At 41.7% G+C, this 144179-nt stretch overlaps 1 protein-coding gene across 1 annotated transcript; it reads right to left on the bottom strand.

Annotated features, from left to right (window-relative positions):
• Positions 1-46237: 46237 nt before the first annotated feature.
• Positions 46238-106184, bottom strand: LOC128652427 (uncharacterized). The gene is made up of 3 exons (XM_053705365.1): positions 106136-106184; positions 91094-91258; positions 46238-46808 (listed from the first exon to the last, which is right to left on the bottom strand). Exons 1-3 carry the CDS (start codon positions 106182-106184, stop codon positions 46333-46335), a joined length of 690 nt encoding a protein of 229 aa, XP_053561340.1. The 3' UTR covers positions 46238-46332.
• Positions 106185-144179: the final 37995 nt, after the last annotated feature.

The following is a 144179-nucleotide window of genomic DNA, read 5'->3' as shown; positions in this document are numbered from 1 at the left end:
GCCCACAGCATATACTGTGATTAATTGCTCTGTGCCACCACTGATATCTGGTGTAACATTAGTGTAAATTAAAAAAAAAACAACTTTTACATCAGTTTGCTATTGTAATCTAATTTCATTTTCCATTAGGCCTGTGTGTCAGGCCCACATCATATACTGTGATTAATTGCTCTGTGCCACCACTGATATCTGGTGTAACATTAGTGTAAATTTAAAAAAAAAAACTTTTACATCAGTTTGCTAGTGTAATCTAATTTCGTTTTCCGTCAGGCCCACAGCATATACTGTGATTAATTGCTCTGTGCCACCACTGATATCTGGTGTAACATTAGTGTAAATTTAAAAAAAATAAACTTTTACATCAGTTTGCTAGTGTAATCTAATTTCGTTTTCCGTCAGGCCTGTATGTCAGGCCCACAGCATATACTGTGATTAATTGCTCTGTGCCACCACTGATATCTGGTGTAACATAAGTGTAAATTAAAAAAAAAAAAAACTTTTACATCAGTTTGCTAGTGTAATCTAATTTCATTTTCCATCAGGCCTGTGTGTCAGGCCCACAGCATATACAGTGATTAATTGCTCTGTGCCACCACTGATATCTGGTGTAACATTAGTGTAAATTTAAAAAAAAAAAAACTTTTACATCAGTTTGCTAGTGTAATCTAATTTCATTTTCCATCAGGCCTGTGTGCCAGGCCCACAGCATATACTGTTATTAATTGCTCTGTGCCACCACTCATATCTGGTGTAACATTAGTGTAAATTTAAAAAAAAAAACTTTTACATCAGTTTGCTAGTGTAATCTAATTTAATTTTCCATCAGTCCTGTGTGCCAGGCCCACAGCATATACTGTGATTAATTGCTCTGTGCCACCACTCATATCTGGTGTAACATTAGTGTTAATTATAAATTAAAATAAAAACTTTTATATCAGTTTGCTAGTGTAATCTAATTTCATTTTCCATCAGGCCTGTGTATCAGGCCCACAGCATATACTGTGATTAATTGCTCTGTGCCACCACTGATATCTGGTGTAACATTAGTGTAAATTAAAAAAAAAAAAACTTTTACATCAGTTTGCTATTGTAATCTAATTTCATTTTCCATTAGGCCTGTGTGTCAGGCCCACATCATATACTGTGATTAATTGCTCTGTGCCACCACTGATATCTGGTGTAACATTAGTGTAAATTTAAAAAAAATAAACTTTTACATCAGTTTGCTAGTGTAATCTAATTTTGTTTTCCATCAGGCCCACAGCATATACTGTGATTAATTGCTCTGTGCCACCACTGATATCTGGTGTAACATTAGTGTAAATTTAAAAAAAATAAACTTTTACATCAGTTTGCTAGTGTAATCTAATTTCGTTTTCCGTCAGGCCCACAGCATATACTGTGATTAATTGCTCTGTGCCACCACTGATATCTGGTGTAACAGTAGTGTAAATTAAAAAAACAAAAACTTTTACATCAGTTTGCTAGTGTAATCTAATTTCATTTTCCATCAGGCCTGTGTGTCAGGCCCACAGCATATACTGTGCCTAATTGCTCTGTTTTCCACTACTCATATCTGGTGTAACATTAGTGTAAATTTTTTTATAAAAAACTTTTACATCAGTCTTCTAGTGTAATCTAATTGCAGTTGCCAGGCCAGCCTGCCACTGCCAGCCTCAGTGCCACCACTCATATCTGGTGTAACATTAGTGTAAATATTTTTTTACATTTTTTTTTACATCAGTCTGCTAGTGTTATTTAATTGTAGTTGCCAGGCCAGCCTGCCACTAGTGCCAGCCTGTGTGTCAGGCTCCCAGCATATACTGTGCCTACTTCCATCCTCAGTGCCACCACTCATATCTGTTGTAACATTAGTGTAAATTTTGTAAAAAAAACTTTTACATCAGTCTGCTAGTGTTATTTAATTGCAGTTGCCAGATCAGCCTGCCACTAGTGCCAGCCTGTGTGTCAGGCTCCCAGCATATACTGTGCCTACTTCCATCCTCAGTGCCACCACTCATATCTGTTGTACCATTAGTGTAACTTTTGTAAAAAAAAACTTTTACATCAGTCTGCTAGTGTTATTTAATTGTAGTTGCCAGGCCAGCCTGCCACTAGTGCCAGCCTGTGTGTCAGGCTCCCAGCATATACTGTGCCTACTTCCATCCTCAGTGCCACCACTCATATCTGTTGTAACATTAGTGTAAATTTTGTAAAAAAAACTTTTACATCAGTCTGCTAGTGTTATTTAATTGCAGTTGCCAGATCAGCCTGCCACTAGTGCCAGCCTGTGTGTCAGGCTCCCAGCATATACTGTGCCTACTTCCATCCTCAGTGCCACCACTCATATCTGTTGTACCATTAGTGTAACTTTTGTAAAAAAAAACTTTTACATCAGTCTGCTAGTGTTATTTAATTGTAGTTGCCAGGCCAGCCTGCCACTAGTGCCAGCCTGTGTGTCAGGCTCCCAGCATATACTGTGCCTACTTCCATCCTCAGTGCCACCACTCCTATCTGTTGTAACATTAGGGTAATTTTTTTTAAAAAATGTTTTACTTCAGTCTGCTAGTGTTATTTAATTGCAGTTGCCTGCCTGCCAGCATGTGTGTCAGGCCCACTTTCCAACTAGTGCCACCAATCATATTTGTTATAACAGTAGTGTAAATTTTTTTTAAAAAAAACTTTTTTGACTGTGAAACATCAGTCTGTTAGTCTAATCTAATTGAAGTTGCCTGCCTGCCTGCCAGCATGTGTGCCAGGCCCACTTGCCAAGTTAGTGGCACCACTCATATTTGTTGTAACAGTAGTGTAAATATTTAAAATAAAAACTTTTTTGACTGTGAAACATCAGTCTGCTAGTGCAATCGAATTGCAGTTGCCTGCCTGCCAGCATGTGTGCCAGGCCCACTTGCCAACTAGTGCCACCAATCATATTTGTTATAACAGTAGTGTAAATATTTAAAAATAAAACTTTTTGGACTGTGAAACATCAGTCTGCTATTGTAATCTTATTGCATTTGCCTGCCTGCCTGCCAGCGTGTGTGCCAGGCCCACTTGCCAAGTTAGTGGCACCACTCATGTTTGTTGTAACAGTTGTTTAAATATTTAAAAAATAAACCTTTTTGACTGTGAAACATCAGTCTGCTTTTTTGTGTCAGGCTCACAGCGTATACTGTGCCCATTTGCCCAGTGCCACCACTCATGTCTTGTTTAATAGTAGTGTAAGTGTACATTTAAAAAAAATAAACTTTTTGGATTTTGAAACATCAGTCTGCTTTTTTTGTGTCAGGCTCACAGCGTATACTGTGCCCATTTGCCCAGTGGCACCACTCATATTTTGTTTAATAGTAGTGTAAGTCTACATTTTAAAAAAAAATGACAGGCAGAGGCAGGCCACCCCGCAGGTGCCGTTGTGGTCGTGGTGCTGTGATTCCCTTTGACCCTACAATAATGCACAGTGTTCAGAGGCCACGTGCCATGAACGCGAAAAGTTCTGAGGAGGACCTAGTTGAATGGCTAACACAGGACACCCAATCTTCTACAGCTTCCGCTCCTAACCTTGATTCAACATCCACCTCCAACTTAGCTGTGGGCACCTCTCAAGTGACCAGTGCCACTCGCCCGCCTGCCGCCACCACCAACACTAGCACCACAGCCGCTTCACTTGATCTGTCAGAGGAGTTATTGACACATCAGTTGGAAGAAATGAGTGATGCGCAACCATCATTGACAGAGGATGTAGATAACAGTGATATGTCTCAGTCAGGCAGCATTACAGACATGGACATACGGTGTGATGATGATGGTGATGTTGTACCCGATGCTGCTTCCTTTGTTGATTTGTCAGATACAAGTGAAGCGGTTGATGATGATGTGTCCGTGGATGTCATGTGGGTGCCCGCTAGAAGAGAAGAAGAAGAGGGGGAAAGTTCAGATGGGGAAACAGAGAGGAGTAGGAGGAGACGAGTTGGAAGCAGGGGGAGGTCATCACAAGGAGCTAGTGGCACAGTCAGACAGCATGCATCGGCACCCGGGGTCAGCCAGACAGCACACCAATCAACGCATGCTGTTGCCACCACCAGAATGCCGTCATCGCAGAGCTTAGCAGTGTGGCATTTTTTTTGTGTGTCTGCCTCTGACAACAGCGATGCCATTTGCAACCTGTGCCAAAAGAAACTGAGTCGTGGGAAGTCCAACACCCACCTAGGTACAACTGCTTTGCGAAGGCACATGGTCTCACATCACAAACGCCAATGGGATGAACACATGAGTAGAAGCAGCACACAAACTCAAAGCCGCAATCCTCCTCCTGGTCCAGCATCTTCAGCCACGTCAACCACTGCTGTCCTCCTTGCCCCCTCTCAACCATCCGCCACTCAGTCTCTCTTACGTAGCAGTTCCTGGTCATCTGCCCACAGTCAGGTGTCTGTCAAGGACATGTTTGAGTGTAAGAAGCCAATTTCCCAAAGTCACCCCCTTGCCCGGCATCTGACAGCTGGCTTGTCTGAACTCTTAGCCCGCCAGCTTTTACCATACAAGCTGGTGGAGTCTGAGGCGTTCAAAAAATTTGTATCTATTGGGACACCGCAGTGGAAGGTACCCGGCCGAAATTTCTTTTCACAAAAGGCAATCCTCAACCTGTACTCGATTGTGCGAAAGGAAGTAATGGCATGTCTGGCACACAGCGTTGGGGCAAGGGTCCATCTGACCACTGATAGCTGGTCTGCAAAGCATGGTCAGGGCAGGTATATCACCTACACTGCGCATTGGGTAAACCTGCTGACGGCTGACAAGCATGGAAAGCGTGGCTCTGCTGAGGAGTTGTTGACACCGCCATGACTTGCAGGCAGGCCTGCTGCTACCTCCTCTACTCCTCCTACTCCATCCTCTTCCATAACCTCTTCCTTGGCTGAGTCCTCTTCTGCTGCTGCGTCTTGCTCCATATCAACGGCACCCCCCCAGCTCCCCAGGTACTATTCAACATCCCGAATACGGCAGTGTCACGCCGTCTTGGGGTTGACTTGCCTGAAAGACGAGAGTCACACCGCACCAGCACTCCTGTCCGCCCTGAACGCACAGGTGGATCAGTGGCTGACTCCGCACCAACTGGAGATTGGCAAAGTTGTTTCTAACAATGGAAGTAATTTGGTGGCGGCATTGAAATTGAATTGGGCAAGTTGACACGTGCCGTGCATGGCACATGTGTGTAATCTGATTGTATAACGCTTTGTGCATAAGTACCCAGGCTTACAGGACGTCCTGAAGCAGGCCAGGAAGGTGTGTGGCCATTTCAGGCGTTCCTACACGGCCATGGCGCACTTGTCAGATATCCAGCGGCGAAACAACCTGCCAGTGAGGCACTTGATTTGCGACAGCCCGACACGTTGGAATTCAACACTCCTAATGTTCGACTGCCTGATCCAACAAGAAAAAGCTGTTAACGAGTATTTGTATGACCGGGGTGCTAGGACAGCCTCTGGGGAGCTGGGGATTTTTTTGCCACGTTACTGGACGCTCATGCGCAATGCCTGTAGGCTTATGCGTCCTTTTGAGGAGGTGACAAACCTAGTCAGTCGCACCGAAGGCACCATCAGCGACATCATACCATTTGTTTTCTTCCTGGAGCGTGCCCTGCGAAGAGTGCTGGATCAGGCCATAGATGAGCGTGAAGAGGAAGAGTTGTGGTCTCCATCACCACCAGAAACAGCCTTATCAGCATCGCTTGCTGGACCAGCGGCAACGTAGGAAGAGGATTGTGAGGAAGAGGAGGAATGTGGCTTTGAGGAGGAGGAGGAGGAGGAGGAGGAAGACCAAGCACAACAGGCATCCCAGGGTGCTCGTTGTTGTCACCTATCTGGTACCCGTGGTGTTGTACGTGGCTGGGGGGAAGAAGATACCGATCAGTGAGGACGAGGAACGGGACATGATTAGCTCGGCATCCAACCTTGTGCAAATGGGGTCTTTCATGCTGTCGTGTCTGTTGAGGGACCCTCATATAAAAAAGCTGAAGGAGAACGACCTGTACTGGGTGTCCACGCTACTAGACCCCCGGTATAAGCATAAAGTGACTGAAATGTTACCAAATTCCCACAAGTCGGAAAGGATGGAGCAGTTCAAAAATAAATGAAAAAGTATGCTTTACACAGCGTATAAGGGTGATGTCACAGCACAACGGGAATCTAACAGGGGAAGAGATGAAAGTAATCCTCCTCCTCCTCCCACGACCACGCCGGCAAGGACAGGACGCTTTCCAGACGTGTTGTTGATGGAGGACATGCGGACCTTTTTAACTCCTATGCATCGCCACAGCCCTTCGGGATCCAGCCTCAGAGAAAGACTCAACCGACAGGTAGCAGACTACCTAGCATTAACTGTGGATCTCGACACTCTGAGGAGCGATGGATCCCTTGACTACTGGGTGTGCAGGCTTGACCTGTGGCCTGAGCTACCCCAATTTGCAATCGAACTTCTGGCCTGCCCCGCTTCAAGTGTCCTGTCAGAAAGGACCTTCAGTGCAGCAGGAAGTATTGTCACTGAGAAGAGAAGTCGCCTAGGTCAAAAAAGTCTTGATTATCTCACCTTTATTAAAATGAATGAGGGATGGATCCCGAAGGGACTGACATTCTGCGATACATTAGAGTAAAAAAGGCCTGATGAGATGAGCTGCCTTGGGCTACAAATGGTACACACGCTGCTGTATTTTATCTTTGAATGCCGGATGACTTGCGTGACTTATCCGCCACCAACTAGGGTTCAAGCCGCAATGTTTTAGGGCACTTTCTAACTGTTTTACAAACATCAATTTTTCTGTCCGCTGCTATAGCAGCGGCTGCAACAATACCTAATTTTTCTGGCCTCTGGTGCTGCACTGTGGCTACAAAACCCAAACCAAAAAAAAGGCACATAACAGTGATTAAACTGTTAAGAATAGTACTACTTAACATTCCACTCATATCTGGTGGCACAGTAGATTGCACACGCAGTGCCCCAAATTTGAAGTAGGAGGACCGACCAAGCATCTTTTTCCAGCTCCCGGTTCCGAAAAATTACCTCCTGGTTCCTAAAAGCGATGCCATACCTGTACTCGATTGTGCAAAAGGAAGTGATGGCATATGGGGTCTTTCATGCTGTCGTGCCTGTTGAGGGTCAGGGACCCTCGTATAAAAAGGCTGAAGGAGAACAACCTGTACTGGGTGTCCAAGCATCTTTTTCCATCTCCTGGTTCCTAAAAATTATCTCCGGGTTCCTAAAAACGATGCCATACCTGTACTCGATTGTGCAAAAGGAAGTGATGGCATATGGGGTCTTTCATGCTGTCGTGCCTGTTGAGGGTCGGGGACCCTCGTATAAAAAGGCTGAAGGAGAACGACCTGTACTGGGTGTCCAAGCATCTTTTTCCATCTCCTGGTTCCTAAAAATTATCTCCGGGTTCCTAAAAACGATGCCATACCTGTACTCGATTGTGCAAAAGGAAGTGATGGCATATGGGGTCTTTCATGCTGTCGTGCCTGTTGAGGGTCGGGGACCCTCGTATAAAAACGCTGAAGGAGAACGACCTGTACTGGGTGTCCAAGCATCTTTTTCCATCTCCCGGTTCCTAAAAATGATCTCCGGGTTCCTAAAATCGATGCCATACCTGTACTCGATTGTGCAAAAGTAAGTCATGGCAGATGGGGTCTTTCATGCTGTCATGCCTGTTTGGGGTCGGGGACCCTCGTATAAAAAGACTGAAGGAGAACAACCTGTACTGGGTGTCCAAACATCTTTTTCCATCTCCCGGTTCCTAAAAATTATCTCCGGGTTCCTAAAATCGATGCCATACCTGTACTCGATTGTGCAAAAGTAAGTCATGGCAGATGGGGTCTTTCATGCTGTCATGCCTGTTTGGGGTCGGGGACCCTCGTATAAAAAGGCTGAAGGAGAACGACCTGTACTGGGTGTCCAAACATCTTTTTCCATCTCCCGGATGTAGTGGTACTCCACTAGGGGGTCTCCCTTCCTCTATCCAAACCCAGGGGTGGCCACTGGATAGTGGGACCAGAGATATAGTTGCTGAGATCGGAGTCAAGCCAGCGGGTGTATCTCCCCCAGCTGGGCTGGTCTCAGTGGACTCCCAGTCAGGTAGCGTCCTCTCTGCCCTGCAGCTCTTTCTTGGCAGGTATCGTCCCCTCTGCCTGTCTGCTTCTATGCAGGAATAAATCCCCCTGCCAGGCTGCTTCTTGGCAGGAATAGATCCCTCTGCCTCCAAATAGTGGGACAAGGGCTATCGTGGCTGAGACCGGGGTCAAGCCAGCGGCTGTATCTCCCCCAGCTGGGCTGGTCTCAGTGGGCTCCCAGGCAGGTAGCGTCCTCTCTGCCCTTCAGCTCTTTCTTGGCAGGTATCGTCCCCTCTGCCTGTCTGCTTCTAGGCAGGAATAAATCCCCCTGCCAGGCTGCTTCTTGGCAGGAATAGATCCCTCTGCCTCCAAATAGTGGGACCAGGGGGCTATCGTAGCGTCCCCTCTGCCTGTCTGCTTCTAGGCAGGAATAGATCCCTCTGCCTCACTGCACACTTCCAGCAGGTAGCGTGCCCTCTGGTTTCTTATAGGCAGGAATCGATCCCTCTGCCTTGCTGCTCCTTTCAGGCAGGCCAGCTCTTTGCATACAGGCCCACAGACTCTGTAACAGAATGCAGGGTCAGAACCTCAAAACTACTATACCTGAAAGAATCAGACAGCACAAAAAGGCAATCCCGGACCCCAACCTGTACTCGATTGTGCAAAAGGAAGTAACCTTACCATGGGTCTGAGACCGCACGTCTTTGTAATGCTCTGCCTGGGAAATTATATATCTTTCAAATTATCTATTTATCTATCAAATCTAACTATCAATCGTATCTATCAAATGTATATTGCATCTATTGATCTATGCAATTCGTATCTATCAAATGTATATTGCATCTATTGATCTATGCAATTCGTATCTATCAAATGTATATTGCATCTATTGATCTATGTAATTTGTATCTATCAAATGTATATTGCATCTATTGATCTATGTAATTCGTATCTATCAAATGTATATTGCATCTATTGATCTATGTAATTCGTATCTATCAAATGTATATTGCATCTTTTGATCTATGTAAATCGTATCTATCAAATGTATATTGCATCTATTGATCTTAATCTATGTAATTTGTATCTATCAAATGTATATTGCATCTTTTGATCTATGTTATTCGTATCTATCAAATGTATATGGCATCTTTTGATCCATGTAATTCGTATCTATCAAATGTATATTGCATCTTTTGATCTATGTAATTCATATCTATCAAATGTATATTGCATCTTTTGATCTATGTAATTCGTATCTATCAAATGTATATTGCATCTTTTGATCTATGTAATTCGTATCTATCAAATGTATATTGCATCTTTTGATCTGCCTTGCTGCTCCTTTCAGGCAGGCCAGCTCTTTGCATAGAGGCCCACAGACTCTGTAACAGATCTCTCTTGCAGGGAGAGGTGCAGCCAGAATGCAGGGTCAGAACCTCTGTAACTGGTATACTCGAATGTGCAAAAGGAAGTAACCATACCATGGGTCTCAGACCGCATGTCTTATTGTTATACTCTGTCAGGGAAATTATATAACTATCAATCGTATCAATCAAATATATATTGCATCTATTGATCTCTGTAATTTGTATTGATCAAATGTATATTGCATCTTTTGATCTATGTTATTCGTACCTATCAAATTTATATTGAATCTATTGATCTATGTAATCTATGGATCTATCTATCATAACTATCGATCTCGTGGCCGGACTGTTTTGTGACAGCCACTTGTGTTTCGGCCAAATTTGAAGTAGGAGGACAGACCAAGCATCTTCTTCCATCTCCCTGTTCCGAAAATCAAGGCCATATAGACCTCCCCCATTAGGGGGAGTAACAGGTATTAAACTGCTAAGAATAGTACTACTTAGTACTTAACACACCACGGGTCCCAGACCACATGTCTTATTGTTATACTCTATAGGGAGAGATAGTACTGGCGCTAACAGCTAGGTAGTGATTAAATAAATAAAGTGAGTAATTCTCAAAGTAAGCAAGAGGGAGTGATTATACCCAAAATGCAAAGGTGACAATAGTCTATTAATAATGGATATATTCAAGAGCAAATAGCAAATGAGACAAAGGTCAAAAATTAATAAAAAAACTTGAATGTTTATTGCAAAAAATAAGAAGAAAACAATAAGCCTAAATAAAATTGCACATAAGTGTCTGGTGTGTAGTGGAATAATTGAATAACCTAGCTCTAAAGATGAGCTCGAACAAGCAAATAACAATAGGTAAGTATATCAACTATCCTACACACTAGTGTCTGGTTAATCCTAAATAAGAACAATATAGCAAAGATATCAATAGTAATCACAGAGCTACACTTAAGCTAAGAATGTTAAAAATACATACAAAAATATAAATACAAATATTAGCAGACTGGACGTCCAGTAATAAAATAAGCACAATAATGAAATAAGGCACAATAGTTAAAAAGCACAATAGTAAAAAAGCAGAGATTAAAACTAATTAAGCAAGTAATAGCTGCCCAATGATAACAGAGTCTATCTATACAGACAGGTAGTAAAGTGCGATTGACCGGTCATAGGTACAAGTGGTAATTGGACGATCAAGTGAGGGCTTACTGCAGAATGTGAACAGTTCACTCTCATATGCTGTTGATCTTGCTCAGGCGAGTATTGGATCACACTAGCATATGAGAGGGGTACCTGAGGTGGCCGGCGTTATGTCCGTTGGTGGGGGTGGCTGCCAGGAACCGTGCACTCTTAGCAATTCTCGAGTGCTGTGGGAAATCCCCTTGTTGAATCTTTAGTTTTCTGGGTCTTTGTCTCCTATCGCAGGCCGATTTCTTTACCGCTATCCTCTGTGAAGGCGGTGTGCGGTGCAGGCTGCTTAGGCTATTCCGGTTCCCTTGGCTGCAACAGAGTGACGTCTCCGCTTACGTGTTTTGAGGTTTGCGTGCGGTCGTCAACAGCTGGGCTCAGGTTTGGACTGTATCCAAAACAAAAGGATCCGATTCAGGAGCAGGGCTTACCAAACGTATTTAAATTCACGCTTGGGGTAATAAGGTTCTTTTCCTTAGAAAGTAAAACAGTGGGCCAACTTCAACGCGTTTCCCCCCTTCCTTGGGGCTTTTTCAAGAAGTATTGAATGTTTGTCTTGGGTGCTATTAAATACCCCTCCTCCTATTTGTGATTGGAGGATCTTAATACAAGGGTGTGAGTTTCTCCAGGGTGCCTTCTTAAGGTGGTGCTGGTAAAATTACCATTTTTCAAAATGCACAATAAAAAGTCCTTTATTTCAGAATAAAACACAGACGAGTATTCTGTACATATAACAGTGTTAAAAAACCTCAAACTAACTATGGTCACATCTATAGGTTATAAGTGAACAGCGGACTAATTACAGTATAGACAGGAGAATCCTATTGCCAAAAAGTGCTTTTTCTCTTTTTCTATAGCTTGCAGAGTAAACAGCTGACTAATTACAGTGTAGACAGGAGATTCCTATTGCCAAAAAGCGCTATTTCTCTTTGTTTTTAGTAGTATATAGCTTGCAGAGTGTGGACCTCTAAGGATATAAGGCAATATATATAAATTATATAAAAAATATATAATTTTAGAATTAAAATATTTGTTAGAAAGTATGTATAGAGATTTCAAAACTTATAGCTAATGTTGGTATGCTCAGACATTCACTCTATCAATCAAACATGAATGGTGTTAAATCTAATTCTGAGTTAAGCCCTAAGGGGTGTAGGGTCTTCATGTTATATATTAGTTCTGCCTCTTTTTTAAGTAGCTTTGTCTCATAATTACCTCCTCTCCAATCATGTTTCACTTTCATTATACCCCAAAAAGAAAGGTCTTTTATTCTGTTATTGTGTACATCTCTAAAATGCTTATATAAGTTTGTATCCATTTTTCCTTTCTCTATTATGCAAAGATGTTCTCTTATTCGTTCCCTTAATGTTCTTGAGGTCTCCCCCAAGTATTGTTTTTTACAGCTACATTGTAGTAAATAGATTATACCCTTATCGGTACAGCGTATGGTGTCTCTAATAGGCAATATCTCACCGGTTTGTGTTGATTCATATTCTTTAATTTTGCTGCTATAATTGCAAGATCTACAGCAATGGCATGGGAAAAAAACACATAGTGGGTTACCTGATAGGTCCTGTTCTTTTAAATTATGTTTTGTTTTAAATTCACTTGGTGCTAGCATAGTTTTTAGATTTCTAGCTTTTTTGTAGATGAATTTCGGATTTTTTGAAATTTTATCTCCTATAATGGGATCCTCTCTGACATGATGCCAATGTTTTCTAATAATTTTCTCTATTCTTTTATGTTCTCCATTATATTGTGTTATAAAGGGGACTGTTATCTCATCAGTATCTCTACTTTCTGTTATAGTCTTGTTTTTATATTTTAATAGCTGCTGTCTATCCGTAAGCCTAATTTCTTCAAGATTGTCTTCTATTAATTTATCTTCATATCCTTTTTCACCAAATTTTAGACTCAAGATTTTTGCTTGTTCCTCGTAGTCTATTACACTGGAACAGTTCTTTCTTATTCTTAGGAACTGCGCTCTGGGGATATTGTTTTTCCATTTTGGCAAATGGCAACTATCTGCGTGTATAAAGTTGTTTGAGTCAACTTTCTTAAAAAAGGTTTTAGTAATAAATTTATCTGTTTCCAGTATAATGTCAAGATCTAGAAAAGAGATTTTTTCTTTGCTTAGTTCATAAGTGAAAGACAGTCCTTTATCATTAGTATTCATAGCAGTGAAAAATTCAATTAGCGAGGTATTATTTCCCTTCCAAATTATTAAAATATCATCTATGTACCTTTTGTAAGACACCAGGTTTTGCGCCAAGCCACTAGAACTCAGAAATTCGGTTTCCCAATCTCCCATAAAAAGGTTCGCGTAGCTTGGCGCAAACCTGGTGCCCATGGCTGTCCCTTTTATTTGTAGGTACATCTTCTGGTTAAAGGAGAAGATATTATTCTCCAATATAAACCTTATACTATCAAGTATAAATTCTCTTTGTTCTTTATCTATAGATAAAGAACAAAGAGAATTTATACTTGATAGTATAAGGTTTATATTGGAGAATAATATCTTCTCCTTTAACCAGAAGATGTACCTACAAATAAAAGGGACAGCCATGGGCACCAGGTTTGCGCCAAGCAACGCGAACCTTTTTATGGGAGATTGGGAAACCGAATTTCTGAGTTCTAGTGGCTTGGCGCAAAACCTGGTGTCTTACAAAAGGTACATCGATGATATTTTAATAATTTGGAAGGGAAATAATACCTCGCTAATTGAATTTTTCACTGCTATGAATACTAATGATAAAGGACTGTCTTTCACTTATGAACTAAGCAAAGAAAAAATCTCTTTTCTAGATCTTGACATTATACTGGAAACAGATAAATTTATTACTAAAACCTTTTTTAAGAAAGTTGACTCAAACAACTTTATACACGCAGATAGTTGCCATTTGCCAAAATGGAAAAACAATATCCCCAGAGCGCAGTTCCTACGAATAAGAAAGAACTGTTCCAGTGTAATAGACTACGAGGAACAAGCAAAAATCTTGAGTCTAAAATTTGGTGAAAAAGGATATGAAGATAAATTAATAGAAGACAATCTTGAAGAAATTAGGCTTACGGATAGACAGCAGCTATTAAAATATAAAAACAAGACTATAACAGAAAGTAGAGATACTGATGAGATAACAGTCCCCTTTATAACACAATATAATGGAGAACATAAAAGAATAGAGAAAATTATTAGAAAACATTGGCATCATGTCAGAGAGGATCCCATTATAGGAGATAAAATTTCAAAAAATCCGAAAATCATCTACAAAAAAGCTAGAAATCTAAAAACTATGCTAGCACCAAGTGAATTTAAAACAAAACATAATTTAAAAGAACAGGACCTATCAGGTAACCCACTATGTGGTTTTTTTCCCATGCCATTGCTGTAGATCTTGCAATTATAGCAGCAAAATTAAAGAATATGAATCAACACAAACCGGTGAGATATTCCCTATTAGAGACACCATACGCTGTACCGATAAGGGTATAATCTATTTACTACAATGTAGCTGTAAAAAACAATACTTGGGGGAGACCTCAAGAACATTAAGGGAACGAATAATAGAACATCTTTGCATAATAGAGAAAGGAAAAATGGATACACACTTATATAAGCATTTTAGAGATGTACACAATAACATAATAAAAGACCTTTCTTTTTGGGGTATAATGAAAGTGAAACATGATTGGAGAGGAGGTAATTATGAGACAAAGCTACTTAAAAAAGAGGCAGAACTAATATATAACATGAAGACCCTACACCCCTTAGGGCTTAACTCAGAATTAGATTTAACACCATTCATGTTTGATTGATAGAGTGAATGTCTGAGCATACCAACATTAGCTATAAGTTTTGAAATCTCTATACATACTTTCTAACAAATATTTTAATTCTAAAATTATATATTTTTTATATAATTTATATATATTGCCTTATATCCTTAGAGGTCCACACTCTGCAAGCTATATACTACTAAAAACAAAGAGAAATAGCGCTTTTTGGCAATAGGAATCTCCTGTCTACACTGTAATTAGTCAGCTGTTTACTCTGCAAGCTATAGAAAAAGAGAAAAAGCACTTTTTGGCAATAGGATTCTCCTGTCTATACTGTAATTAGTCCGCTGTTCACTTATAACCTATAGATGTGACCATAGTTAGTTTGAGGTTTTTTAACACTGTTATATGTACAGAATACTCGTCTGTGTTTTATTCTGAAATAAAGGACTTTTTATTGTGCATTTTGAAAAATGGTAATTTTACCAGCACCACCTTAAGAAGGCACCCTGGAGAAACTCACACCCTTGTATTAAGATCCTCCAATCACAAATAAGAGGAGGGGTATTTAATAGCACCCAAGACAAACATTCAATACTTCTTGAAAAAGCCCCAAGGAAGGGGGGAAATGCGTTGAAGTTGGCCCACTGTTTTACTTTCTAAGGAAAAGAACCTTATTACCCCAAGCGTGAATTTAAATACGTTTGGTAAGCCCTGCCCCTGAATCGGATCCTTTTGTTTTGGATACAGTCCAAACCTGAGCCCAGCTGTTGACGACTGCACGCAAACCTCAAAACACGTAAGCGGAGACGTCACTCTGTTGCAGCCAAGGGAACCGGAATAGCCTAAGCAGCCTGCACCGCACACCGCCTTCACAGAGGATAGCGGTAAAGAAATCGGCCTGCGATAGGAGACAAAGACCCAGAAAACTAAAGATTCAACAAGGGGATTTCCCACAGCACTCGAGAATTGCTAAGAGTGCACGGCTCCTGGCAGCCACCCCCACCAACGGACATAACGCCGGCCACCTCAGGCACCCCTCTCATATGCTAGTGTGATCCAATACTCGCCTGAGCAAGATCAACAGCATATGAGAGTGAACTGTTCACATTCTGCAGTAAGCCCTCACTTGATCGTCCAATTACCACTTGTACCTATGACCGGTCAATCGCACTTTACTACCTGTCTGTATAGATAGACTCTGTTATCATTGGGCAGCTATTACTTGCTTAATTAGTTTTAATCTCTGCTTTTTTACTATTGTGCTTTTTAACTATTGTGCCTTATTTCATTATTGTGCTTATTTTATTACTGGACGTCCAGTCTGCTAATATTTGTATTTATATTTTTGTATGTATTTTTAACATTCTTAGCTTAAGTGTAGCTCTGTGATTACTATTGATATCTTTGCTATATTGTTCTTATTTAGGATTAACCAGACACTAGTGTGTAGGATAGTTGATATACTTACCTATTGTTATTTACTTGTTCGAGCTCATCTTTAGAGCTAGGTTATTCAATTATTCCACTACACACCACACACTTATGTGCAATTTTATTTAGGCTTATTGTTTTCTTCTTATTTTTTGCAATAAACATTCAAGTTTTTTATTAATTTTTGACCTTTGTCTCATTTGCTATTTGCTCTTGAATATATCCATTATTAATAGACTATTGTCACCTTTGCATTTTGGGTATAATCACTCCCTCTTGCTTACTTTGAGAATTACTCACTTTATTTATTTAATCACTACCTAGCTGTTAGCGCCAGTACTATCTCTCCCTATATTCTAACTTCATTTGGTCTCTGTGAGAGGGACCATTTTTGTACTTGGCTGGTAGAAATAAGCGCGGATTCTGACTTCTCACCTATTATTGTTATACTCTGTCAGGGAAATTATATAACTATCAATCGTATCAATCAAATATATATTGCATCTATTGTTCTCTGTAATTCGTATCGATCAAATGTATATTGCATCTTTTGATCTATGTTATTCGTATCTATCAAATGTATATTGCATCTTTTGATCCATGTAATTCGTATCTATCAAATGTATATTGCATCTTTTGATCTATGTAATTCATATCTATCAAATGTATATTGCATCTTTTGATGTATGTAATTCGTATCTTTCAAATGTATATTGCATCTTTTGATCTATGTAATTCGTATCTATCAAATGTATATTGCATCTTTTGATCTATGTAATTCGTATCTATCAAATGTATATTGCATCTTTTGATCTGCCTTGCTGCTCCTTTCAGGCAGGCCAGCTCTTTGCATTCAGGCCCACAGACTCTGTAACAGATCTCTCTCGCAGGGAGAGGTGCAGCCAGAATGCAGGGTCAGAACCTCTGCAACTGGTATACTCGATTGTGCAAAAGGAAGTAACCTTACCATGGGTCACAGGCCGCACGTCTTTGTAATTCTCTGTCTGGGAAATTATATATCTTTCAAATGAGCTATTTATCTATCAAATCTATCTAACTATCAATCATATCTATCAAATGTATATTGCATCTATTGATCTATGCAATTCGTATCTATCAAATGTATATTGCATCTATTGATCTATGGAATTCGTATCTATCAAATGTATATTGCATCTATTGATCTATGTAATTCGTATCTATCAAATGTATATTGCATCTATTGGTCTATGTAATTCATATCTATCAAATGTATATTGCATCTTTTGATCTATGTAATTCGTATCTATCAAATGTATATTGCATCTATTGATGTAATTCGTATCTATCAAATGTATATTGCATCTTTTGATCTATGTAATTCATATCTATCAAATGTATATTGCATATTTTGATCTATGTAATTCGTATCTATCAAATGTAAATTGCATCTTTTGATCTATGTAATTCGTATCTATCAAATGTATATTGCATCTTTTGATCTATGTAATTGGTATCTATCAAATGTATATTGCATCTATTGATCTATGTAATCTATGTATCTATCTATCAAATCTATCGATCTCGTGGTTGTGCAAATGGACTGTTTGCGGTTGTTGGTGGTGCGTTAAACGGGGAGTTTGGTCTGTCACTGTGAAGTGGGCGTAACCCTTACACTACCTGATCGATACAACATCATACCTGATGTTTTAAAGCACGTTATTCCAAACAATTTAGGAATGTTAGGTGATTTATGCCTTTATGGCTTAAAACCAGACTCTGCATCAACTATTTAATTTTCCATGGGAGTTTTGCCATGGATCCCCCTCCGGCATGCCACAGTCCAGGTGTTAGTCCCCTTGAAACAACTTTTCCATCACTATTGCGGCCAGAAAGAGTCCCTGTGGGTTTTAAAATTCGCCTGTCCATTGAAGTCAATGGCGGTTCGCCGTTTCGCGAACATTTGCGGAAGTTCGCGTTCGTTGTTCGCGAACGCAAAATTTTAGGTTCGCAACATCACTAATGCTGAGGTGGAATTTAGCTTTTTCAGCTGAGGAATAACACTAGAAATGGCCAAAAGGCAGAATTTTGACTTTTTCGAATGGTCAAATGGATATTTTCCTTACTTATCCTTCAATACTGAAAGAAGAATTTCAACAAATTTGAACATGGATTCCTATAAACTTACATTGCAGTCCATGAGGATCAGTATTGAAATGTAAATATTTGAATAACCTAATGTTACACTTGTATATTAAATGTTATATTTGATGAACAGAAAATTCACACTTTTATATATATAAAAAATAAAATGTTGGATGTTTGGTATTCATTTAGTCATTCATTTTGAATAAAAAATATGGTTGCCTTTGTTATTTTTAATACATTCATCTAAACATGTTTTATCCTTAATTGGCACACTGCTACTTTGCATAGCTGTAAAGGCCCTGCATCCCAAGAGATAAGTCAATAAAACCTGTTAGTAAGAATTTTCTGAAAAAAATGTCCTACTTCTTTGCCACTCAAAACTGCAGAATTTATAAATAATTGTACCCATCCCAAAGATACTGGCATCACAAAAATCCATTCAAAACCATACACTCAAGGGGTTGTCCGTACAGCGATAAGGAATGGTCGCACTTTCTTAGAGCTCCAGAGGCATATTATATATCAAGATATCAGCAGTTCTCTTGACGCAGGAGTATAAGATTTGGCGTTTGAGGCCTGGAGCGGCAGCTGATAACAGGCAGCGCTAGCCCCTCGGTACACCGAGGTAACTTACAGCACTAAAGTTTGATCTCTGCATCTTTATATCGGATCTAACTACAATCGTACACCACCTGAACAAGGGAATATATAACCAGCAAAGACATCGCCAGAAACCAGCAAAAATGGCCGCCGAACAAGACTCAGGCCTGCATAATAGCATAGACTATTACATGGAAAGACTTGAACACCGCTTTCAGAGCTTATAAGACAAAGCCCCGTGGGACCACTTGATGGACATTTATACTAAGCATTGTAAGGCTCAAACCACTATCAAACGCACTTCAGAGGAACCTCTTCATTTGCTGAAGCCAACACCACCTACCAAGCAGCCGACATACCATGTAGAGACAACCAAGAAGAAAATCTACGCACCTCATCTTAGCGCCATTATACCGGCATTCAAGGAGCCACTTACGGCTGAGCTAGACACATTGACACAGCGGAGCTAATAAAACCGACTGATATAGCACATGAAAGACCATTAACAAAAAACAAGTTGCTGGGTGCTGTGCGTCTGCGGGAGCTTGGGGGGGTTGGGGGGACTCTTGTTCTGTCACAAACTCCAACATGTCGTACATCTCATCTGCTTCTGCCATATCAGATAGTCTCAATACTGAATACTCCAAGCAATCGGTCAATCTGCTATACCCAGCTGGAAAGTTTACTAAAGAAAAGATGGCAGCTAAGGGACACCCAAAAGTATTGGATATGTCTATCTGGCATAATTTTCGCACCCACAGTAAACTGAACTTAGTCTCTGGGACGATGTTCTTATTGAGGACTAGACTTAGGAACTGAAAGAGAGTGCAGGTCCTTTTTTGGAAATCACGGTTTAATGGATTACTAGGGTGATAGTTGAATACACCCTATATTGTTTAGTTTTATGTTATCTAATTTTGCAAACATTTGACATTCTGTAGGTTTTTGCCTTGGAGCTAGAGGCACTGTTACAACAGGCGCCCTCATGATAGTGGCTTATAACACTCCTTCCCTGGGCAACGCAACAGTGGTAAATTTACTATTGAATAGGTAAGGATACCTCAAACGATATCTTGCCGATTGAGCCTAAACTCTGTGGTTTACGGCCGGAACCACAGGATGGGCAGAATGTTTTCTCTAATATGCTAGGTATCCCCATCAATATAATATACATACCAGAGGTGTTATTCATAGTTCCATGAAGTTTAAGTAATATAAATCACTGTGTATGTTAACTTTACAGTATGCCCTTATAACATCATCTGGGTTTGTACAATGCCCTGTATAATGTGACCTGTTATTCAATATTTAAACAAGTGGACATACATGCCCTTTAAAGGAGAACAAATAGCCTCTTAGCATTTGAAATTATTTTTCATTAGTTCACTTATTGCCCAGCAGAGGGTCCTATAAACAAAGCAATGTCTTTTCCACTGCTATACTACACCACTGTAATTAATATTTACTTCCGGAACAACAAAAGATATTTCATTGTACAACTATACCCATGCATGAATGCCAACCTTTCTCTATTCACTAACGGCTAGATTACGAGTTTTGCGTTATGAGTGAAAAAGCTTCATAACGCTGCTTTTTCACTACCGCTGGTATTACGAGTTTTGCAGGAATATTTGTACCACACACTTTTTTGGTCGTAACGCAACGTAACTACCGCAGCTTTCAAAAAGTCCTTTTTCAATGGGACTTCCATAGCGCCGGTATTACGAGTTTGCCTGTCCAGCCAAAAAGTGAGCGGTACAGCCTATAACTACAAGATCCGTACCGTAAACTGAATATCAGTAGTTATGGCTTTTATTTTACAAAGCCGTAACATAAAACTCATAACTAAAGTGCTATAAAATTACACCAACACCTATTAACCCCTAAACCGAGGCCCTCCCGCATCACAAACACTAAAATAAAATTATTAACCCCTAATCTGCCGCTCTCGCCGCCACTATAATAAACATATTAACCCCTAAACCGCCGTTCTCTCGCATAGCAAACACTAGTTAAATATTATTAACCCCTAATCTGCTGTCCCTAACATCGCCGCAACCTACATTACTGTTATTAACCCCTAATCTGCTGTCCCCAAAATCACTGCCACTATACTAAAGTTATTATCCCTTAAACCAAGTGTAACCCTAACACCCACTAACTTTAATATAGTTAAAATAAATCTAAATAAAAATTACTATCATTAACTAAATAATTCCTATTTAAAACTAAATACTTACATGTAAAATAAACTCTAAGCTAGCTACAATATAACTAATAGTTACATTGTAGCTATCTTAGGTATTACTTTTTCTTCACAGGCACGTTTGTATTTATTTTAACTAGGTCGACTAGTTAGTAAATAGTTATTAACTATTTACTATCTACCTAGTTTAAAAAAAAATACAAATTTACCTGTAAAATAAAACTTAACCTGTCTTACACTAACACCTAACCTTACACTACAGTTAACTAAATTACATTAAAGGGACAGTTCACCCAAAAATGTTCTCCCCTTTAAATTATTCACAATGATCCTTTTAACCTGCTAGAGTGTATTAAATTACAGTTAAGTTACAAGTAGCTCCTTTACTCCTATTTCAGCATTTGAAATAGCTGGTTTAGCCTGTGGTATCGCCACATATACTGAACAAATTAATACTGGAGTATAGGCTATTGAATAGCCTAAGTATACACAGCCAGCAAAAGAAGAGATTACACTCTCAGTGGGATGCAGGATAGTTAAGTAATAAAATGATCATTTTCCATTGTTCTCTCTATGTATTGAGCTTTGGTGTTCCAGCCAAATAAAAGATAAGTTTTTAAAAGATAAGTTTACACAAACTTAGAACATAATGAGACCTGATATCACCTTTAAGTGCAACCCATTGTAATAGGCTGTGGTTTCAAAGCACAAAATCAGCTACTTCATATACACATATAAGCATGAAAATGGAATTTCTCAAATATTTTATACTCTGCAGTTGGTATAACAAGTCATTTAAAATACATTAATGGAAAAACACATTTTACAGTGTACTGTCCCTTTAATTAAATACAATTAACTAAATTACGAAAAAAACAAACACTAAATTACACAAAATAAAAAATTAAATTAGCAAATATTTAAACTAATTACACCTAATCTAATAGCCCTATCAAAATAAAAAAGCCCCCCCAAAATAAAAAAAAACCTAGCCTAAACTAAATTGCCAATAGCCCTTAAAATGGCCTTTTGCCGGGGCATTTCCTCTTTTACCTGTAAAAAAAAAAAATACAAACAACCCCCCAACAGTAAAACCCACCACCCACACAACCAAACCCCCCAAATAAAAACCTATCTAAAAACATAATTTATGTAAGAACTTACCTGATAAATTCATTTCTTTCATATTAACAAGAGTCCATGAGCTAGTGACGTATGGGATATACATTCCTACCAGGAGGGGCAAAGTTTCCCAAACCTTAAAATGCCTATAAATACACCCCTCACCACACCCACAAATCAGTTTAACGAATAGCCAAGAAGTGGGGTGATAAGAAAAAAAGTGCGAAGCATATAAAATAAGGAATTGGAATAATTGTGCTTTATACAAAAAAATCATAACCACCACAAAAAAGGGTGGGCCTCATGGACTCTTGTTAATATGAAAGAAATGAATTTATCAGGTAAGTTCTTACATAAATTATGTTTTCTTTCATGTAATTAACAAGAGTCCATGAGCTAGTGACGTATGGGATAATGACTACCCAAGATGTGGATCTTTCCACACAAGAGTCACTAGAGAGGGAGGGATAAAATAAAGACAGCCAATTCCTGCTGAAAATAATCCACACCCAAAATAAAGTTTAACAAAAAACATAAGCAGAAGATTCAAACTGAAACCGCTGCCTGAAGAACTTTTCTACCAAAAACTGCTTCAGAAGAAGAAAATACATCAAAATGGTAGAATTTAGTAAAAGTATGCAAAGAGGACCAAGTTGCTGCTTTGCAGATCTGGTCAACCGAAGCTTCATTCCTAAACGCCCAGGAAGTAGATACTGACCTAGTAGAATGAGCTGTAATTCTTTGAGGCGGAATTTTACCCGACTCAACATAGGCAAGATGAATGAAAGATTTCAACCAAGATGCCAAAGAAATGGCAGAAGCTTTCTGGCCTTTCCTAGAACCGGAAAAGATAACAAATAGACTAGAAGTCTTACGGAAAGATTTCGTAGCTTCAACATAATATTTCAAAGCTCTAACAACATCCAAAGAATGCAATGATTTCTCCTTAGAATTCTTAGGATTAGGACATAATGAAGGAACCACAATTTCTCTACTAATGTTGTTGGAATTCACAACTTTAGGTAAAAATTCAAAAGAAGTTCGCAACACCGCCTTATCCTGATGAAAAATCAGAAAAGGAGACTCACACGAAAGAGCAGATAATTCAGAAACTCTTCTAGCAGAAGAGATGGCCAAAAGGAACAAAACTTTCCAAGAAAGTAATTTAATGTCCAATGAATGCATAGGTTCAAACGGAGGAGCTTGAAGAGCTCCCAGAACCAAATTCAAACTCCAAGGAGGAGAAATTGACTTAATGACAGGTTTTATACGAACCAAAGCTTGTACAAAACAATGAATATCAGGAAGAATAGCAATCTTTCTGTGAAAAAGAACAGAAAGAGCGGAGATTTGTCCTTTCAAAGAACTTGCGGACAAACCCTTATCTAAACCATCCTGAAGAAACTGTAAAATTCTCGGTATTCTAAAAGAATGCCAAGAAAAATGATGAGAAAGACACCAAGAAATATAAGTCTTCCAGACTCTATAATATATCTCTCGAGATACAGATTTACGAGCCTGTAACATAGTATTAATCACGGAGTCAGAGAAACCTCTATGACCAAGAATCAAGCGTTCAATCTCCATACCTTTAAATTTAAGGATTTCAGATCCGGATGGAAAAAAGGACCTTGTGACAGAAGGTCTGGTCTTAACGGAAGAGTCCATGGCTGGCAAGATGCCATCCGGACAAGATCCGCATACCAAAACCTGTGAGGCCATGCCGGAGCTATTAGCAGAACAAACGAGCATTCCCTCAGAATCTTGGAGATTACTCTTGGAAGAAGAACTAGAGGCGGAAAGATATAGGCAGGATGATACTTCCAAGGAAGTGATAATGCATCCACTGCCTCCGCCTGAGGATCCCGGGATCTGGACAGATACCTGGGAAGTTTCTTGTTTAGATGAGAGGCCATCAGATCTATCTCTGGAAGCCCCCACAATTGAACAATCTGAAGAAATACCTCTGGGTGAAGAGACCATTCGCCCGGATGCAACGTTTGGCGACTGAGATAATCCGCTTCCCAATTGTCTACACCTGGGATATGAACCGCAGAGATTAGACAGGAGCTGGATTCCGCCCAAACCAAAATTCGAGATACTTCTTTCATAGCCAGAGGACTGTGAGTCCCTCCTTGATGATTGATGTATGCCACAGTTGTGACATTGTCTGTCTGAAAACAAATGAACGATTCTCTCTTCAGAAGAGGCCAAAACTGAAGAGCTCTGAAAACTGCACGGAGTTCCAAGATATTGATCGGTAATCTCACCTCCTGAGATTCCCAAACTCCTTGTGCCGTCAGAGATCCCCACACAGCTCCCCAACCTGTGAGACTTGCATCTGTTGAAATTACAGTCCAGGTCGGAAGAACAAAAGAAGCCCCCTGAATTAAACGATGGTGATCTGTCCACCACGTTAGAGAGTGCCGAACAATCGGTTTTAAAGATATTAATTGATATATCTTCGTGTAATCCCTGCACCATTGGTTCAGCATACAGAGCTGAAGAGGTCGCATGTGAAAACGAGCAAAGGGGATCGCGTCCGATGCAGCAGTCATAAGACCTAGAATTTCCATGCATAAGGCTACCGAAGGGAATGATTGAGACTGAAGGTTTCGACAGGCTGTAATCAATTTTAGACGTCTCTTGTCTGTTAAAGACAAAGTCATGGACACTGAATCTATCTGGAAACCCAGAAAGGTTACCCTTGTTTGAGGAATCAAAGAACTTTTTGGTAAATTGATCCTCCAACCATGATCTTGAAGAAACAACACAAGTCGATTCGTATGAGACTCTGCTAAATGTAAAGACGGAGCAAGTACCAAGATATCGTCCAAATAAGGAAATACCACAATACCCTGTTCTCTGATTACAGACAGAAGGGCACCGAGAATCTTTGTGAAAATTCTTGGAGCTGTAGCAAGGCCAAACGGTAGAGCCACAAATTGGTAATGCTTGTCTAGAAAAGAGAATCTCAGGAACTGATAATGATCTGGATGAATTGGAATATGCAGATATGCATCCTGTAAATCTATTGTGGACATATAATTCCCTTGCTGAACAAAAGGCAATATAGTCCTTACAGTTACCATCTTGAACGTTGGTATCCTTACATAACGATTCAATAATTTTAGATCCAGAACTGGTCTGAAGGAATTCTCCTTCTTTGGTACAATGAAGAGATTTGAATAAAACCCCATCCCCTGTTCCGGAACTGGAACTGGCATAATTACTCCAGCCAACTCTAGATCTGAAACACAATTCAGAAATGCTTGAGCTTTCACTGGATTTACTGGGACATGGGAAAGAAAAAATCTCTTTGCAGGAGGTCTCATCTTGAAACCAATTCTGTACCCTTCTGAAACAATGTTCTGAATCAAAAGATTGTGAACAGAATTGATCCAAATTTCTTTGAAAAAACGTAACCTGCCCCCTACCAGCTGAACTGGAATGAGGGCCGTACCTTCATGTGAACTTAGAAGCAGGCTTTGCCTTTCTAGCAGGCTTGGATTTATTCCAGACTGGAGATGGTTTCCAAACTGAAACTGCTCCTGAGGACGAAGGATCAGGCTTTTGTTCTTTGTTGAAACGAAAGGAACGAAAACGATTGTTAGCCCTGTTTTTACCTTTAGACTTTTTATCCTGTGGTAAAAAAGTTCCTTTCCCACCAGTAACAGTTGAAATAATAGAATCCAACTGAGAACCAAATAATTTGTTTCCCTGGAAAGAAATGGAAAGTAGAGTTGATTTAGAAGCCATATCAGCATTCCAAGTCTTAAGCCATAAAGCTCTTCTGGCTAAGATAGCCAGAGACATAAATCTAACATCAACTCTAATAATATAAAAAATGGCATCACAGATGAAATTATTAGCATGCTGGAGAAGAATAATAATATCATGAGAATCACGATTTGTTACTTGTTGCGCTAGAGTTTCCAACCAAAAAGTTGAAGCTGCAGCAACATCAGCCAATGATATAGCAGGTCTAAGAAGATTACCTGAACATAGATAAGCTTTTCTTAGAAAAGATTCAATTTTTCTATCTAAAGGATCTTTAAACGAGGTACCATCTGACGTAGGAATGGTAGTACGTTTAGCAAGGGTAGAAATAGCCCCATCAACTTTAGGGATTTTGTCCCAAAATTCTAACCTGTCAGGCGGAACAGGATATAATTGCTTAAAACGTTTAGAAGGAGTAAATGAATTACCCAATTTATCCCATTCCTTAGCAATTACTGCAGAAATAGCATTAGGAACAGGAAAGACTTCTGGAATAACCGCAGGAGCTTTAAAAACCTTATCCAAACGTATAGAATTAGTATCAAGAGGACTAGAATCCTCTATTTCTAAAGCAATTAGTACTTCTTTAAGTAAAGAGCGAATAAATTCCATCTTAAATAAATATGAAGATTTATCAGCATCAATCTCTGAGACAGAATCCTCTGAACCAGAAGAGTCCAAAGAATCAGAATGATGGTGTTCATTTAAAAATTCATCTGTAGAGAGAGAAGATTTAAAAGACTTTTTACGTTTACTAGAAGGAGAAATAACAGACAAAGCCTTCTTTATGGATTCAGAAACAAAATCTCTTATGTTATCAGGAACATTCTGCACCTTAGATGTTGAGGGAACTGCAACAGGCAATGGTACATCACTAAAGGAAATATTATCTGCTTTAACAAGTTTGTCATGACAATTATTACAAACAACAGCTGGAGGAATAGCTACCAAAAGTTTACAGCAGATACACTTAGCTTTGGTAGATCCAGCAGGCAGTGGTTTTCCTGTAGTATCTTCTGGCTCAGATGCAACGTGAGACATCTTGCAATATGTAAGAGAAAAAACAACATATAAAGCAAAATAGATCAAATTCCTTATAAGACAGTTTCAGGAATGGGAAAAAAATGCCAAACATCAAGCTTCTAGCAACCAGAAGCAAATGAAAAATGAGACTGAAATAATGTGGAGACAAAAGCGACGCCCATATTTTTTGGCGCCAAATAAGACGCCCACATTATTTGGCGCCTAAATGCTTTTGGCGCCAAAAATGACGCCACATCCGGAACGCCGACATTTTTGGCGCAAAATAACGTCAAAAATGACGCAACTTCCGGCGACACGTATGACGCCGGAAACGGAAAAGAATTTTTGCGCCAAAAAAGTCCGCGCCAAGAATGACACAATAAAATGAAGCATTTTCAGCCCCCGCGAGCCTAACAGCCCACAGGGAAAAAAGTCAAATTTTTGAGGTAAGAAAAAATATGATAATTTAAAGCATAATCCCAAATATGAAACTGACTGTCTGGAAATAAGGAAAGTTGAACATTCTGAGTCAAGGCAAATAAATGTTTGAATACATATATTTAGAACTTTATAAATAAAGTGCCCAACCATAGCTTAGAGTGTCACAGAAAATAAGACTTACTTACCCCAGGACACTCATCTACATGTTTGTAGAAAGCCAAACCAGTACTGAAACGAGAATCAGTAGAGGAAATGGTAAATATAAGAGTATATCGTCGATCTGAAAAGGGAGGTAAGAGATGAATCTCTACGACCGATAACAGAGAACCTTATGAAATAGACCCCGTAGAAGGAGATCACTGCATTCAATAGGCAATACTCTCCTCACATCCCTCTGACATTCACTGCACGCTGAGAGGAAAACCGGGCTCCAACTTGCTGCGGAGCGCATATCAACGTAGAATCTAGCACAAACTTACTTCACCACCTCCCTTGGAGGCAAAGTTTGTAAAACTGATTTGTGGGTGTGGTGAGGGGTGTATTTATAGGCATTTTAAGGTTTGGGAAACTTTGCCCCTCCTGGTAGGAATGTATATCCCATACGTCACTAGCTCATGGACTCTTGTTAATTACATGAAAGAAAAACCTAAGCTCCCCATTGCCCTGAAAAGGGCATTTGGATGGGCATTGCCCTTAAAAGGCATTTAGCTCTTTTTCAGCCCAAACCCTAAGCTAATAATAAAACCCACCCAATAAACCCTTAAAAAAACCTAACACTAACCCCCGAAGATCCACTTACAGTTTTTGAAGACCAGACATCCATCCTCAATGAAGCCAGGAGAAGTCTTCATCCAAGCGGCAAGAAGTGGTCCTCCAGGCGGGCAGAAGTCTTCATCCAGACGGCATCTTCTATCTTCATCCTTCCGACGCGGAGCGGCTCCATCTTCAAGACTTCTGGCGTGGAGCATCCTCTTCTTTTGATGGCTACTGAAGAATGAAGGTTCCTTTAATAGACGTCATCCAAGATGGTGTCCCTTGAATTCCGATTGGCTGATAGAATCAGCCAATCGGAATTAAAGTTGAAAAAATCATATTGGCTGATGCAATCAGCCAATAGGATTGAGCTTCAATCCTATTGACTGATCCAATCAGCCAATAGGACTGAGCTCGCATTCTATTGGCTGATTGGAACAGCCAATAGAATGCGAGCTCAATACTATTGGATGATTGGATCAGTTAATAGGATTGAAGCTCAATCCTATTGGCTGATTGCATAAGCCAATAGGATTTTTTCAACTTTAATTCCGATAGGCTGATAGAATTTAATCAGCTAATCAGAATTCAAGGGACGCCATCTTGGATGACGTCATTTAAAGGAACCTTCAATGTATGACTGGGACCGTATGAAGAGGATGCTCCATGCCGGATGTCTTAAAGATGGAGCCGCTCCGTGTCGGAAGGATGTAGATAGAAGATGCCATCTGGATGAAGACGTCTACCCGCCTGGAGAACCACTTCTTGCCACTTGTATGAAGACTTCCCCCGGCTTCGTTGAGGACTTCTTGCCGCTTGGATGAAGACTTTTCCCGGCTTCGTTGAGGATGGATGTCCTGTCTTCAAAAACTGTAAGTGGATCTTCGGGGGTTAGTGTTAGGTTTTTTTATGGGTTTATTGGGTGGGTTTTATTTTTAGCTTAGGGTTTGGGCTGAAAAAGAGCTAAAAGCCCTTTTAAGGGCAATGCACCATCCAAATGCCCTTTTCAGGGCAATGGGGAGCTTAGTGTTTTTAGATAGGTTTTTATTTGGGGGGTTTGGTTGTGTGGGTGGTGGGTTTTACTGTTGGGGGGTTGTTTGTATTTTTTTTTTTACAGGTTAAAGAGCTGATTTCTTTGGGGCAATGCCCCGCAAAAGGCCCTTTTAAGGGTTATTGGCAGTTTAGTTTAGGCTAGGGGTTTCTTTATTTTGGGGGGCTTTTTATTTTGATAAGGCTATTAGATTAGGTGTAATTAGTTTAAATATTTGATACTTTATTTTTTATTTTGTGTAATTTAGTGTTTGTTTGTTTTTTGTCATTTAGTTAATTGTATTTAATTAATGTAATTTAATTAATTGTAGTGTAAGGTTAGGTGTTAGTGTAAGACAGGTTAGGTTTTATTTTACAGGTAAATTTGTATTTATTTTAACTAGGTAGCTAGTAAATAGTTAATAACTATTTACCAACTAGTCTACTTAGTTAAAATAAATACAAACTTAGCTGTGAAATAAAAATTACAATGTAACTATTACTTATATTGTAGCTAGCTTAGGTTTTATTTTATAGTTAAGTATTTAGTTTTAAATAGGAATTATTTAGGTAATGATAGTAATTTTTTTTATTTTTTTTATTAAGATTCATAATAAGGCATACAATTCTGAAATGTCAGTGCAAAGTAAACAAAGAAATAATTTCAAAACAGTTAATCCATAAGCATATTTCAACATGGAAAGAAAAAGTTACAAGACATTAGTATAATCAAGATATGAAGATTATGCCTAGTCAACTATACACCCTCTAAATGATCAATGAGGCCTCTCTTGGACCTCTCAGAGTCTTAGGAAGAGTTATTTAGCTAAAGAGGTCAATTAGAAACTTTTAAAGACCACTCTTGGGTCTCAATTAGTGAATCTTATTTTTTCTTTTTACAAGGGAGGGGATTAACAATTTTCACTATGGTTAAGCAAATATTTAAAAACCTAGTGATATAGGAAATAAAGTGGGGATGAACTTTATTCTGTTAGGGAAAGCCATCATTTCTGAGCCTGATAAACTGACTAGTTGTTGTAGGTGCTATATTATAGTAGCTGTGAAGTAAGAACTGCGCTGTTCTTACTTCACAGCTATTTTCTGATCACGTCATATCCAGTGTGGGGAGAGAGACACAGGACGAGAGTGGCTGCATTAGGATCGAGTTGCAAAGAACATTAACTGTGGGTGGAAACACCTGTATCCCTCTTTGTTCTACAGAGGAGAAGTCTGTATTTAAGACTTGTGGTAATATCGTAAATTTGTATGTAAAGCGCTGCTTTCTATTTTTCTTTTTCTTTGCTATATTATAGTAGTTCAGTAAGATGCAAAACTATACAATGATGGGTACGAGATGAAATCCCAACAAACAGTTGTGCTAATTGATCTGTCTGGATATATGACTGCTAGATTTCTAGAGTTATGCAGTTTCTAGGAAGTGAAAGTCATAGGGAGCTCAGTGTAATATATAATCATATCCATAAATAACTGTATAGCTCTCCTAATAACAGTAATGATGATATTCTACACTAAAGCAAAGAGAAATATAGGTAGAGCAAACACAGTCAGTCATTATTCGCATATACAACACTCATAGCAATTATACATAGAGCTATAAATCTCATGGTCTATCCTCTGTCACCCTATATAGTTAGGGTTGAAGCTATACTACAAAACTTGCACGGTACTATTATAGTAATTAACTATATACACCTCTTATAGGATCAGACTAGGAGCTCTATTCACATGTACTAGGTAAAACCTCTGGAAAAAAAAAGAATATGTGGATGTTAAAATAATTATATCTTAACAGCTAATGATTAATTTACAAAACTCCAGCTTATCTAGGCTGCAATTAAGGCTCAGAGGCAACAATGACTAACAAGAAAAGGTCAAACAGAGATGCATCAACAGCCCTAGGCACACTCAATTTAACAATGAATGCACATATTATTAACATAAGTGTAAATAAACTTTTTAGCCATCAACAGAGTATCAGACTTCACTATCCTAATGAAAATAACAGTTATAGTATCGCTGGATGGGAGAAAACATTTTGCAGCAATTTATCGTTACGAAACAAACCATTACTCTATTCACCCGGAAAATTGTATTATGTATGGCATAGTAACTCAGTCCTGGGCCTAATATCTCTCTTTAGCCCTAGCCCACACCAGAGCGGTTATGCTCATGAAACATAATTCCTGCACCACTGCCGGTCAGTCAGTGTAAAACACAAAATGATAGCGTAACAAGTACCTCACAACTAACCCCACAAACAATGTCTCAGTAAGAGTCTCCATGATAGATCCATGAGCCAGACCCAGGGGACAGCTACCAAAAGGTGAAAGTTTGATACTAAATTAGGGCCGGACGAATGAAGGGGAAAACACAGCCCATCCGACACCGGACCTATGCAGTGGGAACTTACCGCCCCTATTTTCAGCTTGGACCCCCCGATCAAAAAGCTGTCACAGGCTTCTGGCAGGTTTGTCGACAGCTAAGTCCCTGCCACTCGACTTTAAACTGTGCAAAGCGGGAATGTGATGTGCAGAGTGGAGATCCAAAATATACATTTTCCCGTTAGGCAGTTGTCGCATCGAGAGAAAGAGAGGGTTACTGGGCACTCGGATAAACTATAATTTAGCCCGTCCTCCTGTGGCTCAAAACCCTGATCCAGCTGTGTGGGGAAGAGTCGTTCCGTTGAGAGCTCAGAGGCAACCTGGCGCCTAGATGTCTGTGGTGGGTAACATTCCAATGTTTGAGCTGGACTGATGATCACGGCTTCCTGCGTCATCCCACAGGCTGAACGGCTCCCAGAATCAGTTAGCGACTTCTGCTCATCAGGGTTAGTACATTTTTGTACATATAGGGTGCGGGTGTTTGCTGCTAAAGGGCCGCTCTCTGAATCACTTAAGTGGTGGTTCTGATCTGGTTTAGAAGGAGCCTGGGGCAGGGGGTCTAACAAGTTGGGCATGAGTACTTGGGTACTTGTAACAGGCTTCACCGGTAAGGCTCTTGGAGGTGTACAACGTGAACCAACTTGTTTAGTTAATGCACTTAGGCTTCCCCATTCAGCAGACCACGCTTGCATCAGATTCTCGTGGTGATCATTCAGCAGGCAGGTCATTGCTTCGAGTAGAGTATTGATAGTAGTCGTCATCTTTATTAGGTGCGTGTGCAACTAGAAAATCTTTCAATCCTCCTTCAGTCTGTCGCACTAGGGCTTTTCCTCCTCTTTGTCAAAAGTTGTGATGAAAGAACTGTCCAGTTACTATAGAACTGGTTTGATAACCCAGGGACCTGGGGGGGTATATTGGCGGCAGTTTTGACCACACTGTCAGTCTAGAGAGGCGTCTCAGTCTCGTAGCTAGCTGCAATGCAATCAGATGAAGAACATAGGTGATCCGTTATGGATAACATGTCTCCAGGTTCCTCTTGGGTAGCACCAGATTCTCAAAAAGAAAATTAAAGTATAGTTGAGAAATAACTCTAAAATAACTTTGCAAGACCTGGAGCTCCTCAAACACACGTCCTACCGCAACAGCTATAGGCTCCGCCCCTGTAATGATAGTCATTTTTATTTAGATTTATTTTAATTATATTAAAGTTATTGGGTGTTAGGGTTACACTTAGGTTAGGTTTAGGGATTAATAACTTAAGTGTAGTGGCGGCTATGTTAGGGGCAGCAGATTAGGTGTTAAGTGTAGGTAGGTGGTGGCGATGTTGGGTGTGGCAGATTAGGGGTTAATAAGTGTAATGTAGGTGTCGGGGGCAGCAGATTATGGTGTTTAGACTCAGGTTTATGTTAGGGTGTTAGGTGTAAACATAAATTTTATTTCCCCATAGGAATCAATGGGGCTGCGTTACAAAGCTTTATGCTCCTTTATTGCAGGTGTTAGGCTCTTTTTACCTGGCTCTCCCCATTGATGTCTATGGGGAAATCGTGCACAAGGACGTAAAACCAGCTCAAAGCAGCGCTGGTATGTGGGTGCGGTACGCTGCCATATTGCCTACTAACGCCGGGTTTTTGAAAACCTGTAATAGCAACACTATAGGGAGGTGAGTAGTGGAAATAACTTGCAAGTTAGTAGTGAGCCACTCATTACGCAAAACTCGTAATCTAGCCGTAAGTGTGTTAGCATGACAATTGTAGTTGATGTTTCTCTACTGTATTTTTCTAGTCAACTTAAAATGCAGAGTTTTGTGACACCTATTATATGTATAGCCAAATTTGGCTTTTGCATCAGTTACTGGCTGTCTAGGACATTTAGCAGAATATTATGACTCTTTATGATGCAAATGTTTTATTTTATTTTGTTTACTTAGTTAAACCCCTGCAACATACTGTATTTGTATACAAGATCCAAGAGTGGTCTATACTGTTAAACTGAGGGGAGAAAGTGAAGGGGCTGATATTTTTTTTTTTAGGTACATTGCAAGCTCTTTAACTTGTCATTAACATTAGTAATCTTGCCAGCAGGGCCGGCCTTTGGGCAAGGCGGATCAGGCGACCGCCTCGGGCCCGCAGTCAGGGGGGCCCGCACCGGCTTAAAAATTATAAAAAAAAAAAATTATGACATTTTTTTAACAATTTTTTTTTCCCCGCCATTTTTTTAATTTTTGTCAGCACAAATTTTACCCGGGAGTGAGAGGGGAGGAGGGACGAACCGCCGGAGGCTGTCATAGTCAGTCACTGTTAGTCTGAGATCAGTCAGTGATATTTTTTTTTTTAGGTACATTGCAAGCTCTTTAACTTGTCATTAACATTAGTAATCTTGCCAGCAGGGCCGGCCTTTGGGCAAGGCGGATCAGGCGACCGCCTCGGGCCCGCAGTCAGGGGGGCCCGCACCGGCTTAAAAATTATAAAAAAAAAAAATTATGACATTTTTTTAACAATTTTTTTTTCCCCGCCATTTTTTTAATTTTTGTCAGCACAAATTTTACCCGGGAGTGAGAGGGGAGGAGGGACGAACCACCGGAGGCTGTCATAGTCAGTCACTGTTAGTCTGAGATCAGTCAGTGCAGGTTGAGGGCAGGCCGAAGGAGACAGTCACAGTCAGCAGAGAGAGTGCTAGTCGCAGCAGGCATCGGCACAGCGCAGGAGTCACTCACTCTCAATGTGTGATACAGATACCTGAACTTGGGGCAGGTGCGCACTGGGCACTAGTGTATGAATCACTATTACGTATACTGGCTTGTTGATGCTGAACACTTTTACACTTTACTGTATAATATAACGAGGACATAAGGTTTTAGTTAGGTGCATAATGTATTTGGAGCATGTAACGCAATCTACACTATCCATAGATATTTCTCGTAACGTTTAAATTTAAATATATTTGTAGCATGGTATTTACAGTATGGACGGTCCTTATATACTTGTATTGCTATGTATATTTTATGCTGGGATTTGAAATTGCACACAAGTATTACTGTTATGTTAATTCTAGATTAGATGTCATATTTCTAGAATAGATGTCATATTTTTAGTTGTATGTTTAATTTAACCACACATAAACTTGGAATTGTATCTTGCTTGTTGTTCCAAATATACTATATAAATTCATTGATTTGACCTCCAGTAGTGGCCAGTGATAAAATATCTGCCCTTACTCCCTCCGCACAAGTTATTTTGATAGAAATAATACTGCTTTCTGGTTTATTTGTGGACAGCACCATTCTATTTTAAAATGTATGGTTGTCACTTGGTGCTTTGATAGTTAATATTTTATTGGTGTTCATACTGGGCGTCTTGTGTTCTTTTTTTATTGCACTCACACTTCTAGTCTACTGCACCACAGGCTTATCACGTTGGTAGTAATAATGTGACTGTAACCTATTATAATGTATTAACATTAGACATGGGCTGCTATGTGTCAACAGTTGCAGAGCAGCACTGCCTTGTGCTGGTAATGGCTAACATTGTCTCACTGCTTTGTGCTGGTAATGGCTAACATTGTCTCACTGCTTTGTGCTGGTAATGGCTAACATTGTCTCACTGCCTTGTGCTGGTAATGGCTAACATTGTCTCACTGTCTCACTGCCTTGTGCTGGTAATGGCTAACATTGGCTCACTGTCTCACTGCCTTGTGCTGGTAATGGCTAACATTGTCTCACTGCCTTGTGCTGGGCCTGGTAATAGCTAATATTGTCTCACTGTCTCACTGCCTTGTGCTGGTAATGGCTAACATTGGCTCACTGTCTCACTGCCTTGTGCTGGTAATGGCTAACATTGGCTCACTGTCTCACTGCCTTGTGCTGGTAATGGCTAACATTGTCTCACTGTCTCACTGCCTTGTGCTGGTAATGGCTAACATTGTCTCACTGCCTTGTGCTAGTAATGGCTAACATTGTCTCACTGCCTTGTGCTGGTAATGGCTAACATTGTCTCACTGTCTCACTGCCTTGTGCTGGTAATGGCTAACATTGTCTCACTGTCTCACTGCCTTGTGCTGGTAATGGCTAACATTGTCTCACTGTCTCACTGCCTTGTGCTGGTAATGGCTAACATTGTCTCACTGTCTCACTGCCTTGTGCTGGTAATGGCTAACATTGGCTCACTGTCTCACTGCCTTGTGCTGGTAATGGCTAACATTGTCTCACTGTCTCACTGCCTTGTGCTGGTAATGGCTAAGACTGGCTCACTCTCTCACTGCCTTGTGCTGGTAATGGCTAACACTGGCTCACTCTCTCACTGCCTTGTGCTGGTAATGGCTAACATTGTCTCACTGTTTCACTGCCTTGGGCTGGTAATGACTAACATTGGCTCACTGTCTCACTGCCTTGTGCTGGTAATGGCTAACATTGGCTCACTGTCTCACTGCCTTGTGCTGGTAATGACTAACATTGGCTCACTGTCTCACTGCCTTGTGCTGGTAATGGCTAACATTGGCTCACAGTCTCACTGCCTTGTGCTGGGCCTGGTAATGGCTAACATTGGCTCACTGTCTCACTGCCTTGTGCTGGTAATGGCTAACATTGGCTCACTGTCTCACTGCCTTGTGCTGGGCTTGGTAATGGCTAACATTGGCTCACATTATCTAAGCTCACTGGCTGTGCTATGACAGCAACCAGGTATATAAAAACAATGGGATATAGGATAAGGATATAGTAAGTTTTTTTATTGGTGAGAATAAGATATTAATACGGTTACCCAATAGCTCATGGTAATATTTTATGTTTTCAGCACTTTAAAAAAAGCCCTATATACAGGCTGGAAGACATCAGCAACCATTTTAAATACTTTGGCCAAGACAGCTAGAATTTTAGGAATCAGTTTCTCCTGGATAAAGGAATGTCAAATTATTTGCCACCTTAGAAGTATTGTTTATGTTCAGACTGATATGGACATTTTTCTTATTTAGGAGAATTGCTTTGGAATCAATAACAAAGATCTTCCAAGTTACTATACAATATTTTTGTGTACAAATTATTAAAATGGGTGCTCCTTTATTACCTATGTACATCACTGAGAAGCAGATCATTCACTAATTGTCTACACTTTAAATCTTGTTAATAATCTATAATAGTGATGCAAAATAATCTTGACTTATGTGTGCCATTTGGGGGGCTAGGGAAATCATTTTATTGCTGGGGGCATCATATCTTTGTTGGGGGCATAATTTTATTGTAGGGGAGATGGGACATAATTTTATTGCTGGCGCATCATTTTTGTGCTGGGGGCATCATTTTTTGCAGGGGGCCTGGGGGCATATTTTTATTGCAGGGGGTCTTCATTTTATTGCAGTGGGGCTGGGGGCTTCATTTTATTGCTGGGGGATTCATTTTATTGCTGGGGGCATCATATTTTTGTTGGGGGCATCAATTTATTGCAGGGGAGCTGGGGCATCATTTGATTGCTGGGGCATCAATATTTTTGCAGGGGGCTGGGGGCATACTTTTATTGCAGGGGGACTGGGCATTATATTATTGCAGGGGGTTTCATTTTATTGCTGGGGGCATCATTTTATTGCAGTGGGGATGGGGCATAATTTTATTGCAGGGGGACTGGGCATCATTTTATTGCTGGGGGCATCATTGCAGTGGGGCTGGGGTAATCATTTATTGCAGGGGGGCTGGGGGCATCATTTTATTGCAGGGGTATCATCTTATTGCAGGGGGGGTGGGCATCATTTTATTGCAGGGGGCTTCATTGTATTGCTGGGGGCATCATTTTATTGGAGTGGGGCTGGGGGCATCATTTTATTGCAGTGGGCTTGGGCAGCATTTTATTGCAGGGGGATTCATTTTATTGCTGGGGGGCTGAGGACATATTTTTGTTGGGGGTATCATTTTATTTCAGGGGGGCATCATTTTATAGCAGGGGAGATGGGGCATCATTTTATTGCTGGGGGCACCATTTATTTTATTTATTGTGTGTGGGCTGTATGTGGTGTTTGCTGTGTGTGGCGTGGGCTGTGTGTGGTGTGGGGTGTGTGTGGTGTGGGGCTTGGGGTGGGGTGTGTGTGTGTTGTGTGTACACCTGTGTATGTGTCTGGCACAGTGTGTGGATGTGTGTGTATTATATCTGTGTGTTTGTGTGGTACAGTGCATTGCCCCATTTCTTTTAAGTATTTTTTGTTCTGGGTAGAGGCCCGGGCTGTCAATCTGCCTAGGGACCTGCACTTGCTAGGGCCGGCCCTGGCGTCTCTGTAATGTTCTTGTTATCATAAGAAAACACATAAAAATAAGGCCCAGTTCAACTCAACTGATCCTAATTGTCAGCATAATTCTTCATTATATACATAAACAGTTATTCCAATAGTACAAATGGTATATTGCAATATATACAATGTTATAGTGATCCACATTAGTGGATTTATGTTTTTTATATATAAAATGTGCATTACCTTAAATTATTTTTTTTTTTCCATTTTAAAAGCTGTGGGCGGGGTTGGGGCGTTTGTCATCCTGCCTTGGGCCCCACAATGGCTAGGGCCGGCCCTGCTTGCCAGTACCATGCATTTTATGTTTGTATATTCCTTGTACCCTAAATAAAAATGTAAAATATAAAAATGATACAATCAAAGAAACCCTCCCCCCCAAAAAAAAACAGCCTCTATACAACACTCCACTTTAACATGTTTCACTTCCCAGGGCACAGAAAGTAATAATCATGGACTTGTGTTTAAAAACCACAGTGTTTTTCCTATGATTACAGTCAAAGGGGTAAATTTATGAAGCCTCCAGGCTCACCAGAAACATAAGTTAAGAAGCAGAGGTCGTAAGGCTGCAGCTCCTTAATTCAGAGGTGGCGGACTGCAATCATCCCGATTGGATACGATCGCGATGATTGACACCCCCTGCTAGCGGCCAATTTGCCATGAATGTGCAGGGGGCAGCATTGCACAAGCATTTCACAAGAAATAGTTGTGCAATGATAAATGCCGACAGCGTATGACAACATTTGATAAATCTACCCCAAAGAATCAGGATTTTTATTCTTTTAATTTATAGATGTACTCTAGCTTCTTTCCCTTTGCCTCCCATGCTCAGACCTTTCCTCCCCTGCTTACTGCCTCTTTCAAGGTTATGTTTAGTTTAATGGGGGTAATGAGTCTTAGGGTGTTAGGGTTAAACTGCACTGGGGGTTACAGTACAGCAACATTTAGGGTTAGGTTTAGGTTAAAGTTGAATTATAGTAATGTTTACTGTGCATTAACACTATTGTTAATGTAATATAGGTACCAGTGTTATAGCAGCAGAAGCCTGAAACTCCCTGGGGGCTGGTCATAATAACAAGCTATACAATGCCATCATTATATAGTCACATGCACTCAGTGAGCTGTCAATAAATAAAAAAAGGTCAAGTATGATGAAGTCACCAAAATGGAACTTCTGTGAAAAATTATTTCCCAAATTTTTTTATTTTCATTAGTGACTCAATTAAATGAATTTGTATATATCTAACTCTCCATTGGAAACCAAACTTACAAATATAAGCAAAAATTATGATTGATAACCCATGTATAGTAATCCAGTTTGTATGGGTATGACTAAATTACTCACTGGAAACAGTATGGCCCCATTAATCAAAGCTTCAATATGCATTTTGGGTGTTATAAATACATGCAAACTTGACATATGTAATTTAAGAAAATGTCTACCCTATTAAAATAATTTGCATACGAAGAGAGAAGCGCTCTACCAGGAACGAACAACAGCTCAGTGGCTTGTTCTATGGCGATTTACCACCTGGAAGCAGCCTCTTTTAGACCAGTGTGCTTTTCACAAAAGAAAACTTTCCTGAAGTATATCAGTCTGATCCTGCCAAGTAAGGTCAGTCCAGCCCCGAAATACCAGGCAATTCTCCTCTGAACAAGGAACATGACAACCCCAGACGATCGTTTCGGTCTCCTATGGGCCTCGTCAGTGAGGTGCAGCCACATTCCTCTAAGCACACTGGGCAAGGAGTCCACGTCTGGTTTCCCCCATCACCCATAGGGAGACTTCCCCAGGGTCATAATAATTTGCATACGAAGAGAGAAGCGCTCTACCAGGAACGAACAACAGCTCAGTGGCTTGTTCTATGGCGATTTACCACCTGGAAGCAGCCTCTTTTAGACCAGTGTGCTTTTCACAAAAGAAAACTTTCCTGAAGTATATCAGTCTGATCCTGCCAAGTAAGGTCAGTCCAGCCCCAAAATACCAGGCAATTCTCCTCTGAACAAGGAACATGACAACCCCAGACGATCGTTTCGGTCTCCTATGGGCCTCGTCAGTGAGGTGCAGCCACATTCCTCTAAGCACACTGGGCAAGGAGTCCACGTCTGGTTTCCCCCATCACCCATAGGGAGACTTCCCCAGGGTCATAATAATTTGCATACGAAGAGAGAAGCGCTCTACCAGGAACGAACAACAGCTCAGTGGCTTGTTCTATGGCAATTTACCACCTGGAAGCAGCCTCTTTTAGACCAGTGTGCTTTTCACAAAAGAAAACTTTCCTGAAGTATATCAGTCTGATCCTGCCAAGTAAGGTCAGTCCAGCCCCAAAATACCAGGCAATTCTCCTCTGAACAAGGAACATGACAACCCCAGACGATCGTTTCGGTCTCCTATGGGCCTCGTCAGTGAGGTGCAGCCACATTCCTCTAAGCACACTGGGCAAGGAGTCCACGTCTGGTTTCCCCCATCACCCATAGGGAGACTTCCCCAGGGTCATAATAATTTGCATACGAAGAGAGAAGCGCTCTACCAGGAACGAACAACAGCTCAGTGGCTTGTTCTATGGCGATTTACCACCTGGAAGCAGCCTCTTTTAGACCAGTGTGCTTTTCACAAAAGAAAACTTTCCTGAAGTATATCAGTCTGATCCTGCCAAGTAAGGTCAGTCCAGCCCCGAAATACCAGGCAATTCTCCTCTGAACAAGGAACATGACAACCCCAGACGATCGTTTCGGTCTCCTATGGGCCTCGTCAGTGAGGTGCAGCCACATTCCTCTAAGCACACTGGGCAAGGAGTCCACGTCTGGTTTCCCCCATCACCCATAGGGAGACTTCCCCAGGGTCATAATAATTTGCATACGAAGAGAGAAGCGCTCTACCAGGAACGAACAACAGCTCAGTGGCTTGTTCTATGGCGATTTACCACCTGGAAGCAGCCTCTTTTAGACCAGTGTGCTTTTCACAAAAGAAAACTTTCCTGAAGTATATCAGTCTGATCCTGCCAAGTAAGGTCAGTCCAGCCCCGAAATACCAGGCAATTCTCCTCTGAACAAGGAACATGACAACCCCAGACGATCGTTTCGGTCTCCTATGGGCCTCGTCAGTGAGGTGCAGCCACATTCCTCTAAGCACACTGGGCAAGGAGTCCACGTCTGGTTTCCCCCATCACCCATAGGGAGACTTCCCCAGGGTCATAATAATTTGCATACGAAGAGAGAAGCGCTCTACCAGGAACGAACAACAGCTCAGTGGCTTGTTCTATGGCGATTTACCACCTGGAAGCAGCCTCTTTTAGACCAGTGTGCTTTTCACAAAAGAAAACTTTCCTGAAGTATATCAGTCTGATCCTGCCAAGTAAGGTCAGTCCAGCCCCGAAATACCAGGCAATTCTCCTCTGAACAAGGAACATGACAACCCCAGATGATCGTTTCGGTCTCCTATGGGCCTCGTCAGTGAGGTGCAGCCACATTCCTCTAAGCACACTGGGCAAGGAGTCCACGTCTGGTTTCCCCCATCACCCATAGGGAGACTTCCCCAGGGTCATAATAATTTGCATACGAAGAGAGAAGCGCTCTACCAGGAACGAACAACAGCTCAGTGGCTTGTTCTATGGCGATTTACCACCTGGAAGCAGCCTCTTTTAGACCAGTGTGCTTTTCACAAAAGAAAACTTTCCTCAAGTATATCAGTCTGATCCTGCCAAGTAAGGTCAGTCCAGCCCCGAAATACCAGGCAATTCTCCTCTGAACAAGGAACATGACAACCCCAGACGATCGTTTCGGTCTCCTATGGGCCTCGTCAGTGAGGTGCAGCCACATTCCTCTAAGCACACTGGGCAAGGAGTCCACGTCTGGTTTCCCCCATCACCCATAGGGAGACTTCCCCAGGGTCATAATAATTTGCATACGAAGAGAGAAGCGCTCTACCAGGAACGAACAACAGCTCAGTGGCTTGTTCTATGGCGATTTACCACCTGGAAGCAGCCTCTTTTAGACCAGTGTGCTTTTCACAAAAGAAAACTTTCCTGAAGTATATCAGTCTGATCCTGCCAAGTAAGGTCAGTCCAGCCCCAAAATACCAGGCAATTCTCCTCTGAACAAGGAACATGACAACCCCAGACGATCGTTTCGGTCTCCTATGGGCCTCGTCAGTGAGGTGCAGCCACATTCCTCTAAGCACACTGGGCAAGGAGTCCACGTCTGGTTTCCCCCATCACCCATAGGGAGACTTCCCCAGGGTCATAATAATTTGCATACGAAGAGAGAAGCGCTCTACCAGGAACGAACAACAGCTCAGTGGCTTGTTCTATGGCGATTTACCACCTGGAAGCAGCCTCTTTTAGACCAGTGTGCTTTTCACAAAAGAAAACTTTCCTGAAGTATATCAGTCTGATCCTGCCAAGTAAGGTCAGTCCAGCCCCGAAATACCAGGCAATTCTCCTCTGAACAAGGAACATGACAACCCCAGACGATCGTTTCGGTCTCCTATGGGCCTCGTCAGTGAGGTGCAGCCACATTCCTCTAAGCACACTGGGCAAGGAGTCCACGTCTGGTTTCCCCCATCACCCATAGGGAGACTTCCCCAGGGTCATAATAATTTGCATACGAAGAGAGAAGCGCTCTACCAGGAACGAACAACAGCTCAGTGGCTTGTTCTATGGCGATTTACCACCTGGAAGCAGCCTCTTTTAGACCAGTGTGCTTTTCACAAAAGAAAACTTTCCTGAAGTATATCAGTCTGATCCTGCCAAGTAAGGTCAGTCCAGCCCCAAAATACCAGGCAATTCTCCTCTGAACAAGGAACATGACAACCCCAGACGATCGTTTCGGTCTCCTATGGGCCTCGTCAGTGAGGTGCAGCCACATTCCTCTAAGCACACTGGGCAAGGAGTCCACGTCTGGTTTCCCCCATCACCCATAGGGAGACTTCCCCAGGGTCATAATAATTTGCATACGAAGAGAGAAGCGCTCTACCAGGAACGAACAACAGCTCAGTGGCTTGTTCTATGGCGATTTACCACCTGGAAGCAGCCTCTTTTAGACCAGTGTGCTTTTCACAAAAAAAAACTTTCCTGAAGTATATCAGTCTGATCCTGCCAAGTAAGGTCAGTCCAGCCCCGAAATACCAGGCAATTCTCCTCTGAACAAGGAACATGACAACCCCAGACGATCGTTTCGGTCTCCTATGGGCCTCGTCAGTGAGGTGCAGCCACATTCCTCTAAGCACACTGGGCAAGGAGTCCACGTCTGGTTTCCCCCATCACCCATAGGGAGACTTCCCCAGGGTCATAATAATTTGCATACGAAGAGAGAAGCGCTCTACCAGGAACGAACAACAGCTCAGTGGCTTGTTCTATGGCGATTTACCACCTGGAAGCAGCCTCTTTTAGACCAGTGTGCTTTTCACAAAAGAAAACTTTCCTGAAGTATATCAGTCTGATCCTGCCAAGTAAGGTCAGTCCAGCCCCAAAATACCAGGCAATTCTCCTCTGAACAAGGAACATGACAACCCCAGACGATCGTTTCGGTCTCCTATGGGCCTCGTCAGTGAGGTGCAGCCACATTCCTCTAAGCACACTGGGCAAGGAGTCCACGTCTGGTTTCCCCCATCACCCATAGGGAGACTTCCCCAGAGTCATAATAATTTGCATACGAAGAGAGAAGCGCTCTACCAGGAACGAACAACAGCTCAGTGGCTTGTTCTATGGCGATTTACCACCTGGAAGCAGCCTCTTTTAGACCAGTGTGCTTTTCACAAAAGAAAATTTTCCTGAAGTATATCAGTCTGATCCTGCCAAGTAAGGTCAGTCCAGCCCCGAAATACCAGGCAATTCTCCTCTGAACAAGGAACATGACAACCCCAGACGATCGTTTCGGTCTCCTATGGGCCTCGTCAGTGAGGTGCAGCCACATTCCTCTAAGCACACTGGGCAAGGAGTCCACGTCTGGTTTCCCCCATCACCCATAGGGAGACTTCCCCAGGGTCATAATAATTTGCATACGAAGAGAGAAGCGCTCTACCAGGAATGAACAACAGCTCAGTGGCTTGTTCTATGGCGATTTACCACCTGGAAGCAGCCTCTTTTAGACCAGTGTGCTTTTCACAAAAGAAAACTTTCCTGAAGTATATCAGTCTGATCCTGCCAAGTAAGGTCAATCCAGCCCCAAAATACCAGGCAATTCTCCTCTGAACAAGGAACATGACAACCCCAGACGATCGTTTCGGTCTCCTATGGGCCTCGTCAGTGAGGTGCAGCCACATTCCTCTAAGCACACTGGGCAAGGAGTCCACGTCTGGTTTCCCCCATCACCCATAGGGAGACTTCCCCAGGGTCATAATAATTTGCATACGAAGAGAGAAGCGTTCTACCAGGAACGAACAACAGCTCAGTGGCTTGTTCTATGGCGATTTACCACCTGGAAGCAGCCTCTTTTAGACCAGTGTGCTTTTCACAAAAGAAAACTTTCCTGAAGTTTATCAGTCTGATCCTGCCAAGTAAGGTCAGTCCAGCCCCGAAATACCAGGCAATTCTCCTCTGAACAAGGAACATGACAACCCCAGACGATCGTTTCGGTCTCCTATGGGCCTCGTCAGTGAGGTGCAGCCACATTCCTCTAAGCACACTGGGCAAGGAGTCCACGTCTGGTTTCCCCCATCACCCATAGGGAGACTTCCCCAGGGTCATAATAATTTGCATACGAAGAGAGAAGCGCTCTACCAGGAACGAACAACAGCTCAGTGGCTTGTTCTATGGCGATTTACCACCTGGAAGCAGCCTCTTTTAGACCAGTGTGCTTTTCACAAAAGAAAACTTTCCTGAAGTATATCAGTCTGATCCTGCCAAGTAAGGTCAGTCCAGCCCCGAAATACCAGGCAATTCTCCTCTGAACAAGGAACATGACAACCCCAGACGATCGTTTCGGTCTCCTATGGGCCTCGTCAGTGAGGTGCAGCCACATTCCTCTAAGCACACTGGGCAAGGAGTCCACGTCTGGTTTCCCCCATCACCCATAGGGAGACTTCCCCAAGGTCATAATAATTTGCATACGAAGAGAGAAGCGCTCTACCAGGAACGAACAACAGCTCAGTGGCTTGTTCTATGGCGATTTACCACCTGGAAGCAGCCTCTTTTAGACCAGTGTGCTTTTCACAAAAGAAAACTTTCCTGAAGTATATCAGTCTGATCCTGCCAAGTAAGGTCAGTCCAGCCCCGAAATACCAGGCAATTCTCCTCTGAACAAGGAACATGACAACCCCAGACGATCGTTTCGGTCTCCTATGGGCCTCGTCAGTGAGGTGCAGCCACATTCCTCTAAGCACACTGAGCAAGGAGTCCACGTCTGGTTTCCCCCATCACCCATAGGGAGACTTCCCCAGGGTCATAATAATTTGCATACGAAGAGAGAAGCGCTCTACCAGGAACGAACAACAGCTCAGTGGCTTGTTCTATGGCGATTTACCACCTGGAAGCAGCCTCTTTTAGACCAGTGTGCTTTTCACAAAAGAAAACTTTCCTGAAGTATATCAGTCTGATCCTGCCAAGTAAGGTCAGTCCAGCCCCGAAATACCAGGCAATTCTCCTCTGAACAAGGAACATGACAACCCCAGACGATCGTTTCGGTCTCCTATGGGCCTCGTCAGTGAGGTGCAGCCACATTCCTCTAAGCACATTGGGCAAGGAGTCCACGTCTGGTTTCCCCCATCACCCATAGGGAGACTTCCCCAGGGTCATAATAATTTGCATACGAAGAGAGAAGCGCTCTACCAGGAACGAACAACAGCTCAGTGGCTTGTTCAATGGCGATTTACCACCTGGAAGCAGCCTCTTTTAGACCAGTGTGCTTTTCACAAAAGAAAACTTTCCTGAAGTATATCAGTCTGATCCTGCCAAGTAAGGTCAGTCCAGCCCCGAAATACCAGGCAATTCTTCTCTGAACAAGGAACATGACAACCCCAGACGATCGTTTCGGTCTCCTATGGGCCTCGTCAGTGAGGTGCAGCCACATTCCTCTAAGCACACTGGGCAAGGAGTCCACATCTGGTTTCCCCCATCACCCATAGGGAGACTTCCCCAGGATCATAATAATTTGCATACGAAGAGAGAAACTTTAATACTCTGTACTGTATTTTGATCAATTTAAGTTTTTTTCCATCCGCATTGGGCCAAATCTAATCAACATCTCATATTTATCACACTTTTTTGTCTTATATTTATGTCTACAACCATGCCCGGGTGGCAATTGCTCATTCAGCACTTCTGGCCTCACAAGTTGAACAACATAGGAAACAGTAGAGGATTAGTAAACACTGAAACACAGTTTCTGATAACAAAGGAGGTGTATAAAGGTACACAGACAAACTAATTTATTTATTTCTGTTTTCTGCTTGAAGTATAATCATGGAAGTTTTGCTGTTTATTCTGGCAGCCACACTTCTAGAAGACACAGGAGTCACTGTTGTAACTTACAGCAAAAGGAACAACTTGCCCAACAGGGGCAACATAGAAGAGTCCCAAGAATGCTCCTTCCTAGATGCGGCCTGGAAGTTTTTAGTTTTTTTGAGATATCAGTAACTATTTTTATTGGAATAATTCATTACAATAGACAACATTATATCTGATCCGTATTACTTTATTTATAACATTATTATCTGCATCCCAGAGAAATGTGAGGTGTTTCCACCATCTTGTCCTTTCCTCTGGATCTCACTCCTCTGTATCTTCTGTCTGTACAGCTTTATTTTCTGTCTCCACCTTCTGTACAGCTTTATCCACTTTCTCTTTTATTTGTTTTTCAGACCCTGACATCTTTTCTGAGTCTGTCTCTGATACACTTTCCTCCCCTCTGCATTTCTCTTTCTTTTCCTTCTTTCTCTTTTTCTTACGGATCTTTCTTTTTCCTTTTCTTTCACCCTTTATGTTTTTGGAGCCTTTGTCACTCTCTACGGGATTTTCTACATCAGTGGGTTTTTTCTTTATGCATTCACTAATGCGCTTATAAAGGGCACACACTACAAATATTGCTATCAGTAGGATGCCAAAGCCACTGATGGCCATTAACTGGGTGTGTTCTATGAAGGATAGATGAAGAGAAAATGGCTGGTGTGGAACTGAGATTTCGGTTATTTTGAAGACAACCACAGAACTTTCTGTTGTGTCTTCACCCTGGCGCAAGGGCAACCCTGTGTGTGCAAAGAAAACACAAGTGATTATTTTTGAAGCATTTATGACCGTGAGACAGTAATAAGAAATTAGCAGACAATGTGCGTGGCATGTAGCTGTCACATGACCACTGTGTGTGTGATATTGTCACTTGGTATAAAACAACACAATACACATAGTGCTGTTGCTCATATGTTTGTGCCATTTTATCAGTTCAGTGGTCACTATCAGGTCTGCATGGGACATATTATTATTACTGGAGACCTTGTGAGTTTGTCAAGGTCTGATATTGAGCCATGGGCTGGAGATATTTAATTACCTGCACACAAAATGGCTGTAATAATATAAAACAATGATATAAAATAAAAATCCTGTGCATTAAGTAGTGCATACAGGAAGCATTATAAAAAATGTGGTCACTTAAATAGCTTTCAAGATTATAAAGAATCATAAAAATTATGAAATTAGGGAAATCAAATAAAAACCAATAAAATAAATCCTTGAGTACCCTTATTTACACCCCCCCCATGCTACAGAAGTCAGACAGTACTAACTATAGGAAGAGATTGTCAGTAACAAACTAAAGTCATTAGCAAAGAAGGAACAAATTGTGTAATTACCTTGCAGGGCGCTCACAGGTGCTGCCAAAACTGGTTGGTACAAAACCAACAAGAAAAATATCACAAAGGATAAGCAATCCATACTCGCTCAAATCTACTCGCACTGAAACTGAGAGCTCTGAGTGTCTGCAGCTGGGATAATACAATGTGTGATGTCAATATAGCATTGTGACTTCATCACTCAGGCTCTGTGGTATTGTGGCATCGTTACTCAGGCTCTGTGGTATTGTGACATCATCACATCTGGCTTATCAGTGGCTCATACAATAACTCTGCATTATATAGTGATACAGAAATGTTGTACTTATTAGCTCTGTATAATGATTCACAGTATCCGAGAGTGAATGAGCAATATAATGATACAGAACATCTACATTTCGCTATATTATACTATTAACAATAAACACACCATACAATACTCAGTATACATTATATCTGTGTCTCTATATATTAGCATATGTTGTATCTTGACACTTTATGTGCGTCCTCTGTATATGTTATTATTATCATGAATGTATATTAAGGTGCATAATAGACCCTTTTAATAATAATTATATGTTACATTAATTTATTAATAAGACCTCTCCTTTTAATATTATCCATTTTATAAATTATATTAGGTTCAAACATTGCGTTTAGTGTACTTAGTTTTCATTACAACTCTACGTATTTTTAGCAAATTTGTATACTCACTATATGTTCCATCTCTGCATATTAGGGATGTCCTTTGCTTTTTTTATTATTCTTAGTTTAAATGACATTTTTGTGTTTTAGCATCTTAATCTTATATATATATATATATATATATATATATATATATATATATATTTTCAATTTCAACAAAACTGTATTAAAATAAAGTTATGTGTACAAAACTTCATGAATACAAAAGAAGAAGAGCACATTTGACATAAGATTCAGGAATAAAATTGTCCTCCAATGTGTGTGATGCAATACTTGGCAAGAGGACACGTAGGTATGTCCAAGAATTAGGAACCGGAGCAGCTATGAGTCCTATGTCCAAGCATTGAGAGCCTTGCAGCTTGGATGGTCTTCACTCTTTAGTCATTGTAACGTTAATGTGGGAAAATAAAGTTTCTTGGAGGGATAAAAAAGTTTGTGGTAAATTTCAATAGATTGTGAAATAATTCTAAACGCATTGTATAAAGCATAATACAACATGGAAGCAATTGGGGAAGTGAAAACATTAGTGTCCAGAAATATACATAAAAAAATATCTGGAAAGGGAAGGGGGATGGGTATATGTGGTAGTGTTGAGATTGAGTTTGGAAAGGGAAGGGAGTGAGCGCAGAGGATTAAAAAAGAGACAAGGAGAGAAAAAAGGGGTGTGAGGGTGGGGAGGAGGGCAAGGGATTATATAAAGAAAGGAAAGAAGGGTCAATGTAGGAGAGTTACACACTGGACGGTTGTGGTGGGTTCCAGAGCTTGAGCATTCATTTGTGGGCCCCAATATTCTCTTCCCTAAGGTATGGGAACCTCTCCATTTGTAGGTGTCTATCTATTTGGGCTATCCATTCAGCATGTGTGGGAATGGTTGAAGTCTTCCAGTATTTAAGGATAAGCGATTTTGCGTTGTTGAGCAATATGAGCAGTAGGAGTTTTTTAGGTCTGTTGTTGTAAATAGGTAGATTGTGTAAGAGTAAAATCTCAGGGGTTCTGGGTACAGTGACACTTAATTTGGTGTTGGCTGTATTCAGGATCTTTTGCCAAAATGGTTTTATGAATGTACGGTCCCACCAAATATGGAGTTGAGTCCTGCGTTCTCCAAAGTCCCTCCAACATTTATCATCTACAGTCTTAAACATTCTCTTTAGCCTATCTGGTGTGTAGTACCATCTAGAGAGGAATTTATAGTTGGTTTCAAGAACCCTGGCTTATATGGATGCTTTAGCATGTGTGCAGAATATTTTACCCCAGTCATTGTCACTTCCCTATTCCAGAGCTTGGTGAAGCTTGGGAGGGAAGCGTCCTTGGGGAGTAGTAGTAAATGTTAGTTGATTGAAATTAGATATTTTGGGGAGGTGTGTAGCAAGCATAAAGTTTCCGAAAAGGTGGGAGCTCTGTTTCTAAGTTTGCATTGTTTGTGAGAAGCCAGGTATATTTGCAGTTGGTTATATGAGTACCAGATGAAAGGTATGCCTGCGTTGATGAGGTCTATTAAGGCTTTGAGTTTGTCTTTGGTTATCAGTCTTTGAAAAGTCACTTGCTCTAATTGTTTTTTACTCATATGGAGAAATTTAGGAAGAGAAAAACATAATTTATGTAAGAACTTACCTGATAAATTCATTTCTTTCATATTAGCAAGAGTCCATGAGCTAGTGACGTATGGGATATACATTCCTACCAGGAGGGGCAAAGTTTCCCAAACCTCAAAATGCCTATAAATACACCCCTCACCACACCCACAAATCAGTTTAACGCATAGCCAAGAAGTGGGGTGATAAGACAAAAGTGCGAAAGCATAAAAAATAAGGAATTGGAATAATTGTGCTTTATACAAAAAAAATCATAACCACCACAAAAAAGGGTGGGCCTCATGGACTCTTGCTAATATGAAAGAAATGAATTTATCAGGTAAGTTCTTACATAAATTATGTTTTCTTTCATGTAATTAGAGTCCATGAGCTAGTGACGTATGGGATAATGAATACCCAAGATGTGGATCTTCCACGCAAGAGTCACTAGAGAGGGAGGGATAAAATAAAGACAGCCAATTCCGCTGAAAATAATCCACACCCAAAATAAAGTTTAAATCTTATAATGAAAAAAACTGAAATTATAAGCAGAAGAATCAAACTGAAACAGCTGCCTGAAGTACTTTTCTACCAAAAACTGCTTCAGAAGAAGAAAACACATCAAAATGGTAGAATTTAGTAAAAGTATGCAAAGAAGACCAAGTTGCTGCTTTGCAAATCTGATCAACCGAAGCTTCATTCCTAAACGCCCAGGAAGTAGAAACTGACCTAGTAGAATGAGCTGTAATCCTTTGAGGCGGAGTTTTACCCGACTCGACATAAGCATGATGAATCAAAGACTTTAACCAAGACGCCAAAGAAATGGCAGAGGCCTTCGGACCTTTCCTAGAACCGGAAAAGATAACAAATAGACTAGAAGTCTTTCGGAAATTTTTAGTAGCTTCAACATAATATTTCAAAGCTCTAACTACATCCAAAGAATGCAACGATCTTTCCTTAGAATTCTTAGGATTAGGACACAATGAAGGAACCACAATTTCTCTACCAATGTTGTTAGAATTCACAACCTTAGGTAAAAATTAAAAGAAGTTTGCAACACCGCCTTATCCTGATGAAAAATCAGAAAAGGAGACTCACAAGAAAGAGCAGATAAATCAGAAACTCTTCTAGCAGAAGAGATGGCCAAAAGAAACAAAACTTTCCAAGAAAGTAATTTAATGTCCAGCGAATGCATAGGTTCAAACGGAGGAGCTTGAAGAGCCCCCAGAACCAAATTCAAACTCCAAGGAGGAGAAATTGACTTAATAACAGGTTTTACACGAACCAAAGCTTGTACAAAACAATGAATATCAGGAAGACTAGCAATCTTTCTGTGAAAAAGAACAGAAAGAGCAGAGATTTGTCCTTTCAAGGAACTTGCAGACAAACCTTTATCCAAACCATCCTGAAAAAACTGTAAAATTCTAGGACTTCTAAAAGAATGCCAAGAAAAAATGATGAGAAAAACACCAAGAAATGTAAATCTTCCAGACTCGATAATATATCTTCCTAGATACAGATTTACGAGCCTGTAACATAGTATTAATCAGAGAGTCAGAGAAACCTCTATGACTGAGAATCAAGCGTTCAATCTCCATACCTTCAAATTTAAGGATTTGAGATCCTGATGGAAAAAAGGACCTTGTGATAGAAGGTCTGGTCTTAACGGAAGAGTCCACGGTTGGCAAGTGGCCATCCGGACAAGATCCGCATACCAAAACCTGTGAGGCCATGCTGGAGCCACCAGCAGAACAAACGAGCACTCCTTTAGAATTTTGGAAATTACTCTTGGAAGAAGAACTAGAGGCGGAAAGATATAGGCAGGATGATACTTCCAAGGAAGTGACAATGCATCCACTGCCTCCGCCTGAGGATCCCTGGATCTGGACAGATACCTGGGAAGCTTCTTGTTTAGATGAGAAGCCATCAGATCTATTTCTGGAAGTCCCCACATTTGAACAATCTGAAGAAATACCTCTGGGTGAAGAGACCATTCGCCCGGATGTAACGTTTGGCGACTGAGATAATCCGCTTCCCAATTGTCTATACCTGGGATATGAACCGCAGAAATTAGACAGGAGCTGGATTCCGCCCATACCAGAATTCAAGATACTTCTTTCATAGCCAGAGGACTGTGAGTCCCTCCTTGATGATTGACATATGCCACAGTTGTGACATTGTCTGTCTGAAAACAAATGAACGACTCTCTCTTTAGAAGAGGCCATGACTGAAGAGCTCTGAAAATTGAACGGAGTTCCAAAATAATAATTGGTAATCTCACCTCCTGAGATTCCCAAACCCCTTGTGCTGTCAGAGACCCCCAAACAGCTCCCCAACCTGTCAGACTTGCATCTATTGAAATCACAGTCCAGGTTGGAAGAACAAAAAGAAGCCCCCTGAACTAAACGATGGTGGTCTGTCCACCACGTCAGAGAGTGTCGTACAATCGGTTTTAAAGATATTAATTGAGATATCTTTGTATAATCCCTGCACCACTGGTTCAGCATACAGAGCTGAAGAGGTCGCATGTGAAAACGAGCAAAGGGGACCGCGTCCAATGCAGCAGTCATAAGACCTAGAATTTCCATGCATAAGGCTACCGAAGGGAAAGATTGAGACTGAAGGTTTCGACAAGCTGAAACCAATTTCAGACGTCTCTTGTCTGTCAGAGACAGAGTCAAGGACACTGAATCTATCAGGAAACCTAAAAAGGTTACCCTTGTCTGAGGAATCAACAAACTTTTTGGTAAATTGATCCTCCAACCATGTTCTAGAAGAAACAACACTCATAAAAGACTGGAAAGGTTCTTTCTAGTGAAAATGAGCAAAGGGAATTGAATCCAATGATGTGGCCATAAGACCTAAAACTTCTGTGCATATATAGCAACTGAAGGAAATAATAGAGACTAAAGGTACCGACAGACGGAACCCAATAGAATTATCCCTTGTCTGATAGAGACAAAGACAGTGACACAAACTATCTGGAAACCTAAAAAAGGTGACCCTTGTGTGAGGAATCAAGAGCTTTCGAAAAAAAGATCCTCTAACTATGTCCTGAAGAGCAAGTGAATCATATGAGATTCCGCATCCTCAGAAAATAAACTGAATGAAAACAGAAAAATGAAAATATGCATTTATTGTATCTAATGAAAACAAATAATGCTATCAATGACCATAAAAAGGCAAAATAGTTTGAATAAAACTCCAAACCCGGTTCCTAAAAAAGGAACTGGAAGAAATACCCCAGAAGATTCCAGGTCTGAGCAGCGCTTGAACCCCATGGGTGCCAAGCCATGCTTCAACAGTACCCAAAATATATAGGACAGAAACACACTTAAAGAAAGTGTTAGCCTTACTGGAATAAAATCAAAGAAATTTGGACAAAATAGAACCAAATAAATTTCAAAGAAGTCTTAACCTGCCCCTTACCAGCCAAGCTGGAATACGGCACGTACATCACAATATTAGGGAGCTGATTTCAAACCCCAATCATAAACATGTTACTTGGGAAAGAACTCAGGAATTCATTCCTTAATAAGAACAACCAAACTAGTATAAGCTTAAAGTTTTAGTCTTAGAACTCAATCTTGAAGCCCAGAGTAACAGTTAAGAATTGAATCCAATTATAAAACAAATAATTGATTATCTTAGAACAAAAGAAATATGGATTTTTTTTTTTTAAAAATCACAAAATTCTTCTAGCTAAAATAGCTAAAGACATAGATTAACCATCATTAGCGAAAATATTCAATAAAATGAAGACACAAATGAAATTATTAGCATGATAGTCCAGTTTAAAGGACCAGTCAATACAGTGGACTTGCATAATCAATAAATGCAAAACAACAAGACAAATGCAACAGCACCTAGTCTAGTAAATGTTGTCGCTTAACAATGCTAAAATAAATCATAATCTGATACTTGATCTTAAAGTAAACAGAAAAAATGAAGCAATTGCAATATCCAAATAAATCACAGGACCAAGAAAAGTACCTGAAACTAAATAATTTTCCATAAATAAGATACAACTATCTAAAGGAAAATAAATACTATTTTGCTATAGAAACAATAGCATAATTAGTAGAAGTTGAGATAGCCCCAATAAATTGGAGAACCCTCCAAATTGAATTTAACTGCTGGCAAAGAATATAGTTTAAAACCTTCGAAGAAGGAATAAAAGAAAATTCTCAGCCTATTCCATTCCCTAGAATGGGGAATTGGAAAGAAAACCTCTGAAAACACAGAAGAAATAAATAGGCAGAAATAGTGTCAGCTAGTCTTAAAGAACTAGTTACCTTAATATCCAACAAAGAACAAATGTACTTTAATAATAGAAAAAAAATAAAAAAGTAGATTTGTTAGTGTCATTATCTGATGAAGAAAATTTCTGAAAGAGAAAAAACATCATCAGAGAAGGATAAATCAGTATGTTGTTGGTCATTTGAAACTTCAATAATTAAAAAAGAAGTGAAAAAGACCTAAAAATTTTATTAGAAGGCATGAAGTCAGACAAAGCCTTTAAAATAGAATCAGAAAAATATTTCTTATAAATCTTCTAAATATTTCTTGTACATAAGATGTAAGAATGGAAATATGTAAAGCATAAATCCTAATGGATTCTGCATGTAAAAGTATATCATAATAACTTATTACAAACCATAGCTAAAGATAAACATTTATAACATTTAAAATAAATGAACTTAGCTTTGGTAGAACTGAAACTCAGTTAAGCGTTTATCCAGAAGTGGCTTCTGATTCAGGGTCAATCTGAGACATCTTGCAATATGTAATAGAAAAAACAACATATAAAGCAAAAATGATCAAATTCCTTAAATGACAGTTTCAGGAATGGGAAAAAAATGACAATGAACAAGCTTCTAGCAACCAGAAGCAATAAATAATGAGACTTAAATATTGTGGAGACAACAATGACGCTCAAATTTTTTAGCACCAAAAAAGCCGCCCACATTATTTGGCGCCTAAATGCTTTTGGCACCAAAAATGGCGCCACATCCGGTAACGCCGACATTTTTTGGCGCAAAAAACGTCAAAAAAATGACGCAACTTCCGGCAACACGTATGACGCCGGAAATGACAAGAAAATTTTTGCGCCAAGAAAGTCCGCGCCAAGAATGATGCAATAAAATGAAGCATTTTCAGCCCCCGCGAGCCTAACAGCCCACAGGAAAAAAAGTCAAATTTTAAGGTAAGAAAAATGATTTATTCATATGCATTATCCCAAATATGAAACTGACTGTCTGAAATAAGGAACGTTGAACATCCTGAATCAAGGCAAATAAATGTTTAAACACATATATTTAGAACTTTATAAAAAAGTGCCCAACCATAGCTTAGAGTGTCACAGAAAATAAGACTTACTTACCCCAGGACACTCATCTACATGTAGTAGAAAGCCAAACCAGTACTGAAACGAGAATCAGTAGAGGTAATGGTATATATAAGAGTATATTGTCGATCTGAAAAGGGAGGTAAGAGATGAATCTCTACGACCGATAACAGAGAACCTATGAAATAGACCCCGTAGAAGGAGATCATTGAATTCAAATAGGCAATACTCTCTTCACATCCCTCTGACATTCACTGCACGCTGAGAGGAAAACCGGGCTCCAACCTGTTGCAGAGCGCATATCAACGTAGAATCTAGCACAAACTTACTTCACCACCTCCACAGGAGGCAAAGTTTGTAAAACTGATTTGTGGGTGTGGTGAGGGGTGTATTTATAGGCATTTTGAGGTTTGGGAAACTTTGCCCCTCCTGGTAGGAATGTATATCCCATACGTCACTAGCTCATGGACTCTTGCTAATTACATGAAAGAAAGGGGATATTTGGGATATCAGTGAATGGGGTTAGTGGGGAAGGGTTTAATGAAATGTGAGGGTGCTCTTGGAGAATTTTATCCCAGTGTGCAGACCAAAGGTAGTTGTCCAAACCAAAGGTAGTTGGTTATAGAGATAGGTTGGGTCCTAGATGGCAGCCAACCCAGGGCGCCTAGGTTGGGAACTTGCAGGAGGATCCTGTCCAGCTCAACCCACAGCTTGTCTTTGGAGTTTGAACTCCATTTTATTTGGTGTTGGGTGGTTATAGCTTCCTGATAGAGTGAGATGCTAGGAAAGCCCAAACCTCCATGTTCCTTAGGAATATAGAGGGTAGTCCTGGGTATGCAGGATTTAATGTGTTTCCACATAAACGTCTCCATGATGTTTTAGAGACATGATAAGAAATGAGGGGGCAAATGGATGGGCAGTGTCTGTAAGTAATATAAAATTCAGGGTAAGATGGTAATTTTGAGGATGCCAATTCTGCCTAGCCAGGAGATTGGTTTATTCTTTCAAGAGGAAAGGTAAAGGGAAATGTTACTTAACAGAAGGGCATAGTTGCTGTCAGAGGGAGTCAGGATGCTGTCAAGTATATGCCAAGGTATTTGAGTTTGTCTGTTTTGAATTTCAGGTGGCATATTTGGGAGAGGGCGCAAAGTTCTTTCTGTGGTAAGGTAACGTTTAGTAATTCGGACCATCAGCAATGTTGTTTAGGAGTCAGTGAGGGTCAGTAGAACGTCGTCCACATAAAGATATATTTTAAAGTCTTGGTCACCATTCCTCAAACCCGTGATTTGTTTGTTTTCTCAATTGTTTTGGGCTAGAACTTCTATAGTCAGGGCAAAAAGGAAAGGGGACAAGGGACACCCTTTGTGAGTGCCGTTAGTTATTCTGAAAGGGGGTGAAAGTATATTGTTATTCTTAATTTTTGCAGATGGGGTGGTGTATAAGGAAAATAACATTGTTAATGTAGGGCTGGCCGAATCACATTTTTATAGTGCGGCCTTCAGGAAGGCCTAGTTGACCCTGTCAAAGGTCATTTCTGCATCTGTAGAGACTAAGACCAGTGTATACGCTGAGTTTGGGCATAGTCTATGAGAAGGGCGGTGTTATCCCTGGCCTCTCAACCAGGGACAAAGCACACCTGGTCAGGTGAGACTAATTTGGGCAGATATTTGTTTAACCGGTTAGCCAGGACCTTGGCAAAGATTTTGACATCACAATTAAGGAGTGAGATAGGCCAAACTTTCTCTAGGTATTAGAGTGATAAAAGCTGTTAGTATTGAAGGGGGAGGGGATCTGTGCCCAGAGGCAGAACTTTTTTCATTTTCTGCTATGAGAATGTTTTCTCTGCATTTTTTACTGTACTGCTGGGGTCTATATGCTTATTTTGGAGGGGCTGCTGCTCCATGCTTATAATGCTGATGTATACTATATGCTTCCTAAAGGATGGCACTTACAAATTAACACCCCTTCTTTGTTCTCAGTTTGTTTAGCTTTGTGAGCTCGCATGATGGTGTGCCTGTGTTAGGGACTCAGGCTAAGGAAAGGACCTTGACGTGGTGCCTGAGCTTTCCCATTTGGCCAGATGCGGTGACTAACCTTTCCAGTTGTGATTTTATCTTAGCTGTGAGCTAGCTGGTGAGTGCTGGGTGTTTCTATGTGTTGTATTACTTTTTATTTGTAATCTCCCTTGGTTCTTGCACCCATTCCGGACTGGGGTTAACTGCCTGTGGCTCTGGTGACATCACAGCTTTTTTGTAGTGCTATTTAGCACCCAGGGCTGGATGTTACTGAGTCACAGGATGTGTACCTGATCCGGTCTTGGAGTGCAGTTCCCTTTCATGTTTTGTATTTTCTATGGGTGATTACAGCCACCTGTGCACCCCTTCTTTGTTCTCAGTTTGTTTAGCTTTGTGAGCTCGCATGATGGTGTGCCTGTGTTAGGGACTCAGGCTAAGGAAAGGACCTTGACGTGGTGCCTGAGCTTTCCCATTTGGCCAGATGCGGTGACTAACCTTTCCAGTTGTGATTTTATCTTAGCTGTGAGCTAGCTGGTGAGTGCTGGGTGTTTGTATGTGTTGTATTACTTTTTATTTGTAATCTCCCTTGGTTCTTGCACCCATTCCGGACTGGGGTTAACTGCCTGTGGCTCTGGTGACATCACAGCTTTTTTGGAGTGCTATTTAGCACCCAGGGCTGGATGTTACTGAGTCACAGGATGTGTACCTGATCCGGTCTTGGAGTGCAGTTCCCTTCCATGTTTTATAGAGCGCTTCTCTCTTTGTATGCAAATTATTATGACCCTGGGGAAGTCTCCCTATGGGTGATGGGGGAAACCAGACGTGGACTCCTTGCCCAGTGTGCTTAGAGGAATGTGGCTGCACCTCACTGACGAGGCCCATAGGAGGCCGAAACGATCGTCTGGGGTTGTCATGTTCCTTGTTCAGAGGAGAATTGCCTGGTATTTCGGGGCTGGACTGACCTTACTTGGCGGGATCAGACTGATATACTTCAGGAAAGTTTTCTTCTGTGAAAAGCACACTGGTCTAAAAGAGGCTGCTTCCGGGTGGTAAATCGCCATAGAACAAGCCACTGAGCTGTTGTTCGTTCCTGGTAGAGCGCTTCTCTCTTTGTATGCAAATTATTATGACCCTGGGGAAGTCTCCCTATGGGTGATGGGGGAAACCAGACGTGGACTCCTTGCCCAGTGTGCTTAGAGGAATGTGGCTGCACCTCACTGACGAGGCCCATAGGAGGCCGAAACGATCGTCTGGGGTTGTCATGTTCCTTGTTCAGAGGAGAATTGCCTGGTATTTCGGGGCTGGACTGACCTTACTTGGCGGGATCAGACTGATATACTTCAGGAAAGTTTTCTTCTGTGAAAAGCACACTGGTCTAAAAGAGGCTGCTTCCGGGTGGTAAATCGCCATAGAACAAGCCACTGAGCTGTTGTTCGTTCCTGGTAGAGCGCTTCTCTCTTTGTATGCAAATTATTATGACCCTGGGGAAGTCTCCCTATGGGTGATGGGGGAAACCAGACGTGGACTCCTTGCCCAGTGTGCTTAGAGGAATGTGGCTGCACCTCACTGACGAGGCCCATAGGAGGCCGAAACGATCGTCTGGGGTTGTCATGTTCCTTGTTCAGAGGAGAATTGCCTGGTATTTCGGGGCTGGACTGACCTTACTTGGCGGGATCAGACTGATATACTTCAGGAAAGTTTTCTTCTGTGAAAAGCACACTGGTCTAAAAGAGGCTGCTTCCGGGTGGTAAATCGCCATAGAACAAGCCACTGAGCTGTTGTTCGTTCCTGGTAGAGCGCTTCTCTCTTTGTATGCAAATTATTATGACCCTGGGGAAGTCTCCCTATGGGTGATGGGGGAAACCAGACGTGGACTCCTTGCCCAGTGTGCTTAGAGGAATGTGGCTGCACCTCACTGACGAGGCCCATAGGAGGCCGAAACGATCGTCTGGGGTTGTCATGTTCCTTGTTCAGAGGAGAATTGCCTGGTATTTCGGGGCTGGACTGACCTTACTTGGCGGGATCAGACTGATATACTTCAGGAAAGTTTTCTTCTGTGAAAAGCACACTGGTCTAAAAGAGGCTGCTTCCGGGTGGTAAATCGCCATAGAACAAGCCACTGAGCTGTTGTTCGTTCCTGGTAGAGCGCTTCTCTCTTTGTATGCAAATTATTATGACCCTGGGGAAGTCTCCCTATGGGTGATGGGGGAAACCAGACGTGGACTCCTTGCCCAGTGTGCTTAGAGGAATGTGGCTGCACCTCACTGACGAGGCCCATAGGAGGCCGAAACGATCGTCTGGGGTTGTCATGTTCCTTGTTCAGAGGAGAATTGCCTGGTATTTCGGGGCTGGACTGACCTTACTTGGCGGGATCAGACTGATATACTTCAGGAAAGTTTTCTTCTGTGAAAAGCACACTGGTCTAAAAGAGGCTGCTTCCGGGTGGTAAATCGCCATAGAACAAGCCACTGAGCTGTTGTTCGTTCCTGGTAGAGCGCTTCTCTCTTTGTATGCAAATTATTATGACCCTGGGGAAGTCTCCCTATGGGTGATGGGGGAAACCAGACGTGGACTCCTTGCCCAGTGTGCTTAGAGGAATGTGGCTGCACCTCACTGACGAGGCCCATAGGAGGCCGAAACGATCGTCTGGGGTTGTCATGTTCCTTGTTCAGAGGAGAATTGCCTGGTATTTCGGGGCTGGACTGACCTTACTTGGCGGGATCAGACTGATATACTTCAGGAAAGTTTTCTTCTGTGAAAAGCACACTGGTCTAAAAGAGGCTGCTTCCGGGTGGTAAATCGCCATAGAACAAGCCACTGAGCTGTTGTTCGTTCCTGGTAGAGCGCTTCTCTCTTTGTATGCAAATTATTATGACCCTGGGGAAGTCTCCCTATGGGTGATGGGGGAAACCAGACGTGGACTCCTTGCCCAGTGTGCTTAGAGGAATGTGGCTGCACCTCACTGACGAGGCCCATAGGAGGCCGAAACGATCGTCTGGGGTTGTCATGTTCCTAGTTCAGAGGAGAATTGCCTGGTATTTCGGGGCTGGACTGACCTTACTTGGCGGGATCAGACTGATATACTTCAGGAAAGTTTTCTTCTGTGAAAAGCACACTGGTCTAAAAGAGGCTGCTTCCGGGTGGTAAATCGCCATAGAACAAGCCACTGAGCTGTTGTTCGTTCCTGGTAGAGCGCTTCTCTCTTTGTATGCAAATTATTATGACCCTGGGGAAGTCTCCCTATGGGTGATGGGGGAAACCAGACGTGGACTCCTTGCCCAGTGTGCTTAGAGGAATGTGGCTGCACCTCACTGACGAGGCCCATAGGAGGCCGAAACGATCGTCTGGGGTTGTCATGTTCCTTGTTCAGAGGAGAATTGCCTGGTATTTCGGGGCTGGACTGACCTTACTTGGCGGGATCAGACTGATATACTTCAGGAAAGTTTTCTTCTGTGAAAAGCACACTGGTCTAAAAGAGGCTGCTTCCGGGTGGTAAATCGCCATAGAACAAGCCACTGAGCTGTTGTTCGTTCCTGGTAGAGCGCTTCTCTCTTTGTATGCAAATTATTATGACCCTGGGGAAGTCTCCCTATGGGTGATGGGGGAAACCAGACGTGGACTCCTTGCCCAGTGTGCTTAGAGGAATGTGGCTGCACCTCACTGACGAGGCCCATAGGAGGCCGAAACGATCGTCTGGGGTTGTCATGTTCCTTGTTCAGAGGAGAATTGCCTGGTATTTCGGGGCTGGACTGACCTTACTTGGCGGGATCAGACTGATATACTTCAGGAAAGTTTTCTTCTGTGAAAAGCACACTGGTCTAAAAGAGGCTGCTTCCGGGTGGTAAATCGCCATAGAACAAGCCACTGAGCTGTTGTTCGTTCCTGGTAGAGCGCTTCTCTCTTTGTATGCAAATTATTATGACCCTGGGGAAGTCTCCCTATGGGTGATGGGGGAAACCAGACGTGGACTCCTTGCCCAGTGTGCTTAGAGGAATGTGGCTGCACCTCACTGACGAGGCCCATAGGAGGCCGAAACGATCGTCTGGGGTTGTCATGTTCCTTGTTCAGAGGAGAATTGCCTGGTATTTCGGGGCTGGACTGACCTTACTTGGCGGGATCAGACTGATATACTTCAGGAAAGTTTTCTTCTGTGAAAAGCACACTGGTCTAAAAGAGGCTGCTTCCGGGTGGTAAATCGCCATAGAACAAGCCACTGAGCTGTTGTTCGTTCCTGGTAGAGCGCTTCTCTCTTTGTATATATATATATACACATATATATATATACACTGTATATTATTTATTTATTTATTACAACCTCAGAGTTGATTCCAGTAAACAGATCTTAAAAATAAAAAATACTGGAAGAACAAATAAATAATTAAAAAAAAAAATTCTGTTATACATGACAAAGGCTGAAACTTTTCCCAAACGAGTTAGAGATATTCACAGTATTCTGAAAAAGGTTTGGTAAGGGTCCACACACCCATTTGTCCAATACTGTGCATATCCAATTAACTTATTTTGTAAAGTTTCAGCTTCTGTGATCTCTACACACACACCACATATACACACACAACATACACACATACACAAAACATATACACACACCATATATACACACACATATACACATATACACCCACACACACAACATATATACACACACAACATATACACACACACCATATATACACACACAACATATACTCACACACAACATATACACACACAACATATACACACACACACCATATATACACACACACCATATATACACACACACACACCATATACATACACACACACACCATATACACCCACACACAACATATACCCACACACACAAATACACACACACACACACACAAAACATATATACACACACCATATATACACACACATATACACCCACACACACCATATACCCACACACACAAATACACACACACACACCATATACCCACACACACCATATACATACACTACTTATATACTCACACACAACACACACAACATATATACACACAACATACACACACACAACATATATACACACAACATACACACACACAACATATATACACACAACATACACACACATGTGCACAACGTATACACACACACACACAACATATATACACACACACACCATATATACACACACATACCATTGTATTTAGGATTTCCTTGGTGGATATGGGGGTGTCAATTTCCTTAGATTCAGGGGTTACCTTAATATCCAAAATAATCAACACCTTTTCAACAAAGAACAAATGTACTTTAATAATAGAAAAAAAATAAAAAAGTAGATTTGTTAGTGTCAATATCTGATGAAGAAAATTTCTGAAAGAGAAAAAACATCATCAGAGAAGGATAAATCAGTATGTTGTTGGTCATTTGAAACTTCAATAATTAAAAAAGAAGTGAAAAAGACCTAAAAAATTTATTAGAAGGCATGAAGTCAGACAAAGCCTTTAAAATAGAATCAGAAAAATATTTCTTATAAATCTTCTAAATATTTCTTGTACATAAGATGTAAGAATGGAAATATATAAAGCATAAATCCTAATGGATTCTGCATGTAAAAGTATATCATAATAACTTATTACAAACCATAGCTAAAGATAAACATTTATAACATTTAAAATAAATGAACTTAGCTTTGGTAGAACTGAAACTCAGTTAAGCGTTTATCCAGAAGTGGCTTCTGATTCAGGGTCAATCTGAGACATCTTGCAATATGTAATAGAAAAAACAACATATAAAGCAAAAATGATCAAATTCCTTAAATGACAGTTTCAGGAATGGGAAAAAAATGACAATGAACAAGCTTCTAGCAACCAGAAGCAATAAATAATGAGACTTAAATATTGTGGAGACAACAATGATGCTCAAATTTTTTAGCGCCAAAAAAGCCGCCCACATTATTTGGCGCCTAAATGCTTTTGGCACCAAAAATGGCGCCACATCCGGTAACGCCGACATTTTTTGGCGCAAAAAACGTCAAAAAAATGACGCAACTTCCGGCAACACGTATGACGCCGGAAATGACAAGAAAATTTTTGCGCCAAGAAAGTCCGCGCCAAGAATGACGCAATAAAATGAAGCATTTTCAGCCCCGCGAGCCTAACAGCCCACAGGAAAAAAAGTCAAATTTTAAGGTAAGAAAAATGATTTATTCATATGCATTATCCCAAATATGAAACTGACTGTCTGAAATAAGGAACGTTGAACATCCTGAATCAAGGCAAATAAATGTTTAAACACATATATTTAGAACTTTATAAAAAAAGTGCCCAACCATAGCTTAGAGTGTCACAGAAAATAAGACTTACTTACCCCAGGACACTCATCTACATGTAGTAGAAAGCCAAACCAGTACTGAAACGAGAATCAGTAGAGGTAATGGTATATATAAGAGTATATCGTCGATCTGAAAAGGGAGGTAAGAGATGAATCTCTACGACCGATAACAGAGAACCTATGAAATAGACCCCGTAGAAGGAGATCATTGAATTCAAATAGGCAATACTCTCTTCACATCCCTCTGACATTCACTGCACGCTGAGAGGAAAACCGGGCTCCAACCTGTTGCAGAGCGCATATCAACGTAGAATCTAGCACAAACTTACTTCACCACCTCCACAGGAGGCAAAGTTTGTAAAACTGATTTGTGGGTGTGGTGAGGGGTGTATTTATAGGCATTTTGAGGTTTGGGAAACTTTGCCCCTCCTGGTAGGAATGTATATCCCATACGTCACTAGCTCATGGACTCTTGCTAATTACATGAAAGAAAGGGATATTTGGGATATCAGTGAATGGGGTTAGTGGGGAAGGGTTTAATGAAATGTGAGGGTGCTCTTGGAGAATTTTATCCCAGTGTGCAGACCAAAGGTAGTTGTCCAAACCAAAGGTAGTTGGTTATAGACATAGGTCGGGTCCTAGATGGCAGCCAACCCAGGGCGCCTAGGTTGGGAACTTGCAGGAGGATCCTGTCCAGCTCAACCCACAGCTTGTCTTTGGAGTTTGAACTCCATTTTATTTGGTGTTGGGTGGTTATAGCTTCCTGATAGAGTGAGATGCTAGGAAAGCCCAAACCTCCATGTTCCTTAGGAATATAGAGGGTAGTCCTTGGTATGCAGGGTTTAATGTGTTTCCACATAAACGTCTCCATGATGTTTTGGAGACATGATAAGAAATGAGGGGGCAAATGGATGGGCAGTGTCTGTAAGTAATATAAAATTCAGGGTAAGATGGTAATTTTGAGGATGCCAATTCTGCCTAGCCAGGAGATTGGTTTATTCTTTCAAGAGGAAAGGTAAAGGGAAATGTTACTTAACAGAAGGGCATAGTTGCTGTCAGAGGGAGTCAGGATGCTGTCAAGTATATGCCAAGGTATTTGAGTTTGTCTGTTTTGAATTTCAGGTGGCATATTTGGGAGAGGGCGCAAAGTTCTTTCTGTGGTAAGGTAACGTTTAGTAATTCGGACCATCAGCAATGTTGTTTAGGGGTCAGTGAGGGTCAGTAGAACGTCGTCCACATAAAGAGATATTTTAAAGTCTTGGTCACCATTCCTCAAACCCGTGATTTGTTTGTTTTCTCAATTGTTTTGGGCTAGAACTTCTATAGTCAGGGCAAAAAGGAAAGGGGACAAGGGACACCCTTTGTGAGTGCCGTTAGTTATTCTGAAAGGGGGTGAAAGTATATTGTTATTCTTAATTTTTGCAGATGGTGTGGTGTATAAGGAAAATAACATTGTTAATGTAGGGCTGGCCGAATCACATTTTTATAGTGCGGCCTTCAGGAAGGCCTAGTTGACCCTGTCAAAGGTCATTTCTGCATCTGTAGAGACTAAGACCAGTGTATATGCTGAGTTTGGGCATAGTCTATGAGAAGGGCGGTGTTATCCCTGGCCTCTCAACCAGGGACAAAGCACACCTGGTCAGGTGAGACTAATTTGGGCAGATATTTGTTTAACCGGTTAGCCAGGACCTTGGCAAAGATTTTGACATCACAATTAAGGAGTGAGATAGGCCAAACGTTCTCTAGGTATTAGAGTGATAAAAGCTGTTAGTATTGAAGGGGGAGGGGAACTGTGCCCAGAGGCAGAACTTTTTTCATTTTCTGCTATGAGAATGTTTTCTCTGCATTTTTTACTGTACTGCTGGGGTCTATATGCTTATTTTGGAGGGGCTGCTGCTCCATGCTTATAATGCTGATGTATACTATATGCTTCCTAAAGGATGGCACTTACAAATTAACATGTGTATATATATATATATATATATATATATATGTGTGGGTGTGTATACATATATATATATATATATACACTGTATATTATTTATTTATTTATTACAACCTCAGAGTTGATTCCAGTAAACAGATCTTAAAAATAAAAAATACTGGAAGAACAAATAAATAATTAAAAAAAAAATTCTGTTATACATGACAAAGGCTAAAACTTTTCCCAAACGAGTTAGAGATATTCACAGTATTCTGAAAAAGGTTTGGTAAGGGTCCACACACCCATTTGTCCAATACTGTGCATATCCAATTAACTTATTTTGTAAAGTTTCAGCTTCTGTGATCTCTACACACACATATACATATACACACACAACATGTGTACACACACACACAACACATACACACACAACCTACACACACACACACCACATATACACACACAACATACACACATACACACACAAAACATATACACACACCATATACACATATACACACACACAACATATATACACACACAGCATATACACACACACAACATATACACACACACCATATATACACACACACAACATATACTCACACACAAAATATACACACACACACACCATATATACACACACACCATATACATACACACACACACCATATACACCCACACACAACATATACCCACACACACAAATACACACACACACACAGAAAACATATATACACACACCATATATACACACACATATACACCCACACACACCATATACCCACACACACAAATACACACACACACACCATATACATACACTACTTATATACTCACACACAACACACACAACACACACAACATATATATACACAACATACACACACACAACATACACACACATGTACACAACATATACACACACACACACAACATATATACACACACACAATATATAGAAACACACAACATATATATACACACACACACCATATATACACACACATACCATTGTATTTAGGATTTCCTTGGTGGATATGGGGGTGTCAATTTCCTTAGATTCAGGGGTCAACTTATTAAAGTGCAGACGGACATGATACGATGTAGCATATCATGTCCGCTGCACATCGATAAATGCCGACAGCATACGCTGTCTGCATTTATCATTGCACCAGCAGTTCTTGTGAACTGCTGGTGCAATGCCGCCCCCTGCAGATTTGCGGCCAATCGGCCGCTAGCTGGGGGTGTCAATCAACCCGATCGTATTCAATTGGGTTGATTTCTGTCCATGGCCTCAGAGCAGTCAGACAAGTTATGGAGCAGCAGTCTTTAGAGGCTCGCCGGAAACACGAGGCATCAAGCTCCGTATGGAGCTTGATAAATTGACCCCTCAGAGTCATCTAGGACTGGAAGATTTAGGCTCTCAAGGTATGAAGAGATACTGTCCCGGGGTTGGGGGTTGTTCGGTAGTGTTTTTTGAGAAGTGTGTGGTAGTTTGTAGGTTGTATATTCCGTGGTAGTAGTCACGGAAGACCTTGGCTTTGTTGGGGCTATCCGCATGGGTGTTGTCATGCTTGTCCTGTATTGTGTTAGTTAATGTGTGTTTGTTGTTGTTTCTTTTTGAGTGCACTGGCAAGAAGTTTGCCTGGTTTGTCTCCGTGTACGTAATACTTTTGGAGTAGTTTTATAGCTGTTTTTTTGTGTTCTAAGGAGAGCAAATTATTGATATCAGTTCTAGCTTGAAGCAATTGGGTTAGGTTGATAATGTTTGACAGGGATTTTTTTATGCTGCTGTTTCAGAGTGTGGAGAGTCTCCAGTAAGGAGGTGTATTTGATTATTGCTTGTTTAGCCTGTTTAGCCTTTTGTTTATAAGTAAGCCACTTATCACACATTTGTGTGCTTCCCAGATTGTGTGTTGTTGTAAGTCAGGGTAGTTGTTAAGGGCAAGGTATTCTAAGTGTTCTTTTCTACATCTATATTTATAAGCGGGTCTGAGAGCAAAAGATTGTCTAATTTTCAGAGGAATGGACTGTCAGGGGCTGAGGGCCAGTTAAGGTGACAGGCAACGGGTGCATGGTCTGACCATGTTATAGGCAAAATTGTGATGTTTGACACCAGGGCTAGGGTGGATTGGTCTGAGAAAAAATAGTCAAGTCTGGAATAAGAGTTGTGGGGGTGAAAGAAGAAGGTATAATCCTGTTTGGGTGGATTGAAAATGCCAAGTGCTGCGCCCACTCTGTGATTGCATTGGAGCTTCCTTCGTCGTTTTAAAAGGATATCAATAAAATTTTTGCTTTTTTACTAACTGGAAGGTGTGAATCACATTTCTTTTTCATTGTATTATTTTCCAGTTGATCCACACCTCCTTACAGCGGACCGCCACCCTGCCCTGCTACAAGGTTACACTCCTCCCCCTAAAAGTGACTTCATTGGAGCGCCTGGGAGTCCGAATTGCCGCGTACTGATTGTTGATTGCTGAGAAGGGTGAGAGGGAGAAGCAACTGTTTGCAGACCACAAGGATACGGAGCCCCTCTGCACCGTAGCACTCAAGCGAATAAGGACAAGTATTGGAGAACGGCATCCGGAACACGGTAAACAAGTACCAAGAGTACCATCCTGGGTATTGAATTAAGTTCCAGGGATAACTGTCTGGGGAGTGAGTGAATGAATAAGTGGCAGTGGGACACATTGGAGTAAATTGATGTGACTTTTGCAAGGATTATCCTACCACTCTAAATCTGTTATTGTTACTAGATTAAAAATGTGCCATATATGATCTACAGCTAATCTTTATAATGTATGATTGCATTGTTTAATTATCTTTTTAGGGACAGAGGTAGTGCCTTTAGAGATATTGAGGTGTGGGTCTTGAGGGAGGTTAAAGTTGCCCCCTATAATCAGGGCCCCTTGCTGAAGTTCTAATAGTTTATTATACAAGGTAGTGATACATTTATTTTGCCCAGTATTAGGGAAGTACATGTTTGCTAGAGTTACTGGTCTGTTGTGGATAGTAGCTACTAAGTTTAGAAAGCGTCCGTCAGGATCTTTTTGTTCATGAAGGAGGTTGAAAGGGGTAGTGCGTTTGAATAAGATACCGACTCTGTTGTGTTTGTTTGTTGAGCTAGAGGAGAAGAAGGCAGAAGGGTAGTTAGTGCTGTACCATTTGGGTTCATTTGGGTTTTACAAAATTTACAAATTTGATGTTTTTGCTTCTGCGGATGCTGTGTTTGGGAGAAAGGTTTTGCAGGCTGTGGAGCCCTCAGACTAGGGTCCGCCTTTTACCCTCCCAGTTTCATTCAGTGTCCTCTAGAGCTTGGGTATATGTTCCCAATAGTAATGAATGAAGCCGTGGACTCTCCTCCCCTTTAGATGGAAAATATAAAGTATGCTTACCTGATAATTTCATTTCCATCAAGGGGAGGTGAGTCCACGGCTCCCACCCGTATCTCCGATGGGCGGACCTAAATTTAATTAATCTTCCGGCACCATTTATACCCTGATGTTTCTCCTACGGTTCCTTGTTCCCTCAGCAGAATGACTGGGGGATGAGGGAAGTGGGGGGGGGGGGGGGTATTTAAGCCTTTGGCTGGGGTGTCTTTGCCTCCTCCTGGTGGCCAGGTTCTGAATTCCCAACAGTAATGAATGAAGGAATAATTTATGTTTTTAAACTACTTTCCAGTTTACTTCTATTCTCAAATTTGCTTCATTATCTTTGCATCATTTGTTCAAGGAGCAGCAATGCAGTACTGGTTACTAACTGAACACATGGGTGAGCCAATGACTATAGGTATATAGGCCTTGAGTCCACCAAATTCTATCTTCATAAAGATGATAACCTTCCAACCGTTAAGACAGATTTCATTCTACAATGTATATATTTTACTTTAACTAACAACTATTTCATCTTCAATAGGGAATACTTCCTTCAAATAAAAGGGACAGTTATGGGTACGAGGGATGCGCCCAGTTATGCGAATCTATTTATGGGGAGATAAAAAAATATGGCAATATTATTAATACCCCATGGAGCGCAAACCTCGTACTCTTTAAGCGTCATCTGTTCAGGGTGAATAGAACTATTGAATTTGTTTATGGAAGACCTAAATAACAACACATGGGGCCTAACATTCACCTATGAACATAGTAGTCAACAGATTAATTTTCTAGATATTACTGTAGAAATAGAAGATAACAAGATCAAAACTTTTTTTAAAAAAGGTTGATTCTAAAAATTATATCCATTTTAACAGCTGTCACTATGACCAATGGAAACTGAATGTCCCTAAAGGCCGATTTCTAAGACTTAGAAAAATTTGTTCAGATAAAAATGACTTTCTTACACTCACTCGCTTCCTTGAAAGGGGGTATAATGAAGAATTGATCACTGAAGCACTAAATAGTGCAGAGATGTTAGAAAACGAAACATTATTGAAAAATAAAAATAAGAAATAAACAACAAAAAAGAGGAGAATTATGATACATCTTTTATTACCCAATATAATTCTGATTACAAATACATTAAGAAAATTATTCATAAACACTGGCATTATATACAAAAAGACCCTTTTCTAAATGAAATATCGGAAAATAAACCTAAGATAATATATCGCAAATCAAGAAATTTGAAATCTATTCTAGCACCCAGTGAATTCAAGAAAAAAGATGGAAAGCTGAATAAAGACGTACAAGGCTTCTATCCATGTCATAGATGCAAAGCCTGTAATTTTAGTAACACGTGTAAACAGGTTGAGGCAACCAATTCAAATTTCAAACTTAAAATAGAAGATACTATAAAATGTACAGATTCAAATGTAGTTTATATAATACAATGTCCATGCAAAGAGCAGTATTTAGGACAAACAGGACAACCCCTGAGAGACAGAATCCGACAACATCTTCTAAATATTGAAAAATGATTTGAAGATCATCTCTTATCTATGCACTTTAAAGAAAGCTTACTGTGATATACCTTTAAGGTACATCCTCTCCTACCTCTCTGCTCATTCCTTGTCTGAATATTGAAGGACTAACGCTACTTCAGCTACTAGCACCTTCTGGCTCTTCCAGCTATAAGTTTTGTATTACCCGTTTAGGGTTCTGAAACTTGCCACAAATCTAAAACAACTTTTGTCTCCTAAATTCTCATTCTCTCATCTAAAGAAAGGATTATTGTTGTCACGCAACAAACATATAAACAGAATCAACTCTCCTCTTCGCTGCCAGAATTCTGACGCTGCTTACAAGTTACACGGAGAACGCAGCTACCGCAGGACCGGAAGTGAGACACACACACGCTGCAGTCTCAGCTCGCAACGCTCCTCGCCGAACAGGTACTAACAAAACAGCATTACAATCTTACCAAGGCGATCTGTTACTATACACTGTATGAGCTATTTCATATCCACTTTTAAAATAAGAACCAACGAACTTGCTTGACTTGTTGATCATTCTGTTTCCTCACTTGGCTGAATTCGTTCCTTGTATATATTGATCCATTCTGTTTTTATCTGTGTGAACTGGCGTGCCTGAGTGAAGAGAGTGTGTGTGTGTGAAGACTACAATCAAGCAGATTACTTGCCTAAGTTTAACCACTAGAAGATAATAACCATATCAAGTATCTCTTACCTATTTAATAAACTTATATAAGCTCTAGGAGACACAAGTATCACGAAGCATTCACAATGCTTCTATCTTTTGCTGTATTATTAAAACACGCTCACTGTAACTTTCTCCCTGAGTAAAAGGATACTTTTGGGGTCTGTTTACATAAGAGCTACAAACTATATAATTCTCATTGAAGTCATAAAGAGAATTGTTACACTTACAATCAGAGCACCAAAGGTTAACATTCTGGGGGGTGAAAAAGATCACTATGAAAAGAGGGGGTAACATAACAACAATTACTGTATACAGAAGCAAATCTGATTGTAAATTTTGCCACCCAACTCCAGGGGGTTTAAATGCAGAACTTGATCTGACCCATTTAATTAATTCATTTAATTGCTCATAATATTTAAAATACATATATCTGCTATAACACAAATTTGATCAAAATACTAGTGATATTATCAAAGAGACTCTAAAATGAGATCCATATTTAAGACACAAATCATTAACTAGAGTAACTCTCAAACAAAATCTAATAACAATTAGACAAAGCTATAGATAAACATCATACAGAATTATGTCCACTAGACATACACTCTCAGAACTGAGTATCTCATATGATCTAATACATATTTATAAAGTTAATCAGACATAACCTCTCTGAAATATTTGTGCAACGTATAATAAGCCATATATATATATATATAGTGTATTTTATGAACAGCATGAGCCATATATATTTTAATAAGTTATATATATTGTTATATATTGTCATGTAGTCTAAAAATAGAAAGATAATGTATGCCTTAAATGTTCTGAAATGGCCCAATAACTTACAAATTGAGAATCAAGTCCTAGGTATATAACATATAGAAATACTCTGATTTTATGTAGATAATCGTGAAAGAATATAAAAGAGTATAATAAATATATGATATAATGAATTTATATATAGTGTGCAATATAGGATTCTGTTATACTATATTTGACCAGCCCATTGTACGAGCACAGAGAAATACACTATGAAAAATTGGGATCAATATAAATATAAGATTGAAACCAGTGGATACCACTTTAATATCAGAAAATGGAATTATGGGTAATACAGGTATAAATAGAACCCGAATAACTATTACAAGTCATCTTGATAAAGGCAGCGAATGCCGAAACGCGTTGAAGAAATTACTTGTTTTTAAATATAAATATACGCTGATACCAGAAGATTTGCACTTTATCCGGTTTCCTGATTGGCATACCTGGGGTCAGGTGACCTAGCCGACAGCACAGGCAGTGAAGACCCTGAGGTTTTCCCATGACTACAGACAGCATCTAATTGAGGAAAAACCAAACAGCTATGGTACTCTGCCATTAAGTGTGTCCGCTAAAGAAAATCCAACAGCCATTTCAGAGGTCCGGTAAGATTTTAATACTGACCGGTCAGTGATTGTTTTCCTCTTTCTACATAGAAAGGACTTTGATGTATATGATATATACCTGCTACAGTTTATGTATATTTGCATACCTGCTATGTCTAACATCTAAGTGACTAAATCAGTCAGCTAATATCCAGAACTATCAGTGCACCTAAAAAGGAATTATTTGGAGATTACACGTCCGACCATTTTCTGAGTATTTTCACTAGCACCTGCAAATACAGTAAATTTTGATAATTTCGATACAGAACTGCTACATTTTCTCACAACTTTTTCATATTATGTTACAATTTTTTATACTATGTAACATTGGATTTCACTAACAGAGCTCCGCGTCTGTGCACTATAAGACTATCACAGTTACACTTATAAACTCATTAAGGACTATTTTTTTTTTTGCATTATTTTCAGTGGGCCTCACGCCAAAGCACACTTACTATTTTTTATTGCACTTTATATCATCTGAATATTAGCGCCATATCAGAATACTGCATATATAATTGGATATTCTTTCTAAAGAATATTTTAGATATTATAGACATATATTTCCGACTTTATTTCTGATGATTTTAGAGAGCGCTAGTCTTTATGTCAATATTCCATATATATATATATATATATATATATATATAGATAGAGAGAGAGAGAGAGAGAGAGAGAGAGAGAGAGAGAGAGAGAGAGAGAGAGAGAGAGAGAGAGAGAGAGAGAGGCAGTGATTTGTTTTTCTCTGCATATTGACCTTAACTTTAAGCTGATAGAGAGACACTACCTATATATATATTTATAGGTATATGTATAGGATATTTAATGTATAGTTGTTGTGGCCACAACTTATTTTAATTTTTATATGTGCACATTTTATATATTGTATTATAATTTACATTGTGCGTATTAAAATAACATATTATTCATTTGACACCATTCTACTATTATTTTAGTGTTATTTTTAATTTTATATTTATGAGAATTTCCTAGAGGATTTTAACTGACTTTCAAGTACTAAATAACATTCAATTTAGTGACATTTTATGGTATTATTGTTTTAATTTTTTGCTTTTAACATTTATTCCTCAACTTAATTAGCGCCACTCATTCCCTTTTTTGCTCTGTTTATACCCTAACCGTGCTTGAGAGATCACGGTCTAATTTTTTGAGTAGGCTGAGAGGAACTTTTACATAAGATTAGGGTCCAGATAACTTGTTTGTCCAAGGGAAGTCTCTTGCAGTTCGTGTGGCTGGGGGTAGGGTGTTCCGGCTCCCGTGCTGTGAAAGTAGGGGTTATGAACCATTTGCCCGCCGAGGTCTTGTTAGGAAACGACCTAGGACACCTCATTCCCTCTTTTGTATGGCACAGCCCCTTGGATGCTTGCCCTGTCACCACCCGCCAGCAAGCTGGATGGCAGGCCACCACACTCGATCTGGGGACCCAGGTAAGCCACTCCACCCCGACTCTTACCCTGACCCCCGACCAGATCTCCTGAGCGTCTCCCACTGACTTTGCCCAGGAGACATTGAGAGACCCGACCCTAGGCCCTTACCGTGCCCGGATAGGGACTGATCCCGTGGGCCCAGGGGGGGACCATTTTGAGTGGGAAAAATGGCTCCTATACAGGGTCACCGAGAGAGGGCAGTTGCCCAAGTGCCAGCTGGTGGTAAAGCAGAAATATCGGTACAAGCTGCTGCATATAGGGCATGACATTCCAATAGCAGGACATCTAGAAGTCACTGGGACCCGACTGACTCAGACCTTCTTTTGGCAACAATTTCTCTTACCCAGCACTTGTGTGTAGTCAGGGTGAAAACGCCATGCAAGACACCACACTAATGTTCTTAATACAAATGTAGAAATAGTGATGATGGCAGCACACCAAGAATATTCCAATGTCAAAAATGTATTATATCATCTCCTTCAGACAGAAAAAACACAACGTTTCGGGTGTTACCCCTTAATCATGTTGTACAAACATTATACTGAAAGCTCACTTTAAATACCCTAAGTCTCTCTCACACAAATCAATACACCTGTGTTGGAAGGTAGGCACAAAGTTATGCACCTATGCCCTCTAGTGGTCAATTAAATTTTTTTTATTTTTTTTGTATACATATAAACAAATATTATTCCAAAAGTGATTTCAAAGTAAACCCAAAACTGAACATCAATAACATCTATATTTTCAGCAAAAAATTATTAACACCAAGACACTATGGGGCCTATTTATCATATGTCTGTCGGACCTGATCTGACAGTGCGGATCAGGTCCGACAGACATTGATGAATGAGGAGAGCAATACGCTCTCCGTATTCAGCATTGCACCAGCAGCTCTTGTGGGGGGTGTCAATCAATCGTACTCGATCGGGTTGATTTCTGGCAATTCCTGTCTGCCTCCTCAGAGCAGGCGGACAGGGTTATGGAGCAGTGGTCTTTAGACCGCTGCTCCATAACATGTGTTTCTGGTGAGTCTGAAGACTCGCCAGAAACACAGGCCCACAAGCTCCTTACATTTATACTTTTTGTGGAAAATATTGACCCTTAGATGTTATATAGTAAGTCCAGCAGCCTACACCCAATAGAGACCAACTGTTTGAGTATACAGAAGCAGACCACTAGAGCACACTACTGCCCTGCCTTCTGTGACTCCATCACCGACCTCATCGCACCCCACGCCCTCCCCTCAACAGACTACATCCTTCTTGGTGATCTCAACTTCCACCTAGACAAACCCAATGACCACAACACTGCCAACCTCTTAGAAAACCTTGGAACCATTGGACTAAAGAAACTCGTCAACTCCCCAACCCACTTAGCTGGACACACACTCGACCCTATCTTCTATGCAGGCAACCACATCTCAGTCAACTACATCACTGAACTCCATTGGACCGACCACCATTGCATACATTTTTCCTTCAAAAAACCCACCACACACCTCCGGCAGCACCACCCACCCCGCAGAAACTGGAACAACATCACCGAAGACCAACTGCACTCCACCCTGAACAAGTGCCCCCCAGCTACCTCCACAGATGCCAACTCTTCCGCCCGCAACCTCCACCACTGGCTCACAGACTGCACCAACACCCTCGCCCCTCTCAAGAAACCGTCCAACTGCCAACCCACCAACAAGGTTAGTTGGTTCACCCCTGCCCTCCAGGACTCCAAACGCCACTGCAGGTGATTGGAAAGGACCTGGAGATCCAGCAAGAACTCCTCAAATAAAACAGCCTACAAAGAAGCCATCACTACCCACTACCACCTCATCAAAACCACCAAGAAGACAGCCATCCAAGATACAATCAATGCCAACGTCCACAACAGCAAGGAGCTATTCACAGTCATCAAGGAATTATCCAATCCCAACAGCGACACCAACGACATCCCACCCTCCCAGGACCTCTGCGATAACCTTGCAATGTACTTCCACCGCAAGATCGTCGACATCTCTGACAGCTTCGCGCCCCAGAACTCACCTACCCACCAACTCCCACCGATACCTCACCCATATACACCACCGCCTACCCCCCATCTGGACCCCCCTCACCACAGAGGACACCGTCAGAATCATGAGATCGATCCACTCCGGAGCACCCTTGGACCCATGCCTGCATCACATTTTCAACAAAGCAAGGTGACACCATCGCCCCCGATCTCTGCAGCACCATCAACTGCTACATCGAAACCGGCACCTTCCCGGATGATTGGAAGCATGCAGAATTAAAACCCCTACTGAAAAAACCCATGGCTGACCCCAATGATCCGAGGAACTACCGCCCAATCTCTTTGCTTCCCTTTGCGGCCAAAGTCATCGAGAAGTCCATCAACGCACAACTTGTTGACTACATCGAAGCCAACCACACCCTGGACCCCTCCCAATCCGGTTTCAGGAGCAACCACAGCACCGAGACCACCCTCCTTGCCGCCACAGACGACATCCTTGCCCTGCTCGACTGAGGAGAGACCACCGCCCTCAGTCTCCTAGACCTCTCAGCAGCATTCGACACTGTCTCCCTCCTCACCCTCTGCAACCGACTACACGATGCCGGCATATGCGACAAAGCCCTGGAATGGATCACCTCCTTCCTCACTGGCAGAACCCAGAAATTTAGACTCCCACCCTTCACCTCCAAGCCCACAGAAATCAGCTGCGGTGTACCCCAAGGCTCTTCGCTGAGCCCCACCCTATTCAACATCTACATGCCCCCTCTCACCGCCATCGCCCGACGACACAACCTCAACATCGTCTCCTACGCCGACGACACCCAGCTAATCATCTCACTCACCAGTGACCCCACCACTGCCAAGAGAAACGTCCATGAAGGGCTGACAGCAGTCGCCACCTGGATGAGCTACAACTGCCTAAAGCTGAACGCAGAAAAGACCGAAGTCCTCCTCCTCGGTTCCACCACATCTGCTTGGAATAACTCCTGGTTACCCACAGCCCTCGGACACCCTCCAACCCCCACCGACCATGCATGAAATCTAGGCATCACCCTGGACTCATCACTTTCCATGGACCGGCAAATCAACGCCGTCTCTTCTGCATGCTTCCACACACTTCACCTGCTGCAAAAGATCTTCAAATGGATCCCAACCGAGACCAGGAAGACTGTCACTCGCCCTCGTCAGCAGCCGACTGGACTATGGTAACGCACTCTATGATGGCACCACCATCAAGCTCCAAAAGAGACTACAGCACATCCAGAACTCCTCGGCCAAACTAATCCTTGACATCCCTCGTCAATGCCACATCACCAAACACCTGCAGGACCTGCACTGGTTCCCCATCAACAAAAGAATAACCTTATTCAAGGCCCTCCACAACATCGGTCCCGAATACTTGAACCACCGCCTTCTACACCCCTGCCAGACAACTTCGATCGGCCGACCAAGCCCTCGCTGTCATCCCCCGCATCAGGAAAACCACAGCGGGAGGCAGATCCTTCTCTCACCTGGCAGCCAAGACTTGGAACACCCTCCCGCTGCACCTCAGACAAGCTATCACCCTAACTAAGTTCAGAAAGGACCTCAAGACCTGGCTCTTCGACTGAACTGCAACCCTCAGCGCCTTGAGACACGTACGGGTGAATAGCCGCGCTTTACAAGAACCAGATAGATAGATAGATAGATAGATAGATAGATAGTCAAAATTAAACTTTCATTATTCAGATAGGACATGTAATTTTAATCAACATTCCAATTTACTTTTATCATCAAATTTATTTTTTTTCTCTTGCTATTGTTAGTCGAAACTAAACCTAGGTAGGCTCATATGCTAATTTCTAAGCCCTTGGGGCTGCCTCTTATCACATGCTTTTTAAAGTGTTTTTCACAACAAAAGACTTGATATTTCACGTGGGCTATATAGATAACACTGTGTTCAGGCACAAAAAGTTATTTAAGATTTAGCACAAAACAATACTAAATGCAAGTCAATAGATAATAAACAGTCACAGTCATGTGATGATGGGGCTGTCAGAAGGTTCTTAAATACAAGGTAATCACAGAGGTAAAAAGTATATTAATACAACTGTGTTTGTTATGCAAAACTGGGAAATGGGTGATAAAGGCATTATGTATCTTTTAAAACAATAAAATTTCTATTGTAGACTGTCCCTTTAAGTCACCAAGATTAGGATCTCTCAATTGTTTATCATTTATAACCCCTGCAGTCATTAATCTATTTGTGTTTTTAAAACACACATTTTGTTTGTGTTGTATGTTTTTAATGTTCTCAATAAAAGTTAATTTTTAAAACACTACTGAACCATACCCCTGTGAATTTGATGTTATCCAATATATAAAGGGAGTGAGAAGTGCTACCCAGATGCATCTTTTGGTCAAATGTTATCGTTTTTGACATTAACCTTACAAGTATCTCAATTATACCCTTGCCTTATGCATTCTTTATGGCATATTCATGTAAGATTTAGTAATTATATTAAGATTTAGTAATTATATTAAAGGTATAGTTATTTTTTTCTATCATTATAAACATTGCTACAAACAACTACTGAATGAAAATAATAAATCTAAATAAATCTTACAAAAAAAATAGAGCATAATCTAAACACTAGAAAATAATTTTACATGCACATTCTGAAGTTCATGTTGTTGATTTATTTTGCAACACAGGCAGATCTCCGCTCCACACCTGCTCATTTTCATAAAATATTTTACTATTGACAGAGTGTATATAAAGCTGTACAGGATATATTGTTTTCAAAAGGTTAATAGAACCCCATAGTGAGCCTACAGAATTGTGAATCAATGTTTGCAAATACGTTTGTGCTGCTAAATAAAAACAAATGACGTATGCGACGGAAAAAACAAAAACAAGAATTATTTCAACTGCAAGAATATTCTTGGGGCTTCATTTATTAAGCAGCAAATGCTGCTTCGGAGCATCATCGTTTTAGGCTCACCTGATATGGAAGTTAAGAAGCAGCGGTCATAAGACCGCTTCTCCTTAACTTGTCCGCTACCAATTGAACTAGTCCCAATCTGATCGGGATGATTGACAGCCCCTGATAGCGACTGATTGGCCGCCAGTGAGCAGGGGGCATCATTGCACAAGCATTTAATAAGAAACACGGGCCCACAAGCTCCTTACGGACAGCGTATGCTGTCGTCATTTAGCGGTCGAGCGGGCATGATTTGCTACAGCGATTCATGTCCGCTCGCCTATTAATAAATCTACCCCTTAGATTCTAATGATGAAGAACCCTACTTTTTCTTTTAAGTAAAATAGCGAGCCCTTTAGTCTGGCTAGCTTTCAAAAAATGAATATATAAAGAGAAGATACTTATTTAAAAAAATAATAGTATAGAGGTATCATACAAAAAACTGCTACTGCCGGCTTAACATAAGACAGCCCAGCCTGTCACTGCCAGGGAGTGTGTGCAAACTCCACAACTGCAGCTTGTCACAGCAAGTGAGCATCTGGTAACCATCTTCAAACTACTGTCTATGTCAAGCCAGCAGTAGGTGTCACACTTCAAGTCCTAGGAGGGTTTTAACATTAGGGCTGAAAGAGAAAGGATCTCCCGGTGCAGTATTATGTACTGCAGGGTCAGGAATGCTTGGCAACCATTAGATATAACCACACCACAGAGCTCGTATTTCACTATGCAAGGTTTTACCCATTATTCCCAGGACTGTTCTCTCCTCTCCCTCCCCGGAGCTTGCTATTTTCAATTACGGTGTCTGGAGCCGTGCACTCACTTTATCAAATTTGTTTAGGGCACATTATAAAGTGTAATTTAGTTTGAACATTAACATTTTTAATATATATTATGATGTTGAAAAACATAAATTATGCTTACCTGATAATTTTATTTATTTCTGTATGAGTAGAGTCCACAGCATCATTCCTTACTGTTGGGAATACTGAACCTGGCCACCAGGAGGAGGCAAAGATACCCCAGCCAAAGGCTTAAATACCCCCCCCTGCTTCCTTCATATCCCAGTCAGCTAAGGGAACAAGGAAGAGTAGGAGAAATATCAGTGTATAAATGGTGCTGGAAGAGAGAAACAAAATTTTGGTCCGCCCATCGGAGTATACGGGCGGGGGCCGTGGACTCTCCTCATACAGAAGGAAATGAACATTATCAGGTAAGCATAATTTATGTTTTCCTTCTTAATATGAGAAGAGTCCACGGCATCATTCCTTACTGTTGGGAAAACTATACCCAGCCTGCAAAACCTTTCTCCCAAAAGCTGCTTCAGCCGAAGCAAAAACGTTAAATTTGTAGAATTTTGAAAAAGTATGTAAGGAGGACCAGGTAGCCGCCTTACAAATCTGATCCATAGAGGCCAAGTTCTTAAAGGCCCAAGAGAAAGCCACCGGTCTAGTGGAGTGAGCCATAATACTCTGAGGTCTAGGTCCCACTGACTCGTACGCTAAGTGTATAACACTCCTCAACCAAAAAGATAAGGAAGTCGAAGAGGCCTTCAGACCCCAACGCTTCCCAGAGTAGAGAACAAACAAGGAAGAAGTTTGTCTAAACTCCTTAGTAGCTTGAAGATAAAACTCTTCACACCAGAACAAGAAAGCTCTCCACACCTTATGGTAGATGCAACGAGTAACAGGCTTACGAGCCTGAATGAGAGTGCCAATAACCCTCTCAGAGAAACCTCTCTTGGCTAAGACTAAGTGTTCAATCTCCTCGCCTCAGAGAATCTAGATTTTGATGAACAAAGGGACCCTGTTCCAGCAGATCCCTGCGACAAGGTAACCTCCATGGAGGAGATGAGGACATCCCCACCAGGTCCATGAACCACATCCTTCGTGGCCATGATGGAGCAATCAGTATCACTGATGCTTGCTCCTGCTTGATGCGGGCCGCTACATGAGCAAGAAGTGGTAACGGCGGAAAAATGTAAATTAGATTGAACCTCAAAGGCACTGCTAATGCATCTATTAGCTCTGCCTGAGGATCCCTGGACCTCAACCCATATCTGGGTAGCTTGGAATTGAACCGGGATGCCATGACATCTATCTCCGGCGTCCCCCATCTGTTGCAAATCTCCGCAAACACCTCGGGATGGAGAGACCATTCCCCCAGATGAAAGGATTGTCTGCTGAGGAAATCCGCTTCCCAGTTGTCCACACCCGGAATGTGGATCGCTGACAGCGAGCTGTTGTGGTCCTCCACCCATTCCAGAATCCGAGATACTTCCTTCATTGCTAGGGAGCTCCTCGTTCCCCTCTGATGGTTGATGTAAGCCACCAAGGTTATGTTGTCTGATTGGAATCTGATAAACTAGGACGAACCCAGAAGAGGCCAAGTCTTCAGAGCATTGAAGATCGCTCAAAGTTCCAAAATGTTTATCGGGAGGAGGGATTCCTCTTGAGTCCACAGGCCCTGTGCCTTTCTGGCACCCCAAACAGCTCCCCATCCTGATAGACTTGCGTCGGTAGTCACAATCTCCCAGGATGGTCTCAAGAAGGATGTCCCTTGGGACAGGTGATCTGGACAGAGACACCAAGAGAGCGATTCTCCTGACCGGTTGTCCAGATAAATCTGATGAGACATATCCGAATGATCGCCGTTCCACTGTCTCAGCATGCACTGCTGAAGTGGTCTGAGATGGAATCTGGCAAAAGGAATAATGTCTATGCTGGACACCAATCACCTCCATACACCGTGCCACAGAATGCCTTAAGGAGGTCTGGAGGGCAAGACAAGCGGAAGTTAGCTTGTAATATCTCTGGTCTGTAAGGAATATCCTTATGGATATGGAGTCTATTATAGTACCCAGGAATTCCACCTTGGTACTGGGACTAACTCTTTTGTAAGTTTATCTTCCATCTATGAGATCAAAGAATGGTCTTCTGCCAGACGACAGGACGGTGCTTGAACCAAAATACCGTCCAAGTATGGCGCTACTGCTATACCTCAGGTTCTGGCCACTGCAAGCAGAGCCCCTAGAACCTTCATAAAAACTCTTGGAGCAGTAGCTAGACCAAACAGAAGTGCAATAAACTGGAAGTGCTGTTCCAGGAATGCAAACCTTAGCAACTTGAAGTTTTCCTTGTGTATAGGAATGTGAAGGTAAGCATCCTTCAGATCTATCGTGGTCATGAACTGTCCTTCCTGAACTAAGGGAAAGATGGACCTTATTGTCTCCATCTTGAACGAGGGGCAGCTAGGAATTTGTTTAAGCACTTTAGGTCCAGAATCGGGTGGAAAGTTCCCTCCTTCTTTGGGACCACAAAAAGGTTTGAGTAGTATCCCAGACTTCTTTCTGCAAGAGGTACCGGTACAATGGTTCCCAGGGAGGAGAGATCCCTCACGCACCCCAGAAAGGCTTCTCTCTTTTCTGGCCTTGAAGACAGGTTTGATAAGAGGAATCTGCCCCTGGATGGATGAGACTTGAAACCTATCCTGTATCCCTGAGCGATGACCTCCAAGACCCACGGGTCTTGCACATTCCTAAACCAACCAAACGAAAAGAGCGACAATCTGCCCTCTACATGATCCAGAGCCAGATCAGGGGCAGCCCCTTAATGCCGACTTTGTCTTGACGGGCTTCTTGTTTTGCTTGGATTTATTCCAGGACTGAGTCAGCTTCCAAGTCCTCTTGGATTGCTCGGGCTTTGCGGAGGGCTGCTGATGTTGGGATTTATCCAAATGAAAGGAACGAAAATTAGGACCTTGTGCTTTAGGTTTGTTCTTCTTATCCTGTGGTAAAAAGGCACCTTTGCCTCCAGTAACCATGGAGATTATTGAGTCCAGGCCTGGACCAAATAGAATCTTTCCTTTAAATAGAAGGAAAAAAAGACTTGACTTTGAAGTCACGTCCGCAGACCAGGACTTCAGCCAGAGTGCCCTACGGGCTTGAACAGAAAAACCTGAAGCCTTAGCATTCAGGCGAATAATTAACATATTTGCATCACAAATAAAAGAATTAGCCACCCTTAAGGCCTTAATTCTTTCCTGGATCACTTTGAGGGGACCCTCCACCTCAATCAACTCAGATAAGGAGTCACACCAGTAGGTAGCCGCTCCAGCAACAGCAGCAACAGTCGCTGCCAGTTGAAACAAATATCCTGTATGTTGAAACATCTTTCTTAACAGAGTTTCTATCTTCTTATCTATGGGCTCTTTAAATGATGAACTATCCTCAAGCGGGATAGTAGTGCGCTTAGCAAGCATGGAGTTAGTGCCATACACCTTGGGAATGGAACCCCACAACTCCAATTGAGAGTTCGGAACTGGGAATCATTTTTTAAAGAAGAAGCGGAAAATGAAGAAGCAATTCTTTCCTAATCATTCATAATCATTTTCGCCATCTTTACGGGAACTGGGAAAGTCTGTGGTACAACCCTGTTCTCGTAGACCTTATCTAATTTAGGAATCAAAGGTTCCTCAGGCAATTTAGGCTCTGGGACCTCTAAAGTAGCCAAAACTTCCTTTAGCAGAAAGCGTAAATGTTCAATCCTAAATCTAAAGTCTGGTTCCTTCGCAGCTGGAGGCTTAGAGGCAGCAGATTCCGACCCAGAAAGAGCCATCTTCATCAACCGATAATCTTGTATAAGATAAATCCAATGAGCTAGTAGATGACCCCTGGGAAGGATACAATATTTAACCTTTCGCTTGCGCTTAGCAGGGCGAGGTAAAGCACTAAAGGCCACAGACACTGCCATTTGTAACTGCTCAGTAAAGTCTGGTGGTAAAAGGGTCACTCCAGATGGAGGATTAGGAGTGCTACAGGAAGTTGCATGTGTATTGGGAGATGACTGTAGGGTGCGCACCTCATGGGACGGAGACTCCTCAGAGGTGGACGGCTCAGTGGTACTAAACATTTAGTGGTACTAAACATATTAACTTTCTTTGACATGATTACATTATCAAGGCATGTGGAACATAATTGAGCAGGTGGGTATATCGCTGCCTCCTCATAATATAGACAGGTATTAGACTTAGGTAATGATAGAGTACCCTCTGACGCATCAGAGTCCTCCATAGCTTGCGCTTATAAATCAGACTATTGAATAATAAGATAAAACGGCACCTTTATACCCCCAATGGCTGGGGCACTCACCACCTCCTATGACCCAGGCCAAACAGAGAAACCGCTTCTTCTCCGGTAAACTGCATGGTCAAGAAAGAGGAAATCAATGTGACCACACCCGGTCACGTGGTGCGCAATGCAGGACCGCCCCTGCTATAGGAAAAAGCATGCCAAGCCTTTCAGGCTGCGCAGCTTACAAAAACTAAAGTAAAACCTGTACGTTCCAACATCTACCTGAGCCTCATCTCACACATGTCGCAGAATAATCATAATAAAATAAATTATGTGATTAATCCACCCTGTTCATTAATCCCCCTCTGGAGCTATTAACCCTCGATTCCATGCAGATATAAAGAGCCACACTGTGACCCTGTCTTCTTGCGTTATCATATGTGTATAAAAAATGAAACGATCTTACCGGAATCTATGCTGTGGAACAGAAACACAGCCTCTCAAGTTTGACAGTCTTGTAGCATCGCTTCTGACATGGACTTGAGTGATGGAAGCAGGCAGTGAAACTTGTCAACACTGATTGCTTAGGAGCTCTTAATACGAGTCTGGATGGATTCGCAGAAAGACTCTCTCTGCATCTCCAGACTCTAAAATTTGTCAATGCTCTCACTAAGAGGCTGACAAGACTACTTAAAACTCCATTCTCATTTCGAAGGGTAGATATACCCTCCATAATGAACTACTCTGTATCTTCTGACACTTCTCTGCCAAACTCCTGTGACGAAAGGCAAAGAATGACTGGGATATGAGGAAAGTAGGGGGAGTGTTTAAGCCTTTGGGTGGGGTGTCTTTGCCTCCTCCTGGTGGCCAGGTTCAGTATTCCCAACAGTAATGAATGATGCCATGTACTCTCCTCATATTAAGAAGGAAATACTTATTACTTCACAAATAAAAACATAAATTATGCTTACCTGATAATTTAATTTCCATCGATGGGAGGAGAGTCCACTGCTTCATTCATTACATGTGGGAATTAAGAACCCGGCCACCAGGAGGAGGCAAAGACACCCCAGCCAAAGGCTTAAATACCTCCCCCACTCCCCTCATCCCCCAGTCATTCTGCCAAGGGAACAAGGAACAGTAGGAAAAAGGGTTTAAATGGTACCAGGAGATTAATACAAATTTAGGTCCGCCCACCGGAGAAACAAGTGGTTGCAGTGGACTCTCCTCCCATCGATGGATATTAAATTATCAGGTAAGCATAATTTATGTTTTCCATCTTAATGGGAGGAGAGTACACTGCTTCATTCATTACTTGTGGGAACAAATACCCAAGCTCTAGAGGACACTGAATGAAAAAAAACGGGAGGGTAAAAGGAGGCGGACCCTAAACTGAGGGCACCACGGCCTGCAGAACCTTTCTCCCAAAAGCTACTTCCGCCGAAGCAAAAACGTCAAATTTATAAAACTTTGCAAAAGTATGTAAGGAAGACCAAGTGGCCGCCTTACAAATCTGCTCCATAGAGGCCTCATTCTTAAAGGCCCAAGAAGAGGACACAGCTCTAGTCGAGTGAGCCGTAATCGTCTGAGGAGGCTTGTGTCCCACTGCCTCATATGCCAGATGGATCATACTCCTCAATCAAAATGATAGAGAAGTAGCAGAGGCCCTTTGCCCCCTGCGCTTCCTCAAATACACAACAAATAAGGACGGAGTCTGTCTAAACTCTTTTGTGGCCTGAAGATAAAACTTCAATACCCGAACCACATCCAAATTATGAAGTAACCTCTCCTTCGAAGAAGAAGAAGAAGAAGAAGGGTTAGGACACAAAGAAGGAACCACTATTTCCTGACTGATGTTACGACTCGACACTACCTTGGGAAGGAATCCCAATCCAGTGCGAAGAACAGCCCTATCGGCATGAAAAAACAAGTAGGGAGGCTCACATTGCAAGGCCGCCAGTTCAGAGACTATGCGTGCCGATGCAATAGCCAGTAGTAACAGGACTTTCCATGAAAGAACCTTAATGTCAAGAGCATGCATAGGCTCAAACGGAGCCCTCTGCAAAACCTTAAGAACCAAGTTTAAGCTCCAAGGAGGAGCCGGATTCCTGAAGACAGGTCTGATCCTAACCAGAGCCTGAACAAAGGACTGAATGTTGGGAAGCTCTGCAAGCTTCCCATGCAACAGTACGGATAAAGCCAAAAATCTGTCCCCTAAGGGAACTGGCGGCAAGACCTTTATCTAGACCGTCCTGGAGAAAAGCCAAGATCCTGGATAAGTTGACCTTATGCCAGGGATATCCTTGTTCCTTACACCAGGACAAGTAGGTCCTCCATGACAAGGTAACTTCCACGGCAGAGATGACGATATCGCCACCAGATCCGCAAACCACATCCTCCGCGGCAATAAGAATAGCCTAAGCTCGCTCCTGCTTGATGGGGGCCACTACCCGAGATAGAAGAGGTAACGGTGGAAATATGTAAATCAGGTTGAAGTTCCAGTGTACCACCAAGGCATCTATCATCTCCGCCAGGGGATCCCTGGATCACGACCCATATCTGGGTAGCTTGCAATTGAGTCTGGACGCCATGAGATCTATCTCCGGTGTCCCCCATCTGGTGCAGATCTCCGCGAACATCTCAGGATGGAGGGACCATTCCCCTGGATAAAACGTCTGTTGCTCAGAAAATCTGCTTCACAGTTGTCCACACCCACAATGTAGATCGCTGATAGCGAACAATTGTGAGTCTCCGCCGACTCCATAATCCGAGATACTTTTATGTATAGGAAGCTTCTCGTCCCCCCCTAATGGTTTATGTAAGCCACCGAGGTAACTCGATTCCATCTGCCCTGTGCCCTTTTGGCACCCCAAACAGCTCCCCATCCTGATAGACTTGCATCCGTGGTCACAATCTCCCAGGATGGTCTCAAAAAGGATGTCCCCTGAGACAACTGCCCCGGTCGGGTCCACCAAGATAGGGACTCCCTTACAGATATCTGTTGGGAAAAGATCTGAATGATCACTGTTCCATTGTCTCAACATGCACAGCTGAAGAGGCCTGAGATGGAACCTGGTAAAAGGAATGACATCTATGCTGGATACCATGAGCCCGATCACCTCCATACACCTGGCCACAGCTAAACAGTTGGACACAAGCTTGCAACGTCTCTGATCTGTCAAAAATATCTTCATGACTGAAGAATCTATTATCATACCTAGAAATTCCACCCTGTTGCTGGGGACCAATGAACTCTTTCCTTTGTTTATCTTCCACCCGTGGGACCGAAGAAGAAGGAGAAGAGCTCTCGAATGATCCTCCGCATGACTGTAGGACAGAGCCTGAATCAGGATATATTCTTTATAAAATATTATCACATTCTTCTGTCTTTTTTTAAGCAGGCAGTTTGTTTTTTATTAATACTATTGAAACATCTCATTTGATTCCACTACCGAAAGATAAAATGGCAATGAGAACTGTAAACGTTTTCATAATGCTCTGTGAACAATAGAATCATGGAAGCCTGTTTTATTGTACACACAATTCTGTACATTGCAAAGCTTATCCAAAATATAGGGATTGGATCCCAAAGCAGTATAGCTGCAAAATGTGATGTTTACATTGAGATATCTGTCTGAGTACAATGTAAAGTTTAAAGGGACAGAGTCTACGTCAAAAATGTTTTATTGTGTAAAAAGATAGATAGCGCCTTTACTACCCAGCTTTGCACAACCAACATTGTTATATTAATATAATTTATAAGAACTAAAATTAATAACATTTTATAAGTTTTTCACAGCAAGACAAAAGCTAGTTAATGTATACCATATAGATCAGGGTTCTTCAAACCACGGGCCGGGATCCATTACTTGGTCAGAACATCATGTGTACTGGGTTGCGACTTGTGTGTGTGTTGTAAGAGTGTGTGTGGTGTATTGTATGAGATTGGGTGTGTGCTGTGTGTGTGCTGTGCGTGTGTTGTGTATAAGAGTGTGTGGGGTGTGTGTTGTATGAGAATGTGTGTGTTGTATGAGTGTGTGTGTGGTGTGTATGTTGTATGAGTGTGTGTGTGGTATGCGTGTAATATGTGTGTTGTATGAGAGAGTGTGTTATATGAAAATGTGAGTATCTGTGTGTTGTAAGAAAGTGTATGGGGTGAGTGTCTGTTATATGAAAGTGTGTGTGTTGTAGGAGAGTGTGTGTGGTATGTGTGTTACCTGAAAATGTGTGGTGTGTGTGTTGTATGAGAGTGTGTGTAAACAAACAAAGGATATTCAGCGCTCCCTAGCCAGCAAAGTATTAAAGTCTCTTTCAAGTAATGGATAATAGATACAAAATGATAATTCAAAGATGAAATATAATAACACAGTATAATATCACAGTACCATGTATGTAAGTTATCCCCAGGAATCAATCAATGTCCGGGGAGCTATAAAAACAGAGATTTTACTGCCACATATGCGTGATCTCTCTGGAGTAAGGTAGTCTCTCTTCACCTCAGCGTAGTAAGGTAGATTGAGCTCCGGTGTTTGTGATAATGGAGATCTTTTGGAAAACTCCTTAATGACGTGTCGGTCTTGGAGTATGGAAATAAACCAATATCAGGAGCAGCTGCTGGTTAAAGGAAACTTCCGTGTCAGAGTATCCAAGATTCGTAGAGCTGAAAGAAATAAACACAGCGCTTCCCTTCTAAGAGCAAAAGTTTTAATAAACAAGCCAAGCGCTTATTAAAATAAAACTTACAAGATGTAAATGAAAGTTGTGCATTCAAATATATAAAACCAGATGCTCTGAGTCATACTGTCCGACGAATTATCAGCAGGACCTGGAGGTATGATGTAAAAGCCACAAACGAGATCGGCGCCAGGATAACTTGTGGGCGCTCCGTCAAGCTTAGATGATTCAGGGACGTACGTGACGTCAGAGCGTTGATGACCTCAACGCGTTTCATCCTATAACGTTAGGACTTTCTCAAGAGGGTGGATGCTAGTCGTTGCCGGGTGCACTCGTATATAGCTGTAGGTATAACCTGATTGGATAGAGCTGTCGGTTAACCTATACAATGGTAAAATATAATTGTCGCTGTATGCGGTTGAACCTGGACAACTAGGATCAAAGTTAATTGAACAAGCATATAGCATGAAATTGTGACAATATAGGTTTTTTAAAAATAAGTTATTCATACACAATATAATATATTAATTAAAAAGTGAGATTAAAAACACTAATAATAACTCATTTAAAAGTCTATGTATATCTCAAACTATCTGGATAAACATAACAGAAAATTCATGAACCCCATAAAAGATAAATAAATACTCCTAAACTAGTCTGAAAACTAGTCACTTGAAAATAAAATAACCCAAAACAGTTCATGGATATAACCTCTAATAAGTGGGGAAAAGTAGTCAATAAATTCTTTTTACATGAAAGCATTCAAGTCAAGATCAATGTTTAACCCTTTAGGCGATAGGATGTCTAATTCGTGAATCCAGAATGTCTCTCTTTGGCGCAGAGTTCTGAGTCTGTTCACATGTTTACTTGGTGGTATTCCCTCAATGGTTTTTACTCTAAAACCATTAGGATTAGACCCGTGTTTAGTTTTAAAGTGATAGGATACACTGTGTGTATCCAGTTCATGTGTGATGTTATATTTGTGTTCACTGAACCTTTTTCTCATGGTTCTCTTGGTGCGCCCAATATAAATTAAATTGCAATCCAACTGAGCATGTAAACTATATATGTTGAACTACACGAAAATCTATTTTTGATTGAAAGTATTTTTATAAAGAAGGTAACACCCCCAGAGGCATGCATCCGGCTTTTAAAACCACCATACAAAAGGTGAGAGGTCACAAATCAGATTGCACCTCGTATAATGCTAAATAGAAATAAATGGGCTCTGGGACAGTTCTTGACTTTTAAACATTGGCCTGTGACAAAAGGCAGGACCCAGAAAATGTACAAATACACACAAAATGCATATACACAACCAAAATATCCACAGAAATACACACAGAATTAAACACACACTACAGATAAAACAGGCGCATAGTTGCCAACTGTCCCACTTTTCCTGGAACAGTCCTGTTTTGTTTCTTTTTTTGGCTACCTGTCCCTGCATATTAAATGGATATGAAACCCATTTTTTTTTCATTCATGATTCAGATAGAGTATGTGATTTTTAAACAACTTTCTAATTTACTTAGATTATAAATTTTCTTTGTTCTCTTGGTATCTTTTGTTGACGCATGCTTAGGAGCCGGCCCATTTGTGAAGCACTATATGACAGTAATTTTGCAAGAATGTCATCAATTTGCAAGAGCACTAGATGGCAGCCCTATTTTGAGTTTCATATTCCTTTAAGTGCGTCCCTTGCTTATTTATTTATTTATTTATTTTTTAATTTCTTTTTATTAAAGAGGATTCAGGTTTACATCATTTGAGAAAATGTAAGAGACAGGCAAAAGAAGAAAAAAAATTGAGACATCAAGAATTGATCAATAACACATTCAGCAGCAATAAGAAACCTGCAATGTACAATCAAGAGAAACATACAAAATGTGATTTTTAGAATATAACAAAAAACACCCTGTTAAACTAATACGTAAATATATATAGCTGAAGGGCGATTTCTCTCATACATAATAGAGCCAAATTTAAGAATGTCTACTATTAAATTAAAAAACCGAGAAAACCTTTAATTAGTCACATTTATCCAGATTTCGTCCTAACCTGTTACCCGAATCCTCTAAATTTGATCTTTTTTACACAAAACTAAACATTTCCCTATTAATCTTTGCTTTAAATTGTCAAAAAATACTAAACATAGAAAATTAGCTACCCGTACATAAGCGAAACAAGAAACCAGTGATCTATTTCCTACTTTTTGTACGTATTATAGCAAAAATTGGAAGGACAGGAACATCCAGCTGTCACTTGGCATCATAAAAGTATAGTAATGAAATGAGTACGGAGTTGAGGGGGGGTGAGAGGAAAGAAAAAAAAAATATTTTTCCCTTCCCTTCTTTTTTTGCGTACCTTCTTCTTCCGCAACATGAACCTCTCAATACATTAAGAAATAGAAATTGTCTCCACCCTCAGCCTTCTCGTCCCTAGCCTCTAGAAGATGTCCAATTACAGGTTTAAACCTTCAGTACCAAGAAACCGGAAATACTTCACGTAATATCAAACTCTCAAAATATGAGAGTGGAGGGCCCTCTAGTGGGCCTGTAACAACATTAAGGGATTACCAACTTGAAGTCTGGAGAATGCTAGGGTGTTTTTGTTACAATGTTGCAGGAGAGGAGGCGGTGTTTTGTGCTTACCTTTATAGGGTCCTGCAGCAGTGTATCCGGCCTCTTTCTGTTCCAGACTTTGAGGAGAAAGTTTTCCTTTGATCTGAGCTTGAATGATGGAGAGATCTAGAAGGAAGTCGGTACCTCCCAAGCGATTTCGGGAGGTGGTGGAGGTCACAGCTAGGAAGAAGGGACCTGCAATGCAGAGAGAGGAAGACATGTCAGATGATGCGGTACCCCCTACACCCCAAAAAAACCCACCTGGCAGGAGATTTAATAAAGGGAAAGGGCCTAAGAGAGATAGGGGAGGTGGGCCTAGCCCTGGTAGTCAGGCCCAAACTAGTGGGGGGCATCGTGTAGCCATAGGGCCCGATGAAAGGTGTAGTACACCTGCCCCAGGGTTGCCCTGTGCCTGTTCATCACCCAGGGGGGGCATGTAGCCAGGGTGGATCAGGGGGGCATGGAAGGGGTGTCTGCAGGCCCGGTAGCGATAGTGGGGCCTGAGAGGGAGAGGGGCCTAACGTCTGTGGCAGGGCCTGCCTCGGATTATGGGCCTGGAGAGCCGATGGCATTAGATAGGGTGCTAGGCCTAGCACCTGCGGTATTGCCTGTTCTCCCGCCGGCTGCCATGGTGGCTGTTCTAGCGGTTGCGGTGGCTGCCGGAGGGAGCGTTGAGGCTCGCGGTCAGGGGATTGCAGAGTGCGCAGCAGGCCCTCCCTCCACAGATGGCGGCTCTCGCGAGAGTTCCACCTCACGTGCTTCCAGTGAGGATCGCGGCCGCCATCTTGGAGGGAGGGATGAAGGAGCCAGGGACGGACCACGCGACCGGAGCAGCCCAGCTAATTTGGGGAGGCTCCGGTTCGCGGGGGAGGCTCCGACGGCCACAGGGAGGGTCCGGGAGGCTTCAGGGCACTTACCTGGGGTGTCGGGTGCGGCACTAGCGGAGGATGGTGCAGTTAGGCCCGGAGCAAGCGCGCATGCGCAAAGGCCAGTTGGTGCGCATGTGGAGAGGGCTGAGGCAATGGATGGTGAGGCTAGGCCCGGAACAAGCGCACATGCGCAGAGGGCAGGAGGAGTGCATGTGGAGGGGGCTGAGACAGAGGATGGAGCGGGTAGGCCCGGAACCAGCGCTCTGGCGCATAGGGAGCTGAGGGCGCATGTGGAAAGGAGGAATGTCATGCAGTCTGTGAATGTGGGAATGCAGCATCAGGGGAGTTTAGCTGGGGAGCATGTGGGGATGACACGTGCTAGGAGCAAAGAGCAATTTTTGGGAAGTATGCATGGTGCTGCGTGTGGGGCTCCTATGAACGCCCAGAACTTGGTAAATAGGGCTGGAATGCATGATAATCAGGGAGTGTGTATGGAGGAAATGATAAAAATGGCAGTACATGCAGCAATGAGTGATGCGGGTATGATGGCCCGACCTGGGTTCAGTGACAACGCCCAGGGGGGTCCTGGTCAAGAGGCAATTATTTCTAGGGCAGTAGCGAACGCGCTGGGTATGAATACAAGGGGGGTGCAGAGTGGGGCTAGGATGGGGGCCTCAGTTGGGGCCCCTCCTGTGAACCAGATGTCTCCCCAAGTTACTTTGTCTTCCCAGGTTACACCGGCAGCAGAGATCGTGGCGCCTGTGGGATCATCCAATGCGCTGGTGGTGGCGGGGCCCAGCAGGGAACAGCAGAAGGAGGCTGACCCAGTCCAGATGACAGCGGCGTACGCGGACAGATCGGCAGGGGGTGAGTCCTATGTTCTAAACACTGCACAAGCTGACACTGACACTTCTTCTAGCGGGTCAGGTTCTGACAGCGGGGAGGACCTAGGGCTAGTGGGGAAAGGGCAGCGTAGGATGTTTAGATGGATCAAAAAGATGCCAGCGAATCAGGCAAAGGGGAGGTCTGTGGGTCCAGGGCAGGCAGAGGGGATAGCGGGGCCAACAGGGACAGGCCCAAATATGCCCTTGGAGACACCAGTTCCACGCAAAGTGGCGGCGCAGGGAGACACGTATCCTTGCCTGGTGCACTCCCTTTATGGCATCTCAAGGCTAAAGTTATTAAAAAAATTCAGGAGGGCCGTTACGTTAATATTTTTGAGCTCCCACTGGATGCGTTCAGGGCCAAAGAGCGGGCCATGGACGGATCCGGTCCTAAACGGGTGCGTAGGCCAGAGACCTATGAAGAATGGTTGAAATGCTTCAGGGTCCTGGCGTCCTGCTATGTGGATAGGTGGCCCTTACAGGGGCACAGCTTGTTCAAATACCAGGACACAATTGAAGACATCCATGTCAGGTTTAAAGAGGGTGCATGGCGTGAGTACGACATGGCCTTCAGGAGAAAAATGGTTGGCAACCCCCTGCTACATTTTGGGACACAGGACATGCATCTGTGGTCCAAATTGGGCTTGGAGGGGGCATCCCCCCTCCCCTCCCCTGCGCGCCAGGTGCAGGGGCGGGTTGGGCAGAAGCAGGGGAGAAGGGGCAGAGAGTGCTGGAAATTCCAGGACAAATTGTGCGACAGAGGGAGCAACTGTTCCTTTCGGCACATCTGCAAATACTGCGGAGGGCCCCACCCAGGAGCAGAGTGCGGGAAAAGAAAGCAACAGGGACAGGCCAGACCGGCCATTAAGCCGGGAACTGGAGTTAAGGGCCCCAACACCGCTTAACCTGTCAGCCATGATGCCATGGCTGGCGGATTACCCGGATCAGGAGTCAGCGGAGCTGCTCCGGGACGGGTTGGGTGTGGGCTTTAGGATACCAGTGCGGGGTATGGTTGTGGGGTCTGGGGTTCATTGGAACCTGAAGACGGCCTACGAGTTCCCACAGGTAGTTAGGGACAAATTGGCTAAGGAGGTTGCGATGGGCCGGGTGTCCGGTCCATTCGCAGTTATGCCTATAGCGGACCTTGTGGTCTCCCCCCTGGGGGTCGTCCCTAAAAAGGAGGCAGGAAAGTTCAAATTGATTCATCACCTGTCCTTCCCTAAGGGTTCGTTGGTGAACAACGCGATTGATCCGGAACTTAGCACAGTGCACTATCAATCGTTTGATGAGGTGCTGGCGTTGGTGCGGATGAAGGGCCCCGGGGCTTTGATGGCAAAGCTAGACATAGAGTCAGCATTCAGATTATTGCCACTACATCCCTCAGCTTTAGGCTTATGGGGATGAAGTTCGAGGGGGCATTCTATGTGGACAGGTGCCTGCCCATGGGGTGTTCGTTGTCCTGCTCGCTGTTTGAGTGTTTCAGCTCATTCCTTCATTGGGTGGTGCTGGTGGCGTCTGGGGGTGGGTCAGTGGCCCACTACCTGTACGATTTTCTGTTGGTAGGGAGAGCACGAAGCACGGAGTGTGCGCGGCTCATGTGTGTAATGAGGGATATAACAGACAGGTTCGGAGTACCCCTGGCCATTGACAAGACGGAGGGCCCGTGCACGTGCCTTACTTTCTTGGGGATAGAGATTGACACGGTCAGGGCTCTATGCAGATTGCCAGACGATAAGGTGGAGCGTATGGGGCACATGGTGCGGCTAGTGCAGGGGCAGGAGAGAGTGGCAAGAAGGGATGTGCAATCCCTATTGGGTTTGCTGAATTTTGCCGGAAGGGCAATTCCAATGGGAAGGGTCTTTAACAGGCGCTTGGAAGGGCAACTGAAGGGACCAATTGGAAGTGGTAAATGGGTCAGAATCTCGTCCGAGGTGCGGGAGGATCTGAATGTGTGGGACACATTTCTGTCACACTTCAACGGGATTTGCCTGTTGAGACACCCGACGGTTTCTAATCAGGTGTTACACCTGTTCACTGATGCAGCCGGCAGTTTCGGGTATGGCGCATACCTGGATGGTGAATGGAGTGCGGGGCCATGGCCCCGCGAATGGGTTGAGGCTGGCTGTGTCAAGAACTTGACTTTGCTGGAGCTCTTCCCCATTGTGGCTGCGGTGGCAATTTGGGGAAGGAGACTGGCTAATAGATCAGTGGTGTTCTGGTCGGACAATCTGAGTGTGGTGTACGCCATTAACAGATTGTCCGCCTCTTCCCCAGGGGTAGTGTGCTACTTGAGACACCTGGTGTTGCGCTGCTTGGAGCTCAACATCACGTTCACGGCCAAACACGTCCCGGGGGTGCATAACGTCATCGCTGATGCACTCTCTCGATTCAACTGGGAGCAGTTTAGGAAGGCAGCGCCCAGGGCCGCGAAGGAGGGTCTAACATGCCCGTCTTTTCTTTGGCAGCTGTTCCAGGATGGGAGGGGATCCTCCCCCTAATCAGAGCGTCGTTGGCACCAAAGACTTGGTCTGCATACGTCAGTCACTGGAGCAAATGGGTGGCCTTCTGCCAACAGATGGGAGTACGGGTGGAAGACGCGTCCAGGGTGCAGGTACTGGATTGGTTGGCTCAGATGAGGATAGGAGGGGCTAGCAAAATGGGTGCATCAAGCAAACTAGCAGCATTAGCGTTCTTTAATAAGTCGTTGGGCTATGTTGACCATTCAAGGTCATTTTTGGTTCGACAGGTGCTGAAAGGTCGGGGCAGGGTTTCCCCCCGTCCGAAGGATCGGAGGGAGCCCATAACATCGGGGGCGGTTAAGAGATCTGGCCAGACCATTGCAATCGGTTTGTACGACAGACTATGAAAAGCTCCTGTTTAGTGCAGCATTTGCGCTGGCGTTTGCGGGAGCACTACGGGTGGGGGAGTTGGTGTCCTCCTCCAAACTTAAGGGAACGGGGGGCATCCTTGCAGAGCACATGCATTGCTCAGGAGAGGGGCTTCTCCTGTTCGTGCCTCGATCCAAAATGGATCAGGAGGGCAAGGGAGCGTGGCTTCCACTGGCGAGGCATGCATTTGAGGAATGCTGCCCGGTGCGATGCGTAGAGAAATTTCAAAGAGTAAGACCTCAGAGTAGTAAGCAGTTTTTAGTGCACAAGGATGGCAGCGCCTTGTCACTTTTTCAGTTTCGCAGGGTACTCGCGAAAACGGCAGAGATGGCGGGGCTGGATCCCAAAAAGATTGCCCCACACTCTTTCCGGATTTGGGCAGCTACCAGCGCGGCGGCTGGGACACCAGCTGCTGAAATTAAAAGGTTGGGTAGATGGAAGTCGACCCAATACAAAATATATATTAGACCCACGTAGTAAGGGGGCAAACATCCGTTAGGAGTCGGGTGCCAGGGCATTACTAGTGTGGGGGAGGGGGTCTGTGGGACTTGCTTGAAAGGGGCATCACGGGTAATGTGGTTTTGATCTGTTTTGCCAGGTGTAAGAGGTGGCAATCCCCCTCCAGTTCGGGTATGGATTGTCGGACATTCCTACATCCATTGGGCGTCCATCAGGGCGCTGCGGTCAGCGGAAGGGCAGCAACTTGGATTCGCAACGTCCAGGGCGAACTTCCGATGGTTAGGGCGCAGGGGCCTTACGTGGGCAGATCTGCCGGCCTTATTGCAGGAGGCGCACAAGAGGTGGGGGCAGCCTAATGTGATAGTGCTGCACCTCGGGGGAAATGACTTGGGGTCTCTCCCAGCATTGGATTTGATTAAACGCATGATGGCAGACTTGAAGTGGGTGCACACATGGCTTAAAAATGTTAAGTTGGGCTGGTCCAATGTGGTCGCACAACTACATTGGAGGTATATTGTGACCCAGAAGGTCGCATACAATGTACGGAAGAAGGTTAACCGGGAGATGGGAAGGACGGTCACGGCCTTAGGGGGCTTTGTGGTCAGACACGAGCTCATAACGGCCGACAGGAAGGATTTGTTTCGCCCTGATGGTGTCCACCTGACAGATGTTGGTCTGGATATCTTCTTAAAAGACATCAGGAGCGCTTTATTGTTAGTTATATAAAAAAAAAAAAAAAGGTGTGGTATTTTGGTTATAGTGCTATGTATATAGTTGCCTGTTGGCTTATTAGTTTGGTGGCAAGAGTACGCCTGGCTCTTGTGGCGGGTGGTCAAGGCCCTGGGGAGTGGGCACAGAAGGAGAAGAGTGACGGTCAAAAAAGGGGAGGGGTTACGCCCGCCTAGGCGCCGGCTTGGGGGGTCCCCTCCCTTGCGAGTACAGGCTGAAAATCTCTTATTTCCACAACTCTCTTTGTGCCATTGGGCGTGAACAGCCGGGTGTCACGCTGCAAACACCGAAAGGGGCCTTGACCAGCTGCTGATAGGGGTTAGGTTTAGGGTGAGATGCCGCCAACGGATTGTTTAACGAACTTGTTGCCAAGTTTGGAAGTTAATTTATTTGAGTGCCTGCAATTGTATTAAATATCATCGCAGGCACAAGTTAACCGTTTATGTTAAATAAACGTGACCGTGACTGGTCTTTGTTTTTCTCCCAACTAAGTGTCTGGTCTGTTTATTTCTTATAAGTATAAGGTATAAGGCAAGTCGTAAGATGGAATAGGGGGTTAAGACCTTATGAGAGTGGAGGGCCCACTAGTGGGCCTGTAACAACATTAAGGGATTACTAACTTGAAGTCTGGAGAATGCTAGGGTGTTTTTGTTACAATGTTGCAGGAGAGGAGGCGGTGTTTTGTGCTTACCTTTATAGGGTCCTGCAGCAGTGTATCCGGCCTCTTTCTGTTCCAGACTTCGAGGAGAAAGTTTTCCCCGCCCACCCGGCCCCTTGGGAAGAAGAAGAGAGTGGCGGCAACGATGCGGCAGCATGAGGGTGAGTGAACCCAGCCGGGGTAGGTTTAATTGAGCTAGCCTTTTGTAAGCCCGGGTTGTTAAGATAGCCACCCACCCACATCAGGAGGGTTGTACGATTCGCTTGATGGGGGGTGCCTTACTGGGTTGGGTGGAGATGCCCTAGCTGGCGGGTGGTCAAGGCCCTGGGGAGCGGGCACAGAAGGAGAAGATTGACGGTCAAAAAAGGGGAGGGGTTACACCCGCCTAGGCGTCGGCTTGGGGGGTCCCCTCCCTTGCGAGTACAGGCTGAAAATCTCTTATTTCCACAGCTCTCTTTTTGTGCCATTGGGCGTGAACAGCCGGGTGTCACGCTGCAAACACCGAAAGGGGCCTTGACCAGCTGCTGATAGGGGTTAGGTTTAGGGTGAGATGCCGCCAACGGATTGTTTAACGAACTTGTTGCCAAGTTTGGAAGTTAATTTATTTGAGTGCCTGCAATGGTATTAAATATCATCGCAGGCACAAGTTAACAGTTTATGTTAAATAAACGTGACCGTGACTGGCCTTTGTTTTTCTCCCAACTAAGTGTCTGGTCTGTTTATTTCTTATAAGTATAAGGTATAAGGCAAGTCATAAGATGGAATAGGGGGTTAAGACCTTATGTGGATTTATGAAACACTTTAGTCAGGATATATTGTGTAGAGATAGGAAATGACTGGATTACTTTCAGCCATTTGTTAAAAAAAAATATGAATTGGTTTGTTCTGTAGATTTGTTATGTTATGCTGTTCAAATGTGATTTGTAATTTGACTGCTTCAATAAATGCTTTAAAGGAGGGGTATTTCTTACTTTTCCAGTTTCTCAGAATCAGATTACGTACAACTAAGATAATCGTGTTGATCACATCCTGACTCTGCACCTCTGTATCTCATAAAATAATTCCTCTTAGAGCAAAAGAATAATGATCTAATAAATATTTATTTAACCAAAAGTTTACTTTCTGCCAAAATTGTCTTATTTTAGGGCAGTACCAGAAACAGGGGAGCAGATCTGCTCCAGATCTATGGTATTTGTAACAAGAACCTATATGTCCTGGCATCCACTTGGCTAATCTGTTAGGGGAGATATAAGCGTTATTGAGGAGCTTTAAGTGCGATTCCTTCCAGGAGGGATGGAGGGGAGCTGCATTTAACCACCTGATACCTTTCTTAATATTATCCTGATTAATCCCTTCAATAAACTTAGACCAGTGTACTAAAAACTGGTCAAGGTTTAATTGACCTTGCTTTGCCAGAAGAATCTTATACAGTAGCAATATTGATTGCTTCCCTTGTCTGTAAATATTGATATAGTCTCCGATTATACCAAAATTTAGCGACCAATATCCTGTCTGTAATTTTTTATTTATAAAATGTCGAAGTTGCAAATATGCAAAGAAACTCTTATTTGATAGATTAAATTGAGCACCAATATCCTCGAACGTTCTCAATTTAAGCCGCTTATCAAAAAGTTGTATTACTCTAGTTAAGCCTTTCTCTGCCCAGCTTCTAAATGTCACGTGCTGAGACCCTGGGGAAAATTCAGGGTTACCTTTAACTGGCAGAAAGGCAGACATGCAAAAATTAATCTGCAAGCGATCACATGCTTGTTGCCAAGCTTTAACGACATTAAATACGCTAGCAGAAATCTTAACACTATCCGGCAGTTGCGAGTACGGGCAATGTAATATTGCTTTAAGAGAGAATGGATGTATAAGACATTCTTCAAATATTACATTAGTCAGATGATTATAAGAAAGAAGCCAATCAACCCCATACCATGCTAATATAGCAATATTGCAAACCCTTATATCCGGGAATGCTAGACCCCCATATTCCTTAAACTGTGCTAATTTTGCTATCGAAAGCATATGTCTGGTCTTATTCCAAAAAAAATAGCGCATGCCTGATTAAAGATCCTAATATCATTGTCGTTAATATAAAGAGGAAGATTATTCATGGTATATATAATTTGAGGGAAAAGAATGGTTTTGACCAACATTACTTTAGCTGATGGTGGAATCGGGAAAAGAGACCAACGCTGCAATTTCGATGTGAGAAAAAAAAGGTGTAAAATTAATTTTGTACCACAAATTCGGATCCTTATGTAATTTAATTCGTAAATATCTAAAGCAGTCGACCTCTTTTAAATTATGATGTTTCAAACTTTCTCCATTTTTCTCTTATTTTTAAAAAACCTATATTGTCACAATTTCATGCTATACGCTTGTTCAATTAACTTTGATCCTAGTTTTCCGGGTTCAACCACATACAGCGACAATTATATTTTACCATTGTATAGGTTAACCGACAGCTCTATCCAATCAGGTTATACCTACAGCTATATACAAGTGCACCCGGCAACGACTAGCATCCACCCTCTTGAGAAAGTCCTAACGTTATAGGACGAAACGTGTTGAGGTCATCAACGCTCTGACATCACGTACGTCCCTGAATCATCTAAGCTTGACGGAGCGCCCACGAGTTATCCTGGTGCCAATCTCGTTTGTGGCTTTTACAACATACCTCCAGGTCCTGCTGATAATTCGTCGGACGGCATGACTCAGAGCATCTGGTTTTATATATTTGAATGCACGACTTTCATTTACATCTTGTAGGTGTTATTTTAATAAGCGCTTGGCTTGTTTATTAAAACTTTTGCTCTTAGAAGGGATGCGCTGTGTTTATTTCTTTCAGCTCATGAGAGTGTGTGTGTTATTACGTTTTACAATGTTCCTCCTTATCCCTTTTTCTTCTATATTTCCTTTTATCTGCTGAAGTGCACAGTTACTTACCAGTTTGTGCTGGGTATCACTGACACATAGGGCTCAATTTATCAATCAAGGGGCGGACAGTGGCGTACATATTCGCCCCTGTCCACCCCAGCTCTCCTCTGGTCGGCAGAAATAACATTGCACACGAGCGCTATTTTGCACTCGCCTGCGATCCCGCTACCTACCCACACACAGCCAATCACACGCGGGCAAGAGCTGTCAATCTCCCTGGTCGGACGAGGAGAAGAGGGTAGGAAAGCAGCGGTCTCATGGCCACTGCTTGATAAATCGTGACTGTAGATTCTCTTGTGAGAACCTGCAGTCATAGGGAGGAGAAGACTTCATAAATCGAGCCAATAGTGATGTCCAGTTCATGAACGATGCAGTAGAATTACATTATTAACAAGGGCATAATAAAAAGACAATGCAAAAACACCAACTCTGAATTTCAAATTAACAGCAGATTTTTTTCTGACAAATTAATTTTTTCTCTCATATTCCAGCCCCCTGTATCATGTAAAAGACATCAGCCAATCACAGACTAGTATACGTATACCATGTGAGCTTGTGCACATGCTCAGTAGGATTTTGTTCCCCAGAAAGTGTGAATATAAAAAGACTGCACAATTTAATAATGGAAGTAAATTGGAAAGTGTCTTAAAAATGCTGCTCTGTCTGAATCATAAAAGGTTTTTTTTACTTAAGTGTACCATTTAACTAACTCCTTTGCAATGAAGCACTCAGTTAACAGTACACTGATTCAAATATCAGGTCACAGCAGTTCTCAATAGACCCCTGCCTTTACCCCTAACTGCACCTTAAATTATCCCTTACTGTCCCTTACTATAAATACTCCTCACCATAACTTAACCCTAAGGACCCCTGTTAACTCTAACTGCCCCTAAATTAACCCCATTAATATTGCTGTGGAGCTCTGATATAATAGTTATTGTGTTAATGTAAATTTATTATCATACCTACTAGTCCTAAAGTCCGTTCACACGGGCCATTTTTTGCAGTACATCGGTCCCACCCCTTGCTCTCTCTCCCTCCCCCTCTCTTTTGCTCTCTCTCCCCCTCTCTTTTGCGCTCCCTCGCTCCACCTCTCTTTTGCTCTCTATCCCCTCTCTTTTGCTCTCTCTCCCCTCTCTTTTGCTCTCTCTCCCCTCTCTTTTGCTCTCTCTCCCCTCTCTTTTGCTCCCTCTCCCCCCTTTCTTTTGCTCTCTTTCCCCCCTCTCTTTGGGGCTCTCTCTCTCCCCCTCTCTTTTGGGCTCTCTCTCTCCCCCTCTCTTTTGCTCTCTTTCCCCCCTCTCTTTTGGGCACTCTCTCTCTCCCCCTCTCTTTTGCTCTCTCCCCCTCTCTTTTGCTTTCTCACTCCCCCCTCTCTTTTGCTCTCTCCCCCTCTCTTTTGCTCTCTCTCTCCCCCCTCTCTTTTGCTCTCTCTCTCCCCCCTCTCTTTTGCGCTCTCTCCCCCTCTCTTTTGCGCTCTCTCTCTTCCCCTCTCTTTTGCGCTCTCTCTCCCCCCTCTCTTTTGTGCTCTCTTTCTCCCCATGTCTTCTGCGCTCTCTCTCTCTCCCCTCTCTTTTGCACTCTCTCTCTCCTCCTCTCTTTTGTGCTCTCTCTCTTCCCCCTCTCTTTTGCTCTGTCTCTCTCCCCTCTCTTTTACTCTCTCTCTCCATCCCTCTCTTTTGCTCTCTCTCCCCCTCTCTATTGCTCTCTCTCCTCCCTCTCTTCTTTTGCTCTCTCTCTCTTCCCCTCTCTTTTGCCCTCTCTCTCTTTCCCCCTCTTATTTTCTGTCTCCCCCTCTCTTTTGCTCTCTCTCTTCCCCCTCTCTTTTGCCCTCTCTCTCCTCCCTCTCTTTTGCACTATCTCTCTCCCCCACTCTTTTGCGCACTCTCTCCCCCTCTCTTTTGCGCTCTCTCTCTTTCCCTCTCTTTTGCACTCTCTCTCTCCCCCCCTCTATTTTGTGCTCTCTCTCTCCCCTCTCTTTTGCTCTCTCTCCCCCTCTCTTCTTTTACTCTCTCTCCCCCTCTCTCCCCCAGTGACGTGCGGTGAGGTCAGAGGCTAGTGAGGCTATTAGTACATTTGCTTCATTCTCTTGTTATCCTTTGTTGAAGGATATGCAGCAATGCACAACTGGGAGCTAACTGAACACATTAAATGAGCCAATGACAAGAGGCATATATGTGCAACCACCACTCACCAGCTGCTCCCAGTAGTGCATTACTGATCTTTAGCCTACCTAGGTATGCTTTTCAAATGATACTAAAAGAAAAAAGCAAATTGGATAACATAAGTAAAATGTAAAAGTCTTTAATATTGTATGTTCTATCTGAAACATAAAAGAAAAATGTTGTGTTCCTTTAATGTTTTAAAACAAATTAACATCCTTTTAACTGCAGCTATTCTCCAGTAGTCAAACTCCAACTTGCCTTATTTGTAAAAGGAGAAACCAGATGCGCACACACTCTCATGCAGATACGCACACACTCTCATACAGTGGCACACACACTCATACAGATGCACACACACCCACACTCATACAGATGCACACACACTCATACAAATGCACACACACTCATACAGATGCACACAGACACACTCATACAGATGCACACAGACACACTCATACAGATGCGCACACACTCTCATGCAGATGCGCACACACTCTCATGCAGATGCGCACACACTCTCATGCAGATGCGCACACACTCTCATGCAGATGCGCACACACTCTCATGCAGATGCGCACACACTCTCATACAGATGCACACACACTCATACAGATGCACACACACTCATACAGATGCACACACACTCATACAGATGCATACACACACTCTCATACAGATGCACACACACTCTCATACAGATGCACACACACTCTCATACAGATGCACACACACTCTCATACATACAGATGCACAAACACACTCATACAGATGCACACACACACACTCATATAGATGTACACAGTCACACACTGTCATCCAGATGTACACACACTCTCATACATATAGATGCACACACACACTCATACATATAGATGCACACACACACTCATACAGATGTGCACACACACACTCATACAGATGCACACACACTCTCATATATACAGATGCACACACATTCTCATACATATAGATGCACACATACACTCATACAGATGCACACACACTCTCATACAGATGTACACACATTCTCATACAGATGTACACACACTCTCATATATACAGATGCACACACACTCATACAGATGCACACACACTCATACAGATGCACACACACTCTCATACAGATGTACACACACTCTCATACAGATGTACACACACTCATATATACAGATGCACACACACTCATACAGATGCACACACACACTCATACAGATGCACACACACACTCATACAGATGCGCACACACACACTCATACAGATGCGCACACACACACACTCATACAGATGTACACACACTCTCATACAGATGTACACACTCTCATATATACAGATGCACACACACTCATACAGATGCACACACACTCTCATACAGATGCACACACACTCTCATACAGATGTACACACATTCTCATACAGATGTACACACACATATATACAGATGCACACACACACTCATACATATAGATGCACACACACACTCATACAGATGCGTGCACACACACACTCATACAGATGCACACACACTCTCATACAGATGTACACACATTCTCATACAGATGTACACACACTCTCATATATACAGATGCACACACACTCATACAGATGCACACACACACTCATACAGATGCACACACACACTCATACAGATGCACACACACACTCATACAGATGCACACACACTCTCATACAGATGCACACACACTCTCATACAGATGCACACACACTCTCATACAGATGCACACACACTCATACAGATGCACACACACTCATACAGATGCACACACACTCATACAGATGCACACACACTCTCATACAGATGTACACACATTCTCATACAGATGTACACACACTCATATATACAGATGCACACACACACTCATACAGATGCACACACACACTCATACAGATGCACACACACACTCATACAGATGCGCACACACACACTCATACAGATGCGCACACACACACACTCATACAGATGCGCACGCACACACACTCATACAGATGTACACACACTCTCATACAGATGTACACACACTCTCATACAGATGTACACACTCTCATATATACAGATGCACACACACTCATACAGATGCACACACACTCTCATACAGATGCACACACACTCTCATACAGATGTACACACATTCTCATACAGATGTACACACACATATATACAGATGCACACACACACTCATACATATAGATGCACACACACACTCATACAGATGCGCGCACACACACACTCATACAGATGCACACACACTCTCATACAGATGTACACACATTCTCATACAGATGTACACACACTCTCATATATACAGATGCACACACACTCATACAGATGCACACACACACTCATACAGATGCACACACACACTCATACAGATGCACACACACACTCATACAGATGCACACACACTCTCATACAGATGTACACACACTCTCATACAGATGCGCACACACTCTCATACAGATGCACACACACTCTCATACAGATGTACACACACTCTCATACAGATGCACACACACTCTCATACAGATGCACACAAACACTCATACAGATGCACACAAACACTCATACATACAGATGCACACACACTCTCATACAGATGTGCACACACACTCTCATACAGATACACAAACACTCATACAGATGCACACAAACACTCATACATACAGATGCACACACACTCTCATACAGATGTGCACACACACTCTCATACAGATACACAAAAACTCTCATACAGATGCGCACACACACTCTCATACAGATGCACACACACACTCATACATACAGATGCACACACACTCTCATACAGATGCACACACACACTCATACATACAGATGCACACACACTCTCATACAGATGCACACACACACTCTCATACAGATGCACACACACACTCTCATACAGATGCACACACACTCTCATACAGATGCACACACACACTCATACATACAGATGCACACACACTCTCATACAGATGCACACACACACTCATACATACAGATGCACACACACACTCTCATACAGATACAAAACACAGATACACTGATTCTCTCAACTCCCATACATCTCAATATGTCACTTTATATAAAAAAAACACAAGTACTGTGGGAAAACATACACATATAGCCAACCTCATATTTTTAGACAGAAGCATTGGAGTTGTCTTAAAGGATTACTATAATACAAGCAGCTGCTGACTCAGTAAAGAAAATATCTATTTTTAAATAGGAATCCCCAACCCCCTACCCTCAGAAACCCTTTTTCCATGTGATTTTCCTTCAGTAAACATGCTCTGCACAGCAGCCATATCTACCAGCAGGAAGACAGATACAACACAGCCCTGAGAAGGAATGGGGGAAATGAGAGCAGGGAGGAGGGGAGACTATAAAGAGCAGACCAGGTACTGTGGGAAGCTTCAGACCTCTATAGCCCTGACAACAATATATGAGTTACTGATACTCACTCACAGCTAACTCCAGCGTTACCTCTTGTCTAAGCTGAGCTCCACCCATGTTTCCTGCAGCAGCACCAGTGTAAAAAGATTCCGTGCACTCACTGATGACTGCTGTGGGGGAGATCAGGTGATCTTTCAAAATATTACATTAAGATGATTATGTTCTCTTAGTCTAAACACCTGCTGTCTGCCACACTCTGCATCCATTAACCCCTGCAGTAGTACAAGGAGCCCAATTAGTATACAGCTACAGACAGCGTGTCAGTGACAGGATGATTTGTGAGTGATTTACTAAGTTGTTAGAAAAAAATGATTAGCTGACTATTGTAAGTAAATTACTCACAAATCATTCTGTCACTGACACGCTGTCTGTAGCTGTATACTAATTGGGCTCCTCGTACTACTGCAGGAGTTAATGGATGCAGAGTGTGGCAGACAGCAGTTTGCAGTTGCACCGGACCTGCCCTGAGTAGTGAGCACACACACAGCATGGCCAATATAAAAGTATACCTGATGGAACTCAACGTTGCAGTGTTGTTGGTGCCCTGCCAACACATTGTGTATTTCCAGCATGTATGAATTCTACACTAGTAGCCACACACCTCACTCTGGCCAGGCTGCCCCAGGGCATTTACTCTCGATCACTACTAGTACTTACAGTTACCGGTGTTTTCCAGGTCCAGGGTAGTCAGTGAGTCAATGGCACTGGGTCTGGCACTATTAGGCAGTCCTCCGCTCCGGCTCCTCCTGAGTCTGACTTCAGTCTCCTCCAGGCAGTGGGCAGGCACTGGCAGCAACTCCTCCGTGACTAGTCCTGGTCCACACTAGTCCACCAGACAGCCACACAACAACTGGGGCAGTAGGCACTAGGCAGCAGTGGTCGGCGGCACGCACGCACAAGACTCTCTCAGCAGCTCCCTCCACTACTGACACTGAGTCTTCCCGCCAGTAGATCTGTCAGCGCGCTCAATGTGACATGTCAAAATGGTCACATGGCCCAATCAGCAGCCCAGCAGGCACGCCTCCCTGCAGTGCTGCTGAAGCTGTGATTGGCTGAAGTGACCTAGCTCATCATGGAGGCGGTTTTGAGAACCGCCTCCATTGGAGCTTGTATCAGGGCCCGAAGAGTCACCAGTGGGTGGCGCAGCTCCAGATCCATGTTGCGCAATTAATGGAGGGCAGCGGACCGGCTCACTGCCTCCTAATTGCGCAACAATGGAATATGGATAGTGAATTTTTGCACAGCGCATGCGCAAAGCGCAGTACCATAATGAGTATCGCCATGGGGGTGGGGGGGGTACCCTTGGGGTGAGGGTGGGCGTGGACAAAATATTAATGAAGCAAAAAACACTTTTTTTTTTTTTTAATAAATATGAGTTCAAATCTTTTTTCCCTCATTGGACAGGGTAGGCACTGCCTACCCTGCCTCCTATTACTGCACGTCACTGCTCTCCCCCCACTCTCTCCCCCTCTCTTAATGGGAGAATCGGAAGCTTGTCCCTCATGCATCACGTGCCCAACAAATAAACTGATTAATTGGTTCATGAACTGGTTCAGTTAAACAAACTGTCGGAAATGAACTGATTCATCAAGATGAATCAGACTTCCCATCTCTACTGACACACTAAACTGAACTGAAAGTACTAGTAGCTGGTGGGCGGGAGCTCCTGTAGATAGGTAATCAAAACATGACAAGCTAGGGGAGGAGCAGGCTAAACTGTAAGGGGAGGATTCATGCTTAAAGGGACAATATACACCAATTTTCATATAACTGCATGTAATAGAAACTACTATAAAGAAGAATATGCACAGATACTGGTCTAAAAATCAAGTATAAAACCTTTTAAAAACTTAGAAGCTCCAAATTTAGCACTATCGAGGAAATTAGCTGGAACACCCAGTGAAAGGGACTGGGTGCAGATACTCTCCCCCCTTCTCTGCATATGAAAAGACAGATTAGGCAAACAGGAGCCGGCAGTGGTCTGTAAACGCACGTATACATCTGACACTTTGAGGTTTGGGTAGGAGTCTGAAACCAGCACACTGTTAATAAAAAATAAGCAAAACTATACATTGTTACAAAAAAACCTCCCAGGTGGACTGTATAAATGGATCATCTGCAAAACAGTTATGCAAAGAAAAATGTAGTGTATTATGTCCCTTTAAAGTGGAATAGCATGATTATAATTATTTATAAATCGTGCGCACGATTTAGCTAAATCGTGAACATGCATTGGCTAAATCGTGTGCATGCTTTGGCTAAATCGTGTGCATGCTTTGGCTAAATCGTGAGCACAATTGGCTAGATTTAGCAAAATGTGCGCACGATTTAGCAAAAGTGCTCACGATTTAGCTAAAGCGTGCGCACGATTTAGGTAAATTGTGCGCACGATTTATAAAAAAATCTTGTGTGACACCTCTGGGGCTCCGTACAACAGCTTACAATAGCAAAATTAAAAATGTAAATAAAAACTGCATATAAAGCCTAGAAATTTAAACAAAAAAAAATCCTAAAAAACTATAAACCAGATGTACCAAAATCCAATATTCTTATAAAAACTGCATTGCCCAATATAAAGTTCTTAGAGTTTACAAGAAAGAAACACACGTAATTATTATTATTATTTTTTAACAGCCTAAAGGAAAATGATGTCCAGAATGGAGGTAATTGGTTTGTATTTCTCGGCACAACTAGCATGTGTGTTAAACTGTATGTCTCTGAAATTAGAATATCCTGCATAAATAGGTAAGAATGTTCTTACTGAGGTCTTTAATTTGCTAAAGAATTTCATCATCCAAAAAAATAAAACTTAAAAAAGGAAGCAGTCATAATTTTAAACCATAAGTATAAAACAGGAAAGAGCCCAGATTTAAAGGAACATTAAACACTAAATACATGCAAGATGCAATTATGTATTCAAAGAAATCATTATCCTGAGAATAATATATATATATATATATATATATATATATATATATATATATATATATAAAATTTATATATATAAATTTGTGTAAAGTTTTAGTGCCCATTAAGTAATGGATGCTGTCCTGTTATAACCTAGGTTTCCTTTTTTGCTGGGACCAATAAAGGAAAGCGATAAATAAATCACTACAGTGTGCAACCAATGACCTTATGGGATGTAGCAGTGTCTGCACGCTTAACATAAATTGGAAAGGCCACCATTTTTAGAAGATGGAAAAATGAAAAAAATAGATAGTAAAGTAAATTGCAAAAACATTTTTAGTACATATAATTAAGCATTTTATATTGCAATCCCTGTTTAATGTACATTTAAAATCCTTTTGAAATTGTAACAGGTGGCCTAAACAAACTAACTACTGTAGCTACAAACAGTATTTCCAGATGGCACATCAAACTCTTTCAGAGGTAACAATCCACATTTAGTCTCACCCAGTTGAACTTCTTTGCATAGTAACTATGATTACACTGCCTACAGCCACACCTCAAACCCCTCTGGGCGCAAACACTCATCAGGCAGCGACATTCAGCATATAAAGAAGGTAACACCCCCAGAGGCATGCATCCTGCTTTTAAAACCACCATACAAAAGGTGAGAGGTCACAAATCAGATTGCACCTCGTATAATGCTAAATAGAAATAAATGGGCTCTGGGACAGTTCTTGACTTTTAAACATTGGCCTGTGACAAAAGGCAGGACTCAGAAAATGTGCAATTACACACAAAATGCATATACACAACCAAAATATCCACAGAAATACACATAGAATTAAACACACACTACAGATAAAACAGACACATAGTTGCCAACTGTCCCACTTATCCTGGAACAGTTTTTTTTGGCTACCTGTCCCTTTAAGATCTAGCACAAAACAATGCTAAATTTAAGACAATAGATAATAAACAGTCATAGTCATGTGATCAGGGGGCTGGAAGAAGGTTCCTAGATACAAGGTAATCACAGAGGTAAAAAGTACATTAATATAAATGTGCTGGTTATGCAAAACTGGGGAATGGGTAATAAAGGGATTATCTTTTAAAACAATAACAATTATATGGTAGACTGTTCCTTTAAATGGATATGAAGCCCAATTTTTTTCATTCATGATTCAGATAGAGTATGTGATTTTGAAAAAATTTCTAATTTACTTATATCATACATTTTCTTTGTTCTTTGGTATCTTTTGTTGAAGAGCAGGGACTCATGCTTAGGAGCCGGCCCATTTGTGAAGCACTATATGACAGCAGTTTTGCAAGAATGTTATCAATTTGCAAGAGCACTATTTCCTGCCATGTAGTGTTCCAGACGCCTACCTAGATTTCTCTTCAAAACAGAATAGCATGGGAACTAAGCAAATTTGATAATAGAAGTAAATTTGAAATGTGTTTAAAATGGTCTGATCTGTCCGAGTCACTAAAGAAAATGTTTGGGTTTCATATCCCTTTAAGTGCGTCCCTTGCTTATTTTAATCTATAATTAGTTTAATTGTTCTTTGGCTTTTGATTGTACTCTATTGCCATTGCAAATCTCATTGCTTACAGCATGTTTTTTGTTTATGTAGTCTTCTTTTACACTAAAGGTAAGCAGTGTGTAGACAGGTGTCAGGTAAGGGGTAGCTATAAGATGTTATATACAATACCAGGGAGAGTAGAAGCCAAAGGCATCTCAGCAGTGTTGCACAAATTAGAACATGTTTAATTGCCCCCATTTATAAACTGAGGATTTGCCTAAGGGCTTAAGACATTAGGCTCTTCGTATGATGGGACTGGAATTCAGAGAACATAAAAAAAAATCCAGATTTATTCGAACACTCCTGGGTCTATTAGCCTATAGCCCACAATCACTGCAAGCAAAAAAAATATATAAAAAATTAATAATTTCCTCATAAAATGCCACCTACTTTCAAGAGTGTTTTAGCAAAAGTAAAAAAAATTAAAAAAAATATCTACATATATTGTTCTCCATCCGACTAGCCCCATTATTGAGGTAATATCACTGTCTAATTTCAGGTTGTGTAACATCTATATAAAATAGGGTGCTTTGGGGTGTCCTGCTATACAGATTCTGAATGGTTAATAATTTAACCCTTGCTAGCTTATTTTGGTGAGGTCATGAGGAGCCTGATAATTTAAACTGCAGTAATTAACAGTGCAAAACAGAAAATGCTCTAATATATTAGAGCATTTATTATTGCACTATTTCTTGCTCATAACTTTGCAAAAATGATTAAACTCATAGTTAAAGCCATCTCCAGATCAGCAATGCACTTCTGGGAGTTAGCTGAACACATCTGGTGAGACAATGACAAAAGACAAATGTGTGTAGTCACCAATCCACACCTAGCTCCCAGTAGTGCATTGCTGCTGCTGAGGTTCATCTCTAAATAAAGGTACCCAAGAGAACAAGGTAAATTTGTCAATAGGAGTAAACTAAAAGTATTGCATGCTCTATCATGAAAGATTAGTTATTTACCCTATCCCTGTAAGCAGTCAGTATGGCTTAATTATGCTATTATTATTTTATGTGTTTGTTTTGGGGTGGAGTATTGAGCGGGATATGCAAACCATAAATGGACATAGCTCTGCTGCAAAGTGTCCCTGAAATGTTTTTTAAATGTTGGCAACTAAGGCCAGATGCATAAAAAATGGTATAAAAAATGGTATAAAAAATGGTAGCACAGTTTTAAAAATAAAATGGTTGTGATCCAGATAGTTTTTTGCAGTTGCCATAATAATTTGAGGATGCTACAATGGGCTTGATTTATCAAGCGAGGGCAGACAGGGGCATGCATACATTCACCCCTGTCCGCCCCAGCTCGCCTGTCCTCTCGCATGCAACACCGCTCCCTGCCCACGCACAGCCAATCAGGCGCGAGCAGGAGCTGTCAATCTCCCAGGTCGGACGAGACTGGGGTGATTGAAATTCTCCACATAAGAGGTGGAGAAGAGGGTAGGAAGCAGCGGTCTTATGACCACTGCTCTATAAATACTGACTGCAGGTTCTCTTGTGAGAACTTGCAGTCATAGGGGAGGAGAAGGCTTGATAAATCAAGCCCAATAAGTTGAATGGCAGGCTTAGGGGTTGATTTATTAAGCTGCAGCGGACAAAGGCGCACATATGCGCCCCTGTCCGCCGCAGCTCGCCTCTGGCGGGCTGAATTCCGCTGCCAGAATTTAACATTGTGCGTGAGAGCGATATTTTGCCCTTGCATATTTTGCGCCAGACAGGACGTATGCAATCCATGACTTGGATGCCTTTTTTAGGGTTCTAAACATAAAGAATATTTTTTGAAAAGTGAATCTCATTGTTCTTTTGCACATATTGTGTGGTGTTTTTATGAAAACTAAAAGAAAAGGCTATTCTTTAGTTATCAGAGCTAATCTATCCCACATATACAATTTAATTACATAAATCTATACATTTTCCAAAAGTGAGCACCTTAAAGGGACAGTCTAGTCAGAATTAAACTTTCATGATTCAGATAGGGCATGCAATTTTAAACACCTTTCCAATTTACTTTTATCATCAAATTTGCTTTGTTCTCTTGGTATTCTTTGTTGAAAGCTAAACCTATGTAGGCTCATATAATTTCTAAGCCCCCGAAGGCAGCCTCTTTTTTTCACAGCTAGACAGTGCTAGTCCATGTGTGCCATATAGATAACATTGTGCTCACTCCCGTGGAGTTACTTTTTGAGTCAGCACTGATTGGCTAAAATGCAAGTCTGTCAAAAGAAGTGAAATAAGGGGCCAGACTGCAGAGGCTTTGATACAAGGTAATCACAGAGGGAAAAAAATATTAATAAAACCATGTTGGTTATGCAAAACTGGGGAATGGCTAATAAAGGGATTATCTATCTTTTAAAAACAATAAAAATTCTAGAGTAGACTGTCCCTATAAGGAATATAAAATTCCTAAAAAGGGGTTTCATTGATGGAAGCACTTGCACAGGACTTTAAAAGGACAGTAAACACCCTGATATTTTTAGAAAAAAAAATGTTTCCATAATGAAACAACTTTGCAATATATTTGCATTATTTATTTTACCCCCTTCTCACTTGAGGCCTGATATTCAAAACCTTGACGGCATGGAGAGAAATCACACAAAGCCTTTGGGATTTTTTTAGACCTTCACATAAAGAACAGTACATAACAACATGAACATTTCTCAAGATAAAATTTGTGTTTTTATTTTTTATTAGGGCCTCGACGTACCAACGAGACTTCTTAGAAAATCTTGCCTGAGTGGCGAGGTTTTGAATACCAGGTCTTCGAAATGTACCCTGCTGACTTTTTAAGCATAACCCTGCTATTAGATAACAGCTGCAAAACAATGCCTTTTATTTTTAACTTTATGACATTGGCTAGCTTTGTTGTCTGTGGACTAAAGCCCAGATCGGCTCCTCTAAATATGGTAAATCGTGGGTGGAGTTTGGCTACTGAAAACTTACTGCAATAAAAAGGATGTTAATTTGTTTTAAAAACAGTTAGACTTGCCTGATATCTTAGGTCCGACAGACCTCGCTGAATACGGAGAGCAATACGCTCGCCGTATTCACCATTGCACCAGCAGCTCACAAGAGCTGCTGGTGCAACGCCGCCCCCTGCAGACTCGCGGCCAATCGGCCGCCAGCAGGGGGTGTCAATCAACCCGATTGTACTCGATCGGGTTGATTTCCGGTGATGTGTGTCCGCCTGCTCAAAGCTTTGTGACCGCTGCTTCATAACTGCTGTTTCTGGCAAGCCTGCAGGCTCGCCAGAAACACGGGGCATTAAGCTCCATACGGAGCTTGATACATATGCCCCTTAGCCTGCAATTTTTACTCCCAGAAGCAAACATAGAACTGCGTTGCAAATTGGAATCACATATTCAGCGCAAGGACTTACACAGCAAAAATGGAGACATTTTACTCCATTTTCACTTCGCCACACATAGACCGGCGCAGCAAGCCTTACGCTGAAAATGTGAGCACCGTAACTCCCGTAACTGCCTGAAAATATTAACAAACACCTAACGCATGCGCAATATCTATCTACCTGTCAACCGCAATCCCCCACCACAATAACTAATAAAGTATTTTAACCCCCAATCCGCCATTAACCCACATTGCAATAAACCTAATAAATGTATTAACCCCTAATCCGCCGTTCACCCACATAGCAATCTACCTAATAAAAGTATTAACCCTAATCTGCTATTCACCCACATTGCAATTAAACTAATTAAACTATTAACCCCTAATCCTCCATTTACCCACATCACAATTAACCTAATTAAACTATTAACCCCTATTCCACCATTAACCCACAGCGCAGTTAACCTAATAAATCTAATAACCCCTAAACCACCATTAACCCACATTGCAATTAACCTAATTAATCTATTAACCCCTAAACCGCCAAACCCCCACAACGCAATTAACCTATTTAAATTACTAAGCCCCCTAACCTAACACCCCTTAAATTAACCACAAATTACATAAAATAATAAAATGCTAAATTACAATTAAAATAAAAAATCCTAACAGTAATTAAAAAAAAACTAAGATTAAATTTAAATAATCTAAAATTACAAAAAATAAAAAAGTCTAACATTAGAGAAAATAATAAACCAAATGATCAAAAATAACATTTTTTAAAACTAATCCCTATGAACATAAAAAATCCCCCCAAAATAAAAACACCCCCTAATATAATACTAATCTACCAATAGCCTTTAAAAGGGCTTTTTGTAGGGCATTGCCCTAAGTTAAACAGCTCTTTTGCATTAAAAAAATACTAAGTCCCACCTCTAACAGTAAACCCCCTCCACCCACCAAACCCCCCAAAATAAAAAAACTAACACTAAAGAATCCTAAACTAAAGGGGCATTTGTATGGGAATTGCCATTAAAAAGGCATTCAGCTCTTTTACAAGTGCCCAAATAGGTACTCAACATTCCTGAAGTCCGGCGGAGAAGGTCCTCTTTCAGGCGGCGGTGAAGTCTTCTTTGAACTGGAGACATCTTTCTTCTTCATCCTGGACTAAGCCGGCGCAGAGCGGAGATGACCGCGGAACTGAAGACCGGCGACCGTGGAGCCATAGCGCGTGAAAAATCCTTTTTGTACGATCACCGCTGTACACTGAATAGTGAATGCAAGGTACGCGTTCAAATATGGCGTCACTTGCATTCCTATTGGCTGATTTGAATTTAAAAATTTAAATCCGCCAATAGGAATGCAAGTGACCCCATATTTAAATGCGTAACTTGCATTCACTATTCAGTATATGGCGGTGATCGTACGAAGAGGATCCTCCACGCTCCATGGCTCTGCGATCACCGGTCTTCAGTTCCGCGGTCATCTCCGCTCCGCGCCGTCTTGGTCCTGGATAAAGATGGAAGATGTTGCCGGTTCCAAGAAGACTTCACCGCTGCCTGGAAAAGGACCTTCTCAGCCGTACTTCCGGAATGGTGAGTACCTATTTGGGGTTTAGAGTTTTTTTATTTTTTTAGATTAGGGATTTTGGGCACTTGTAAAAGAGCTGAATGGACTTTTAAGGGCAATGCCCATACACATGCCCCTTTAGGGGCAATGGGTTGTTTAGGATTTTTTAGTGTTAGGTTTTTTTATTTTGGGGGGTTTGGTAGGTGGGGGGTTTTACTGTTAGAGGGGAGATTTAGTATTTTTTTAATGCAAAAGAGCTGTTTAATTTAGGGCAACGCCCTACAAAAAGCCCTTTTAAGGGCTATTGGTAGTTTAGTATTAGATTAGGGGGTGTTTTTATTTTGGGGTGGGATTAGGTTTAATGTTTTTATTTTTGATAATTTGGTTTATTATTTTCTCTGTTAGACTTTTTTATTTTTTGTAATTTTAGATTATTTTAATTTAATCTTAAGTTGTTTTTTTTAAGTACTGTTAGGATTTTTTATTTATTTATTTTTTTAATTTTTATTTTTTAATATTTTTCTGGAAAATAAAACAAACATACAAATATAACAGGACATTCCAGACATCAGAAAACAAGACAGAAAATTTGCCATACCAGGCTATCATCTCATCCTTATTACAATTATAATTTTTATGTTTCTGTTTTAAACAAGTAGTAAACAGTAAACAGTAAACAAAACAAAAAAAAAAAATACAAAAAAAATAAAAAAATAAAACCCCACCAGAGAAAGGGGGGGGGGGCAGTGCTTAGTTCCAATTTGGAAATTCATTTCTAGCAATCGCATTATTTAATGTTTCTGACTCTCTAAAAGGGTATATTAGCCGCTTCTGTTCTATTTCCGAAAAGGCCTGAATAAATCTCCTCCACTTGTCAAGGAAACGTTTGATCTGAGTTTCAGAATTAACTGTTGTATCAAATTGCTCCACTATCAATTGTCCCTTAATTTTATTAATACATTCTATTAGGCTGGGGGCTTTCGTGGACTTCCAATGTTTCAAGATTAATGACCTTCCTATTAATATTGCTGTATTTACAAATTTAAAATTAATCTGTCGTCTGGGAGTTTGATACATAAAGATAATATCCTCGGGGGGCGGAGCCGACGAGCAAACTGAATAGACGCACTTTTTTGGAGCTCCTCATTTATAATGTGATTTAGTGGATTTTTATATCTTTGGGAGATCTCCTATCAGAATTTATTTTGAGCTTACATCAAGACTATCTTGCCTTATGAGCGGAAAGAGTGGTAACGGAGACTTTCACAGAGAATCAGCTCTTAAACTCGGCACTAAGGTCCCTGCTGCAAAGGCGCGAAGCGCCATCTTTACTCAGAATGCAGTTTCTGGATCGATGGGAAAAGAAGACGGAACATTCGCTCCAACTCTACTATAATGAGATACAGCGAGACCTTACTACTATAAGAGATAAGTTTGCAGCCCTGCTGTCTAACCAGCCATTAGAGCGGGAGATATATGAGATCACTGTCTACCCGTCTTTACACAGCACTAACTGCGATACACCAGACCGCACAGATGAGCTCTCTTATGGATCTGTTTCGGAGGTCCCTCCTCAGAACTCACGGACCGGCATATTAGGCTCCAGTGTGCTGAGGGCATCTAAGGTAAAACCACTCACCCTGTCTTACTACGGGCTTGAACACTTAGCGCAATCTGAACAACGCTACTACATTGCAAAGCCCCTGACTTCACAGTTTTCTATGGAGCACACAGTAAAGAGCCGAGCGTACACCAGCTCCCTACCTAAGCAAGACGCCTTACCCGAGCCCTGCGTAGAGCCGGGGCGGAGAGATACAGCCGACCCTCCATGGTGGAAAGGCATTTCTACACAACCGCAGAGACAGCACAATATGGAGGATACCTGGGGAAACAGTCTGAGACATGGAGCAGACGGACCCCGAGTTGGAGTGGGGTAAACATATATCAACTCCTTCACTACTGCAGGTGCCCAACTCTAGCTGAGTCGTTATGGGACTTATAGCAACATTGCAGTCTCCTCTGGGACTAACGCTAAATGCCTGCGAGTGATGTTTCCTAGCTTTAGGTTTGCTTTACAGGTTAACAGAATATTAGGTAACCACGCTACACCTATACTGTCTGGCTGCATAGCTTGGTTTGTGTTGGTAACTCTAAAGGGAAAGGGGGAAAAAAAAAAAAGAATGGCACAGGACTTTCTATTTTACTTATTGAAGTTTAAGACTACATGCCGTGACTCTGTTAAGTTAGCTTTTAAATGTGCATTTTTCCATAGCTAACCTACAGCTACATGGGTTTTTATTGTGCCCTGGAGCGACTCATATACATATTTATATCTCTGCACATCTGGGTCCTGCTTGAATATATGTATATTCCTGTAAAAGGCATGTCTGTGTAATATATATCCATGTTCTGTGTTATTGGCATTGCTCCACCAATTATTAGAGTTATGACTGACAGTGTTTAATACTTGAAAAGCGTACTAAACCAGAATGATTACAATGAGCGGGAAGATAATTCATTACCCTATCTTACAGTCAGGGATCATCCCCCAATAGAGTTCTGTGCTATGGAGTTTACCACACATAGTCCTGGCTACTATGGATGGAGTCAGATCTGTTTGCTCAGCGAGGAACTTTATATGTTATAGTTAATGGTTGCACCAATGTTTCTGCACCTATGTCAGCATCTTCCTTAAGTTAAAACCTTCCCTTACCATAGTGTTATATTCTTTTTATTGAGGGGATTATCTGTACAATGATTACGCTCATGTTAGAATTGTATTGTTTGCTTTGTATTCAAACTCATCTCTACATTTTACATGTCACTAGAAACTTCATTAAGTTCAAACATGTCCTACACTGTGTTTATTAATGTATATTGTTATTTATTCATGGTCACACTTTGTCTTTAGGTGATACTTATGTATCCTTATCCCTCTCTGCTCCTATTACTTTTATTTAGATTAACTTAAAATATATGTGCAATTGTCACAGGCTGACTACAAATGTTTACACTATGCTCCCTTCTGTATTTATGGTTTGTAACACCTGTTTGTCCATTTACTTGTCATATTAGGAGACAGGACAAAACATCCTATGTACATGCATATCTTAGCTAGTATGGTGACCTCCCCAACATATCTTTACAGTATCTTTCCACATTTCAGCAGGGGTTTGAATCACTATTGTGGTCTATACATAACTACATTTTTAAGTGGATGCTTAATTACAGATCCCCCCCTTGGCTAGGGCTCTTTTCTATATTGTCTGACTGCAGACTTTACTACTTATACCTCTTCTTAAAACATATGTCCTGTACGCATCTGTTCCAAGAGTTATGGTTGAAATCCCGGTTACCAGGCAGTTAGTGAATATCTCAGATAATAAGTTCCCTATGTATACTGACTGGGTTTTTCCTTTATCCTTTTTGAGAGCCCAAAATATATATATTACTTAAGCCTCCCTATAATTCACCTAGTTTAACCTAAAACTCTCTTGACTCCAATATAAGGGAAGAGAGCAAATGTTTTCTAATCGTGGTCCCACATAAGCTTAATATCTATTTGGCACATGATATGTTACTCCATGGCTGCTCCATGTTCCTGTGTCTCAGCAGCTTTGAGGCACCGATGTTTGCAGCCTTTTCTCTGCTTCAATGATTATTGCACTGATTTCCATGTATGTATAAATATGCTTATATTTTTATTTTTGTACTTTCTCATTCGCCCGCAGAGATGTGTCTATGTTTGGGCGCTAGTGGGTTCATTTAATGTATTTAATACTCTTTGCTCTTATAACTGTACATTGAAATACGTTATGTTTATGCCTTATTGTATCTATGTCTCCAGGATATGACATTGCTTATGTGGAGTTCCATATTTATGTAAAATTATTTGTCTCTGTTGGGCTCCTCCCCTCCCTTTCCCGCCGGTACTGACTGCCTGCGGGTCATACCCCTATGCCTTTTTCCCACACTGCCTATAGTTGGTAATCCCTTAGGGGTGGAGCTCCTCTAGAAATCTCTTATGTTTCATATATACTAATGTCCCCCACCCCTCTTTAACTCTATATTTAGATAATTACTCCGCTTTGATGGAGCTATGCCCATCCCAGTAGTCATGTAAATAACAAGCCCTCCCTGTGAAGTCCACCCTTATATCCATCCAATAAGGCTTTCCATACCTGCTCTCATGCCCTATTTGGCTCCGCCCCCCCACTCCCCTCCCCACTCCACTTTGAGCGGCTCTTGCCCGCTGCGTCCCCTTATCCCCCTCCCCGCTAAATTGGCCCATAAGTGGCCAAACACAAGCCAATCCATGTTTATCTTACTTTATTAGTTTATATTATGCTACAAACGCTTATCAGGATAATGTGGAGAATATATTCTATTTCCCCCCTCCCTCTACCCCCATAAAACCAACCCTTCCTTGCTTTTATATTTTCTAAATTAATAACTTATGGTGTATTTATCCATCACAAGGTTGGGTCATTTCTAGTCTACATACCATATAAAAAAATAAAATCTGAGGTCTCAATCTGGATAGTCCAAAATCTTTACTAATACCTTTAATAAGTGGGATTTATATGCCCCTTCTGTTTAGATTTATTGCCTAGTAAACCTCCATGCTCCTTCATAACACTAACCAGCTATAGCTTCTCCATTCTTTTACCACTCACCATAGAGTATTACTCTTTATATTTTTGAATCTATACAATGTGGGCACATCTAGTATTGTTTATCTGGCAAGATCATGGTATTAGTATTGTACTATTCTCTTTTGTTATTATTGTTGGACGTTTCATTATTGTTATATTTGTTTATGACTTCAATAAAAAGCTATTAAAAAAAAAAAAAAAAAAAAAATAGAAGTAAAGATAATATCCTCTTTTTCTAATTTGATCTTTTTCCCATTGATCCTGTTCAGCCAGAAATTTAGCTTACCCCAGAATTTTTGAATCTTTGGACAGGACCATAAACAATGTGTCATATCCGCAAATGGGAAACTGCATCTAGCACATTTATTTTCGGCATTTTTATCCCATTTTGCTTTTACAGCAGGTGTAATATATACCTTATTTATCACTTTCATTTGGGACTCTCTCCAACCTATGGATAGTGTTGCTTTGTCTACCAAATTGAAACTTTTTTGTAGCCTTTCTATTGGCTGTCGCCAGCTTGCTTTCTTGAAACTTTTTTATTATCTTATACCAAAAGGAGATAGAATAGTTTCCTTGACTATATACATTCAATACTATATTCATCTTTTCGCCTAAGCTATCTTGCATAGATTCTTTGTTAAAAGTTTCTAAAAAATGCCGTATTTGCAAATACGCATAAAATTCATTATTAGGGATTCCAAACTCACTTCTTAAATCCTGAAATGTTCTACAGGCTTTAGTTTCCCTGTCTTGCAATTGTTGTATGTAAATTAGGCCCTTCCTCTTCCATCTATGAAAGACCTTCGACTCTCTTGCTGGTATAAAATTAGGGTTCCCCACTATTGTCAGATACTTTGAATATTCTGGGCTAACTCGTAGTAATTTCAACAGTTTATGCCATGCAGCAATTATATTCTTAATGGTGGATAGCTTTTTAACTTTATCTGGTAATTTCCCTTTATGATGTAGTAGAGCTTTTAAGCCATATGGGGCCACTAAAAATTCTTCTATATCATTTGTGGCGAAATAATTTGCCTCTGTTAGCCATTCTAATGCGAATTTACCCATGCATATTAAATTATATAGCTCTATATCTGGAAAAGCTAAGCCAGCCCCTGTTTTAAATAGTGACAAGTTATATAATGCAATCGCTTTCCATTTGTTGCCCCATAAAAATTTTAGACAGTCCCGTTTAAATGATACTAAGTCCTTACGATTGATAAATCTGGGTAAGGTTTGTAGTAAGTACAGAATTTTAGGGAATAGGATCATTTTAATTAGATTTATTTTGCCTGACAAGGTCAATGGAAATTTAGCCCAACTAGCCATATCCTTAGACAATTTTGCCCAGATTTGTGGGTAATTTAGTGTATACCAATTTTCGGGGTCTCTGGACAGTGTAATGCCTAAATACTTTAACTTTCCATTTGCATTCTTAAATGGAGCATTCTTATAGCTATCTTTTTTTTCTATTAACCACAAAATCTCTGATTTATTAACATTTACTTTATGGCCTGCAAACTTACCGAAATCTCCCAGAATTTGAATTAGTAAGGGAATATTTCTTTGCGTGTCTCTTAGGAAAACCAATAAATCGTCCGCGTATAATAGAAGCGTAATTCTTCTATTCCCTAGCCAGATCCCATCTATTTCCTTTCTCAAATATATAGCTAAAGGTTCAATAGCTAAATTGAACAAATAAGGGGATAGCAGGCACCCTTGTCTAATTCCTTTCTGTAAAGTAAAGTTTTGTGATATATTTCCATTTATCAAGATGTTAGCCTGTGGTTCGTTATATATCAGTTGTACCAGTCTGAGGAAAGAACCTATGATTCCAAAGTTTCTAATTGTTGTAAATAGGTGATCCCATGTAATCCTATCGAAAGCTTTTTCAGCATCTATAGATGTGATGGCCATATCTGTTTGAATCCCAGTTCCCTTTTTTTTTTCTGGTTCCAGTAATAGTCTATTATCAACTGTAATTTCCTCAGATTGGTTGTAGACGTCCTATTAGGCATAAAGCCGACTTGATCTTTATGGATTAATGGGGTCATCATTTTCTTTAATCTTTGGGCAATTATGTTCATAAGAAGTTTATAGTCACTATTTAACAGTGAGATGGGTCTATATGAGCCCATCTCTTCCGGGTTCTTACCTTTTTTCAAGACTAATGAAATTGTTGAAGTTGTAAAATATTTGGACTGCATTTTATTATTAATATATATTGTATTAAAAAGGCCTTGTAGGGATTATTTCTTCCTTCAGAATTTTATAAAGTTCTATCGGAACCTGGTCTGGGCCAGGTGCCTTGTTACCCGCCGTTTTATTGATTGCTTTCCTTATTTCTTCCTGTGATATAGGTCTATTCAGCTCGTCTAAATCTTCTTTATCTAGCTTTGGTAATCTGATTTTATCCCAAAAATCTGCTTTTGCTTCCAAATTGGTCTTATCCTTTGTATACAAATTTTGATAATATTTATATATGTACTCGTTTATTTCTTTTATATTGGTCAATCTCTCTGATCCCTTTCTAATCGTCTCTATAGCACGCTTCTTCTTCTTAACCCTCACTAGATTTGCCAGAAATTTACCAGCCCTACCACTGTGTCTATAAAAAAACGCCCTCGTTCTCAGATCTTCTTGTCTTAGTTTCTGCATAAGAAAAGTGTCTCTTCCTAGTTTGGCCCTTATGTATTTGTCCCAAAGTATCCCTGATCTATCACTTAAAAATGCATTGTAGCAGTTTCGTACTTGCCCTGCCAGCTGTACCTCTTTCTGTTGTGCTATCCGCTTATTTCTAACTAGGTACGCCTTAATTTCCCCTCTAATGAATGCTTTAAAAGCCTCCCAGAAGATTTCATATTTGTTTTCATATTCCTTATTGGAATATATATATTCCTGCCATTTTCTCTTTAGCCAGTCTTTAAATTGTATATTAGTACTTAAATGCGTCGGGAAGAAAAACTTTGCTGGATCTCTTTTGACCCTTTTAAACTTAAAATTTAATAAAATAATAGCATGGTCCGATATTAGCACCTCTTTAATATCGGCTAATATTTCTGTACCTAATAGGTTTTCTGAGATCAAGAAAACATCTATCCTGGACATAGTTTTATGACTGTGAGATATACACGAAAAACATTTTACATCAGGGTTCTGAATTCTCCAAATGTCTTTAAGTCTTAAATTATTACACAAATTCTTAAGTAACTTAGTTTCTGCTCGGCTATTACTATTCCTAGAGGGTTTTAGCCTGTCTAATGTTGGATACATCACCATATTTAAATCACCTCCCAGTATTATATTTTCCGTACCATATTTCATTAGTTTGACTTGAATCTTGTTCAAAAAAACTTTATCTAGGCTATTTGGACCGTAGATATTGCATAGAATCAAAGATCTTTCATATACTATAATGTGTAATATTGCAAACCTTCCTTCTATATCTAGTTCTTTCCCCACAATTTTGTAATATAATTTTTTATTAAATAAGAACGCTACACCCCTTTTTCTTGCCGTGCAGGGTGTTGCAATCACCTCCTCAACCCATCCTACTTTAAGTTTGTCTAATTCCTGTTTTTTCAAATGTGTCTCTTGTAGCATAATTATATCTGCATTATTTTTTTTACATTGTTTCAAAATATTCTTCCTTTTCCATAATGAGGAAATCCCTCCCACATTCCATGATATTACTTTTAATTGTTCAACCATCAGACATTATAGCATACCCTCTAGCGCATTGCGGGAAGAGAAAAAAAAAAGGGGAGGAAGGGGGGGGCCCCTTGGGTAAGGGAAAAACAGATATGGGAAAATAATGACACAACAAAGAACATAATAAGCAATAAACAAAGCATCATATAAAAACCAGATACAGAGGAAACCTCCTCCGTATCGCCCAAAAATGCTGAGAACATCCTGCTCAGCTAGAACTATAACCATGACATCTCTTGGAGGCCCTGGCCTATTAATCATAGTATTAAAACTATTAATCCTCTTGTGCTTCATTCTTCCTTAGAACCTGATTAATATAATTTTGGATTAATTCCTATATCTGCATTCTGTTACTAAGAATGCTGTCTAGCGTATAGGAAATCTTTCGCTTCTTCGTAATTATTCAGTAGAACGTTTCCTTGTTCGTTAAAAATTTTAATTTTGGCTGGATATATAATTCAGGCTTTCAGACCTGTTTTGATTAAGCTTGTACAAATAGGTACCATTTCTTTACGTTTTTTTGACGTTTCTACTGAAAAATCTTGGAAAATCAAAATGTTATACTCTCCTATCTTTACTGGGAATTTTTTCCTATATTGGCTCATAATCGTGGCTTTATCTTGAAAATTCAAGTACTTAACAATAACTGGTCTAATCTTAGCCTTGCCATCCGCATAGGTTCTAGCACTACCTACTCTGTGCGCTCTTTCAACCTGTATCCCTTGGGGGGGGGGGGATTTGCATACCCAACCCTTGAGGTAGCTGTATTGCAGTAAAGTGTATTAAATCCTGAAATTCCTCTATCTCTGGGAGTCCTATAATTCTGACTTTGCTTCGTCTAGCTCGGTCTTCTAATTCTTCGACCTTATTTTGCAGTATATGTATTTGGCTAGATTGTTCCTTCAGTTTAGTCTCATGTCTGGCATTCATATCCTCTATATCTGATATTCTGGTTTCTGCTTCTTGTAACCTCTCTGAAAACTGTTTAACTTCTGCCCTTAGTTCTGAAATATCCCTCTTTAGCTGGTCAAACTGGGGCAGCATAATGTCTGATAATTGTTTTACTAGGTCCTGAGACTCCATCGTATTTATATTTGTTGTCTCTAGTAAGCTTCTATTCTCTATGTCTAAACTATTTCTTTTTAGGCTTTTTTTTTTCTTTCCCTTTTGGCGGCATTGCCGGTGAGTGACTGACTATGGCAATGCCTAATTATACGTCAAGAAACCTATATACTATTGAGATTGCTTTTACTCTCTTGACCTATAAATAATTTATAGCGCCTATTACCTCAAATACAGATTGCAATATCCCTACAGCAACCTAAGATTATTAACAATTTTCCCTTTAATTGCTATCTCTTCGCTTAGGTTTCAGTTACCCAAATCTTTCACAGTTTAAACAGGTTAGATTGCTCCTACTTATCTTTTCATCCACAAACTTAGTTTTCAACAAATGTTTATACTCTTTTAGATAATGTCCGAGCTTGTGACAAGTTTTTTAGTTGTCCTCAGCTTAAAGCCAGCATTCTTTTAAACACAGTGTATCACCTTATATATGGATATCAATATAGCAATATTCCTTAAGTACCCAAAACCCCAGCAAATTTCTAAGCAAACCCTTATGATATGTTATTATACATATTCTTTCAAAACACTGGCTAACCACAATTAAACATTTAACTTTCTAGAAATTTCTTAAATTACTACCAGTATTCAGCATTGATCTTAGCCTATTACAATACTTTGGGAACTTAGAGCTTTGTTTCATGCCACAGAAACGAAGGGTGTAACTTAATATATAGCTCTTAGGGTTCTCTGAGCAGTCCCACTCCTAATAAACGTTCTTATGGTTAATTTTCCAGATGTCTCTAGAGCTATCTCATTCTATTACTGCTAAGAGCAAGCTGCAGCTGTCTACTTGCACCCAGTCTAGCCGATGCTTCGCCCTGTTCCTGCTTGGCCGTTATAATTGCCTTCTTGCTATAGGCTCCTGTATAGTCAAATACATAAATCTCAAATCAGCAGCATTCAATAACCGTTATAGGCTTGTATAACAGACTTCCACCAGTCAGTTATTTTTCTTCCAGCAAAACGTTTGTGTTAGTCTTTGAATATATGCAGCAAACACCCTTAAATGTGAGCCATATCAATTAGCCCAGACAAATATGGGCTATTTTCTCCTCTTTCCTAACCCGCCAGGACTTCACCCACCTTGCGGTACCTGGCTAACAACAAAGCTGTAATGTAAAAATTTACCGCACTTTCTTTGGTTAGGCAAAGAACACCTGTTAAGACTCTCCTGGAAACTTTATTTGTATTTATTCTTCGTGGGGGGGACCCTGCTTGCATCGGTATGTCGTTTCCTGTAAGGGGGGCTTATTACACTGGTCGCCCTTTCACACATAGGCCTTGTCTACTTGAGGCAGTCCTCCATCTTTAGACAATACTCCACCGAGTCTTTACATACTCCCCCGTGGGAATTATCAACAGTGGATACCTGGCCTTATCCCGTCTCCCTTAGTCTTCGTTCCCCCCGCACAGATTCTTCCAAATAATAGAAAAAGTACCTTACATTTGAGGTTGTTTGCTGTCTCTCCGGTCTTGCCAGCGTATTTGTGCCTTGCCGGTTCTACGTGGCTCTCCGCAGCGGAGCTCTGTTCCTCCAAGAGGTGACCCAGGCAATGGGTCTGTTGTTACGCCTATTACGTGGCGGCCGTACTGCTCACCCTCCGTCGGGTTCCAAGCTTCCCGCTACTGCTGCGGGCACCAGGCAGATCGCCTAAAGGTCAGGCTTGTCGAGCCAAATACTCGGAGCACTTGGAGCTTGTTGCGCGCTGTCTCCCAACCGAAGCGCTACCACACGCAGCATCCGTGCAGCTCCGCCCCTTCCGGCCACCTCCAGTAACGTTGAGCAAGTCCCTGAATCAAAACTGAATTCTTACTTCTTGATTGAAGGACACAGCTTTGTCAGGATTTTTTATTTTAATTGTAATTAAGTATTTCCTTATTTTATTTAATTTGGGGTTAATTTAGGGAGTGTTAGGTTAGGGGGCTTAGTCATTTAAATAGGTTAATTGCGTTGTGGGGGCTTGGCGGTTTAGGGGATAATAGATTAATTAGGTTAATTGTGATGTGGGTTAATGGGGGTTAAGGGGTTAATAGCTTTATTAGGTTAATTGCGATGTGGGTTAATGGCGGATTAGGGGTTAATAGTTTAACTAGGCTAATTGCGATGTGGGTGAATGGCGGATTAGGGGTTAATAGTTTAATTAGGTTCATTGTGATGTGGGTGAATGGGGGATTAGGGGTTAACACTTTTATTAGGTAGATTGTGTTGTAGGTGAATGGTGAATTAGGGGTTAATAGTTTAATTAGACATATTGCATTGTGGGGGGCTGTCTGTTTAGGGGTTAATACTTTTATTACTAGTTGCGATGTGGGGAGATTGCGTATATAGTGTTTTTTACGTGTCGCAATTATTTTTGGGCGACGTGTTAGACTTTTAAGGAAGATTTAACAATTTTTTTATTTTCTTAGGCGCTGGCAGTTTCTAACGTGCTGTAAGTCAGAAATTTGTATTTACGCACATTTCTGGACATCGCTAGTTTATCCAACTTACTGCACTTTATGAACTGCCGCGCCGCATATGTGATTCACCGATGTGCCAGGGGAAATTACGGGCGACGCGGGTTTCAGCAATTATGCTGAATATGTAATCTCGCCCAACGTGTTTACTTTCCTTTTAAGTAAAATAAGATTAGGTGGGGGCGGAGCTAACTCCCGAGCAGAACAGTCGCAGTAATAGTGAGCTCCTGGAAGAAAAAAGTTTATTTAATTAGCTATCTGCGGTTGAAAGACTTAAATTTTGTATTATTAACCTCAGCACTGCGCTCCTGACTTGGTGGAGAGGATAACTTAAAAAAAAAAAAAAAAACAATTTGAGGAGCCTTGAGTGCCGATTCTATACTTGACCGGCTCTACAGGGAACAGACACAGTCTTTTGCCTCCGGCTAAGTACATTGGGCCAAGGCTGTCTCCGGAGGGTCGGGGCTCCGCTCCGGAGATACAAGCAACAAAGAGGAGGAATTCTGCACCGTCTTAGAAGACTGGATCTGGACTTCGCCTAACTGATACTCCTGGCGCCATTCCAAGCTACAGGCGCATTGACCGCGACCGGTGCGGATCACAACAGACACTGATCTACAGGAGTTCTGGTGGACGCTGCGGGCTGGGGTGAGTGTTTGTTACCCCCTATAATTAGACCGGAGGGTCGGGGCTCCGCTCCGGGTCTATCTGTGGTGCTGCCGCAGTATTAGCTAACTGGGGGCCCGTAAGTCCACTCAGAGTTTTGCTCCCCACATGCCCCACTGTGATACAAGGAGCAGTGCTAGCTGAATCTGGGACTGGTTGTCAATATAGGCTTGTACGCACCACCGGAGGCTATATTCTCGGCACAGATCCTGTATAGTAAAGAAGCGCTGAGACTTAGTGAAAGGGCGCGAAAGGAGGCCATCTTACTTAGCCCTATTTAACGCTGCTATAGTGGCGAGCCTGCACAGTTTCAAATAGAGACATTTCACAAATATTACATATAGTGGCATGCAGTATTGCTTATGGTCTCCCAGTATTGCCCTCCCTTGCAACGTTATCCTGCTCAGCATAGGGAGGTAGGGAGCTTTGAAATATTAAAACATAGCTAGTTGGCTTCTCTTTACACGGCTCACAAATAAATCTGCTTATATACAGGGAATCTGCCCTGAGGCAGGTTGCCTGCTACTGAGGTCAAACCAACACAGTTTTCAGACTTTTGGCCCCCTAACTTAACACCAGCTGTCACCTGACTTAAATACCATTGCTGTTTGGCAGGTCTCTGTGCTACTTAATAGGGTTGCTGTCACACCCACAACCAGCTGCCAAGTCTCTCTTCTCCCTTTCCCGTTGGCCCACGTGCCCACAGGTCATATCCACCTCCCTTTTACCCTCCATAGTTCAGAAGGAACATCTCCCCAGGAGAGAGACTGTTGGTATTTGCAAAAGAAGGACCTACAAGCAAGAACCACTTCTCCTGAGCAGCCACTTATTTAGCATTAGACTGCCCCTTGAGACGTGTAGGAAGCTGGTCTCCTTTTCATTTTCTGGGCACCATCACCAAAGTTACAGTTGTGTTGTTGTGTTTATATTTCTGAAACCATAGCATTGGTTTCATCTATCTGGCCCCCCAAAGAATAATACCCAGGGATCATCCTAAACAGCCAGCTGCATTTACATCATCTTTACCCTGGCAAGTATCAGGCGTTGGGAGTATTTGAATTGTTGGCACAGGGCTAAGGGATCCATATTGCCCATTTACTAAATGCCACCTACTCATTTAGCAGTCTATCCCACTGCGTGCTCTCTCTATTGAGATCTCCTACCCAGAGACTCTGTCACGATTTCCGTTCATCGCCGCGGCTCCCGGAGCTCTCCTGTTGTGTTTACGTCACGTTGCCTAGCAACGTGACGTATTTTCTGACACTCCCTCTGATGTCACGGACCTCTCTCTCAGCCTTTAAATCTCGGCGGGAGATATTGTTTGGGGACCGTTTGTAAATCCTGTCTTCGGATCTGTGAGTAATCTGTTGATTTTTCAAATTCCTCTACCTTCCTTCTGAGATTTACCTGTGCCTGAATTCCTTACCAATTCCTAAGAACCTCAATCTCTGGATTTAATCTGCCTTGTTTATCTGACATTGCTTGTCTAAATTGTTGCAAACCTGCAAGGAAGGAGCATTAATCATTTGTTTGCTAATAACCTGCTTAAAGGGACATTATCTTTATTTGTTGTAAACCTGCAAAGAAGGAGCTTTAATCATTTGTTTGCTGATAACCTGCTTAAAGGGACATTATCTTTATTTGTTGTAAACCTGCAAAGAAGGAGCTTTAATCATTTGTTTGCTGATAACCTGCTTAAAGGGACATTATCTTTATTTGTTGCAAACCTGCAAAGAAGGAGCATTAATCATTTGTTTGCTAGTAACCTGCTTAAAGGGACATTATTTTATTTGTTGCAAACCTGCAAAGAAGGAGCATTAATCATTTGTTTGCTAATAACCTGCTTAAAGGGACATTATCTTTATTTGTTGTAAACCTGCAAAGAAGGAGCATTAATCATTTGTTTGCTAGTAACCTGCTTAAAGGGACATTATCTTATTTGTTGCAAACCTGCAAAGAAGGAGCATTTATTATTTGTTTGCTAATAACCTGCTTAAAGGGACATTATCTTTATTTGTTGCAAACCTGCAAAGAAGGAGCATTTATCTATTGTTTGCTGATAACCTGCTTAAAGGGACATTATTTCCAATTATCATTTGTTTACCGGTAACCTGCTTAAAGAGACATTATTTCAGTATTTCCTGTAATCAAGAAGATATACAGTGTTACTATTTCTTTTGGGAGAACCTTGTATCCTACTTATTTGTTTCCTGAGTGGGTCACGTCCTGGATATTCCTCAGTGTGCTAGCGTGTGTTCTATCTTTCACGCTAGCAATTGGGTTAGATCCTGGGCTGACTATATACGGCTGACAGACTCCTGCAAAAGTTTAATTTCTCAACCCGACCACACAACAGCTTGTTGCTCCTATATTTTGCAGCCACACCAGCCCAGGCCTCACCAAGACCTGCGTACTTAGTAAAGTTTCTCAAGTTTACAAATTCCTACTGCATCCCACTTGAGGTCAATCCTCCCCACTGACCAATATTTCAGCTGCATGGTCATCACTGGAACTAATTTGCAGCCATAAATCACAGCCTGCAGCACATACTGAACTGTTTACTGACCGTATCTCTTAATTAAGCTGAGTGACTTCATTGTCTACATAACTTCACGTAATGGCTGCTGCATCAGCTCAGGTGTCTCTGAACTTTGTATTCAGGGTGTAGTATTTATGATCTAACCTGCTCTTCATTCTTTCAGGTTCTCTTGCCAATTTAGCTTAGATCTGACACACACCCCTATTTATCACTACTAGCTGGGAGCACACGACCGAGTTCTGGATTTGGTTAATAGAATTCAAGCTTCACATTGCCCTGTACATACCTAGACCACGCTAACAGGCTAGATCAGGCTTTATACACATTCCCCTCTGCACAACCACGAGAACAATTCTTACCTAGCTTACACTCAGGTAAAACACTTTATAAAACTACGCCACTACAAAGGATAATTTTAAATAACACTATTTTGGTATCTACTGCCTGCACTTAGTCTACAGGGTGCACGCTTCACGTTAGCCCTGCACATATTCAATTGGATCTACTATACATTCCCCACTGTACACCCTTAATAACAATTTGGGTCAAGTTTACATATAGGCAATTGTACGTTACAGAGCCATATCTTGAGAACCCTGCTAGAAGTTACATTGGATTGGTATTTACCGTAATTTCAGATTGTCTGCCTGACCTTGCTACCACTGCTTTTTATTCCCTCACCTCTCCGCTCCCACTCGGCTTCTCTGGGTGGGTCACTTCCAACTTCCCTTCCCCTTCCTTCGGGTCGTATCCCCAATTTCCCTGAGGTGAGGGACCAGAGTTGAGTTATTGTATGTAAGTGTTTGCATTTAACATGTGATTGCTACAATTTGTATGGTAAACAGCCCCGCTCTGCAGTACTTATAGTAATGTATATGTAGTGTGATAGGAGCGCCTAAAGGTGGATTCCTGCTGCTAAAAAAGTTCTTCCCTCAAAGAGAACTAAACGGTGGATAAAAGAGAAAAATGGGGTTTATTTAGCAGCGCTAATAGAAGCTTGGAAATGATGATACCAATCTAACTAATGTATTATACAATCTTGTTTATTTAAAAATTCTTATAACACATAAAAACAACAGCAAATGCTATTCCTAATTAATAAAGGGACTCCCTTATTCAACACTTTTAAAAACAGACTAGAACCATATATTGATAAACCCTAGAATTCCAGGTATAAAAGAATTAATTCTATAGATAACATATGGCAAGCAACAAATTGGTGAATTAAATTTGTAAAAGGCACAAATATATCAATCTTAATATATTAAAAGCAAATAGATACAGCGCTAATGTTCAAAATGTTATTGGAAGGTGAGCGTAACGGTGAGCGTAAGAATTCTTGATAAAGCCCAGAAGGGTGAAACGCGTTGAATGGGACCTGCTACACTCTACTAAACTTCATCTACCACTGTCACAAAGCTGTGTGACCCTGCAACTTTAAACTTTTCTCCTGACCCTGTAAGTTAAAATTTACCTTTGGCAACTTCAGGGTACACAGTGTTACTGCTAAACACTGACCAAAGATTTCTTCAAACCTCAAAAAGTCTGAGGGAACCCAGATGAAAGTAATATTTGGGCTATAAGAAGAAAGGAAAACAAAAAAAGGATAACTACATTAACAGAATGGATCTTCACCTCTGACCTCTGAATCAAAGAGAAGGTCAGGTGACTCATCAGAAGCACCAGGATCAAACAGTCTGTGAATCCCTCATAGTGAAGAATATCAGCGGTTGCAACCAGGACAGAATAAGGTACCTCTACACTAATTTGCACTGCAGTTTTTTAAATCACGCAAACTGAACTTTAAAGACATCAAGGTATTCATATGTTAAATTTACCATTTCCATTAACCACGACTGTTTTGGCTCTGAATTCAGAATAACGGCTGCTTTTTGCCTTTTAACTATCCAGCACACCTGAGCCAATTATATGTATAAGGAGAGTAACTGTGTAACTTGATAACGATATTTGTTACTAAAGAACTGCAAAGCTGTTACGCTAAATTTCTAATCACAGTTGTACCGAAACCGTTACGCTCACCTTCCAATAACATTTTGAACATTAGCGCTGTATCTATTTGCTTTCAATATATTAAGATTGATATATTTGTGCCTTTTACAAATTTAATTCACCAATTTGTTGCTTGCCATATGTTATCTATAGAATTAATTATTTTATACCTGGAATTCTAGGGTTTATCAATATATGGTTCTAGTCTGTTTTTAAAAGTGTTGAATAAGGGAGACGTCCCTTTATTAATTAGGAATAGCATTTGCTGTTGTTTTTATGTGTTATAAGAATTTTTAAATAAACAAGATTGTATAATACATTAGTTAGATTGGTATCATCATTTCCAAGCTTCTATTAGCGCTGCTAAATAAACCCCATTTTTCTCTTGTACTTATAGTAATGCTCAACCTTTCTATATGATATGATTAATTAACCCTTTTCTTTTCAGCAGAATTTTACAGCCTTTTGCAAATCTAATTCACGCTCACTGTGTTTAGGGTGTTTTGTCTTCATCTAGTCCTAACAACATGCCGCACTTAGGTAGGAAGCCTCTTAAATCAGCATTGAAATCTAAGAAGACAGTCTATGATCACTTCTCACAGCAATCTAAGGGCCCAGACATGGAACTCCAAGGAGAGTTAAGTGACCCTGACTCGCAAGATGAGGAGTCCCAAGCTAGTATCCAATCTGCGTCTGCCTCACAACATTACATCACCGAGAAATCTCTAAAGAAATTACTGGCCTCACAGACTAAATTCATTACGCAGGAAATTCAGCGAAGTTCAGCAGAACTCAAAAAAGAGATCTCGGAGATTGGGGAGAGAGTAGATGCCCTAGAAAGGAAGCAGGACGACATGGTGGTGGATCAATCTAACCTCTTAGCCTACTCAGAAAGCCTGGCTGATCAAATCTCTCAACTGGAACTCAAGGTGGCAGATGGGGAGGACAGATCCAGGCGTAATAACATCAGATTCTGAGGAATCTCAGAATCGGTAGCGCCTGCCGACTTGCAGGAATTTTTGAGGGAACTGTTTCACTCTTTGTTTGGTAGCCCAGAGGGCTTGACCGTCACCATGGAGCATGCGCACAGGGCATTGCGTGCTAGAAACGTGGCTCAAGATAAACCGCGGGATGTCAAAGTATGCTTCCACAGTTTTCTATATAAGGATAGGCTGATGCAGGCAGCCTTTAAGAAACCATCTTTAAGCGAGAAATTTAAGGATATCCAGCTCCTTCCTGACCTTTCGGCTCACACCCTACAGCAGAGACGCCACTATCAATCTGTCACTATAACCCTGCGGAAAAACAATATTAAGTACAGATGGGGATACCCCACTCGCCTCATCATCACCAGGGACAATCAAACCTTAGTGGCCGCAACACTGGCCCAGGGCCTAACTCTCCTCACCAACTGGGGCCTTAGACCAGAGCCCCCTCCCCAACGGGACCCTCCCTATCCTAAGTTGCGGGCCTCCGCCCCAGAGTGGACTGTAAATGATCACAGAGCCAAAAGGGCAAAACTGCCTCAGCCCACAGCCGTCTCTTAACTCCTGGGGCTCGCTTTCCTCAACCATCATATGGGACAAATTTTGCTATTAAAATATAGCCACTTAGTGGTTCTCTGTTCTTAGATTTACAGGATTTATGTTTGCAATACCTGTTGAATGTGTTTTGTTTAAGTTTGTTCTGCTGATTACTATATTATTACATTATTGTTCTCTAGCAAGTTACTCAGTACACTTATATTGTTAGTTTGTATTTTAGTACTTCTTTATAGCAGAGCGGGGCTGATGTTGATGATGCTCTTAGCTTTGTGTACCTTAGCTTAATTTCCTCAACTGCTCCGCCCTCACACAGAAGTCCACTCAAGGACTCATCGAGGTGGACTATTTCCACCACACTTCTGAGCACTTCTCTTAGTGCTCCTTCTCCCCACCCCTCCCTACTCTACTACTCTCTCTATCCTCCCCCCAACCCACAACACAGTCTAGATACCTTATAGAGCGCTACACTCCCACCCTTCCCATCGGATATGTCCACTATTAGGCTTTTGACACATAATGTCAGAGGTCTTAACTCACCTCATAAACGTAGCTTGTTACTTAGGTCGTTGAAACACCATAACCCAGATGTGGTATTCCTTCAGGAGACCCATTGGCTTGACAAGGAGCCTCTTAGGCTCATCTCTAAGTCCTATACCCATATTGAAACTGCCTCTTATACCAAAAAAGCCAGAGGAGTAGCGATATTGTTGCACAAGCGTTTGGCCTTCGAACTGGTACAGGTTATCAGAGACCCCCAGGCAAGATATGTTATTCTTATCTGTAAAATAAATCATGTCGCTTATACCCTAGTGTCCGTATATCTCCCGAATTCCAAGCAGCCTCGCTACCTCAAACACATCCTCCATGCCATCTCTCAGGTCCAACAGGGAAGGGTCCTCATAGCGGGGGACTTTAACATGGTCTGGGACCACTCGATAGACAGAAGACCCAGGTCTACAGATCTAACATCTTCCCCAGCTAAACAACTTTCACACAGTTTCCGGCAAATAATATCTGCTTCGGGACTGTATGATATATGGAGGGCTCTACACCCCAGAGATCATGACTTTACCCACTTCTCACACCCCCACAAGTTATATTCAAGGCTTGATTACCTCTTCTCCACTGCTGACTCCCTTGATTTAGTTAAGATGGCCAAAATGTCCCTCTGTGTCTGGTCTGATCATGACCAAGTCCAGGCCGACATAACTTCCACTAACACTATTCATATTAGACCCAAATGGAGATTGCCCCACCAGATTCTAGAGGACATACCCTTTAGAGAGGAACTCCGCAGAGACATCACCCACTTCATTCAAACTAATGACAATCTATCGGTCAGGGATCACACATTATGGGGGGCAGCTAAAGCTACTATCAGAGCTCTACTTATTACAAAACAATTGCATCTTAGAAAGCAGGCAGGCCTCACCCTCTCACAAGCCCATATCAGGTTGAGACAACTGGAAGCAAGCAATAGAAGTACAGTCACAGCAGAATCCACATCTCAAATTATTGAGATTAAAGACCACATCTCCATGATCGAATTGCGCAGAACCCAACTTAACCTCACCAAGCTTAAGCATTTATTTTACTATAAAGGTAATAAGGCCGATACACTGCTAGCGAACAAAATTAGGAACAGGCTAGGGGCATCCCGGATTCACTCCATACGATCATCAGGATTGCTTCTTCAGATCCCGTCTCAGATAGGTGAGGCGTTTGCCGACTACTATGCCAAGCTCTATAATATAGCCACAGCTGAGTCTCCTGGGTCCTCTTCTCAGGAGGTCCTGGAGACTTATCTTAAAACCCTGTCACTTCCCATGCTCGCCCCGGAACAACGAGACACCTTATGCTCCCCCTTTTCTCTTCCAGAAGTCTTGAGAGTTATTAAGAACGCGAAGTCCTTCAAGTCCCCTGGCCCGGATGGTTACCCGGCTCATTTCTATAAGGCCTATGCCCAAGAACTTGCCCCGTTGCTGCTAACGTTTTATAATTTGGCTAGAAAGGAAGGTTGCTTTAAAAGTGAATTTCTAGAAGCCAATATTGTCACCATCCTCAAGCCTGACAAGGACCCATCGCTTTGTGCGAGTTACAGGCCCATTTCTTTGATAAACACGGACATCAAGTTCTATTCAAAGATACTAGCCAACCGTCTCGCCAATTTTCTACCTTCCCTTATCGACCCGGATCAGGTGGGATTCGTCCCCCTCCAAGAGGGACCAGACAACACGAGGCGTCTCCTTAACATACTTACTTTTGCCTCACGACTTCGTAGGCCACTCGCGGTCATCTCTCTTGACGCTGAGAAGGCGTTCGACCAGGTCAGATGGCAATATCTTTGGGCAGTCCTCAAGAGATTCCACTTTCCCCCCGACTTCATAGCGGCCGTTCAGGCCCTCTACTCCACTCCTACTGCATCCGTGAGTGGCCTGGGTTTTCACTCCCCACTCTTTTCCATCACAAACGGCACCAGACAGGGGTGTCCCCTCTCGCCGCTTCTGTTTGCCCTTTCAATAGAACCCCTGGCAGAGCAGATTAGATCTGACCCCCAAATTAAAGGTGTCACTCTGTCGGGCACCTAGCACAAAATTGCACACTTTGCCGACGATGTAACTCTCTTCTCGTCACAACCTGAGCAGGGGATTCCCAGACTCCTAGATATACTCACCATGTTCGGGGGCCCATTCTTACTACAAGCTAAACCTGGCAAAAACTCAAGTGTACACGCAAGGGTTTACAAGTGCGCAATTAGTCCCCCTCACTAAGACTTACAAGTTTAATTGGACAGAACAATCTGTTCTACACTTGGGTGTCAGAATTTCTAGTAACCTTCCTCAAATAATTAAAGACAACTACCTCCCTCTCCTTACTTCACTTCGCTCCCTACGGAAGGACTGGAACCTCCAGCATGTATCTTGGCTGGGTAGGATCACGGCGTTGAAAATGTCTTTCCTCCCCAGGTTGACATATCTTTTCCGCTGTCTACCCATTAAAATTCCGAGACATTTGCTTCTTCAATTCCAGAGCGGGTTCACCAAATTTATCTGGATGGATAAACCACCTAGAGTCGCACATAGAGTACTTCAACTCCCTAAATCCTCGGGGGGCATAGCTTCTCCGTCCGTGGTAAGGTATTATGAGGGCGCAATGCTTACCCATGTTTCACAATGGGGGGTAAAGTCTTCGGATGCTAAATGGAAGTCCATCGAACAGGCCTCGCTGCCTTTTCAAATCACCTTACGGGACCTAATCTGGACCCCTCCACATTGCCGAAGGGAGCTGGCCTTAATCAACCCCGTCGTCTGTGAATGCCTTGGTTTCTGGGATAGAATACGGCACCATCCACATGTAGCCCCACATCCCTCCCCAGTCGCCTCCATTGCAGGTCTTCTCTCAGGTCTACAAGACTCTCACCCCAATAAATGGTCCCAATTAGGAATTAATAGTATATCGGACCTTTGGTCCTCGTCCCCCCAAGACTCTTTTAAACAACTATCCCAAATTAGTGTCGATGCCCAAGTCCCGTCATATTTACCCTTTGAATACCAGAGGATCAAGAGTTTCCTAAGTAGTTGGGGCTTTAAACCCAGTCTAGATAGACCATTAACTCTATGGGAGTCCATTTGGGCCAGGGGAGATAGGTTATGTAGGCCCCTTTCTATTCACTATGTGCTGTTAGGCGGGTCACAGAGCCAGGAAATCCCTAACCATCTGTCCCGCTGGGAAACGCTGACGGGGAGGCACACTACTCCTGAGGAGTGGGAGCGAGCCTTTTCCCTGACCCAGAAAGCTATCCATTGCACAACGTTGTACGAGACCTATTTTAAACTTCTATCTCACTGGTACTATGTGCCTACTAGGTTAGCGAAAATATTCCTGAATGTTTCCCCCAATTGCTGGCGAAATTGTGGACACAGGGGTAATGCTCTACACATATGGTGGGAGTGTCCCGTGATTCAACCGCTATGGCAAAAGTGCTTCTTGGTTCTACGGACTATTGGCATTAGGCTTCCCAGGCTGTTTGCTTCAGCTCTTCTTAATCTAAACCTACACCCTCTACCTAAAAATCATGCGTATATTTGCATCTACCTGTTTATGGCTATAAAATACTCTATTGCTTGCTCCTGGAAAAAGGAACAGCCCCCTAGCTGGTCAGTGATCTGTAACAATATGGCCTATGTATACACAATGGAAAAGGATATCTTTTACAAATTAAATAAATCTGACCTATTTGAGTTGATCTGGGCTGACTGGAAGGAGTCTCACAACACAGACTGGAAACCCAACGCAACTGCTCAAGACACATAGCCCCTTGACTGCTCCTTCCCTATGTCTGTAACTCATTCAACATATCTGTGACCTCATCTGGACTGCCCTCTCTTTCTCCTTTTTTCTAGCTTTCTCCCCCTCCCCTCCCCCCTCTTTATCATTGAGGTTTTCTCGATTCTCAGTCATTATGACCCCCCCCCCCCCCATATTCTCAGACTTGTCAGCCATGGATTAAGGCTTGACAAGTCGGGTATATACTTAGCATTCTGTAATAGGTGAAAGTGCTTATTTCCACTCTGGACGCAACCAAATACCTGTTATTTTTCTAAGCTTTGTTTTGATGGTTTGGAGCTGCATCTCCTCAGCTAATGTACATATATCCTATTGTTTCTCAATAAAAAAAAATTTTAAATAAAAAAAAGATTAGGTTCAGTTGCAAGATATTTTTTATTTTAAAGAAGTTTTTATTTTGAAAAAATAACAGATTTTACAAAACGTAGATAAGAATATTTCCATAGCGTAACAATGAGGTACAGCAGTAAAAGTGCTTTTGGATTAAAGGTCCATTACATCATACATAAAAGTGCAACAAGTTCAGTACATAGGTTCAGTGCAGAAGCCTGTATGACCCATGCTTCTATATTACAGTCTCTGGGATATTACATGAGTTACAACATATATTAAAGGGACAGTATACACTCATTTTCATATAACTGCATGTAATAGACACTACTATAAAGAATAAGATGCACAGATACTGATATAAAAATCCAGTATAAAACTGTTTAAAAACTTACTTAGAAGCTGTCAGTTTGGCTCTGTTGAAAAGGTAGCTGGAAAGCCCACTGCAAGTGGCAAATAAGACACTCCCCTCCCTCCCCCTTCTTTTGCATATGAAAAGACCCTTTACACAAACAGGAGCAAGCTGGAGAAGGTAGCTGACAGTATTCACATAATACTTTGGGGCTTGGTTAGGAGTCTGAAAATCAGAGCAATGTTATTTAAAAAATAAGCAAAACTATACATTTATTTTTAAAAAAAACTTGATGGGCTTTATAAATAGATCATCTACAAAACATTTATGCAAAGAAAAAATGAGTGTATAATGTCCCTTTAAATAGCGTTATCCTCAAAAGGTTACTGGCAACAGGCTAAGATGGTGTCTAAGGGCAAAGCCTGATGTTTGGTATAGTGGATTGTTCTCATGCCATGTTTCACTAGCGCAGCGAAGGGGGTTACTCACACAGCGATGAACAGCAAATTTAACTATATATGTATATGATTATATACATATATATTTATGTGTTAATATGTGTATACATATATATTTATGTGTTTATATGTGTATATACATATATATTTATGTGTTTATATGTGTATATACATATATATATTTATGTGTTTATATGTGTATATACATATATATTTATGTGTTAATATGTGTATACATATATATTTATGTGTTTATATGTGTATATACATATATATTTATGTGTTTATATGTGTATATACATATATATATTTATGTGTTTATATGTGTATATACATATATATTTATGTGTTAATATGTGTATATACATATATATTTATAGGGAACACCCAGTTCCCATAGAGAGCAATGTAAAGGCACTTTCTCCCATAAAAACTGGTTAGTGCCGTAGTTTTTTTATGGGGGGAAAAATGCTACATTTTTGAAAATTGTGGAATTTCTAATTTTCACAACTTGAAATGCACCTGCTGATTTCTGTAAGCTAACCCTGCTACATATTATCACCTAACTGGTTTTAGCTGATAACAGAACAATGCATTTTATACTAACAATATGACTGTGACTAACCTTGTTGTCTGCAAGCAAATAAGGCAAGTGGTGCATGGAGTTTGGCTACTAAAAACAAGTTGAGCAAGCAAGATGCCAATTTGTTAAAAAAAAACATTTAGACATGGCCTATATTTATTTATAGAAAAACAACAGAAATATATTCTCATTACAATGGGCCAGATTACTAGTGGCGCATTAGGAGTTATGCGCAAGCAAAAACACAATTTATGCTTACCTGATTTATTTCTCTTGTGGTGTATCCAGTCCACGTATCATCCATTACTTGTGGGATATTCTCCTTCCCAACAGGAAGTTGCAAGGAGAACACCCACAGCAGAGCTGCTATATAGCTCCTCCCCTAACTGCCATATCCAGTCATTTGACCGAAACAAGCCGAGAAAGGAGAAACCATAGGGTGCAGTGGTGACTGTAGTTTAAATCTAAATTTTGACCTGCCTTAAACTGACAGGCCGGGCCGTGGACTGGATACACCACAAGAGAAATAAATTTATCATGTAAGCATAAATTGTGTTTTCTCTTGTAAGGTGTATCCAGTCCACGGATCATCCATTACTTGTGGGATACCAATACCAAAGCTAAAGTACACAGATGAAGGGAGGGACAAGGTAAGTACTTAAACGGAAGGTACCACTGCCTGTAGAACCTTTCTCCCAAAAATAGCCTCCGAAGAAGCAAAAGTATCAAATTTGTAGAATTTTGAAAAAGTATGAAGCAAAGACCCAGTCGCCGCCTTGCAAATCTGTTCAACAGAAGCCTCATTTTTAAAGGCCCAAGTGGAAGCCACAGCTCTAGTAGAATGAGCTGTAATCCTTTCAGGGGGTTGCTGTCCTGCAGTCTCATAGGCTAAGCGTATTACGCTTCTTAGCCAAAAAGAAAGAGAGGTTGCCGAAGCCTTTTGACCTCTCCTCTGTCCAGAGTAAACAACAAACAAAGCAGATGTTTGACGAAAATCTTTAGTAGCTTGTAAGTAAAACTTTAAAGCACGGACTATGTCCAGATTATGTAAAAGACGTTCCTTCTTTGAAGAAGGATTAGGGCACAATGATGGAACAACAATCTCTTGATTGATATTCTTAGTAGATACCACCTTAGGCAAAAACCCAGGTTTTGTACGCAGAACTACCTTATCTGCATGGAAGATCAGATAAGGAGAATCACATTGTAAAGCAGATAACTCGGAGACTCTACGAGCCGAGGAAATAGCCATCAAAAAAAGAACTTTCCAAGATAAAAGTTTAATATCTATGGAATGAAGAGGTTCAAACGGAACCCCTTGAAGAACTTTAAGAACCAAGTTTAAGCTCCATGGAGGAGCAACAGGTTTAAACACAGGCTTGATTCTAACCAAAGCCTGACAAAATGCCTGAACGTCTGGAACATCTGCCAGACGCTTGTGCAAAAGAATAGACAGGGCAGAAATCTGTCCCTTTAAAGAACTACAAAGCAGAGAAGAAAGAGCGCCTCCTAGTGTAGCCAATATATCACAGGTGAAGAGTAAAGAACAATAAACATACTCACAATGTAGAAAGGCAGAGATAATGCCTAGGAGAACGGATCCATTGTTTGACCTGTGTTTGTTTTTATTATTTTATCAAAAAATTTATTAAAACTTTTTATCTTTATACTGGAGTCCTCCTTTATATCCATCTGACGTTCATCAGCAGTTTACCTGGGGTTTTCATCTCACTGCAGCAGCATAGCCTTGGTACATATGTGCACTAGGTCACCGCAATATACCTAGTACGCTTCATTTGCACTATAGTGTGCAACACAATTTGTGAGTATTCCTTTGCGATCGCAATTTGACATCCACTATATCTCCACAATTGATTTGCACTAGGGGTCGCCCTCTTTTTTCTTTTTTTTTCCTATATTTAAAGAACTAGCTGATAATCCTTTTTCCAAACCCTCTTGGAGAAAAGACAATATCCTGGGAATCCTAACCTTACTCCATAAGTAATTCTTGGATTCACACCAATAAATATATTTACGCCATATCTTCTGGTAGATTTTCCTGGTGACAGGCTTTCTTGCCTGTATTAAGGTATCAATGACTGACTCGGAGAAGCCACGCTTTGATAAAATCAAGCGTTCAATCTCCAGGAAGTCAGTCTCAGAGAAATTGTAGTAGAAGGTCTTGTCTCAAAGGCAGAGTCCAAGGTGGAAAGGATGACATGTCCACTAGGTCTGCATACCAGGTCCTGCATGGCCACGCAGGTGCTATCAAGATCACTGATGCTCTTTCCTGTTTGATTTTGGCAATCAGTCGAGGGAGCAGAGGAAACTGTGGAAACACATAAGCCAGGTTGAAAGACCAAGGCGCTGCTAGAGCATCTATCAGCGTCGCTTCTGGGTCCCTGGACCTGGAACCGTAACAAGGAAGCTTGGCGTTCTGGCGAGACGCCATGAGATCCAGTTCTGGTTTGCCCCAACGATGAATCAATTGAGCAAACACCTCCGGATGGAGTTCCCACTCCCCCGGATGAAAAGTCTGACGACTTAGAAAATCCGCCTCCCAGTTCTCTACACCTGGGATATGGATCGCTGAGAGGTGGCAAGAGTGTCTCTCTGCCCAGCGAATTATCTTGGAGACTTCTAACATCGCTAGGGAACTCCTTGTTCCCCCTTGATGGTTGATGTAAGCCACAGTCGTGATGTTGTCCGACTGAAATCTGATGAACCTCAGAGTTGATAACTGAGGCCAAGCTTGAAGAGCATTGAATATCGCTCTCAATTCCAGAATATTTATTGGAAGGAGTTTCTCCTCCTGAGTCCGCGATCCCTGAGCCTTCAGGGAGTTCCAGACTGCAGCCCAACCTAAAAGGCTGGCATCTGTCGTTACAATTGTCCAATCTGGCCTGCGAAAGGTCATACCTTTGGACAGGTGGACCCGAGATAGCCACCAGAGAAGAGAATCTCTGGTCTCTTGATCCAGATTTAGTAGAGGGGACAAATCTGTGTAATCCCTATTCCACTGACTGAGCATGCATAGTTGCAGTGGTCTGAGATGTAGGCGCGCAAACGGAACTATGTCCATTGCCGCTACCATTAAGCCGATTACCTCCATGCACTGAGCCACCGAAGGGCGCGGAATAGAATGGAGAACACGGCAAGAATTTAGAAGTTTTGATAACCTGGACTCCGTCAGGTAAATTTTCATTTCTACAGAATCTATCAGAGTCCCAAGGAAGGAGACTCTTGTGAGTGGGGATAGAGAACTCTTTTCCTCGTTCACTTTCCACCCGTGCAACCTCAGAAATGCCAGAACTATGTCCATATGGGACTTGGCAATTTGGAAATTTGACGCCTGTATCAGGATGTCGTCTAGATAAGGGGCCACTGCTATGCCCCGCGGCCTTAGGACCGCCAGAAGCGCACCCAGAACCTTTGTAAAAATTCTTGGGGCTGTAGCTAACCCGAAGGGAAGAGCCACAAACTGGTAATGTCTGTCCAGAAAGGCAAACCTTAGGAACCGATGATGATCTTTGTGTATCGGAATGTGAAGGTAAGCATCCTTTAGATCCACCGTAGTCATATATTGACCCTCCTGGATCATAGGTAGGATGGTCCGAATAGTTTCCATTTTGAATGATGGAACTCTGAGGAATTTGTTTAAGATCTTTAGATCCAAGATTGGTCTGAAGGTTCCCTCTTTTTTGGGAACCACAAACAGATTTGAGTAAAATCCCTGTCCCTGTTCCTCCTTTGGAACTGGATGGATCACTCCCATAACTAGGAGGTCTTGCACACAGTGTAAGAATGCCTCTTTCTTTATCTGGTTGACAGATAATCATGAAAGGTGAAATCTCCCTTGTGGA

Source organism: Bombina bombina, chromosome 3 (assembly GCF_027579735.1).
Source record: "Bombina bombina isolate aBomBom1 chromosome 3, aBomBom1.pri, whole genome shotgun sequence".
Classification (NCBI taxonomy): domain Eukaryota; kingdom Metazoa; phylum Chordata; class Amphibia; order Anura; family Bombinatoridae; genus Bombina; species Bombina bombina.
The sequence above is the reverse complement of the archived record's forward strand: the minus strand, read 5'-3'. Positions and strand labels throughout refer to the sequence as shown.

Coding starts and splice junctions, on each gene's coding strand:
- LOC128652427 (XM_053705365.1), bottom strand. CDS start 106,184: ATGGGTGGAGCTCAGCTTAGACAAGAGGTAACGCTGGAGTTAGCTGTG. Junction 91,259..106,135: donor AACGCTGGAGTTAGCTGTGA/GTGAGTATCAGT, acceptor TCTGCATTGCAG/GTCCCTTCTTCCTAGCTGTG. Junction 46,809..91,093: donor TGCTGCAGGACCCTATAAAG/GTAAGCACAAAA, acceptor TTGCACACACAG/GGTTGCCCTTGCGCCAGGGT.